General features: G+C 36.5%; 1 long non-coding RNA gene across 2 annotated transcripts; it reads right to left on the bottom strand.

Annotated features, from left to right (window-relative positions):
• Nucleotides 1–82,904: 82,904 nt before the first annotated feature.
• Nucleotides 82,905–119,015, bottom strand: LOC125921155 (uncharacterized). 2 transcript variants are annotated; one of them, XR_007457314.1, is made up of 3 exons: nt 118,722–119,015; nt 106,529–106,919; nt 82,905–83,620 (listed from the first exon to the last, which is right to left on the bottom strand). It is a non-coding gene; the product is annotated as an uncharacterized LOC125921155 (long non-coding RNA). The 2 variants fall into 2 exon arrangements; XR_007457315.1 differs by having other exon boundaries at nt 82,906–83,620; nt 106,699–106,919; nt 118,722–119,004.
• Nucleotides 119,016–144,179: the final 25,164 nt, after the last annotated feature.

The raw sequence follows: 144,179 nt of genomic DNA, 5'->3' as shown, positions 1-144,179 counted from the left end.
GACATTGCCAAATACCTTCTGAGGGGCAAAACTGCCTTCAGTCAAGAGCCAATGGATAAGCTTCCGATTTTAAAAGTACTTGGATCTCCTCAACCACTCTATTAGGCTTTTTTTTTAATCTCTATTTTACATCAGAGGAAACTGAGGCTCAGAAGAGTAAAATCACTTGCCTGAGGTCTCACAAGTAGTATATGGTAGGGATGGAATCCAAACTGAGACAAACTATCTTTTTTTTTGATCCTTAAAATGGGTTTTATTGATTAAGAAGTTGATAAAAAGTCATTACATGTGCTATTGAATTTAGAATGAGATATTCAATTCTGAAAGTATTTAGGTTTAGTACACTTTAAAAATACTAAAATGACTATAAGGAATTAAATAATCAGACAGGTCTTCTGGAGCCATACCATGGGTCTTTTTATTACACCAGTAAAGAAAGATATTATATCATTCTGAATCAGATTACCTTTTTGGTAATCTGGGTTTCCTGGGCTTTACATTAATAGAATTGAGCCAGAGTAATTCTCAGTATCCTGAGGGGCACTCAATGTTCAGTCTTTCAGTAAGGCATCAATTTCCCAATACCCCCAGCATTTGATATGTTGACAAGAATAAATTAGGTAACTACTGAGAACTGTAGAATTTTTCTAAGAAATCATAGATTTCAGTGAGATGAGTGAATAATTTCAATAAGGTTATAGATCTAGATTTCTCTTCAACTTAAAATTTCTTATGCTTCAAATCCACATTAACGAGTCACACTCAAAAATTGGTTGATTAAAAAATGGATTTACTTTTTTGGTGTCAAAATTTCTGGGAAGTAAAGAAGAAAAAACCTTATAAAGTATCCTCAAACTCAAATAAAGAAATGCCTTTTTAAGAACTAATTTTAAATTGGTCTGTGTTGGCACATTAAGACATATTTCATGACGATTGAGTGCCAAGTCTAGCATTTAAATATTTGTGCTTCACCAGAATGAAACCTTTGTTATAGTACTGGAAATAAAATGGAGCATCTCTTCATTATGAGAGGAAATAATTTGGTCAAATAAATAAATAAATGGGCAGTGGCCTCGAAGACTTGTATTTAGGCCTATAGTAGTGACAAGCTAACTCTAATGACAGAATAGTGATCCACTGGGAAAACATTTCAGTAGAGACTGAGGAGTCTTCTCATTTCTACTTAAGATGCTTCTGTTTTGAAAAGGAATATGGAGGTGGGGAAGGGGATGGGTGAAATAGATGATGGGGATTAAGGAGTGTACTTGTTGTGATGAGCCCTGGGTAATATATGGAGTTGTTGAATCATTACATTATACATGTGAAACTAGTATAACACTGTATGTTAACTATACTGGAGTTAAAATTATAAAAAAAAAACAAAACTTTTTCAGTGATATTTTTCCATCTTAATTTGGAAAAAAAAGGAATATGGACATTATGAGCTTGCTAGTCATGCTAAGGAAGCATATAGCTTCTACTTTTAGGTGCTAGTGGCATTTGTAAGGCTTAAAGACTAACAACAGTTTGATAGTTTCTCAAAAAGTTAAGCATATAATTGCCATATGACCCACCAATTCCACTCCTTGATATATACCCAAAAGAATTGAAAACAAGGACTTAAACAGATATTTGTATGCAAAGTTCATGGCAGCATTATTTACAATAGACAAAAGGTGGGGGGGAAAACCTCAATCCATTATGGATGAATGAATAAACCAGATGTGGCCTATACAAACAATGGAATATTATTTAGTCATAAAAACAAATGACATTCTGGGGTGCCTGGGTGGCTCAGTCAGTCGGTTAAGCATCTGACTCTTGATCTTGGCTCAAGCCAGTTATGACCTCATGGTTCATGGGTTCAAGCCCTGCTTCGGGCTCTGTGCTGGCAGTGCGGAGCCTGCTTAGGATTCTGTCTCTCCCTCTCTCTCTGCACCTTCCCCACTTGCTCTCTCACTCTCTCTCTCTCAAAAATAAATAAACATTTTTTTTAAATCTTTAAAAAATAAAAACAAAAAGAAATGACGTTCTGAAACATGCTACAATATGGATGAATCTTGAAAACACACTAAGTAAAATAAGCCAGATGCAAAAAGGCAAATATTATACGATTCCATATATACAAAGTGTCTAGAATAGGCAAATTCATAAAGACAGAAAGTAGATTAGAGGTTATGAGGGGTGCAGGGATCGGGGGAGGGCAGAATGGAGCCTTATTTTTTTTACAGGTAGAGTTTCTGTTTTGAACGATAAAAAGTTTTGGAAATAGTGGTGATGGTGGCAAATGTGAATATAATTAATGCCAATGAATTATCCATTTTTAAATGGTGAATACGGTAGATTTTAGGGTATGTGTATTTACCAAGAAAAGTACTAGGGGAAATATTTTAACTTATATAATGGATAAAGGGCTAAAATCCCTAATACACAAAACAATTTGAAAAACATATGGAAAACCCAGTAGTTAACCAAAAAAAATGGACAATTTATAAAAGAAATATTAATGACCAATTAATATATGAAAGCATAATGATATGATCATCCTCGATTGTAATAAAATACATATAAAAATTAAGTAAATATAAATAAATAAATAAGATCTTTTTTTTCACTAGGAATAAAAAAAAAAGAAAGAAAAAGAAAAAGAAAGGCTTTGTGCAAAAGGGCAGACTGAGTTGACCATCTTTTTAAAACCAATGTTTTAATGCAAAGTGTTTAGTGCAAATGTGGACAATATCTATCAAAATTTTTATTAATATTCCCATCATTTGACCCTCTCACTTCTGGCAATCAGCCTGAGCATCATCAGATACATGCAGGAAAAAATGTCTGTATCAAATGCTTATCATGCCACCTAGATGTCCAACAATAGGAAAAAAAGTTATTATCAGCCATGGGGCATCCATAAGATAGAAAAAATACTGTGCCATCATTAAAAATTATATAAAAAGAATATTTAATAGCAATGGGTAAAAGTTCATAATACATTTTTAAGTGTGAAACAAGTTAATGATTCTCTTGGAGTACTGAGATCATGAATGATTTTTATTGTCTTTTGTATCTTTCATATATCCAAATTTTCTGCAGTTAAAATGTGTTATCATCAAAAATTCTATTTAAAAAGAAATATTAATAAAACAAAACTTGATGTGTTGAGAGGCACCTGAGATTTCTGAGGTCATGTTCATTTGGGAATAGTATTGAGCATGAAGTAGAGGAAGGAAGAATCAGAGCAGTCCCTTTACCCTCCATGGGACTTGGTGGTCTCTCTCAGGATGAGGAGGAAAGCACTGGCCACCAAAGCATGCCAATAATAAAGAGCCTGGAAGCCCAGCCCACACATCAAAGGAGATGAGCCTCAGATGGACATCTGAACTCAAATTTAAAGAAAATTACACTTTTACTGGTCAGTGTCATTAAAAGTCTTACAACCATTATTGTCCACTAACCAAATGAGATGAGAGTGCGGCAAAACTTTGGTTTGAGAGCATAATGCATTCCAGAAACATGCTTGTAATCTGAAGCACTTGTATAGCACAGCAAATTTCCCCATAAGAAATAATGGAAACTCAGTTGATTCTTCCCACAACGCAAAAATATTCATATAAAAATAATTACAATACTGCAATATAATACAAAATAATAAAGAAAATACAAAATATAAAGGAAAATAGACAAATCAGCTTGCACTCCCCTTTGAAAACCTTCATGGCTGGTGTGAGGGAGACAAGAGAGAGGAGGATTATTGTGTAGGAGGACTTTCACTATCACTAACGGAATCACTGCTATCTATTGGCTCAATGGAATCTTTTTCATTTCGTGCAACTTTAACAAGGAAGCTATCCAGTGACATTTCCTTTTGACTCCTTATGAGGATTTCATGAAAATGTAACATTGCATTGTTGTTAAATAGATTCATCACTTGCACTGCTATAGCCTTTTTTGGGTTGTGCTTTTCTACAAAATTTTGCACTGTTTCCCACATTTTACACATCTCCCAAATCTCATTTGAAGTCAGGGATTTCTCCTCCGTCTCTCTCCAGATGAGATGCAAACACAGACTTCTTATAAAATCTTGCAATTTCGGCCACTCGCATACGTTGTTTGTACTTCTCGATGATTTCCTTAATTTCCCCCGTAATCATCACCACCTTTCTTTTCAACCTTTTTCTGCAAGGGAGCCATTGCATACACTTGCATGGATGTTGACTACAGTACAGTATTAATACACTCTTGTCATATACTGCATTGAACGTAACTGGCAATAAGGCAGCAAGAGGAAGGGGTCTATATCTGCAGGCAGCCTAGCCTAGAACAAAGCAAAACATTCTTAAACTTACTCTTGTATGGAAAAACAAAGGACTGTCCATAGGTGCTTTGAAGTGAGAAAAAGCACACCAATGCCAGTTGTGGGCACCTTCTATTGTTCTGAAAGATTATTGATTTCTGCCACACACTGCGGCCTGAGCAAATATCCAGGCATGGAAGATGATCACCAGTAATTCTGCAGCTAGAGAAACAGAGAAGAACCAATGGCTTAGTTGTGCTCATGTGACTTTTGATGTCATGTACTACTCATATTGCAAGACATTACTTGTTTATCAAGTTAAAAATTATTAGAGGGGCGGCTGGGTGGCTCAGTCAGTTAAGCATCTGACTTCGGCTCAGGTCATGATCTCACGGTTTGTGAGTTCGAGACCCGCGTCGGGCTCTGTGCTGACAGCTCAGAGCCTGGAGCCTGCTTCGGATTCTGCGTCTCTCCCTCTCTATCCCTCCCTGACTAGTGCTCTGTCTTTCTCTATCAAAAATAAATAAATGTAAAAAATTTATTAGAAATGTTTGCTCATCTTGCGGAACACTCGTAGAACAAATTACTGGCAATCCAAGATTTTACTGTGTTTGTCTTTATCTTTCAGAAATATATATACCTTCCCAAGCTGTGCTTAAATCATACACAGGTTAAATATATAGGATTTTGGGTGCCTGGGTGGCTCAGTCGGTTGAGCATTGGACTTTGGCTCCAGTCATGACCTCACAGTTCTTGAGTTCAAACTCTGCATCAGGCTTGCTGCTGTCAGCATGAAGCCTACTTGGGATCCTCTGTCCCCCTCTCTCTCTGCACCTCCCCCACTAGCACTCTCTCTCTCTTTCAAAAATAAAATGAAAACATTTAAAAATATATAAAATAAATATATAGGATTCTGCATAGTTATAATTATAATTATATAATAATATATATATATATTTATATATAATAATATATATAATAATATATATATATTATATATATATAATAAAATATATATATATAATTATATAATAATTATATTTTGAATGGAAAATAATAAAGGATATTTCTTCAAAGTCCTATGAGTTTATTTAAACGGAAAGCTTTATAAATATGGAGAAGTTAAATCACGTTCAAGTCTACATTTAATGAATACTTTTAAATTAAAATTTGTGACTTTCCCCCAAAATACCCAGATTTATGATCATCAAAAAAAATACTTTGTGTTATCGTATTGTATGGAATTGTAAACTCCTTGTGATCAGGGTGCATGTCTTTCCTTTATAAATCATATTTTTCTAATGATAAAAAGTTAGATCTGTTTAATTTAAGTAATTTAGGAAATGTTGATAAACGTAAGTTAAAAATACAAATTATTGGCATTCCCTCCACCCATATATACTACCGTACATATTATGGCATATACCCTTTCAGATTTTTTTCTGTATCCATTTATTCTATACTTTAAAAAAAGTAATATCGTGTATAGCTAATGGTTTTTAACTTGTATTTTTTAACATAACAACACATTTAGAAAATATTTCTGTTATTAAATAGTCCTTACAATATGATTTTCAGTAGAACATGGCTTCCCCCATTTGAGCATATTACACTGTACTCAGCGGGTCTCCTTTTTTTTTTTTTTCAGACAATAACAATGTCTCCAGTTCCTGCCATTATGAGCAGGGTTGTGGTAAACGTCCCTGTATTTCTCCATATCTGTGATTGTTCGTTACGTTAAATTCCTAGGAGTGGGATTACCATGTTAAAAGTATGAAATGTTAAGGTTTTTCGTTCATATTGTAAGATTGCTCTCGGAAAGGTACTATCAGTTTGAACTCCCACCAGAAGTAGAAGAGAAGTGATTTCCCAGCACCCTCACCATCACTACTATCACTAAAAACAAAACAAAACAAAACAAAGCCAGATTGGTAGATCAAAAATAGTACCTCATTATTGTTTGAATATGCATTTCACTGACTACTACTGAAGATGAGCTTTTTTAAGATAAATTTTTCATATGATAATTGAGCACTTATATTCTTTTAGAAATTTCCTATTCTTGCCCTTTGTTCGTTTTTTCCCCGTGTTAGTCTGTTTCTCATTGATTTTTAAGAGCTGTTTTTATATGAAGAATATTACATGAAGACCCATTTCTTATATTTTGTGTCTTCTATAATATCTACTAAAGAGATCGGCAAATGGCGATATTTCTTTACAGGAGAACTTTACACTATGTCTGTGATTAAGTCAATCACGTGTATTCCTTTGGTTGAAATGATGCAAAAATCACATTATTTCTCTTCACTGTCTTTCACTTTAAGCACTAAGTTTGATAATTTCAGTGTTTCAGAGGATAAAAATAGTCCAAGACTCCTAGAAGAAATTTAAAAGAGCTTAGAATTACTTAACAAAACAAAACAAGTGGTGTCAGGAGGGTGGAGGCAATGACAGTACACTTTCAAAATTCTACAAGGTAGAATCATTAATCTTTGGAGGTCGGGTTGAGGAGAGAAGAACTTGAACTGTAACAGAAAAGTGTGACACAGGAAAGAAGACTTTTGAAGAGCATGAAGGATTTAAGCACTGAGTTGTGTTCGTCTAGGTAATTGTAATGAGTCCTTTCTTAGAATTGCCTAACAAGAGCAACTAGAAGGAGGCCGAGAGAAGGTCTTTCATTTTTGTGCCAGCAGTATCTGGCTGCATCTGAGCCCAGACCTCCTGCTCACCGAAGGCCTCCAGTGGATTAACACATGCAGTCACAGAGCTATCCCGACAGATTGGAGAGAAGGGAATGGTAGTGCCCCGGTCCCAGGTCAGGCCACCCAGAGTCCACTGCAAATTGACAATTCTACAAATATAATTTTTATATGGACAGTCATATAGCATTGTATTCTGTGTATTTTTATGGCACAAATGTGTTAGAATTAGTGCTATAAATGTCACATTTTAAATGCTATATTTTCGACATAAAACAACTTTGGTAACTCTGCTTTAAAGCATTTTAACAAGCCAGGAGTCTCAAAATATGAAAGAGTCTGGGCTTTGTCCGACCTCTGAGAGGCATTTATCATGGATTAACAAATTGGAAATGCTGAAAATCCCCTTATAGGGTTTGCTGATTTGCAGATTATTTACCTGGATATGTAATTGAGCAATACTGTGACTGGCTTGCTAGTTGTGATTATGGGGGCCTCCCAGGGGATCATATTAATACCAAAATTACTTAGCTTTTTTATTAATCAATTATGGGCTGTTTTATTTAGGGTATGCTGGGAGTTTGCAGCAGTAGAGTGCACTGGGGCTTTAAAATTTCTTTTGAAATCTTCTGAAGGTTTTTCCCAAAATGTGACTAATAACAGAGTTCTGTGACATGGTAAGAAAGCAAAGTATACCATTTGTAAGTTTAAAAGAAAATTACAGGTGACTTAACTCCAAAAGCAGTAATAGTTAGAATAGCAAGAGATACCGGGAGAGAGTGAATTAAATCCTTTGGGCATCTGTGGTTATTTTGGAGAAATCATTACCTGCTTTAATCATTTGGATTATAAGTGCTAGGAATGCATTCATGATTAAAGGTTTGATAGATGTATAATCTGACTCCGGATGTCAACAAGATCACAACTCTAGATAGTAAACATTGCCAGTGACTGATGATGCCTGCATAACAAAGTGGAAACATCTTACAAGTTGTGCCTTGGACCTGGTCAATACATTCATGCCAGTAAACTCCTTTGTGGGAATAAATATCATTGATATCTCTTTGGAAGTTTATTTAATTTTCTCTTTTCTTTTTATTTTTTCTGTTCTTTAATTCTTTCTTGTCCAAACAGACTGAGATATAGAACATCCAAACTGATATTTTTGTTTGCCTGTTTGTTTGCTTTAAAAAGATTAGTCTTTCCTGTTGGTTAATCTCAGTGTAACAGGAAAGTAGTGCATTGATCTGGTAGTTCATATAACTTTGTGAAGTTAACAGCAAAACTGCACACTGATTAGACTATCCAAGATACATCAAAAATAAAGCCTGCTCCTGAAGAGAAAGGCAGAGGAACTCATTCATCTAGTACATATGCTTTGAGGCTAATATGTGCCAGGCATGGTGCCAGATGCCCTGGGTGTATCCTCTTACCTGTTATATGACCAACACCAAAAGTTGCCAGACTCAACTCTCAGTCTTCACTGGGAAGCCACGAGTTCAGGAATGCCTTTGTTGGGTGGAAGTTAATTAACATGAAGTGGATGACCAAAAATGTTTTCCCATATGAATTTCTAAAACCTTAAACCCTATTAGAAAAACAATGTTGAACCTTGTGGAAGATGAATTACCTTTAAAAGTAGTATCTTAAAAGGTTTGCTGTTTATAGTATAGCTGTTATAGTTCTGCAGTAGAAAAGTGACTTGCTTTTTACCTCCTAGAAAAAAAAAATGACCAAAGTGGAAAAATGTGATGATGCATTTAGTGGAAAAATTTTAAACTTTAGATTTATCAGAAATTTGGGCAAATGATGAGGAGAAGTGGAGCAACGATACTCAATTTTCTATTGCAGTGGTTAGCAACTAGATGCAAGTGTAGCAACAATATAAAAAAAATACATAATAAAAACTAGACAGGATCTGACCCATCACGTGCGTGACTCAGCCTCACTCACCCCACCCTAGTCTAGGCCTGAACAACATGTTTCTAGCCCAGTAACCTCTGGCAACCATTCTGTCCCCCTCCTCTGACAAAAGAGGGTTGTGCTGGGTAGAGTCCCAAGAGCCTGGGAGGGATAGGAGCTCATAGCCTATAGATTCGATATGTTCCCATGCAGGAGAATACTGAAAACGGTCTCCTAAGAGAATGGTGGGTCAAAATAAGAATAAAAAGTCCATGCTGGGTCATTTTTCCAAGTGGAACTAAAGGTGAAAAGACAGCCAAAATATTAAGTTAAAGAGACAGAGACAAATGTTGCTGGTAAATGAGGATGTGGGGAGATGAGCCTGCAATAATTCCTAAATCATCAGTGGACATCTGCATGGTCTTATCCACTTTCCACAGCTGCTCTGAGAACTCCAGGATCTTTGAAAGTGATAGTCAGAGGCAAACCATTCATGTGCTTTTGGCATTTCTAATCATCTGACAAACCTATGTACTTTCCATTAGCACCAAAATTTTACTACCTTTACTTTAGTCTTAAGGCAAGTGAGCACCAGATAGTGGCCATGTGCTCTCCTTTCTGGAAGACTCTTGGCATAAGGAACCTGGTGAAGAGGACACTCACATCTGGGTTGACAATGGCCTCTTGGTAGTGTCCTGCACTGGGTGAGACATCTTCATACCTGGGGCTCAAAAGAGCTGATTACCCAAGAAATTGGTAGAACTGTGATCAAGTACAACCCAGGACGTTGTTGAGGGGCAGTTTAAAAACTTGTTGGAAAATCAACAAGATTGGCAGCCTGCAAAGCAGCTTTCCAAACCCACCTGATTCCAAACCTGAGGCTTTTTCTTCTGAGCAGGAAAACTCAAGTGAAAACCCAAAGAAATTCTACTCAAAAGAGTCTTTGTACACATATCATTACCTCCTCCTCCACCACCAGCCCCACCACCACCAAATTCACAGGGACACATTTCCCAAAGATAGTTTGTCTAACCAGCTAATCAATCTGAAAACAAAAGTCCCTTCTGGAAGTTTCCATTGCTAGGAGGTTTTCTGCTTTTTGTGATGAAAACTGAGGAAGTTAATGCTCCAGAATCCAAGTCTACTTTGCTCAATTTCTACATAAGAGGCTGGGTAGAAGGTGTGAGAGAGAGAGAGAGAGAGAAGAAGAAGAAGGAGAAGGAGAAGGAGAAGGAGAAGGAGAAGGAGAAGGAGAAAGAAGGAGAAGGAGAAGGAAGGAGAAGGAGAAAGAAGGAGAAGGAGAAGGAGAAGAAGGGGAGAGGAGGAAGAGGAGGAGGAGGAGGAGGAAGGAATGTTTTTTATACTTGCATCAGGAGACTAGTATTAATATACTTTTTGGAGACTTCTTTCTGGAGAAGTAAATTAACTTTATACAATGTTTAAGGAATATTGTATATGTAGGATCAAATGAGGGGAAAGGATAGTTTTGCCAAAGGCAACTGTTATCAAGGTTCTGAAATTAATTGGATGCTTTAATTGAGGTAGATTACTAGCTAATGCTTGCTTGAATACAGTAATTCTCCTATTAAATTATCTTTGAATAATTACCTGAAATTTCTCAGCTGCAGGGACTGATGGCTATTTAATTGCACAGTGATGTTGCTATATAATTACTTAACAAGGTGTCCTGTAATAGTTTAATTCCCTTTTTACTGAAAAAAAAAATGTGGATGATAAAGTAACTACAAATAGCTCTTTCATAAAAAATAAATCACTGCAGATTTTTTCCTTCAGATTATTTGATATTTGAAAGTAAGTGAAATTATTTCTAAATTTGTGATTTATAATTCAAGTATTGATGATTTTTTAAATAGAGTAGAGCCTCTCTAACACATAATACATTAGATAACATTTCAAAGGGTTGGAATTGTCATTTTTAATTTTTGCTTATCATGAGAATTTTATGTCTCATTATTAAATACCCAAGAAACCACACCTTGCTTTTCATTCTTATTGCATATTTTATCTAAGGTTTTCAAATTAAGCATGTAGTCATTAAATTAATAATTAAATATTATTTAAATATGGCCATATGTCATGTGATAATGGTATGACAGAAAATTAAATGAATTGCTTGAAATTATTTGGCAAACAATCTGTAGAGAGTTTCCACCAATACATCAATTTATCAGCATTTAGAATATTTCTACAAACATTTATAGAATATCAGCAACAAATATTATCTGACTCTTATCAGGCTCATTGAATTGATCCCTACAGTAATCTTAATCAGATATTGAAGTCAAAAACAAGGGACAATGTATTTTGACAATTTTTTTCCTTAGGTAAATTGGTGAACTACTAAAATCTTAGGAAAACACAGCTGATTGGGTGTTGACTGAAAAAGCAAATTAACATTAGTGCATTGCCAGTCTTAGCACATTAAACATTTCCAGAATTTGTCCCAATGATTTAACAATGTATACCTGACCTGAATGCCAGAACAATATGCTGGCAACAATTTGTTGGCCCCAAACTAGACCTGAAAAATGCTTACATATATTAAGAGAATGGGTCATATTAATAAGATGAAGTTCAACAGATCCCAAGAGATTTCATTCACATATAGAGAAGATGGACAGGAATAATCTATTTCCAGTATGGCAGAAACAGTACTGAGTCATTGTGGAAAATTAGCTAAATATGAGGCTTCACATTAGACCATTTTTTCTAAGCAAACCAAGTACTGAAATACATACAAGTTTTGCCGTCCTGAGCATTGGTCGGTACTAAGCAGGTGATGCCAAAGTCAGTCCTCAATTTTGTTTTTAAATCACAGCTCGTAGATATAATATATGCATTACACAGTTTAAAAGCCAACAAGCCCTTCATTATCTGTAAATTATTTGTCCTGGCTCCAGTGTGAAAAGTTTCATTCTACTTACAATAAAGTTTTTGGAGCAGATGAAAATATGGCACAGAATACCCCTTATGATTATTGTGTAAGCAATATAAGAAATATAGGTGGCTGTGTTTCCACTGGGTGTCTCAGTCATTAGGCATCCAACTCTTGATTTTGGCTCAGATCATGATCTCACAGTCATAAGTTTGAGACCCATGTAGGGCTCCGTGCTGACAATGCAAAGTCTGCTTGGGATTTTCGCTCTCTCCCCATCCCCCACTCACACTCACACACACTCTCTCTCTCTCTCTCTCTCTCTCTCAAAAATAAATAAACATTGTTTTAAAAAAAGAAACACAGGTGATCCATGATTTGATGAAATCAACCTCATATGTTAAAGCTCTAGATCGACTCATCACCTAAGAAGTACACCACACAGGGAAATGTGTGATGACTTGAGATTTTCCTTCCTGCAGGGAAATCTAACAACCTCACCCTATGGAAGTAATGTCATGGATTAAGCAGTCAGTAAAAACTATATAACAACCACTGTATCTTTGAGATCATTGAGATTGAAATGGAGCTTTGAAATTCTGTCAAATGAGGAAACAGAACCAAGGTGTTTGGTCATTTCAGCCTTTTGGCCTCTTAACGTTTCAAAGCCAAGGCCAAACAGAAGCCAGTTGTTACAGTCTGACAGGAGGAGGGAATGACGTGATGCGGTATGAGGAGGGAAAGATGGCAGAACAAGAGTGGTGGAGGTGGAAGGGAGGGAGATGCAGAACGTGAACGGAAGTTCTTGGTGATCCCCAAAAGATCATGTACCCCAAGATGCAATCCTTTGGTTGTTTATGAATATTGCAATTGTGGCCACTCTTCTGTGATCCACATCACCCTTACATACTTCTGGTTTTGAGGAGAGGATGCCAAAAGGCAACACGATTCTTCTTTGAACATGTGAGTAAAAGGGAAAGTGGTAAAGACTGTTTCTGGGAAACTTTCTACCAAGTGCAGACCATTGGCCAAGCCTATGGTATGCTTGTATATATTGCGTAGCTTCCCAGACACTGTCCTACCAGTATGCAGGGACAAGACAGTCAATGGCACAAGATAACCCTCCTGAGACAGTGGACCCGTTTGCACTGTGCACTCCAACAATGTATTTCTCTCTTGAATAATAGTACCATGACAATAATAATAAATAGCCTCAGAGGTTTCCAGTAGAAACCATAGTTTATTTCTCCAAGCAACAACTGGGGATAAATGTCTTTTTTTTTCATTTAGGAAATACATCATGTGCTTCATCAGGAGATACAGTACCATTATCTTTTTCTAAGGTATTACTTTGGTTTATTTAAAATTAGAGCTCTGTTCTAATCACATGACTTAATCAGTGGGCATGGCAGTCTAATACCACTGTTGTGCTTGACTTCAGAATCAACTATGCTCATTTTTAGAAATAGAAGTGGTCCTTGAATAAAATGAATAGTCTGATTTATTAAGAATGGACTTCATTTTATTGTATGGCTTTTCCTCAAATGGAAATATGTATCTCAGAAATAATTACACAGGAAATCTTCCCTCAATTCACATATCCGCTCACCCCTAAAATAAAATAAAATGAAATTTCTTCATGTGGTTCCAAAAGGAAGGAGACATCTCTGTTCCTTGTCTTAATAATGCATCTTCTGCCAAAAGACAAATGTCAAATTAAATAGACAAGACAAAATAGAAATGTCTTTATTAGGAGCAAGCTGCTTTGAACCACATGGTGTGGATGTGTGTTTACAGTAGTGTCAGTCACTGTTCAGTGACTGAGATCAATTCTTCATTGGGATTCACGTTTTCACTGTAAATGAGAAACCACAATTAGGTAGAATTTTGATCAATCTTCCTCCCAATAGATCTGGAATCAGATTTTAAGCCTGATCTGAGCGAACATTCGTCTTTTATTCCAGTACAAAAGCTTGGAACTGCGGCATCATTGAAGCATCCTTGAAATCATTTGTGTTTCACTGGTGATGTGAGATACAGCATCTCTTTCTTTCCACAAACTAGATGGGTTTTCTGCCACTTTCATCTAAGGGGAATTACTTAACCTTTTACAGCCTTGTTCTCTCATTGGCAGACTGAGGGTTTTCGACTGTAATGAGTAGTTCCTATTACACTCATGCTTAATAATCACCTGGGGGCTTGATAAAAATCCATTTTCCTAGGCTCCACCCACCAGAGATTCTGGTTCAGTAAGACTGGGGTGGAGCTCAGGTATCTGCGTTTTTAACAAACTCCTCAGGTGACTTATACTTTGAGGACCATAGTATTTAGATGGTCTCTGAAGTCCCTTCCAGATTCTAACCTCTGCACTCCATGCATGAAATCTTTAGACCCCCAGTGTTTCCTAAAGATGAAATGGAATTATGTACAAGCTGGTTGCCTAATACAGATTAGACGGTATGTCAGGTAACAATAATATGAAACAGCTAACATTTGTGGAGCATTTCCCAAATTTAGGCAAGCTTATTTTAAGGCCTTTAGAAGTATTAACTCATTGATCCTCAAAAAATATTGGGAGGAAAGTAACATTATTGTGTCCATTTCACAGGTGTGGAAGCTGAGGCCAGAGATTAAGTCATTTACTCAGATTAGATAGGCCTTGGGGAATGGGGCACTTGCTAGGCTGAAAAGGACAGTCTAGGTGGAGAGAGCAGGAACGAAGGCCCAGACCTAGAAAAGCTCATGAATTATTCAACCATAGCAAGTACTCCTGTGTCTGGAGCCCAAGTGGCTTTGGGGAGTATGTGAGGAAGGAGGAGATATTTAGATGTTAGGGAACAACATAAATGTTCAACACCAACAGGAGATTCTTACAATAAACCTTTGTATGTGCATAGAATACAACATCTTAGCCATTAAAACTTTTTAGAAAAATATTTAATGACAGGACAAGGTTCATGATATAATGTTAAGTTTTAAAAGCAAAGTTATCAAACAACATAACTCCAACTTTGTGAAAAATATGTAAAGGTATATGGTTATATATGTAAAACATTGACAGGGTTCTTACACAGCTTGGACTAATCCTTGGTTTTCATTTTCTTTATTATTTGTGTCTTACCAATTTTTCTCTACGAAGCAATACTACATGTTATTTTGTAAAATAAGTGTAATAAAATGTATTGTTTAAATAGATTTTCAACGTGAATTGAAGCAAAAGAGGTTTTGTAATAACCAAAGCATTTAATCAGGGAACCCCATTTCTGTGCATTCCAGTTAAGTTTAAGTTTCTAGTTGCCAAATGCAAATGGTTCAATATCATCACCAAATTTTCTGTGCCCCCCACCCCAGTACTCACGTGCATGGAAATTTAGCAAGGTGATGTAGCTTAATAGAGTTTCCTCGCTCACTATGTGAATTCACAGTGAGGTACGATACCATAATGTAAGAGTGCATAAGCCATGGGTTTAGGAATCCGTGGTGGTGGGTAGACGTAGTGGGGGGATTAGATTGTTTCCTCCTTCTCTTTTGGGCAAGCAGTGTAGAAAGTAGCTATGACATTGGTGGCAGCCATTTATTTAACTTCAGAGGCCACATGTTACCAAGCAGAATCAACACTCACTGAAAAGAAAGATTGAGAATTGTTTACAAAAGTATCTTCCGTTTAAATCTGAAGAGCTTTGTCCGAAAGTAACCAGCACTTGAGGTCTAGCTAAACTTTTGAAGCAAAGGACAGTTGTTTGGATGAAGGAGTAACGGTCTACTTATAGACAGTAGAATCTTTGGAATTAGAGAGCCTGATGTTTTTCATTCTGGTGACAGAATTCTGGGTGTGCTTTCCAGAGCTGCTCCGTGCTGTTAGCCACGTGTAGAGAAATAATTACAATGACAAACCCAGATAGCGTTTGCTGTGTGCTCTACATGTTAGCTCGTCATATAATATTCACAGTCACTCCTGTGATGTCACGTAGGTCACATTATTATCCCCATTTACATGTGAATAAACTGAGACACAAGAGAGGCTTAGAAACTTGTCAAAAGTCGTATTATCACCATTTCTTAGGGTCTTACACGTGCCAGGCACTAGTGTGTGTTAGGATCACCATACTGACGCAGCATGCTGTAAGTACTTTGCAGATTTTTAACTTCGAGCTGTATAGTAATTTTGAGAAATATCGATATGTCCATTTTTCAGACGAGGGAGCTGAGGTTCATTTTAAGAGAACATGAAGTGCCTGAAGGGAGAATTGGCAGGTGGGGAGGAGCAGCAGTGTAAATGGCCCCCGTTTCCCTTTCCTCCTGCTCCTTCCACCTCACAGCCCCCCTCCCCCAGATATTACTGTTTCACTCCTTAAAGTTCAGGTCCAAATACAGATTCGAACACTGTCAAGAAAGATGCCCACAAGTCCCAGAGAAGAGGAACACATGTCTCCAGAATCAGACAGAAACAGTAGAATCCTGACTCTGCCACTCAATGGTGGTTTGACTTGGTAAATTTCTAAATTTCTCAAGGCCTCATTTTCCCCATCTGTCAACTGAAGATTACAATGGCACTTACATCATATAGTCATGGTAAGGGTTGCATGAGATCATTCTTATAAAGAATTTAACAAAAGGTATTCAGTAAATAATAACAATAATAATAAGGGGAGGAATAAATGTAGGACACTCTGGTTTAAACAAAATTAAACCAGATTTTTATTATAGAACTCTTCTGAGCCTTTAACAGCCAATGTTGTTGGTGAAGCTGTAAGAGGACAAGATAGAAGTCAAGTGTTCCCAACCCATTTGAACATTTATTATTTTTTTCGGGGCACTCATGAAGTCCTGGGGGCTCTTTAGGAAAGCCTCTACTAGACAAAACCCTGGTGTAGCTGAAATTGTTCAGAGAAGTTCTGCTGGCAAACAGTATACTTCTGTGTCAGAGACTTTGTAATAGAGGTAAAAATAGTATATTCTAATATTTTCAAATGCACATGACATCCCATATGCTAGAAAAACCTAGGGCTTTAGGAAGAGTAGGATATGATGCCAATAATATTTGATATTAACTAAAATAGAATTGAATCTCTGCACAAAAAGCAAAGCTTGGCTGGTTGAAGGGCAGAGGGAGGGAGGAGAGAGCCTCTCCTAGGAGAACAGGGAAGAGAGAGGAGGTGGAGAGCAGAGGCCAGCTGGATGGATGCATGCAGCATGGGCTCTGGGTTGTGGAGGAAGCCAGTAAAGGTGGGAAATGTCCTTGAGGAATTGACAAGGAGGGGGGATCCTGAGGATGCCAAACAGAGGGTCCTGAATCTGCTGAGCACCACCTTGTTTACCCTTAGCTGTTTCTGTGTAACCAGAGGCAGCGTGTGCAGGAATTTTTGTCCTACACAAGTGCACTTATTTGCAAGTCAATAGAAACAATGCTAGTGAAAGTCAACACTGCTTTGAGTGATTTGTAAGTTGCTTTAGAAACAAGGTTGTCTGTGTCCCAAAGGCAACTCCCAGGTGATTCCATGGTAGAAATATGGCTGCATGTTCTTTACAGTGGAATAGGTGGCACCCTAAGGCCAGCTTGCCGTAAACCCTGAGAAATGTTTAGTAGTAAGTCTAATGCCTGTCTCCTTCTCATTGGCCTCCTCGATTCAACTCCTCCCAACAACATCCACTTGGTTTTCCTAGTTGAAAAACTCAGAACTATTCTCGACTTCTCCATCTCCCAAACCACACATCCAGCGTCACCAAGTACAGTTGATTTAAAAGTCCAATGTAGTATTTCATTTTGTTGTTAAATTACTCAATACATGCATCCTCCTAGAAAAATTGACAAGCAGATGAAAGGATAAAGACGCAGGGAGAAAAATCACTCTTAATCACACTGTTAGGATTTTCTGGGATTTTTTTTTCATGAAATTTTCTATCAAGTTCTGTGTATATCTTTGAATTCAGACTTTTTTTTTTTTTGAAATCTATTCATGACTCTTTTGCTGTCCCTCATTCACTACCATTTTATTTTAGAACTTTCTTCACCTGAAGTAAAATATTTCCTGTCCCTAAAGGCATAAGGGTGGGCAAAACAAGCATGAGTTCTGCTCTCATGGAACCCAGAAGCCATATATACCAATTCCCCGATTCTTTAACAGGAGGCTCATTCAGTTCATATTCTTCTACACCTTGCTTTCTTCCCTCTTAACACTGTGTCTTAGAGATCATTTTATATTAGTTCCTTATTCTTTTTTGCGTTGTATGTTACTTCCTTGTATCCTTGTATCATAATATATACCTCGCTCCTCTTGAGGGACATTAAGGTGTTCTTAATATTTGCTACTGCAAACACTACTACAGTAAACAACCTTATATGCATATGCCATTTCACACAGGTGGGAGCAGAGCCATAAGATAGATTCCTGGAAGTAGGGCTTTGGTAGAAATTGCCAGACCGCCCCCCACAGAGGCTTACCAAGTAACATCCCATCAGCAACCTCTAAGAGTGCCAGTTTACCCACCACCTTGAAACACTCTATTCTCCTCTGAAAACCACTCGGTGGCCCAGGGAAATCCCACAGCTGATAAAACCAAAGGAGAAGTAAAGGTGAAGGATTCTTTCCCCATCAGGCCACCAAAGAACTTTTCTTCATGGAGGTCTGGGTTTATTTTTAAGGTCCCTTTATTCCTTAAAGAAAGAAAAAAAAAGCCCACTACAATGCTCCATGTGGGTGCCACAAAGAGGAACAGATTTCTCTCCTGTGCTTCCAACTAACCCAACCACTTAAAAAGATACGGGACGCCTTTCAGGGTTGTTGGAGCAGTAGGGGAACACATAGCTGATCCGCAATCAAATGGCCACTCGGGAGAGCAATCTGTGTGCTCTTACCCACAGAGCAGCCAATTTCAACTGGAACATATGCAGAGCCCATTTGAGGCTTCTTTGTGCGATGGTTACACTCGCCGTCTTAGAGGCTGGGGCAGGTTAGGGGAGAGTGCCCATGTTGTACAACAGTGTATCTGAGCTGCCCTTTATGCCTACCTATTTCTTTCCCTGCTTTCACCCCTTTGTGTGTTTTTAATGGGGATAAGTGTGAGATGTGCTGGAGTGCAATCACATTGTGGTCTTAAAAGGATCTCTGATGATAGAAAATATGTCAATTTATTATTTCCCTCGGGACAGAGAAAAAAGTACAAAGGTTCAATGGATGATGAAGATAATACTTGCGCGCTGTATAGCATTTTGCAACAAAAGATTTTAAGGTGATTTTCCTTTAAAAAAATATTTTAGTCCCATTTTGTAGGTGGGGAGACAAGAAGATTTCGTAGTGACTAAAATGTCCTGGTGGTGGGACCCTGCATAGAGTCAGCATCTCTATGATCCTTTCCGGGCTCTGTTCACTCCCTCTAGTGGAATTTGGTTCTTCACATCAGAGTTTTGTACAGCAGTAGCAAGCACTGTGCTATTGTGCGTGATCTTTTGGGTACCAGAGCCACAGTTTCATCAAATCTTCAACCAGATGGCTAGGTCTGTGATCAGAGCTATCCCATATACCTACAGCTATAGTTTCCTTAAATAACAATTAGCCCCGCAGATCCTGGGCTGCTCTCGAATGCAGGAAGCGTTCTGGTGAGGCTCAGCAAGGAGGTGGCGGCTTGTTATTTGTCACGCAGGGTCATTCATAATGAATCAACAAAGCATTGACAATAGTTTTCTTGTAAACTGAACAAACCTTATAAATGGTGTGTGGTCTCCCCTCCCCCATGAATTAGTTCCTTTGTCCTGAAATGTATGGTTAGCACAGATATTCATTCTGCTCTGCTGGGAGAGTGGCAGAGTCTAGGGAGGCACCCGGAATGTGCAAGACAAGTCGACATTTTACATTTTGGTCTTCTGTGTTAGAGCTGGGAATATCTCATTTGTACCTTGAAAGTGAGAGAGAAAACATGGGTGGAAAGCATAGAAAACTTTCTAGACTATCTGAGTGATCAATTTTAGAACACGAATGTGAGAGCTACTTCCTCTCTTTTATGTGTACAAGGATGAAAGGAAATTAAGACTGTAGAAACAGTTTTTAAAATGCTTTGTATGGCTGCTTGAAATTCATTGTATGATTGCCTGTTTTTTTAAAACCCAAATAAGGAAGGCTAAAGTACTTAGAAGGAAACTAATTGCTTTAAGCTTTTCCTTCTCAGTGTATGCTATTCTCTGCTGTTATATAATCTTGGATATTGAGTAACTGAATGAAAGGACCAGTGTCTTACTTAAAGTAAATGGACAAACATCATTTGCTGCTGGCATCTTCTTTGACTCCTGTGGGAAAGGAAGGAAGATATTTCATAGTTAAATATGCTATAACTTTGAGTTCATAATATCAATCTTTATTATCAAAACACTGAAACAAAAATTCACAAGATTGAAAAGAGCAAATCTATGTGGAGGGAGGTTTTTAAAATCTTGAAATGTTCAAGTATTTGAACATATCTGCCTGTCTTTATAAAAGGCAGATTATGATGGCATAATTTCTGACATGTTGTTACCAGACAGACTGTGTGTTGGAATGTATATTAGATCAAATTGATAGATTGCTTCATGAAAAGAACTGCAATATTCAAAGTTGACTTCACAGGTAAAATTATTTACAGAACTATACCACGGTAATAACATCTGTTTCATTTCAGATATAATTTTACATAATGGTAAATTTTTATCAAAGTGTATGAATGTTTTTTCTTTATTAAAAAGAAATGCCAAAATCATTGCTAACACATGAAAACAAGTCAATGATTAAGATCACATAAACCCATGTAATATGTATATTCAATCCAGAATTGTTTTAGGGTCATTGTAGCCATAGAGTTTTCAAATAAATTATTTGAATATAAAAGTAGATTATGTATTTCCCCTGTGGCTGGCCAAATGTCTTTTCAACAAAGGGTAAAATAAGAAGGCTATTTTTTGTGTAAAAGAGTGATCTTTTTAGTCATGCTTGGCTGCCTTTTCAGGACTGTCTCCATTTATAATGAGATATTCTTGAACTCATTTGAACCAGAAAGTTTAGTAAATTTGTGGTACATTTTTACATGAAATATCATGATTTGTTTAAAATGATCAGGGCTAGAGCAAAGGGAGAGTCGATTAATGATTGTTTTGATTTCTAGATTATAATTTTGAGCTGACATTTACATTGGAGAAAATCTAGAATATTGAAAATATATATTTATTTACTTTATTATTTCACCCTTTTTGTCAGTTCTAATTTCATCTTATTGTCTGCTTAAAGGTATACTTGCTACTCAAATCTCAGTTAAATCTCAGTTGAAGCTGTCATAAAGACTATTGTAACAGTAGTTTTTACAGTCGTATTTTTCAGGGTTCCTGACATTGAAAGGTGGTGATGGCCCTTCCAGAATAATGAGGAAAAGTGTTTTCTATAAATTATGGCTCTGATTTTAAGTAGACTCGACTTATATGCAAATTTGTAAATATTAACTTTTTCCTTTTCTTTATGGACATAGTAGAAAATTCTTCAGCATGGAAACATACACACACACGCACACACACACACACACACACATGGAGTAGTGAAAGGATCTTTTTGAAAACTGAAAGTAAATTTTGACATGGTCATTAACATATGAAAACATGTTTACGTTATTCTCTAGTGTTTTAACATTCTCTACATTTAATTATTTTTCTAATATATTTGAAGGTCATTTAAAAAAAAAACTCTTAGTTGTGTATTTTTTGCAATTACAAGCAGAAAAGTCAGCTACTAGATCTTAACCTGATACTGAAAATCAACTGTGTATTGTACTTATTCCCAATCTTATTTCTCTAATTATACTTTGAAATGGACATATTACTTGTTTTACATTTGTATTTCTCTCAAACCCCCTATTTTCTCTTTACTCTGCAACAAATGCCATTTTTCCCTATTTTTTCGCCGTTCCCTGATTTTTACAGCAAATGATGTGTCATCTCTCTCCTGAAATTGACCATTCTTTTCAGAAAGATTTTTTTTTTTTGGCCTGTGGTGTTACACCGAAAAAGTCACCCAGCTAAAATGAGTTACTTCATTTCTAAATAAAAACAATAGTGTTTTCATGCCTGAACTTATTATTATTCTGAGAATGTACTAATTTGTTACATCCAAGATGACGGTTCGTTGGGTCTGTGAAAAGGGCAGTGTGCCAACTATAGCAGGGACGTAAAAGGACTTCTTTCATGGGAAGTAGTGGGACAGAGAGGAGCCCGCAGTTCAGTGGGTATCAGGAGGCACGCTGCCAGTGGGGTCATCCTAGTATCAGGGTTTCCTGTGTTGGGTTCTGAATCAAGCAAAAACTATGATTTCACTAAATGTCAGCCTGGGCAGCCAAATTTTCAAACCCACTATTGCTCTAAGGAGCAACTGATAAATGTTTTATCCCTGCAGGCACTAGCTGATGTGGCACAAGGGTTTTGAATGTGTGCAATGAATTATTACTTTTGGCATTAAGCTTAGATAATTGTCTACTTACTCTGAGCCGGTAATAGCGAAATAAAAGTGGAGGATATTTTTATAAAGTAAAACTGCAAAATAGATTTATCTATATTACTATGGATTTTTTCTTTCTTTTTACTACTGTTCTTCTCCCCTATTAAATTTGAATGATAATGAAGTTTGATTCTATACCTTTATTCTGCTCTAAACCAGGGTGGTCTCATAATTTTGTTTTACATGCATGACATTGCTTAAGGTCATTAGTTGTAAATCGTAGTATAAAAAGGCTGAAAATATATGCAGCACTTTGTACTTTCCGAATACACATTTAAGAGCTGCTATGAAAAGTCGAGACCTACATGGCAGATTTTCTGGCACTGAATGGTCAATTTAGTGATGTAGATTAGTGAATCCAAACAGTAAGTGAAGAGAGACTATAATAATGCTTTGATATGTCCCTCTGTTGAAGCATATCCTGGCTGATCCATTTTCTGTTATTGTAATATTTTTCTTTGCCCTATGGCAAAATGCTGTCTACTTTCTTATTTTTTAAGAATATAACCCAGATAAAATGATTGTTTTTTTTTCAAAATAATTTTCATGTGCTTTGGTACCACTGAACTAATAAATGAAAAGCAGATTTGGATTGATGAATTTTATTTTGTTGGAGTAAAAAACTTTCCTTTGAGGACATTTGTTTTTTGTTCAACATGTATCTGTAGAGTTTCTTGTAAGGCAAAGTTTTAATTCATGGTCCTTTGTGTTTTAAAGGGGAGTGTACTTTAAAGGACATTTAAACAATAACCAACTTAATAATGATAATGATGATAATGATGTTCTTTTATCTAGATTTTCAAATAGGTCTTACTTAAAATGTGACTGATCTTAACTTGGTGTTTTGAGTCCTATTTCGTTTTTGTCACACTTCATGTTCCTAGGAAATAAAAACAAGGTCTGCCTTTTGTAATTTCTCACAGATTATGAATTTGATTTTCTTGACGATTTACTTCAGAATTAAAGGCTATATGTGTTCTTTTTCATTCCAAATGGAAACTGGCTGAATTTACAATGAAGACGACTGAAAATTGGAATTGTTTAAAAATAAAAACAAAAATACACCGTCGTAACAGATTTTAAATGAAGTAGATTATCAAGTGGACTGCTAATTTTGCCTTTCCAAAATGTTGGATATTTAACCCTCAGAATAATTAAATATTTGTAATAAAGCAGTTAATTCAAGCAGTTTATTGCTGTAATTTGCAAAAGTACATTGAGCTGCTTTCTTTTCAGCTCATTGATGGAGGAACAAACATTTCTTTAATAAGACTACAGCACATTCTAATTTTGTTGCAAAAGCTTAGATAAGGATCAGGCCCCCTCTGAATCACTGCATTGACCTATGACATTGAAAGTGCTGAAGCTCTTTGGCAAAAGAAGAGTTAGACAGTCATTATTATGCACAGGACTTTCCAGTTCTAAAGGGGCTCTGTGCTTTCTCTCAGATAGACTTTGTTTGTTGGAAATGAGAACTGTATTTTGGCAGCAAAGGACCAGAACTGAAGCTACTCGCAGGCAGACTCATTATGACATAATCCTTCATTAATCTCATTCTCTATTAATAGATCGTGTAGAAGTTTTGCTTCAGTGGATCATCTTCATCAAGGAGCTATGGGAAAGTATTACTGGTAAAATGCTCACCTCTAGTTTTAAGGCTGCCTGTTTGCATTCATCTTTTTATTAGTTGTGAAGATTAATGGTGAAAATAATCTCTTGGATTTTGCTTAGTGTACAAATGACATATGAGCACCTAAAAATCTGATGTAACTGGATCTTGCTGTTTTGGGGGTAAAACTCACCTGGGAAGAAAATATACCATTAACAATAAAAAAGGGAAGGTTTGTCAGGCTAAAATTTCCTCTGGTGAGATAAAGGGTCTCTAGTTGGAGAAGCGTGGGAATAGTGGCTCAACAGTCTGAGTTCCCATATTGCTTCAGAAAACAAGTTATCACGAGATACATGTATGTTACTGTTACTGAGCAAATTAGATTAATCTAAGAAGTTGATCTTCTTGAGGTGGGCTGGGGGCGTGGGGATGTGCATCTCCTTTAGAAATAGGTATGTGTGTTTGTTTTTCTCCAAATTATCGACTCAGATCAGAGATTGGAGCTGCAACATTCTACTGTTTGCTTTTCATCACACGCTTGAACAGTATTTTGGGATTTATGTAAAAATGTATTTAGAGAGAATAAATGTGCTTTGCTCGTTTTTTGTTTGTTTGTCATCTGTTAGTTTTTGTTAAATTTTGTAACACCCTTGGGGTCACTGGTGAGCCAGAAGTTCCCACAGCAGGTCTAGCTCTTTGGCTCAGCCTTACCACCTCCCTGAGCATCAGGGCCTCCTACTTTTCCTGACTGTAACTATGCACCAAGCCTTTGACTTATCTTGGTTGATAAACCCAAAATCTCATTGGAAGGTAGAGTTTAGGAAGATCAGGAGGAGGTGCTAATGGTATTTCTTTCATCTTTAGTCCACAGAGGTTGAATATTACAAATAAAATGCTATCAGTGGGGAGATTATTTGGTTATTTGGTTAAGCAATATGTACATTTTCCTAGAGGAATACGCTGGAGAACCTTTTTCTGTGGTCGGCAGGTGATTATTCTGGTTGGAATGTACTCATATTGTTGAGTCATTAATAGAGATTGTGCCCCTATTGGAACTGGCTGACAGCCCCAGATTGATCCTTGATAATAATGCCAGTAATATGTATGTTAGAAAATTTGCAGGCTATGAAAAACAAAAGTAGGGATATATTTTTATATTGCCTTGCATATATTTGTGAGTTAAATAAAACTCAAGGAAGTTAAAGAAGTTGTCCCTGAACATACAAATCATAATGTTTTGGTTTGGCTTCTCTTCAGGCCTTCTCATCTCTTGACGTTTTTATTTATATTCTACAGTAAAGAGAAGTAAGATTTATTGAACAATTATTTTAAATGGACCACCTCCGTAGGCAATTTAACATAAGTGATCTAAGTTAATTTCAGGTTTAATAGTTTATATATTTTTTTACTTTTATTTATTTATTTATTTTGAGAGAGAGAGAGTGAGAGAGAGAACACAAGTGGAGAGGGGCAGAGAGAGAGGGGGAGAGAATCCCAAGCAGGCTCTGCACTGCCAACACAGAGCCGGATGTGGGGCTCTGTCTCTAGAACCATGAGATCATTACCTAAGACGAAACCAAGACTCACGTGCTTAACTGATTGAGCCACCCATGTGCCCCTAGGGTTAATAGTTTAGTTGAAAAAGAATCATGACAGAACTCTAAGTTAAGAGCCACATTTTCTAGGCTCTTAATATTCAAACTGTATTGGAACCTGGGTCTGACACCAAAGAATGTCAGAAGACAGTCCAGTCAAACCTGAAAGATCAAGATATGACTGGTTCTTATAGCCTGGAGGCTTTCCTTTTGTTCATCAAAAGTGACTGGTGGTGGATGGTAAGCACCAAAAAGGGTGTCTTCACAATAACACATGTTCACCATACTCTTAAGAATCTACCGAATAAAACCTTGAAGTTACCATGACCAAGCCAGGACCTGCAAGCCTAAAAGCCAGTCAGTCTCCCCATGGTGGGTTAGCTTTTCAGAAATGTTCGGTCACATGGGGCGCCTGGGTGGCTCAATCGGGTAAGCGTCCGACTTTGGCTCAGGTCATGATCTCACAGCTCTTGAGTTCGAGCCCTGAGTAGGGCTCTGTGCTGAAAGCTCAGAGCCTGGAAGCCTGCTTCGGATTCTGTGTCTTCCCCTCTCTCTGACCCTCCCCTGCTCATGCTCTGTGTCTCTCTGTTTCAAAAATAAATTAAAAGAAATTTTTTTTAATTAAAAAAATAAGAACTGTTTGGTCACATTGTCATTTATTTGTTTTAATCTGAGGTTTTGCTGGCAGTAATAATGTGACATTTAATTTCTTTTTTTTTTATTTTTTATTTTTTAAAATTTACATCCAAATTAGTTAGCATATAGTGAAACCATGGTTTCAGGAGTAGATTCCTTAATGCCCCTCACCCATTTAGCCCATCCCCCCGCCCACAACCCCTCCAGTAACCCTCAGTTTGTTCCCCATATTTAAGAGTCTCTTCTGTTTTGTCCCCCTCCCTGTTTTTATATTATTTTTCTTTCCCTTCCCTTATGTTCATCTGTTTTGTCTCTTAAAGTCCTCATATGAGTGAAGTCATATGATTTTTGTCTTTCTCTGACTGACTAATTTCACTTAGCATAATACACTCCAGTTCCATCCACATAGTTGCAAATGGCAAGATTTCATTCTTTTTGATTGCCGAGTAATACTCCATTGCATATATATATATACCACATCTTCTTTTTCCATTCATCCATCGGTGGACATTTGGGCTCTTTCCATACTTTGGCTATTGTTGATAGTGCTGCTATAAACATGGGGGTGCATGTGTCCCTTCGAAACAGCACACCTGTATCCCATGGATAAATGCCTAGTAGTGCAATTGCTAGGTCGTAGGGTAGTTCTATTTTTAGTTTTTTGAGGAACCTCCATACTGTTTTCCAGAGTGGCTGCACCAGCTTGCATTCCCATGTGACATTTAATTTCTAATTAAAAAGATTCTACACAACAAAAGTATTGTTGCATATAAAAAAAATAAGGATTAGCAAATGTTTAAGAAATTTAAAATTTAATTTAAAATTTAATAAAAATGTGGGTGATAGCAATTTGGCCTTGGCTTTTCTTGCCGAGTTTTCTGATGTCTGGATATTTGTAAGCCAAAGAACTCCCCATCAGACCCTTTCCAATTGCTCCTGGACAGAACTCATCCTCCCCTATATTATTTTCCTATTGCTGTGGTAATAAATTATCACAAACTCAGTGGCTTAAAACAACACAAGTTTATTATCTTATAGTTATGGAAGCCAGATTTCTAAAATGAGTCGATAGGGCTGCATTTCTTTTGGAGGCTCCAAGGGAGAATCTGTTTTCTTGTCCTTTCCAGCTTCCATAGGCCATGTCCATCCTTTGGCCTGTGGCTCCTTCCTTCATCTTCCAATTCAGCAAGTAGCAGAGCATGTTCACATTTCTTTTTCTCTGTCCCACAGCCTCTTGTCACATACCTTCTGTTGGACTCTGACTTCTCCTTCATCCCTCTCATAAGGGCCCACCCACATAATCCAGGATAAACTCCTACTTCATAGCCTTTACCATCCAAGGTATCATTCTAGATATTAGAGTGTAGACATCTTTAAGGGCCATATTTCAGCCTACCATATTCCCTGATCCTTAGGAGGAATAGGAGACCATTTTTCATTTCCTCAGGCATGAAATGGTGCTGAGATCAGTGGCTCTCCACCTTGGCTGGGAAGCTTTTTAAAATCCCAGTGGCTAGGGTATACTCCAGACTGATTACATCAAATCTCGGGGTGGCTCAAGATATCTGATATTTTTAAAGCTCCACAGTGATTCCAGTGTGCAACCAAGGTGGATGAACCACTCATTTAGGTGTTTCCTTTTCATTTTGAAGGCTCTCCTGAGGCACAGTCTGGATATATGAAAAGTATACAGACTTGGTATACTTTCACCAAACTGACTTAAGAGTTTGTTGAGAAGCAGATGAAAATGTCTAGGAGAATGCATATTTTAATGGCTCAGTTTTTGTTAGTTTAGATTGGCTTTAGGGGACTATAGTCAAGAGAACAAGATGAACAACCTATTCTGTAATTATCAAGTTCAAGCACTAATGATTTAAATTACATATATCTATAGATGAGTCTTGTATATGCTGGATATGTGAATTAAAAGCACTTTGTTTTTAGATTTTTTTCCTATAATAGTGTGAATTCAATGTAGCATTTTGCATGCTATTTAAGCTGTAAATCAATGATATTGAATATAACCTAATATTTTGGAAGTTAAATTGGCTTAATGGTGAATTACATGGATTTGAATCTGAAATAATTCCTGCCTCTCTGTGATTGCCCTCTTATGTCTTCACTTTAAGTTTACCTCTCCACATGGCTGGAAGGATCTAGTGAATAAGAAGGGCTTATGTTGGTTGAAATTTGAGTAATCATTCATATATAGTCATTGAATCACCAAGACCTTTAGTCATGGCACAATCTTGACTCCCTTTCAGTGTGGAGATGTATGTATATACACATATATCCCCAGGTAATTACTCCTAATAAGAGAGAGACAAAGAGAATTGAGATTATTTTTTACTCCATTGACTGAATATTTGAATTGTTTATGGGTTTTTACTGGTTATTTCTACATCTTAAGATTGGGGAAGATCAATTATACACTGGGGTCTGTTGAGGAAAAGGGTTTAGGAGGAAGTTACAAGATGCCATTAATATAAAATCGTTAGTTTGTGTTTATGTTTTGATGCTACAAAGACTGCATTTTTCAGATGAGGACACAAAAGTTAACAAACAACTGTTGCCCTACTTCCACATAGGACAGGAAGTGTGGAAAATGTTACCAAACCTACTAAATTACTGGATTGAACAGGGCATTTTCATAGGTCATGGGGTCAATGAATAAAATATTTGAAATCACACTGTCCTCCAGATTTATTCCAAAAGTAGGCTTGATTCTAAGTCCTTTGTTAGATTCTCATCAATAATTTTAAAAATGGGAAATATTTATTAATAACAAATACATAATATTGTGTAACATACCAAATTGCTCCTCAATGTTAGGCAAAAGAACGTGTTAATTAGCATTTTCGACAAGCACCAAAACCAAAAAAATCCCACAGATAGAAGGCAGTATCTCAGTGCATAAATGGCTACTACATAATGCACTTTAAATAAATTACTTCATTTAATTTAATCCTAACAATAACTATTTGATATAAATGCAAATAATAGTCTATTTTACAGATGAGAAAACTGAGATCTACAGAGATTCAGTGACTCTATCAAAACCATACAACTAATAAGTGGCAGACCCAGGAGGCACACCTGAATGTGATTCTTTATTACCCTGAACCACTTCAGTTGGAGCTAGTGAAGGCTTTAACTAACTCTGAAGTGCTGTGAATTCAGTTGTAAGAACTGTGATCCCAGACTAAGAGCAAAGAATAAACATGGGCCAAAGCTTTGTGGCTAAGTTGGTTTGTAGGACATAATGAGATTAGAATGATAAATTTTACTATGAAGGTGAGGTCTTCAAACATTTGATTTTTCATTTGCAATTAGATCATTTGCTTGTTTAAACCATCCTCAAGATGATATTGGTTCCTATTTGGATGTGTTCCACTTTGAAAAACCTGATCATTTGGAAGTAAATTCATTTGTCCCATTTCATTTTTAGCCTATATATAAACTATCTAAATTTTATTTTCATGAATCAATGTTTGTCAACCTAATTCTTAAATCACAAGGATTAGAATTACCTGCTTGTTAGAAATATACTTCCTGGATCCCAGTTTACATCATCTGAATCAAACTCTTTAAGGTCAGGGCCTGGGGAAGCTGTCTTTCCTTTTACAACCCCAGTAGGCGATTTATGGTAGAAATTAATTTCATTTGCCCAAAATTTAGACTCTGAAATCAATACTCATTATAATGATTTAGACAGTACAAAGCTTCAGGGAAGTAGGACAATGATAATGATACACTCCATGTACTATCTACTCTGAGTACTATGTACTCTTTCTCTTTTTCCTCACCTTAACTTCCTCTTGCCATTTCCTTCATTCATCAAACATTAGCTGATGCCTCCACAATGTGCAGCCACTAGACTGGCCTTCAGTATATGACTGTCTTCAAATAGTTTGGGAGACTCTGCAGACCTCATCTTCCTGATCTTGCGTTATTAGAGAAGTCTGGCTATAAAAAAAAACAGTTGTTGGGGCACCTGGGTGGCTCAGTCGGTTAGGCGTCCGGCTTCGGCTCGGGTCATGATCTCACAGATTGTGAGTTTGAGCCCCGCGTCAGGCTCTGTGCTGACAGCTCGGAGCCTGGAGCCTGCTTCAGATTCTGTGTCTCCCTCTCTCTCTGACCCTCCCCCACTCACACTCTGTCTCTGTCTCTCTCTCAAGAATAAATAAACATTAAAAAAATTTTTTAAAATTGATTGATATTGTTAAATCCAGTGTTTTTCAAACATATTTACCCACACATTTACATTTTCTTCAAAGAATACCTGTTACCCTGGAGAGCACCTTTAGAAACAGTGGATAAGACAATGACTTTTTTTTTTTTTTTTTTTGCATACTAAACTGCAATCAATAATTGGTGGAATTCTCTGATAGTGTATTCATTGCCTTTTAAAAACATTGGTAAAAAGGTAAAAGGTAAAAGGTAAAGGACTGCTGGTAGATTATCCATGCCCTGAAGCTTTCTTTTAGACTTTGACCTATGCTAAAGAAAATAGAGGCAGTCCTGAATGTTTGTGATTATACTGGACGTTAGGTAAGGATCCTAACTTAAATGTGTCTACATTAATTCAGAAAAGTACAAACTCAACCAATTCAACCATTTTGTTATAAACTTGGATAAATGACTCAGTATTAGCATCTTGGTCTCTGTCTCGTTATTTATTAGTCTTTATTTGCTTTTAGATATTAAAGCAACATGTGTACTTTAGAAACTCATAAATCAAACAGGAGCATATAAGGGCACCTGGGGGGCTCAGTTGGTTAAGTGCCCAGCTTCGGCTCAGGTCATGATCTCACAGTTCATGAGTTCAAGGCCCGTGTCAGGCTCTGTGCTGACGCCTCGGAGCCTGGAGCCTGTTTCAGATTCTGTGTCTCCGTCTCTCTCTGTCCCTCCCCCTCTCGCACTCTTTCTCTCTCTCTCTCAAAAATAAATACACATTAAAAAAAAAAAACAGAAGCATATAAAGTACACCATAAAAACCAAAAGTGACTCCTCATTCCTACCATGTCAGTCCAATTCTTTAGGAGTGTTTCAGCATTTATTTCTATATTTTTTCTATATTGTATTTGTATACATATACACACACACAGTGTGTGAGGAAATACATATATATAATATACAATAACTAACATATAGAATAAGTATCTAATGTTACATACATGGCATCATATATTCTAAGATGGTCTTTTATCTATTAAACATATTGCCTCAGGTCTGAAGTTCCCAAGAAATAAGGCTCTTAGGTTCCTAATGCACCTTTCACATTTTTTACAGTACTTTGCCATGCACTGTGTAAGTAATAACACTGGGACCTAGTCTTAAAAAGAATTCACATGAGTGAATTGCTTGCCCAAACATCCAGATACCACTTGGTTCGTTAGTAATGTCTCAGCACATTATCACATGAGGGTGTCTTCCCATGCACCTGTTATAGGTGTGCCACACAGCTTTTACAACTGAGTTCTATAGAAGCACATTTTTGCAAACTAAACACTCTTTAAATATGTCAGATGACTAATTAAAGGAAACCTCGTATAAATTCTATTTTACACTGAAGAATCCTATTAAAAACTAATTGCTCCCTAATTAAATAAGCCTGAATAATTTGAGTTTTTATAATTCAAACATGAGGGTTTGGGAAGATTTTACAACCCCCCAAACAGTAAGATAACAGTCTTACTCTTGCAAGGTCTACATACTTTTCATCTACAAAATCACAATTGAAAAGAAAGGTAAGGCTAAATCTTTAAATAGGAGAATGTGTTTTCCACAGTGTCCTTTCTTTCTCCCATTTCCCCCCCGCCAAACCCCCGCTTTGGTGAGTTAGCAAATGGAGGGTATTTTTAGTTTATTTCTTTTTTTTTAAGTTTATTTATTTATTTATTTTGAGAGAGACAGAGGGCCAAGTGGGAGAGGAGCACAGAGAGAGGGGGACAGAGGATCTGAAGCAGGCTCTATGCTGAGAACAGACAGCCTGATGCAGGTCTGGAACTCACAAACTGAGAGATCATGACCTGAGCCGAACGCAGACACTTAACCAACTGAGCTACCCAGGTACCTCTTTAGTCTATTTCTATCAAACCATTACTTGATGAGATCTACATTAAAAAAAAAATATATATATATATATTCATTTGGAGGAATTAGTTATCATTACATTCAAAGATTGTAGGGGCGCCTGGGTGGCTCAGTCGGTTAAGCGTCCGACTTCAGCTCAGGTCACGATCTCACGGTCCATGAGTTCGAGCCCCGCGTGGGGCTCTGGGCTGATGACTCAGAGCCTGGAGCATGCTTCCGATTCTGTGTCTCCTTCTCTCTCTGCCTCTCCCCCGTTCATGCTCTGTCTCTCTCTGTCTCAAAAATAAATAAACGTTAAAAAAAAATTAAAAAAAAAAGATTGTATTTACACTGTTTTGTAAAGTGAGCTATGCACTTGATAAAAACACTCAGGCAGAGGCACCTGGGTAGCTCAGTCAGTTAAATGACAGGCTCAGGTCATAATCTCCTGGTTCTTGAGTTCAAGCCCTGCATCTGTGCTGACAGCTCAGAGCCTGGAGCCTGCTTCAGATTCTGTGTCTCCCTCCCTCTCTCTCTGTCTCTCCCCTGCTTGCATGCGTGCAAAAAATAAACATTGCATGTGTGAGTCCTGAAACCATTGTTGCCCTATATGCTAACTATAACTTGGATGTAAGTTTTAAAAATTAAAAAAAACTTCTTAATAGAAAAAAAAAAGAAATCTCCACTTAGGATGATCTATTTTACGGAAATAAAAGTAACTGCAGAAACAAAACAAACAAACATTAAAAAAAATTTTTTTAATGCCCAAGCAGTGAAGAAAGAGACTAAAGTGAAACCATCCTCTTCACATCCCACTCCCACCAAGCAGTGTTACTCTCCCCAAAGATCACTATAGTTAATAGTATTTTGTGTTTACTTTCCCTGAACAAAAGTCTATCATAGGCCAGATCTATAATTTTTTATTATTCCCCGGATCATACCATACACACTATTCTGAACCTTATCTTCTTCACTTAGTGGTATACATTAGAACTCATCATATTGCATGTACAGATTTATTTCATTCTTTTTAACAACCTTGCATTTTTTAATGACTTCACTATAATTCACTTAACTTAGCCTCTCTTTGGGGGCACAGAGGCTGTTTCTATCTTCCTGCTGGTATACACAGTGCCATAGTGAGCATCCTTACACTTGTATCTTGACACAGTTGTGCAAGAATATCAATAGATAATTTCTAGCAGTGATATACCTGCATAGATTAAGAGGCATGATAATACTCAAGGTTCAAAAGCATATCAAGAAGCAAAGGGGCACCAGGGTGGCTCAGTTGATTAAGCATCTGACTCTTGATTTTGGCTCAAGTCATATTTTCCTGGAGCCTGCTTGGGATTCTCTCTCTCCCGCTCTCTTTCTCTCCCCCTCCACTGCTCATGCACACTCTAAATAAATACATAAATACATAAAAACACTTAAAATAAAAGTTTAGAGAAAGCACACTGAGAAGCAAAAACTCTAATGCTGGTAGTGGAAGTGCAAATTGGTGCAAACCTCTGAAATGGCAATTTGATTGTATCTTAACAGAATTGGAAATTCACATATAGTTTTATCCAGAAATTTTTCTGTCAGAAAGTGACCTACCTACCTGAAACTAACATAATGTTATATGTCAATTATATCTGAATTAAAAAAAACAATATTGACCCTATCAATACATAGGTTCATTTCTTATGGACATAACCTCCATGTTACATCTGTACAGAATAGGGTTAAGAATAACAGAACAGGAAGGGATCTTAGAAATCATCTACTCCAATTCCTGAAGTCCAAGGAGGTTAGATTACATAGTGAACAGGTATCCAACTGAAGAGTAGTATAGAAGTTCTGCACCAGCTGCTAGATAATCTAGAAGAAATAGACAATTAGACACATCTTTTTCCTTTCAGGCCTCTATCTCATTGGCCATTGTCACTACATTGCTATCTCTCTTCCTTGCTGTGTCTGTCTTTGTGTTGTTCCGTTAGCTCTTTATCAAAGGTATAGCTCTGGGACACTTTTCCCCAGAGGATGGATCCATGTAGAGTGAGCAGGGTTGGGGAAGTGAGTGAGTGGCCTCACATCTGCTCTGTAGAGGATGGGAATTAGAAAGGATCAGGGGTCATGGTGGTATCCTTAGTGACCAGGACAGGTCCTGATCTATAGTGAACTTAGTCACTCCAAAAAGGAAAAGTATCTTCCAGTCATAGGTTTGTGAAGCCCATAATGTGAGTCATAATTTTCTGTGGCTGGCATCAATTAATTGATGCCAGTTAAGCAGATGTTTCATCAACTGATAATCTTGTAGGTGTTTTAATACTCAATGTCTTAATACATGTATACATAACAAATAGGCACACAAACATACAGCAGACAGGCAATTCAAACAACAACAACAAAAAAGGGAATTACTAACAAGAAATGGGGGGAAATGTCCATCCTAATTAGAAACAAAATAAAACAATCATAAGATGCTATCTTTTTGTCTGGCAAATTGGCAAAAAATATATTTTTTCACATAAGATTTAATGCTGTTGAGGTTTCCTTGAAATGCTCATTGAGGTGGGGATGGGAGGGCTGTGAAAACACAGCTGACAGTATAGACTTGAACATTAAAATATTTGGGACCAGTAATCTCACTAGTTGGAATTTAGTCTGAGAACACGGTTCAGAAGAAGGAAGTTGCTATAAGCACTGGGTTGTTCCTAGCAACTTTAAAACCAGAAAAATTGGAAGCTAAAATTAAAACAAATTTCAAAAATGTTTTAAAATTTTAAAAATTAAAAAAAAAATGCTCAAAACATAAATGAATGAGGAATGGTGAGTAAAGCTGTGGTAGGTCAAAGAGATGAAACAAACAGATGATGATTTTCAAAGCCATGTAACTTCATAGAAGATATTATGATGTATCTGTAAAAGCAAGATGTGAAACATACATGCTGCTATTGGCAAACAGTATGTGTCTGTGTATGGATGAGTTCTGGAAGGAATAAACACACATACATGTACACACATGCAACGTACAAAGTAGACTTTGTATTAGAAAAGGAACATGCAGGTTTCTCTCCATTTGTAATACTTTGATTAACAATAATAGTAGCAAAATTAAACAATAAAAATAACAAAACTAAAAATGCCTGTAAATATTTTCACTTCTTGGGGCGCCCGGGTGGCTCAGTCGGTTAAGTGTCCGACGTCAGCTCAGGTCATGACCTCACGGTCCATGAGTTTGAGCCCTGTGTTGCTCTTTGTGTTAACAGCTCAGAGCCTGGAGCCTCCTTTGGATTCTGTGTCTCCCTCTCTCTCTACCCCTCTTCTGCTCACACTCTCTCAAAATAACACATAAACATTTAAAAAAATTTTTTTTAAATATTTTCACTTCTTATAAGGCCTTCTTTTGCTCATTCTTCGTTGTTCCCTCCTAGAATGTAAAGAAATGTTTTGATCAATGCATATATAACGTCAGGTAGACCCTTTCAGAATTTACACACAATTCCAATGTGCTCTCTGAATTCATATTGGAATAAGAGGATCTTAATGATGTAAAAGTAGAGTCAAATCAAGACTTTAAGAAAGGTTGCTTTGGGGCTCCTGGGTGACTCAGTCGGTTAAGCATCTGACTTCGGCTCAGGTCACAATTTTACGGTTCGTGAGTTCAAGCGCCGCCTGGGGCTCTGTGCTAACAGCTCAGAGCCTGGACCCTGCTTCAGATTCTCTGTCTCCTTCTCTCTCTGCCCCTCCCCCACTCATGCTCTGTCTTTCTCTCTCTCTCTCTCAAAAATAAATAAACATTTAAAAATGTTGGTAAAAATGATTGCTTTTTACTACTCAGCGATGAGAAAGAATGAAATCTCGCCATTTCCAGCAACATGAATGTAACTGGAGGGTATTAGGCTAAGTGAAATAAGTCAGTCAGAGGAAGACAGATATTATATGGTTTCACTCATATGTGGAATTTGAGAAACTTAACAGATAACAGTAGGGGAAAGGAAGGAAAAATAATATAAAAACAGAGAGGGAGGCAAACCATAGGACACTCTTAAATACAGAGAATAAACTGAGGGTTACTGGAGGGGTGATGGATGGGGGGGATGGGCTAAATGGGTGATGGGCATTAAGGAGGGCACTTGTGGGGATGAGCACTGGGTATTGTATATAAGAGATGAATCACAGGAATCTACTCCTGAAGCCAAGACTACACTGTATTTAGCTGACTTGAGAATTAAAAAAAATTAAAATTAATCTACCTTAAAATAAAATTGTATCATTCTACAGCAGGAGAAAAAAATGGTTGCCTTTATAAAATGTGACAAGATGTACACTCATTCAGTGTTTTAACATTTCCAGTGACAGGAAGGTCATTAGCTCATGAAGTAATATACTCAGCTTATAAATTTCCATTCATTCTTTCACCCATTGTATCTGTATTAAGTCAATTCTTTGTTTAAAATGAATGGCTGAGATAGAAGGACACTTCATGCTAATGGATTGAAAGAACAAATATTGTTAAAATGTCTTTACTACCCAAAGCAATCTACATGTTTAATGCAACCCCTATGAAAATACCAACAGCATTTTTCGTAGAACTAGAACAAACAATTCTAAAATTTGTGTGGAACCACAAAAAACCTTTAATAGCCAAAACAATCTTGAAAAAGAAAAGTGAAGCTGGAGGCATCACAATTCTGAACTTCAAGTTATATTACAAAGCTGTAATAATCAAAACAGTATGGTACTAGTACAAAAATATACACATAGACCAGTGAAACAGAATAGAAAACCCAGAAATAAGCCTGCAACTATATGGTCAATTAATCTTTTTTTAAATGTTTATTTGAGAGAGAAAGAGAAAGCAGGGAAGGGTTAGAGAAAGAGACAGAGATTCCCAAGCAGGCTCCACACTGCCAACACAGAGCCCAATGTGGGGCTCAAACTCACAAACGATGAGATCATGACCTTAGCTGAAATCAAGAGTCGGATGCTTAACTAACTGAGCCGCCCAGGCGCCCCTGGTCAATTAATCTTTGACAAAGCAAGAAAGAATATCCGGTGGGAAAGGATAGTCTCTTCGACAAAGAGTTGAAGTTCGGATAACTGGACAACATGCAAAAGAAAGAGACTGGACCACTCTCTTATACCATACACATAAATAATTCAAAATGGATTAAAGACCTAAATGTGAGACCTGAAACCATAAAAATCCTACAAGAGAACTCAGGCTGATATTCTTTAATATCAGCTATAGCAACTTTTTTTCTAGATATGTCTACTGAGGTAAGGGAAACAAAAGCAAAAATAAACTATTGGGAATATACCAAAATAAAAACCTTCTGCACAGTAAAGGAAACAATCGACAAAACTAAAAGATAGGGGCCGCTGGGTGGCTCAGTTGGTTAAGTGACTGACTGCAGCTCAGGTCATGATCTTGCAGTTTGTGAGTTCGAGCCCCACATCGGTCTCTGTGCTGACAGCTCAGAGCCTGGAGCCTGCTTCAGATTCTGCGTCTCCCCCTCTCTCTACCCCTCCCCTGCTTACGCTCTGTGTCTCTCCATCTCTCAATAATAAACATTAAAAAAAATTTTTTTTAAACCTAAAAGACAACCTATGGAATGGAAGATATTTGCAAATGACACATCAAATAAAGCTTTAGTATCCAAAATCTATAAAGAACTTATCAAAGTCCAAAAAACAAATAATTCAATTAAAAATGGGCAGAAGACATGAACAGACATATCTCCAAAGCAGACATCCGGAGGCCCAATAGACACATGAAAAGATGTTCATCATCACTTATCATCAGGGAAATGCAAATCAAAACAATATCACCTCACACAGTTAAGAATGGCTAAAATCAACAACATAAGAAACAACAAATATTGATGAAGATATGGAGAAAAAGAAGCACTTGTGCCCTATTGCAAACTGATGCAAACTGATGTTGTATTGAGGTTTCCCAAAAAGTTAAAAATAGAACTGCCATACGATCCAGCGATCACACTACTGGGTATTTAACCCAAAGAATACAAGAGCACTAATTCAAAAGGATACATGCACCCCTATGTTTATAGTAGAATTATTTACAATAGCCAAGACATGGAAGCAGCCCAAATGTCCAATGATTGATGAATAGACAAAGAAGATATGGTATATATACACAGTAGAATATTATTCAGCCATAAAAAAGAATGAATTCTTGCCTTTGCAATGGCATGGATGGAGCTAGAGAGTATAATACTAAGTGAAATAAGGCAGAGAAAGACAAATACCATATGATTTAATTCACATGTGGAATTTAAGAAACAAGACAAATGAGCAGAGGGAAAAAGAGAGAGTGACAAACCAAGAAACAGACTCTTAATTATAGAGAACAAATTTATGGTTATCAGAGGGGAGGTGGGGGAGATAAATTAAATAGGTGATGGGGATTAAGGAGTGTACTTGTCATGATGAGCATCGGGTGATGTATGGAATTGTTGACTCACTGTATTGTACACCTGAAACTAATATAACACTGTATGTTAACTACACTGAAATTAAAATAAAAACTTTAAAAAAAATGAACAGCCTGACAGCAACAAGACCAGTTGGGAGGCTTTCTCATTAGTATAGATAAGAGATGATAAAGCCTGAACCAAGTCAGCACCAAGAGAGGAAATGGAAGAGCAAAATTAAAACATATTTAGAAAACATCAACTAGACTTAATGACTAACTCCTGCCCATATTCAGGGGAAAAGATTAGTTTCCACCTCTTAATAAAAAGAGTAGAAAAGAATTTGTGGCCATCTTTAATTTGCCACACCCTCCTTCCATCTTCTTCAAATTTGTTTTAAAATCTGAGCTCATCAGAAAGCCCAGACATCCATATTTTTTTCTTTTAATTTTAAATGCTCATTTCTCCTGTGCCAAGGAGACAATTTTCTTGGTCTTAAGGATTTTCTTTCCTTTTTGAATGAATCTTCTCTGTTAAGATCTGTGTCCACAGAATAATCTTGATCTTGTATCTTAACTTTTAAAAATCAACTTTTCTGAATTCTAAACAGTGCTTTCTCAAATGGTAGTGTGCATACAAATCACTAGGTGATCTTGTTAAAGTGCAGATTCTCATTCTGTAGGTCTGGGTGGGGCCTGGAATTCTGCATTTCTAATGAGCTTCTAAATTATGCAGTGTTGCTAGTCCTAACACCTACTTTGTGTTGCAAGGGTCTAGATTATCCCATCTAATCCCAACATTGCTTGGCTCACTTTGCCCCATGATAGTTTGCCAATAATTTCTTCCTTTTGGGACAGAATAAAGTCCAGAATGGTATTATTTCCTAAGCTTTTTCAGGTGATATGATTGGAAATATGTCAAATCAATGATTTAGCAAATACTGTGCTCTTGGGGAAATATATGTCCAGGTAGCTAAAGTTGTCTATAATAAGTATATTTTGTCACTGTGTCTATTTTATACTCTTTAAGATATTGATAAAATTCTTATAGAGTCCCATGGCAGTGGTATGAAGCGGGTATAGTTCTCTTCATTCTGGAGATGAAGACACACAGGCTCAGAGAGCACAGCTAAGTCGCTTCAGCTCAAACAGCTGGTTAAATATTAGGTGCTGCCTCCCTAGTCTGGATCATCAGACTCTGAACTGCACAGAATTAAAAGGAAAAAAAAAAAACAACTCTGATGAGGGTTCCTAGGACAACAATTGCTTATCTACTAATCACATAAATCATATCCCAACAGAGCACCCCTAAAGTCTGGGAGAATAAAGCTCAATTGAGGTTTCTGGATTTGGGAAAAATAAAACTATCTATTTGGACATGAGTAAGATCATTCTTGATCCATTTTCTGTCACTAGCCTTGAATGAAGTCCTCTTAAACACCCCCAGGGCCCAAACAGCTTTAGTGACAGGAATATCTTCAAGTCTTGCCCCTCCCCAGTCCCCAAGAACAGGCTTAGGTGTAGTGATGTCATTGTCATGTTGAAGTTGTATTGAGAGCTTTTCTTCTTTGTTGAACACCAAGAATCAGGTCTAGGGGAAAATCTGTAAGTACTATAATTAACTTCAATTTTAATTTCTGGGTGTCTTTTTTTCTCCTAGCTGCTGCCAAGGTTCTCCTTCAGTCCCATCAGTTAGAGCAGCATTCACGAAGCTCAGGCCAGACTCCCTTTGGCAATTTTTATGAGGTTTCAGAGTGATATGCTCAAGCCCTTCAGGGAAACTTGGAGCCAAAGTAAAATATGAGTGGACTGTTTAAAAAACAAAGCCACCAGTTTCAAGAAGCTTATGTTTCTCAGTTTGGGAGAAACTTTTAGGAGATGTATTTTTAATACTTTTGGTTTTCAAATACTTTTGGTATACATTTAACCATTAGTTTATTTTCTTTGTAATGTATTTTTTTTATTATTTTTTTCTTGCCTTTTAATCTTACTCTTCTTTATATGTGTTCATGCATAGCTCTGTGTATAATTGTTCAGTTATGAATTGAGAGCACTGAAAGACCCAGAAAATTTATCTTTCTACCTACTCCAGTACTGTTTAAATTAAGGTCCTCACTTCTTTTAAAATCTGATATATGTTACTTGGAAGCCACATTTCATATTATCCATTACATTGTTTACCCACAAATTAATAATGGACCAAATAGAACAAATGAAATAAAAATAGAATCTATTTGAGAAATTAGGTTTAAGACATAAAAAAGGACTACTGTGTGATTCGTTATAGAGAGAAGACAGGACGAGGGACTGCTGACTGACCCAAAGACTAGAAGGCATCCAGTTCTATTCTGGTACTTATGGAGACATTAGCATGTGCATGGTGTACTAGGTATTCTGGGGCTTTAAAGCATATAAGACATGATTTCAGTCTTCAAGATGCTCATAGTCTACACAGGGAGACAGATAAGAACATAAAAAGCAAAGAGTTACACTATGAGAATAACATAGGAAAGAGCTTTCTTTCAATGGAGGTGGAGGAGATTGGGAAAAGTTCATGGAAATGCTTACATCTGAGCCAAAGCTTAAGGGATGGACAAGAATTCAATAAATAGGAATGAATGGTAAAGATAGAAAAAATTCTTATGCTCTTGCCATCCATGAAGGTGGGGAGGGGAAAGGCATGTTCAGAGAACACTGTAATTAACTGAAAGATATGTGTGAAGGACTATAGAATTAGAAGTCAGAAAAGCAAACTCTTGTTTTTATAATTTTACCAGTGGCATATATCTTTTATGACCAGTGCCTCTCACTTACTTTTGTAAGCACATGTCCTCTCTGTAAGCCTTCATTTCCCTTCTTGGGCTTCATTGCAGTGTTTCTCCTATATATAGTTCCCATTTCTTTTCAGTCATGTTCATATTCTTTTTTTATTATTATTATTTTAAAGAGAAACCTAGCAGAGAGAGAGAGAGAGAGAGAGAGAGAGAGAGAGAGAATCTTAAGCAGACTCCACACTCAGTACAGAGCCCAACACGGGGCTTGATCCCATGACCCTGGAATCATGACCTGAGCCAAAATCAAATGTTGGACACTCAACCAACCGAGCCACTCAGGCACCCCATATATGTCCATATTCTTTCAAAGTGTAGATGTCTAGTCATTAAATATAAGCTCATGTATTATGAATATGTGATGGATACCACAATTTACTTAGAGTTTAATGAAAAAAATATATAAGTCATTGGCAGGTCTTTTCCTTGTGCAGTTTACTATTAATTTTATTCCATCAGGTAGTTCATATAGGATGTATTCATTTCTATTATGAGAGCTATCAAAAGATACTGATTGAAAGAAGTCTCTTTAAATCAATTTGACTTGATCTTAAATTGCCATATTCTGACTTTTCCCTAGGCTCAAGTGTGAATATCTGTTTTTGTTCTATAAACCTTGTCAGTATCACTATTTTTTCAATAATTTTGACTTGCTTGTATCATCTAAGTAGTGTCCATTCCTTAGGCTTCAGTTACTTCCAAAGTAATGCGGACATCACAGATTTTTAGGAAATGCTAGTCATTCTAAATGTTTGCAATGTGCCTTATTGCAATGAATTTAAAGATTCATCCCCTTATAGTGCGTATCTTAGTTATTTAAACCATCAGAAGGTTTCGAAAGGAGACTTTGGACAGGATAGGAATTGAGGGCCATCCTCTGGCATCTAGAAGCTCCTTCTTGACTCTCCCTCTTCAAAATCCTACTGTTGAGAGCAAGAAAATTCTGCATTGTTGAAGACAAAAAAAATTATTTAATTTTTGATAGCTCTCTCTAGGCTTACAACTACTTACTACCTTATGAGCCAGAAGTCTTCTTTTTTAGGAAAATATATCATCATTATTTTGTTGGACTCACAAAACCATCGTATTTCAAATGACTATATCATTTAAAGTGTCTATTCATGTACATTTTGAACATATGAAAGGTCACAGATAACTCTTCATCCAAATATTGACTGATGAGGACAGCCAAATTCTGTTTTTACCTTCACATATACTCTTTTTCAAAATGTGAAGGCAAAATGCATTTTTCTCTTGCCTCCATCTGCTTCCCTCACCCCCTCTTCTTTTGCTCTCAGCGTGGAAACTAGAGTTACAGCTTAGCCTGTTTTGCTTATGGAACTGTGCCAGAAGCAGTTTTGAAGGTGTTTTAAAAATGAAGACATCTGGCAGCTGGCATACTTACAATTCATTTGCCAAAGACAAGTTGCACACGCTGCTGGAATTTTCAGCTGAAGGTCATGCACCAGGTAAAACACAGTCAGGTGGAGCACTGGTGCATAAGAAGGCACACGCTGAAGAATTGTTGGCTCTGTGAAGCTGGGTGCGGTAAATCAAGGAGCATGCTTGTTTCTCTGTCCACCCCCACCCACCCCCCCTTGTCACAAGGCCCCTTTAAAAGAGGTAAGAGGGAAAAAAAATCCAAGCCAGTAAAACTGACAGTGAATCCCAACGCTGTGACATGTCAGCAGAAGCCCTGGAAAACAGGCAAGAGGAAAGGGTGCTAAGAAAAAAAATGAAGAGAGAATTTAACATAGTGTTGGGCAAACATGTTGCTGTCTGTTGAGTGGTCCACTGGTTCAGAAAGAAAGAGCCTAAAGGATTATGGGTTTCAGCTTTTCATTAATGAATTACTAACAGTTTGCCAGTGAATGCCCATGACTGAAGATTTACTTGATATTTGATAGTATTTGGATAGTATTTTGGGTTTTCTGTTTTAAAATCTTTTCTTGTAACTGGGAGTCACTAAATACTAGTGTTCAGATCAATTGCTTTTGTAATTTTATACTTGTGTTCAATGAAACTGTTTTATGGCTTTGGTTTCGGTTTTGTTTTTCTGCAACAGGCATCTAACATGTAAACGCAGGCATTTATGAGATTAACACTTAACCTAACAAGGCAAGGGAGAGAAATTATCTCACCACATTGATAATCCGTCTCTGACAAATTTCAGCACTTTAAAAGTAATATGGGCTGTATTGGACATAAAAGTAATGTTTACAAAGCAAGAATTAGTGATTATTTGTATTAGAACCTTGATATATTTCCATGTAACAAATCTGGGTTTTTCTCTTTCTGTCCTTGTAAGTCCAAGCCTTTTGTCTTGTGTTCTTGTTTTCTGTTCAAAATATTACATATGGAGATAGTGGTTAATGGAGAAAGGAGATAGTGTTGCAGTTATAATTTTGTTGTTGAGGGCTGTTGATCCTCACCTTATCCCAAATGGAGATAGAATTGTTGGCCTTACAGAGGCTGCAAACCTGTGGCCTACATGCAAGATTTCGTTCAAAAATCTGTGCATTTGACATACTATCGACCTAGGGAGTGTTTATTTAAAAAAATAAGTTGATAGGAAAATCTACATTTTAAAAAGTCTGGATTTTCAGTTTCTTTTTAAAAATCAGAAAATCAAGCATCACTGTCCACAGTCTCTCTTGAGAATGTCTGATGGCCCCAGCCCACTGCAGATGGTGTGGGGGTTCTTCAGGCACCAGGGTCCTACCACCCCCATGCTTTCCCCAAGGCTGAATAGACTGGTGCTTAGTTGCATTCCTGCTGTTTTCCGAAATCAGAGTGAAAAGCAAAGTGAAATCTTTCTTGCATTTTTGCAACAGTGAGGAAATCAGAGTAGGCCAGAAGGACAAGTTTTTCTAACACCAGACCTACTGCATACAGTGATACTACCTCTCTGGGCCCTGCCATCCTTTGAATGTATTTCCTTTCTGACATGAAATACCTCCTCTGCCCTCCTCAGTTTCTGCAGGTTTAGATCCAAGGGGTCCAAGCTGCTTCCTGGCCCATCTGGGATACCTAAATTTGAATCCCACATGAGAACTGCTGCAATATTACAAATGGAACCTTCTTAAAGGTACCCAATAGACAGGTCATTCTTGACTTTCAAACACCATCAAGGGATGGGAGGGAGGGAGGGCAGGGCACCAGGGGTGAGGAGCCAGTGAGGGCAACAGTTAACTGTTTGATAATATTATGTCACTTAAAATGTACTTTTGTTCATAAATTTACTCACAGACTAGTATTGCTTTTGAGAGATGTTTCTACCATCAGTCCGTGCTTCTTTCAAGGAAATTTAGTAGTTCTAAAATCTGAGGATATTTTTCTTTTTCCTTCCTTCCTTCCTTCCTCCCTTCCTCCCTCCCTCCCTCTCTCTCTTTCATTCTTTTCTTTCCCCCCCTTTCCCTCTCTCCCCCTCCCTTCCCTTCCTCCCTTTCTCCATCCTTCCTTTCTTCCCTCTTTCTTTCCTTCCTTCCTTCCATCCTTCCTTCCTTCCTTCCTTCCTTCCTTCCTTCCTTCCTTCTTAGAAAACACTGTAAACGTGTATGGGGAAAATGGTACCTGGTAGAAATAAAGACATCTGCCTGGTGATTGTAGTGGTCAGATATGAAATCAATGAGGCAGTAACTACTCTTTTCATGGAACCAGACATTTAGTGTGATTACTCCTTGAGGAGAATTTTATAGTTCTTAGAATTGTCAAATATGTGAAGTATTAGCAAACTCTACCCCATGTAATCTAAAGACTCAAGAGAGGAAATACAAATGTTTAGGAATGGGTTTTAGAAAGACTATTGAGGATTTGTCAACTCTTCATCTTTCTTTTAAAACTTGTTTGTTTTTGTTTGCCAGTGAAGTGCCTATCAGGTATGGCCTTTGTGAAACCCCTGCTCTTGTTTTTCATTATCGTATAAAGCTCTTTATTCAGACCTTCAGACGTCTGCTATCTGAAGCCAAACCTAAGGAGTATTATTTCATTATAGGTATTAAAATCCTAAAGTGACCCTGCGAAATAATTTCTATAACAGCATTACTTCTCCTTGTGAATGATTTTTAGTTTTTGTTTATACAGAATTTCATTGCTGGGTTAAAGGGAGAAAAGTATAGTTTGTAGACAGCAAATATAATCTCCAGTAAGAAGCATCAAGAGGGAGTTAGGAAAGAGAAAAATGTAGATTATTATAAATAAGTGCATTTTCAAGAAATAATTCCTGGTGTGCACCTGTGTCTGTGTGTTGGTAGCAGAGAATCAGGTACTTATTGTATTCTTTTCAACATTCAATTTAAAATGTTAAGTAAAGGTACTTTGAAAGTGAAATAAATTAAATTGAATAATGTGAGGAAATCTGCACATGTTACTATAAAAGGCAACCTAAAAATCTGAAAAATGGGTCTAGTCACATAGTTTTTAATAGTGGTAGTATTCTTAACATTCTCTCAACAAATTTTACTGAGCATCTACTATGACAAATTTCACTGAGAATATACTATACATAAAGTACTTCAATTCAATTATAAAAATTGCAGTCAAATTCCTGAAGTCCCCATTTTTATTTTATCTTGAAAAATTATATTAATATTCATTGGCAAATATAACTAATTCCTGGCTCAATCCTTAGTGAGTTCACCATATTGCAAGAGATGGTTATGTGCTCTTTATTATTATTGCTGTTAAAATATAATGGTGAACTTGAATGGTATGATCTAGTGCTTTTTTTTTATATTTGCGGTTGGGGTGCCTGGGTGGCTCAATTGGTTAAGTGTCAGACTCTTGATTTTGACTCAGGTCATGATCTCATAGTTGTGAGATTGAGCCTCGTGTTGGGTTCCATGCTAGGCATGGAGCCTGCTTAAGATTCTCTCCCTCTCTCTCTGCCCTTCCCCTGCTCATTCTCTCCCTCATAAATAAATAAATTAATTGATTAATTAATTAAATTTGGGGTTATTCATTCACTCAACCAACACTGAGCAAATGCTATATACTAAAAACAACAGATGCTGGGTCTACAATGGAAAATAAAACATAGTCAAACTTTACAGGCTTATTGGAAAGCAGACAGTAAGCAAATTATCACACTTATATGTATTCCAGGAACACACCAAGCACACTCCTTCTTTGGGGCATTTGCACTTGCTATTGCTTTTGCTTGGACTCCCTTTCCCCAGATATCCTCCCTATCTTTAAGTCTTTACTCAGATACACCTTCTCAGTTGAATGATGCAGAATTCTAAGTCCAGCCAAATGACCATCAAATTAAGGATAAAATGAAGGCATTTTAAGAAATCCATTCAAAAAGAAACATTCAAGGAAGCACTCAAAGAAAACAAAAAAGATTTAAGGAGAAAGACATTGAATAACAAAATAAGAGAAGAAAAGAAACCAATAAGACATGTGGCTAATTATAAATCCTTACAGTCATGTAAATCTTTTAAACTACTAATAATGTAAACTACACTCCAAATGAGTTCAATAAAATTTGAAGGTAAAGGCAATGTCAATGATAGGTAGCATGTTATTAGGGGAGGGTATATCCATTTAAACATATGATTTTAAAAAAATTAATGGCCATCCAACATAGGAAAAGAAATACAATATATAATTTTTCAAGTCTCTAAGAAAGGAAAAAAGTGGTGTGCATTTAAACCATAGGAGTTTTAAAAAATTAATGGTCATCCAATATAGGAAAAGAAATATAATATGTAATTTTTAGATGTCTAGGGAAGGAAAAAAAGTGGATAAAACTGAATCAACTCCAAAATAAAGGTAAAGAAAAAAGGAAATTGTTTTTTTAAAAGATAAGTTCTAAATATTTAATAGTTGTAGATAATATGTCCAAACATTTTAATAGTCATAATGAATACAAAATGTTAATTTTCCTATTAAAAGATTGTCATGTTTTATTTTAATCTACCTGCTTACTATATTCAGAGACACTTCCAAAACAAAATTGACACAATGTAATTAAAATAAAGGGATGGACATAGGTATTTAAGAAAGATGCTAATTCACAAAGAGAAAGACCAGGTAAGGCACTCTTAACATGGAATAACTCATACTTGGGGGCTAAAATTATTAATTTGGGCAAAGAGAAAGATTCACATTATAAACAGAACATTATAAACAGAACAAAGATAGAACAATCTATCAAGATACAAAAATTACAATTTATGTACCTAGCCATCCAGCTTTGACACATATGAAATAAAAACTGTTAGAAATGTGAGTAGATATTGTTAAATCCATACTCTTAGTGGAAGAGGTTAATCCAATGACTTAGAATTCAAAGACTAAAGTAGCAAAAAAGTAATAATAATGGACACATAAGGTTTTAATGGTACATATAACAAAATATGTATGTATACACATACATACCCAACAAATTCAAGAATACACATTTACCTCAAGTGCAAATGCAATTATTTGTTTTTTTTAAATTTACTACATATTATGCTTCAGAGAACAATCTTAATAAATTACTAAGAAAAACTGAAATTACACAGAAATATAATGACTTCAACAAATTCAGAAATCAATAACAAACTGATAGCTAGAAATAATCCAATTACTTAGCTACAGTTTTTAAAATCTTTTAAATAATTTCTGGGTTAAGAAGAAATAATAAAATATTTACAAGTGAATGATAATGACACAATATATAAAAACATGTGGTATGTTCAGAAGTAAATATATAGCAAAAGATTAAAAGAATAGAAATAGCTTCAGGAAAAGATAATTTAACATTTAGAACTTTATGTAACTCACTCTAACAGTAAAGGAGGACAACAACATATTCATCTCAATAATTTTAAATTTTTAAAAAATAAAATTCAACAACACATATTTTTTGTTAAAATTCTTAGTAAGCTAAGAAGAGGTAAACCTCCACAATTTAATAAAGAATATTTATGTCTGCATTTCACATTACACCAAAATCAGTAATGAAACACTAGAAGTATTCCCATTAAAGTCAGGAATATGTCTCAGGATTCAAGATTGTACTATCTTAGGCAATACAGTAAGAAATAATAACATAATAATAAATCATAATAAGAACTATAAATGTTATAAAGGAGGAGAAAAATGATGATATATAAATAATATTATCTACTTTGAAAATCCAAAAGAAATAACTAAAAAAATTACTAGCCCTGGTAAGAGTTTAGTGCAGTAACAATGACCACTTAGAAGATATCTTGAATACTGTTCACAATTGCAAAAAGGAATATAAAAATATATTACACGAAATATATAAAATATTAACTTTAAAATTATGTAAGATTTATATGAAGAAAGTAGTAAAACATTGTTTCAGTGATGGATGGAATGACTCAGTATGGTAAGGCTGACAATTCTCCTCACATTAATCTGTAATTCAAGATGGCGCCAAACAAAAACTTAAAAGCTAATTCTAAAATATATTTGGAGGTGAGAACAGTGAAGAAAAATGAAGGTAAACTATCTTCTAAAATCTCCTAAAACCAAAGCATGCTAAGAAATTAAAGGAGCTTGATGTTGGGGGCAAATAGACAAATAAATGGAATAGAATGGAGAGTCCAGAAAAGCAAATTTAGATATCATGAAGATTATATTTTAAACCATTAGATATACAGGAAAATAGGCTTTTTTACTGTTTGTTTATTTTGAGAGGGATAAAGTGAGCATGCTCACATGCAAGTGGGGGTGGGATGGTGGCAGAGAGAGAGAGGGAGAGAGAATTCCAAGCAGGCTCTGTGCTGTCAGTACAGAGCCCTACACAGGGCCACAAACCATGAGATCATGACCTGAGCCATGCAGGTGCCCCTAGAGGAAAATATTTTTATAAAAAAAAAAAAGAAAATATTTTTATGACGTTGGAGTAGGACGAGCTCTGTTAAGACAAAACCTATATTGTGCTGTATGTTAACTAAAATTTAAATTTTAAAAAATTACATGTAAAAAAAAAGACAAAACCTAGAAACTAAAAAATCAAACTATTGATAGCTTTGAACACGTGCAATTTAAAACCTATGTATGACCCCCAAAAAGCCCATAAACAAAGTTGTGAGAAGCAATAGATTAGAATAAAGTATTTACGATATATATAACAAAGGATTATATATGGAATAAAGACCTCCTAATAATTAACAAGCAAAAGGTAAACAATCCAGTAGAGAAAAATGGGCAGAGAATATGCCCAGGTAATCTTAAAAAGAGGAAAAATATATGATTAATTAACAAATGAAAATGTGTTCCACCTTGGTAGTAGTCAGAGAAATTAAGATTAAAAGTGAGATATAGGGGTGCCTGAGTGGCTCAAACAGTTAAGTGTCCAACCTCGGCTCAGGTCATGATCTCACGTTTCTTGAGTTCGAGCCCAGCACTGGACTGTCTCCTGTCAGTGTAGAGCCCACTTTGGATCCCTTGTCCCCCTCTGTCTCTGCTTCTCTCTCTCTCTCTCAAAAATAAAGAAACATTTTTTCAAAAAGTGAGATATAATTTTTCAGTTGTCAGGTTGGTAATTTTTTTTAATTGCTAGATTCTAGTGTTGAGGAAATGTGAGAAAATAACTTTGCTCATATCTGTACAGCCAGGACTTCCACTTTAAGATGTCTGTAGTGGACACTATTGGCTGCTAGCTCAGGATTTTCTCCCTGTAGAACCCTGATTTCTTCAGTATGGCCCCTCTATATGCCTCAAGGGAAGCTGACCCTACCCTCAGCTCTAAGGTGAGTCTGGTTAAACCAAAGGTATTCTCAGCCCCTGCTCTCTTAATCAGCAATCGGTCAGAATTCTTGACAGTGAGAATTTTGCTGAAAGTTTTTTAGGAAGGTCTTTCCTCACCTCAAGGAGAACATCAAGAAATCAAATTTACTTTATCCCATAAGACACGAGCAAGGAAGAATATAGCCCAGAAGATCTCCTATCACTGAAATTCCTTAGATGGACTAATAATTTTCCTATCTTGTGCCAGATAATGTTTTAGGCTAGGAACAGACAGTGCGTAAAACAGACAAAATTCACTGCCCATGCAACATTCTACTTGGGGAAACAGAAATTAAAAGAATAAATTAATAACATATATAGTGTGACAAATAATAAAGCAGGGAAAAAGAATGGGAAATGTTGGGATACAATTTAAATAGGATAGTCAGGGAAAGCCTCCCTGAAAAGGGGACATTTGAGCAAATTCTTGAAGGATAGAGGAAGTCATGTTCACATATAAGAGGGAAAGATTCCAGAAAGAGGAAAAAGTCCCTGCAAAGGCAAAGAGACCCAAGTATGCCTGGGCAAATTCTGGGAAGAAGAAGAAAACCTGTGGGGCTGGATTAGAGTGAGCAAGGAATAGAATGGTAGGAGACAAAGTTGGAGAGATAAAACGGGGCTAGATTTTCAGGGGTCTTGTAGACCATTATAATGGCTTTGGGTTTGGCTGGGGAGTTTGGTATGGTTGACATACAGTGTCACATTAGTTACAGGGGTACAAATAGTGTTTCAACTTCTCTATACCTTACATTATCCTCACCACAAATGTAGCTACCATTGGTCACCATACAACGCTATTACAATATCTTTGACTATGTTTCCTGTGCCGTACTTTTTATTCCCATAACTTATTTATTCCATAACTGGAAGCCTATATCTCCCACTCCCCTTCACCCATTTTGCCGATCCTCTCGCCCCCTTCCTCTGACAACCTTTAGTCTGTTCTTTGTATTTATAGGTCCAGTTCTGCTTTTTGTTTGTTTATTCATTTGTTTTAGTTTTTAGATTCCACACGTGAGTGAAATCATATGGTATTTATCTTTTTTAGTCTGACTTATTTCCTTTAGCATAATACCCTCTAGGTCCATCCACGTCATTACAAGTGGCAAGATCTCATCCTTTTTTATGGCTATAAAATATTCCATTGTGTGTGTGTGTGTGTGTTTACCACATCTTTTATCCATTTGTCTATCACTGGGCACTTAGACTGCTTCCATATATTTGCTATTGTAAATAATGCTGCATTAAATATAGGGGTGCATATCTCTTTGAATTAGTGTTTTTATATTCTTTGTGTAAACATCTAGTAGTGGAATTATTAGATCATATGGTTTTTCTATTTTTAATTTTTTGAGGAACGTCCATACTGTTTTCCACAATGGCTACACCAATTTACATTCCCACCAATAGTGTGCAAGGGGTGTCTTTTCTCCACATCCTTGCCAACCAACACCTGTTATTTCTTGTGTTTTGATTTGAGCTATTCTAAGAGGTATAAGGTGATATTTCATCATGGTTTTGATTTGCATTTCCTTGATGATTAGTGGTGTTGAGCATCTTTTCATGTGTCTGTTGGCCATCTGTATGTCTTCTTTGGAAAAATGTCTATTCAGGTCTTCTGCCATTTTTTTAATCAGATTGTTTGGGGGTCTTTTGGTATTGAGTCGTTTAAGTTCTTTATATAGTTTGGATATTAAGCCCTTATTGGATATATTATTTGCAAATATCTTCTCATTCTGTAGGTTGCCTTTTTGTTTTGTTGATGGTTTCCTTCTCTGTGCAAAAGTCTTTCATTTTTACATAGCCCCAATAGTTTATTTTTGCTTGTTTCCCTTGTTTTAGGAGACATATCCAGAAAAATGTTACTATGACCAATGTCAGAAAAATTACTACCTGTGCTCTCTTCTAGGAGTTTTATGGTTTCAACTCTCACATTTAGATCTTTAATTCATTTGTAGTTTATTTTTATGCATGATGTTAGAAAGTGGTCCAGTTTCATTCTTTTGCATGTAGCTGTCCAGTTTTCCCAGCACCATTTATTGAAGAGACTTTCTCTTCACCATTGTTTATTCTTGTCTTCTTTCTCATAGATTAATTGACCACATAGGTGTGGGTTTATTTCTGGGCTTTCTATTCTGCTCCATTGATCTATGTGTCTATTTCTGTGCCTGTACCTTACTGTTTTGATTACTACAGCTTTGTAGTATATCTTGAAATCTTGTATTGTGATACTTCCAACTTCATTCTTCTTTCTTAAGATTGCTTTTGCTATCTTTTGTGATTCCATACAAATTTTAGTATTATTTGTTCTCACTCAGTGAAAAATCCTTTTGGTATTTTGATAGGAACTGCAGTGAGTCTGTAGATTGTTTTGGGTAGTATGGACATTTTAACAATATTAATTCTTCCAGTCCATGAGCATGGAATATATTTTCATTTGTGTCATCTTCAAATTCTTTCATCAGTGTTTTATAGTTTTCACAGTATAGGTTTTTCTTTCACATCCTTGGTTAAGTTATTTCCTAGGTATTTTATTCTTTTTGATGCCTTTTATAAATGGGATTGCATTCTTAATTTCTCTTTCTGAATGTTCATTATTATTATACAGAAATGTATCAATTTCTGGGTATTAATTTTGTATCCTGCAACTTTACTGAATTCATTGGGTTTTTGCTGAGTGAAATTAGAAGCCATTGAACAGTTTAGAAGGGTGGCATGGTCTTAGTTCCATTTGAGAAAAATAACTTTGATTGGTGGGTTGGATGGTCTGTGAAGGAACAAGGACAAAAGTAGGGAGAGTAGTTATGAGTTTACTGCAATAATCAAAGGAGAATTGACCACGACTTAGACCAGAATGGTGGCAGTGGGGGTAATAGAAAGTAGTTGAATTCTGGAATATTTCCAATGTAGAGTCAACAAGATTTGCTGATGGACAAGATATGGGGTGTGAGAAAAAGAGGAGAATCAAGGAAGCGTCTAAAATTTTGATCCTAAGCAACTCCTGAGAATGGAATTATTCTTAACTGAGAAGAGAACTAGCTGCTTTAGGGTAGAAGTGAGGAGATATCAGAGGTTTGGTTCAATTTTGTTAAGTTTGTGATATTTATATCTCAAATTGAATATGTTAAGTGCACATTTGGATACATCTGGCTTATAGTAGAAACATTGGTTTGGTGGTAAAAATTTGGGAATTGTCAGAATTTATATATCACTTAAAGCTGTGAGATTTGTGATGAGGTCACCAAGGAAGTGAACACAAAGAGAGAGAAGAGATTAAAGGACTTAGCTCTGGGGCACTCCAATGTCCATATTTAGGAAAGCCAGCAGGGAGGAAGAAAAGGAGCAGTCACGAAGATGGAAAAAGAAATCCTGGGAAGCATAGTGTTTTGGAAGCCAATGAAAGAAAGTATTTTAAGGAGGAGGGAGCAATCAACTCAGTGAAATGCCAATGAATTAGCATAGCATAATGGCTAAGATAAAGGCTCTGCAGCCATTTCTGCCAAGTTCAAATACAGCTCTGCAATCATTTGCTGTGTGACCTCGAAAAAGTAACTACACCTTTCTGTCTTCTTTTCCATCTGTATATAGAGTATTATATTGGCTGTATTTTATATGGTTTTTGTGAGGCTTATGTGTCTAAGTATGTTTAATACACTTAGAGTAGTGCCAGGAGTGTATAGTAAGTACCTAATAAATGACAACCATGATTATTATTTTTTATTGTTTGACATTTTTATTATTTTTTTCTTCCAGTTTCATTGAGATACAATTAACATACAGCACTTTATAAGTTTAAGGTGTACAGCACAATTACCTGACTTATGTATATTGTGAAATGATTACTACAATGAATTTAGTTAACCTCCATCATTTCAGACAGGTGTTAAAAAAGAAGAAAAATGTTTGTTTCCTCATGATGAGGATCTACTTTCTTTGTAACTTTCAAATATATTATACTATGATTATTATTATATTTAACAGTAGCAAGAATTAGTAGGAGGAGGAAGAATAAGGAAAGGACTGAGACTTGACCAGTGGCTTTGGCAATGTGGAAGTCACTTGTGACATTGACAAAGAGAAATCTGGGTAAAATGGTGGGGACAAAACCTTGTTTAAAGTGATGTCATGTCCAAAAGAATATGGGAGAAGATGAACTGAAGACAATAAGTGAAGGAACCCTTTCAAGAAACTTTTCTTTAAAAAGTAAAGGGAGCAGAAAAATAAGTTGGTAGCTATAGGAAGAAGTTTAATAAGAGAGGATTTTGTTATTATAAGAGAAATAACAGGTTTCACATAGTATATTTATTTTAAATATACCTTGGATCAGAGGTCAGCCTCAGGAGTCAGTCTGAAGGCTTGCTGGTGATGGGCAGAGAGGTTGGGGTGGTGTGGAACACTGTAAAGGTACTGAGCTCCAGTCATCTCATATCAAATGTGTTTATTTGTTCTCTCCCATACTAGAATGTAAGCTCCATAAGAGAAGGCACTTGTTTTATTCCTTGACCTTATCTCTATCACCTTGAACTACTGTTCAATATGTATTTCTTAAATGGATGACATCTCCAGTGAAAATTTGAGGCCCCCAAAATTTAAATAAATTGCTTGTCCAGCTCATTATGTCAGAGTTGGATCTAAGACTTGAGTCTCTTGGTACTCAGTACAGTGACCATTACAGTACTAGGAAAACCTGGGTTTCAGAATTCATATCCTGCTCTTCAAAGTAGCACATTATTAAAGAAACTTATATAGGAATGCAAGCTGGTGCAGCCACTCTGGAAAACAGTATGGAAGTTCCTCAAAAAAACTAAAAATAGAACTACCCTATGACCCAACAATTGCACTACTAGGTATTTATCCAAGGGATACAAGTGTGCTGTTTCGAAGGGACACATGCACCCCAGTGTTTATAGCAGCACTATCAACAATAGCCAAAGTATGGAAGAGCCCAAATGTCCATCGATGGATGAATGGATAAAGAAGATGTGGTGTATATACACACACACACACACACACACACACACACACACACACACAGTGGAGTATTACTCAGCAATCAAAAAGAATGAAATCTTGCCATTTGCAACTATGTGGGTGGAACTGGAGGGTACTATGGTAAGTGAAATTAGAGAAAGACAAATATCATATGACTTCACTCATATGAGGACTTTAAGAGGCAAAATAGATGAACATAAGGGAAGGGAAACAAAAATAATATAAAAAACAGGGAGGGGAGGGGCGCGTGGGTGGCGCAGTCGGTTAAGCGTCCAACTTCAGCCAGGTCACGATCTCGCGGTCCGTGGGTTCAAGCCCCGCGTCAGGCTCTGGGCTGATGGCTCAGAGCCTGGAGCCTGTTTCCGATTCTGTGTCTCCCTCTCTCTCTGCCCCTCCCCCGTTCATGCTCTGTCTCTCTCTGTCCCAAAAATAAATAAAAAACGTTGAAAAAAAAAATTAAAAAAAAAAAAAAAACAGGGAGGGGGACAAAATATAAGAGACTCACAAATATGGAGAACAAACTGGGGATTACTGGAGGGGGTATGGGAGGCGGTATGGGCTAAATGGGTAAGAATCACTAAGGAATCTACTCCTGAAATCATTGTTTCACTATATGCTAACTAATTTGGATGTAAATTTTAAAAAAGAAAGGAAAACAAAAAGAAACATATAGAAATTCCAGAGGCTAAAATGAGGCAGAAAAGAATGGAACTACTTCCCAGATTATCCTAAGTCATTATCCTAAGTCATTACAAACACTATTTTTATTCTGTCAAAAAGTTATATTTTGTTGATGATATGGCTGTTAAATAAAACTTATAAGCCTTGAAAAATCTATAAATGATATAACAATACTAGTTACTTGTTGAATAATATGAATGAAAATGAAATTTTTGAAGATTACCACAAATCTGACCTTCTTTGTATTGCACACATATTCTGTATATTTTTTAAGAACTACAATTGAAAACTTGAAAATATGATTCCTGGAGGTAAAAACGTTAAATTATGTTTAAATGTAGCAGATATTTCCACAAAGCTTATTAATAATAGGACTTTTTATGCAATTAAAAATAACCTTGAACTCTTTTTTTTTAAATATAAAATTTATTGTCAAATTGGTTTCCATACAACATCCAGTGCTCATCCCAACAGGTGCCCTCCTCAATGGAACTCTTAATGATACAGAACAAACTGAGGGTTGATAGAGAGAGGTGGGCGGGGGATGGGCTAGATGGGTGATGGGTATTAAGGAGGGCATTAATTGTTATGATGACCACTGGGTGTTGTATGTAAATGACGAATAACTGAATTCTACTCCTGAAACCAATATTGCACTGTATGTTAACTAGCTAGAATATAAATAAAAATTAAAAAAGAAATAGCCTTGAATCTCTTTATTACTGAGTTTGATAAACCATATCCAACATAAGATTGCAAAATTAAGAGAAGAATTGCATTTCACTGTAGGGTTTACTCCTAGATGTTTAGTGGCATTGGGAAGTAGCAATGAATCACTCCATCTAAATGTAAACCTTATATACAAAGTGTGTCTAAAGCAATATAGATGGAGACATGTAACATGCCTGTATATCGAATTTGAAAATTGGGTCTCCAATACTGTAACCATAAAAGAGTCCCTCTTGCTAAGTTTCTAAACTGTGAAATGAGACAAATAGTTTGCCAGAGAATTTTTTTCAGCTTAATAGTGGCCTTATCTTTTAACCAAGTAATCTTACTTCTGGAATATTATTCCAGAGAATAATCAAAAGGAAGGAAAATGCTATATGTTTGAAGATGTTCATTGCAGTAGTGTTTATGTAATTACAGAATTGGGAAAAATACATAGATGTCCAACAAAAGAGGTTTAATTAAATTGGAGTGGGTCTACTTTGTATAATATGTAATCATTAAATGCATAGTATAAAATGCTCACTGTCTTAAAATATGTACTTAATTTGTGTATGTCTCATTAAACAGTTCATTCTCAATCAATTCAACTATTGTCATACACACACACACACACACACACACACACACACACTCACACACATATAAATGTAGCTGTGTGAATGCTACCTGGATTAAGGGCAGGGGAAAAAGCAGAGAAGTAGCACCTTTTATAAAATTTTGTCTTAAGAATGCTTAATTCTGACACGACACGTTGATAAAGACTTTTAGGTTCCCACCTAAGCAATCACCATTTCTCATTCATTGTAACTCGCCTCTTGAAGCAGAGAAATTTAGCTTATTGATTCTGGGTATTTTGCTAGCCTCTTCAAGTCATTTTGGAATCTTTTTTCAGATGATATGAAGTAACTCTATTTCAGTGCACATCTTTGCTATAGAAACGTGATTTTTGGCTTTGCAGCCCAAAGATACATTCCATGTATGAATAGAAGTCTTTGTGCAACAAGAGTAAAGTCATCAGCTTCTATGCTATGAAGAAGAAATGTTCATCTCCTAATGTGCATATATGTAAGCCACCTCTTTAAAATCAGCCTCCTTAAATGGCACTGAGTACGCTTCTGTGTATGACACATCAATGTCCATTAATTGCATGAAGAGAACCGAGATTCCAATGGCAAAATCTGTAAAAGTAGATATACAAAGAAAAGTGGAAGCATCTGTTTAATATATACGACATTAGAATTTAATTTTACCTCTGTGATGCTTTTGTGTGGCTGCAGTGTTACAGCAGAGCACATAAGCATAGCCGCGCAGTGTCAGCAGGTGCATGCCACCAAATTACTGCTTTTAATTTGCATATTCATCTGCTAAGAAGCATGTCATTATCATATCAAAGGGATACTAAGCAACATCTAGCTTGGAGAGATGTGGCATAGTTTCAATAGGAGCAATTAATGCAAGATGAGGACTCTCTTTCTGTCATGTCTCCCAGGGCTAGCTGTAATCGGGCTGATTATTGGATACCAATAAGACCGAGGGCCCAGTTGGCACAGAATAAGAGAAGAACTGGAAAGGGAGCCTGCTAGTCCTCTCCACTGTACACTTGATGGCAACGTGATGCTCTGGTCACTCAAAAGAATCCTGTTCTTATTATAGACGCTGTCTATATGCATTCATCTATTTCAGTTGTCATAAAATGACCAGATGTGGTCCAAAATTAGTCATGTATTAAAAAAAAAAAAACTGATCTTGTCTTTAGAGAGCGTGTGAGGAAATGTGAAAGAGACATTGAAATTGGGTTCATAAATATAGGTTTTAGTACTTGGGTAAATTTCATTTGAACAAACAAACATCATCTTCCTCCTTCAAGCGTTTATTGAGAACTTAAGTATATGTCAGACAATGTCAGGTGATGAAGATGCAGATACCAACTAGTGACAGTCCCTGATCTCAAAGAACTTGCAGTTGAACAGGGGAGAGAGACACATATACCAAAACAACCTTAAATAACATTTTCTTTGTTATTGTTTATGAACTTAGGAAAGGCCACACAGGTGGCCATTTTGATAGGACAGCAAGGGCACATGGTATCATCTCTTTTTAGGAAAGTCTTCAAGAACTTTAAGAAATCTTTAGTTTCATTTTAGAAATCATCTCACTTTTCCTCTCCTGATGGTAGGAGCTAAAAACAGTGTACAAATGTGAATTCTTGAATAATGAAAGTATAGTAACTTCTCCAATTGTCCTGTTGTTTCTCAATGTTTCATTGGATGCAATGGTATAAGCAAGTGCTTTTATTTTTTTTTTAATTTTTTTTAACATTTATTTATTTTTGAGACAGAGAGAGACAGAGCATGAACGGGGGAGGGTCAGAGAGAGGGAGACACAGAATCTGAAACAGGCTCCAGGCTCTGAGCTGTCAGCACAGAGCCCGACGCGGGGCTCGAACTCACGGACGGAGAGATCATGACCTGAGCTGAAGTTGGCCGCTCAACCGACTGAGCCACCCAGGCGCCCCTAAGCAAGTGCTTTTAATGAGTGGGGACAACTAATAGCTTGCTTCCTACAATGTCTAGGATGGGATAGTATACACATAGACTTTCACTAATTTATTCATCAGAAAAAATGTTGAACACTGTGTAGCAAGCACTGCTATAAGCACTGGGGATATGGCTGTAAACAAAATGGGCCAAGTGTCTGCCCCTGAGTTTACATTTATGCATGCTCCTGCGTGTGAATATATGCACCAAGTACATGCCTAATGTAAAGCTCAATGACATTCATTCAACAAGCATTTAATAAGCACTTTGTGTCACATTAGGGAAATGACAAGGATATAAAGTTTACCTTGGAAACTACGAGCCAGCAGCGAGTACAAAAAAGGCTTCCAAATGACCTGTATACTGGTCACTTCAAAATGGCTTATGAAAAACAAAACTTAAAATAAGAAGGTATTCTTTCACGGGTGTCCAGTCTTACAAGTAGTTTCAGACATCAGCCAGTCATCTCTGCATAGCCCCAGAAAATTCACCAACCACCTTCTTGTCCATTGCTGTTAAAATTTCAGGGATGAGCCATTGGACCTTAGTGAGCATGAGAGACAGGCACTTTGGGTGCATCATCTTATTTAACACTCAGAGAAATCGTCAAAGATATGTGCTACTACACCCAATTTGCTGGTAAGGTAACCAAGGTTCAGAGAGTTTATGTTTCCCAAGGTCAGTGGGTTGGTAAATAGCTGGGTAGGTTTGGAACTCAGAGTTTTCTGATGCCCAATATGTTTGTAACACAGCATTCAATATTCCCAGTCTAATCTAGTTTGTGGCAATGAACGTGAATATCAGAGCTAACTTACATAATTATAGCTGATCATTTGAGGAAGAACAATATTTGACCAGTACTACTATTTTACTTTATTATGGTGGGAAATTATGGGTTAAATGATGTATATTATATGAAAACTATAAGTTGTAAATTTTAACAAATGAACAAAAATACAGTCTAATTGTATCTTACTACTCTGGTTGGCTTTTTCACCAAATGGAAAGGATTTTTTTCTCTTTTTAAAAAATTTCTTATCTGAGAGAGAGCACACGCGAGTGGGAGAGAGGGGCGAGTGGGAGATATCACACGCGAGTGGGAGAGAGAGAGAGAGGGAGGGAGAGAAAGAGAGAGAGAATCATAAGTAGGCTCCACAGTCAGTGCAGAGCCTGACGAAGGCTCAATCCCACGACCCTGGGATCATAACCTGAGCTGAAATCAAGAGTTGGACACTTAACTGATTGAGCCATCCAGTCACCCAGATTTTTTTTTCTTTTCAGTTAACCTTATGCTGAGAATTATGGACTCAGGTTTTATTTGGTTTGGTTTTGGTTTTGGTTTGGTTTAAATTGGCTGCTGGTAGAGTTGAAAGAGCTGCTGACTTGCAGTCAGAAGACGTGGGCTTAAATCCTAGTTGTCTGTGGAAAATACTTGGCTAGCAAGGGCTTCAGTCTTCTCCCCTGCAAGGAGAATTTCATCTATATGCCATCTTGGAATGCTTCTGGGTCTAGCTTTCTATGATTCTGTGAAAAACAACTAACAAAGGTCCTATGTCGAGTATAGTACATAAAATACTTGAATCGTCCACTTCTTGAATCCTTTTTTCCTTCAAATAAACTAAATTAAAATTGTCTGTTATGTTTTTAAATATTAACTTTAGGCAAAACTTCAGTAAGCGGTAATTATTGATTGTTACCTTCTCACAAGAGTTGATTGCATCATAGCACTGTTTACTGATTTCTTTGTTACGAAGAAGAAATAAAAGAAGGAAGGGAGGGAGAGAGAAAGAAAGGAAGCCAAACTCGGGTAAATGTATGTTACACATATAAAAATATACATGTTACATATGCATGCATACTTGTCTGTGTGTCACATATACACACACACATTTATAGTGACAACTTCTTTAAGTTCTATGTTTTTTTTCTGCCATAGAAGAATAAGGAAAATATTGCCCTTAGACAGTTGCATATTCCAAGTAGTTTAATGGCATTCTTTCTCTAAGTGAAGCGGTGGGTTCCACAAGTGCTGGAGTTTTACAGAAAAGTTTACCTCATTCTCCTTTTCTGTTAACAGGAGTCAGCTTAAGAATCAATGATGAATTGATTGAATTTATAACTATGTTTATAGCTATTTATATTGTTTGTTGCTATTAAGTTAAATATCATTCAATTATCATCTAATCTAGGCATTGGAGATTTTCGAATTGATTTGTTTAAGGCTGCATTCACACAAGGAGGCCTTAAAGATCATTCTGTTGTTTTCAAGATACCCTAATTCAGGTCAAAACCTGAATTAATCTCACACAGAATATCTTTAATCACACACAACTCTGTTGGAGGTATATCTGAAAGGCAGGACCTTTCACAAATAAATCACATCTTCAACTATCAGTTTGTTTTGTGGCCTCCCATCAGTTTTGAAACAAGTTCTCAAACTTCTTTTTTTATTTTTTATTTTTTTAATGTTTATTCATTTTGAGAGAGAGAGAGAGAGAGAGAGAGAGAGCAGGGGAGGGGCAGAAAGAGAGAGACAGAGAATCCCAAGCAGGCTGTGCACTATCAGTGCAGAGCCTGATGTGGGGCTTGAAGTCACAAACCATGAGATCATGACCTGAGCCGAAATCAAGAGTTGGATGCTTAACCAACAGAGCCACCCAGGTGCCCCAATTTCTTAAACTTTTATACAGCAATAATAGTCCTTAAATAAGTGCTAAATTTTTTAAAACTTTGATTAGGTTTTCCACTCATAATTCATGGAAGAAGTTTTTGTGTCATCTGCTAGCTTCATGTCTTATAATAGTGATAGAGTTTCTCAGCAAATTCAGTCACAAAACTGTCACTTTCATGTTTAGGTGCTACTGTAGGACATGAGAACCTCTATGCTTTGTTAAAAGCCACCTGGGTGGTTCAGTCAGATTAAGTATTCAGCTCTTGATTTTGGCTCAGGTCATAATCTTGCACGTTGGGGGTTCGAGCCCTGCATAGGGCTCTGTGCTGACAGTGTGGAGCCTGCTTGGGATTCTCTCTCTCTCCCTCTCTCTCTGCCCCTCCCATGCATGCTCTATCTCTCTAAATAAATAAATAAACTTAAAAAAAAGAAAGAATTCAAAGTACTTCACCCATAAATATTTATCTAAAGGATACAAAAATACTGATTTGAAGGGGCACATGCACCCTGATGTTTATAGCAGCATTATCAAAATAGCAAATTATGGAAAGAGCCCAAATGTCCATTGACTGATGAATGGATAAAGAAGATGTGGTGTGTGTGTGTGTGTGTGTGTGTGTATACCAGCTATCAAAAAGAATGAAATCTTGCCATTTGCAAGGACATGGATGGAGCTAGAGTATATCAGGCTAAGTGAAATAAGTCAGTCAGAAAGAGATAAATAGCTTATGATTTCACCCATATGTGGAATTTAAGAAACAAAACAGATGAACATAGGGGAAGAGGAAAAAGAGAGAAAAGCAAACTGTAAGAGACCCTTAACTCTAGAGAACACTGTGGGTTGATGAAGGGAGGTGGGTGGGGGGTGGGCTAAATTATGGGCTAAATGGGTGATGGGTATTAAGGAGGGCACTTGTTATGATGAGCACTGGGTGTTGTATGTTAGTGATGAATCACTGAATTCTACTCCTTAAACCAATATTGCACTATATGTTAACTAACTAGAAATTTTAAAAAAATTTTTTAAGTGTTTTATTCATTTTTTGAGACAGACAGTGTGAGCAGGGGAGGGGCAGAGAGAGAGGGAGACACAGAATCTGAAGCAGGCTCCAGGCTCTGAGCTGTCAGCACAGAGCCCTATGTGGGGCTCGGACTCACAAACTGCGAGATCATGACCTGGGCCAAAGTCAGACACTTAATCAACTGAGCCACCCAGGTGCCCCTAACTAACTAGAATTTAAATAAAAACTTGAAAAAAAACAGAACAAAGTACTTCATCTACCATATGTAAACAAGGGGTGTTGGTATAACGTAAGAGTTTTTCCTTTCTAAGGAAAGATAAAGAAGCCGCTTTTATTCATGCAGATTGTATGTAGTAGCAACAGTGAAGCTAAGTGGTGCTATTGGATACAGTAGAATAAGAAAATGTGGTGTTCTTTGGAAAAAAGTGAGCTTTATTGGTACAATTTCAGTTGGCAAAAAATAACATTTGTTTATTCTCAAAATAAAAGCAAAAAATGAAAAATGCGAAGTGGTGACTATAACAAATTGCTGAGGTTGAAATTGAAGAAAAATTTACTATTGATGGGGGAGGGGAGACATAACTAGAGGAAGACAAAATTGTGTCATTAATCACATGGGAAAAATGTATCATGAACAAATTTTAACTGCATAATACTTGACGACTAATAGATTCATTATGTGGTTATATCATACAAAGTCATAGCTAGAGATTCTTGATCCAATTCTGTAATTATGTGTGGTGATGGATGTTAACTAGACTTCATGTGGTGATCATTTCACAATATATACAAATATGAAATCACTGTGTTGTACACCTGAAACTAATATAATGTTGTATGTCAATTATACCTCAATGAAAGTAAATTAGAAGTCCTTGATCCACTTGGGAAGAAATACTTGGCAGAAAGATAAATGGATAGTTAATTAATTAATTAAAACTAACCTAAAACAAGAACAAAATTTGAAACCACCCACAGACATGTGACAAGAGTATGTTTGTATGGTAAAAGAGAATTAAGACTTTCCAGAAGAGAAAATTGGTGACACAAATATGTTTTGTTGGGCTGCTTTAAAAGTAGGAAAATTTCATACTTAAAATATCCAGATTTCTTTCTCTTCCTAAAAAAAGGAGGAGGAAGGAGAGGGGGAGCAGGATGGGGAGGAAGAAGAGGAGGAGAAGAGGAGGAGGAAGAGAAGAAGATATGGAAGTATATTCCTACATGACCATTGGCAAAAGACCAAGCAGTGGATGTCCCCTTTAGACTGGGTCTCTCTTGTTTTGCTATAGTTTCCACCAGCCCCTCTCATCTTACCCAGAGGGATTACCTACCTGATCACTTGGTGGCTTTTGAGTGTTCACCCCATAATGTGCTAAGCATTACTCCAGGCCACATCCTTTATATTGGTAATTGTTGAAAATATCCTGAGTGACAGATAGCATAATTCATATTTTAACGACAAAGAGACCAAAGCTCTTGGACTTTCAGTAATTTGCAGAATTGTTCATGTAAGAAACAACTATCATGCTCTTTATTACCTTTCTCTGTAAATAATACTTTAAGATTAGAAAAGTTTAGGCCATTCTTAAATTTAGCTGTATATTAAGATCACCTGAGAAGCTTTAAAAACCTGTGTGGATCCCACCCCAGGCCATAGAAATCAGATCTTACAGCTGATTTTAATGGTCAACCAGGGATACAAACCCCTAGTTTATGTCTTTAGTTTATGTATTGAAAGACGATTTCCTGTTTGTTTTTAATTCTGATTTTTATTAGTTGTGTCTGTAGAGAGACAGATGTTTGGCATTTAAAGCACTATGTGCTTATTGAAAGTTTTACTTTTGAAGGTGTGTATTGTGTTGTATAACCAATGCATTAACAAGCCTCCTAAACTGAGCTTGAGTTGACCCAATTCTACATGGAGTTTGCATAGCTCTGTTTGTGAAAGTACTGAAACAAAACAAAGATTTGAATTCTGGTACCAGTTTGCTATAGGTATCAAGTACCTTCTAAGACTGTTTCAACCTTGCATGTGTAAGGCCCGGCCAGGCCTCTGAGTGTACTGAGCAGTTGTGTTTTAGTATAGGCCTCATGGGCAAAGCTTGAATCTTTTCTGATGCCTTAGGCCTGTTTTTGGTCACTACATGCAAACCCCAGTTGGACACTCAGTCAAAAAATAATGAAAATGGTTGTTTGATTACTTTACAAAAAATAAGAAATTAGACTAATGTAACTGGTCAAATTATCCCAGGTTTGCATGTGCAGACCATCTACAATATCAATGCTATTATTGTATTTTATTGACTTGTTGATAAAATTCAATGTGATTTTCCTGTGGATCAATTCAAATATTACTAGTCCTGGAGAAAAGGAGGAAGAAAGTAGGAAATGTAATTATTTACTCATGGTAAAATGTGACACAATTTTTGCTTTAAAATAAACTCCATGCATTATAGATGAGTATTTGTTTTTAGAGGCCTCATTCAGACAGAAAGAAAAAAAAACCTTGCAAATTACTTCCTTCTTTTGGAATATGTCTTTACCAGTAAGTGTACTGGAAATGATTCTACATGAAAGTGGTTTTTGATAGAAAAAGAAGCACCATCTAAAATTAGAACATTTACTTCAGACATGACTTATTTTGATACATCATAAAATTTTGTGAAGAACAATTTTGAAGCATGGTTTAAGATTGCAATATTCTCTAGTGAATAGAGCACTGGATAGTAAATTTCAGAATTTGGATATTCATCCAAAATTAGAAGCTAAAGAAATGCTGGAGTTTGCCACAATTAAGACATGGGTTTATGGAGGCCTCATACGCCTGCTTTCAACAGGTCACTAGTGTATGTTAAATAATCACTCAGCATCAGCAGGCTCTATTAAAATTTCCCTAAATTAGCTAATTTTAGCTCATTAATTCTCAAAGCATCTTCATAAGTAAGAATACTAATAAAAGTGTATTTTACACATGGAATACAGAGAGAGAGAATATGCATTGCTGAAGATGAGGTTGAAATTGGATAAAGTTTGGGGTGCCTGAGTGGCTCAGTCGGTTGAGCGTCCGACTTCGGCTCAGGTCATGATCTCACAGTTCGTGAGTTCGAGCCCCACGTAGGGCTCTGTGCTGATAGCTCAGAGCCTGGAGCCTGCTTCGGATTCTGTGTGTCCCTCTCTCTCTGACCCTCCCCCGTTCATGCTCTGTCTCTCTCTGTCTCAAAAATAAATAAACATTAAAAAAAAAGAAATTAGATAAAGTTTGGATTGTCATACTGAGCACAGTGTTGAACCTGTATGACATAGTAGATAGATAGATAGATGTGTGTGTGTGTGTGTGTGTGTGTGTGTGTATATATATATATATATTACTTATAGATATGATGTAGGTTTGAATATGAATGTCATGACATCAAATTCTTTATGTAACATAAGTTTTAGTTAGAATCAAGTTGATTATAAACAACAAAAAACAATTCAACTAACCTATACAGTAAATGGGATTTATTAGCTAACATACTGTAAAATCCAGGGGCAGACCTGGCTTCATTCCATGGCAAGGGATGTCATCAGGGCTGTCTCTTGGTTTCTGTCTTAGACTGTCTCTACTTAGCATCAGGCTGATGCTGAAAAACCTCCCTCCCCCCAAACCACCACTTCCATCGTAGCAGTCTAGCAACCCCTCTGGAAACAATTGTTCTTTAGTAACTCTAACAAAAAATGTCAGGCCAGCACCCTGATTAGCCTGGCTTGGGTCACCTGCCTGCCCTGTATCAATCACCACAGCCTGAGGGATAGGGGACTCTGATTGTCTAGGCTTAGGTCTGGGTGGGACATGAAGGGGCCAGAGTCATTCTGCCTCCCCCCAGCAACATGAAGATGGCCCTGTCCTGGAAAAGAGAGTTCTATTAGCAAGAGAATGTGAAGAAAAATAGTGGTTGGACAAAAACAACATATACTCCACTTCAACATACAAAGCCCTTTGTATCTGGCCCCTACTTATGAATGTAACCTTATTAGATTTCATTCCCCATAAATGCATTAACTCTAGGCAGACCCAGTTACTAGAGTTTCCTTAGTGTTATGTATTTGTTGAATGAATTAATGAGCAACTGTATCAACGGAGGTGACTCTGCTATTACTGGAAAACTCTGCTATATGGAAAACTTAAAGCCTCCTGGGTTAACTGAAAATTCCGGATAACTTAAAAATAATTGATGTGGTTCTAAGTGATCTTTATTATTCCATAGTGTTGGGAAAATATGAAAGTGGGTTCATTAATGATGGCTTTATATGATGAGCGTATTTATGACTGAGGGCAGGAATCCCATTTTCTTTGATTCCTTCAGAGCACCTATAATAATGCTCTACATGTACTGTGTGCTTAGTAAAAGTTTCTGAACTGAAATGAATAGTTGATATCAGTTCTTAGTCAAGGCCCATTCTGCTTTCCCATGATGACCATTTTTCCGCAAACAGCTATCAAAGGCTACAATTTACATGTATGCATTTGATGAAGAAACTTTGCTCTATGAATGTTCTCACGTCATAGTGGTTGTCCAGAGCAGCCTGCATAATAAAAATCATGTTGCTTAACTTCTACATTAAAGTTGAACCCTGGAGTGTTTTAGAAATATTAAAGTCCATGGATGACAAAGCTCCTACTTACAGAGACTTGCATCTATTATTTGCAGGCAAATTGGCTTACCCTGTTTGTTTTTTTTAACGGTTTGGAGATTTTTAGAATTAGATTTTTAGAATCCACCAATTAAAATTTATTCTGTGAACTGTTTTGCTTTGAAAGTAGATCAAATCTGCCATTTATGCTACTATTAATAAATCATATTAGTATAGTAGTTTTATAGTCTGTAAATTGCTCTCACATTCATAAATTTTGTAATTCATATGGAAAATAAAACCCTCAGGGTTTTAACTGACAGAATTGCCAGTAAATGTAACACAATTTCAGACTACATTAATAGAAGTAAAGGATCTGAATAAAGGAGGTGATAGTTTGAGTGCAGTCTACACCAGTTAGGGGGCATTATGTTCAGCCCTGGGCTTCATCCAGTTTTAAGAGGGACATTGATTGACACAACCAGAGCTTGTCCAAAGGAGAGCAACCTGGAGTGTGTGAGGCCTCAGGCCAAGTTACATGAGGAACAGCTGAAAGAGATGAAGATATTTGGTGTTAAAAAAGAAAAGAAAAGAAAAATGAAAAAAATAGCAATAGCCTTTAAATATTAATAAGGCTAGCATAAGAAATAATAATTAAAACTCTCCACATATATGACTTAGTGTACAGAACTAGGACCAAGAGCTGAAAGCTATACATTACAGTTCAATATTTTTAAAAAGTCCTTAACACTGCCTACAGGTGTTGTTTTCAAATGACATAAGGGTTTACCTGTCACTGGGAGTGATGACTCAAAGTCTACATAATCATTTATTAAGGGTATCAGCTCCACAGTGTGTTAGCCATGTGAGTTTGGACAAGTTACCATACTTCTCTGAGCCTCAGTTTTCTAATCTTGAGAACGGACTTTCAGGATTGGTATAAGGATTACATGAGATGATGCAAGTCAGGCCAGCAACACAGTGTCTGCTTATCATATATGCTCAATGAAAGGGCGGCATTATTATCAGCAGTTTGAGAAAGGTGTATATAAACCATGCAAAAATAACAGAGAAGGATAATAACACCAGGGTTTAACTTCCTTGTCAACCAAAGGTTGACAAAGGTCAGTGTGGAAACCTATGTCCTCAATGTGTTGTACAGTGATTGATTTTAGTGATTCTCTTGTCTTAAATTTTATTGGAAGCTATAGCCAAGGGAATTACATTTCCTCAATAATCAAAAATGTTTATGGAACACTTCCCTGACTTTGTGGAATGCCATAGAGTATTTTTTAAGCACTTGGGAAGGAGAGTTACTAAGAAGAGGTGGCAGAGATGGAAGAGGGTAGTTGTGGAGTTAGGCAAAGGCCATCTTACAGTTCGTAATATACCTTATGCATAAGCAATAACTTAGGACACTTAAAATGGAATACAGAGTACAGAAATGCAATATGTAGCCTGAAGACCATAGAATTTGGGGAAACTGAATCCATTCAAAATGCAAACATTTATTTTAAAAAAATTTTTAATGTTTTTATTTATTTTTGAGACAGAGAGAGACAGAGCATGAGCAGGGGAGGGGCAGAGAGAGAGGGAGACACAGAATCCGAAGCAGGCTCCAGGCTCCGAGCTGTCAGCACAGAGACCGACCCGGGGCTTGAACTCACAAACCGCGAGATCACGACCTGAGCCGAAGTTGGACACTTAACCGACTGAGCCACCCAGCACCCCAAAATGCAAACATTTATTAAGCACCATCTCAGCCTTTGAAGAATAAGAGCTGAATATAAGAAATATAGAAATAACTACAGGAAACTTTTCCTGCCCTAAAGATTTCATACAGTGTAGTCTGAGGTATGGCAATATATAGAATTCGTCATAAATCCAAACAAAATTTAAACCAAATGCTGTGGGAAAATAGAATAGGAAGCAATGAATAGAAAGGAAGTATAATGCAGGGTCAGGGAGTTAGGAAAGTTTTTGAAGTGATATTGGTATAGTTCCTACCTTTCTATACATGGTTAAAAGAAGACAAGCATTCATGACCTTGGGAATAGTATTAATCTAGGCAAAGAGATGTGGAAAATCATCAATCTTCCAGGGATGGCAAACTGCCTACGGTGGCTTGAATACAGGAGGTTGTGGGGAAGGAAGGAGTGGCAGGAGATGAGCCTAAGAAAGTCAAGTATGGTCAGTTGTTAGGAAGTGGAGAACTAGGCTAAGAAATGGAATTAAAACAAGAATTATTAGGAGCACCTGAGTGGCTCAGTGGGTTGAGCATCTGACCTCTGCTCAGGTCATGATCTCATGGTTTGTGGGTTCGAGACCTGCGTCAGACTCTGTGCTGACAGCTCAGAGCCCGGAGCCTACTTAGGATTCTGTGTCTCCTTCTCTTTGCCCCTCCCCTGATCACACTCTGTCTCTGTCTCTCAAAAATGAATTTAAAAAATGCTAAAAAAAAAAAAAAAAAAAGAATTATTGGAGAAGTTTCATGAGAACATATTTACTATTATGTATCTTATGGGGCCACTGATGACTTTAAACCAGAGAGTAACAAAATATCCCAGAAAGGTTGATGAACTTGTATTGAGACAATTGACAAAGGTCTGACTAAGGAGATGAGAGAAGATAAAACTTGGAGGCTCCCTAAACATTCCTGAATGAGAAGTGAAATAATGAAAATTTTGTTTGAGGAAGATCAGACAATCAGTTGTAAACCTCACAGGGAGGGGAGAGCCTAGAAATAAGGAACTGTTCTTTGTGTGTGTTCTAGTGAGGGAAATGGATACTGTACTGGTTAGAAAGCAACATTGAGGATAAGTGGAAGAATTGGTAAGGAAATATGTAGAAAAGGAGAGGAGTTAAAATGACTTATAAATTTGTGCTGTGTAACTATATATACCCAAGAAATGCTATGGCCCACATTGGCCTTTTGGTTCTTTTTGGGTCCCTGTAGTCAACCACTGTCCTGCTTGAGACAACAACCATGACCGTCAACACACTATCTTGTTGAAAATCTGCTTGTTTATTTTCCCATTTTAGTTCTATCCAATCTTAAGGATGTCTTAACCAGGAGTAAAATATGAAGGCAATTTCTGCATAATGGAACTAATAAAGGATTATTCATTTCAGCCTAATTAATGATTAATTAATTAGCCTAATGATAATTAACTTACCCTAGTTATATTTGTAAAGGGTGAAGCTGCATATAGCCTTTTATTTTTTGAAGCTTTGCAAGCATGTCTATAATGTAATCTTTGTTTGCATTTTATTATTTATTTATTTACTTATTTTTATTACAAGTTTCTATTTAAATTCCAGTTTGTTAACATATAGTGTAATATTAATTTCAGGAGTAGAATTTAGTGATTTATCACAAATAACGTCCAGTGCTCATCACAGGTGCCTTCCTTAATACCCATCACCCATTTAGACCATTCCCACCACCTCCCCTCAGCAACCCTCAGTTTGTTCTCTATAGTTAAGAGTCTGCTTTATGGTTTGCCTTTCTCTTTTTACCCCCTATGTTCATCTATATTTTTTTCTATTTCCAGACTAGGGTTATTTTATTTTATTTTATTTTATTTTATTTAATGTTTATTTTTATTTTTGAGACAGAGAGAGACAGAGCATGAACAGGGGAGGGTCAGAGAGAGGGAGACACAGAATCTGAAACAGGCTCCAGGCTCTGAGCTGTCAGCACAGAGCCCGACGCGGGGCTCGAACTCACGGACTGTGAGATCATGACCTGAGCCGAAGTCGGCCGCTTAACCGACTGAGCCACCCAGGCGCCCCAGACTAGGGTTATTTTAAAGATGGCTGTGGGGCAAGCTTTTTCATGTCTGTACATGACGACTCCAGGCCACTTCTAAATTCAAGGAATTGAGGATGCAGTCTTCTCAGTTTATTGTCATAAACTAATTTTTATTTTATTTTATTTTTAAATGTTTATTTAAAGAATCGTATTGGGGTGCCTGGGTGACTCAGTCGGATAAGCGTCCAACTTCCACTCAGGTCATGATCTCACAGTTCACAAGTTCAGGCCAGGCATTGGACTCTGTGCTGACAGCTCAGAGCCTGGAGCCTGCTTTGGTTTCTGTGTCTCCCTTTCTCTCTGCCTCTCTCTCTCTCTCAAATGAATAAACATTAAAAGAAAATTTTTAATAAAAAAATAATAAAACATTGCATTAAAAACACAAGAAACAACAAATGTTGGCTAGGATGTGGAGAAAAAGGAACCTTGTGCACTGTTAGTGAGAAAGCAAACTGGTGCAGCCACTGTGGAAGACTGTATGATGATTCCTCAGAAAATTAAAAATAGAACTACCCTATAATCCAGTAATTGCACAACTGGGTATTTACCCAAGGAATACAAAAACACTAATTTGAAGGTATACATGCACTCCTATGTTTACTGCAACATTATTTACAATAACCAAATTATGGAAACAGCCCAAGTGTCCATCAATAGATGAATGGATAAAGAAAATATGGTACACACACACACACACACAGAGGAATATTATTCAGCCATAAAAAGAAAGAAATCTTACCATTTGCAATGACATGGTTGGAGCTAGGGAGTATAATGCTAAGTGAAATAAGGCAATCAGAAAAAGATAAATATATGATTTCACTCATATGTGTAATTTACAAACAAAACAAACAAACAAAGGAAAAACAGAGACAAACCAAGAAACAGACTCTTAAGTATAGAGAACAAACTAATGATTGCTAGAGGGTAGATTGGTGGGGTTATGGGTGAAATAGGTGAAGAGAATTAAGAGTACATGTATCTTAATGAGCAGAGTAATATATGGTATTGTTGAATCACTATAATATAGTGATTATACTATAATATATACTATGTATATAACTACATATAATATATACTATATATATAACTGCATATAATATATAATTATATATACTATAATGTAGTATAGTATACATCTGAAACAAATATAGCAGTCATGTTACATTCAGTGTGTTAGCTACACTGGAATTAAAGAAAGAAAGAAGGTAGGAAGGAAGGTAGGAAGGAAAGAAAAGAAAGGAAAGAAGGAAGGAAGGAAAGAAGAAAGGAAGGAAGGAAGGAAAAGGGAAGAAAAAAGGAAGAAGAAAGAAAAAGAAGGAAAGAAAGAAAGAAAGAAAGAGAAAGAAAGAAAGAAAAAGAAAAAGAAGATAAAAAAAAAAAAGTGATCAGTCCCCATCTCAGTAAATGGCCCCACCATTCACCCAGTTGCTGGAGCTCAAAACCCTGGTGGTCATCTTGGAGCTCTCTCCTTCCCTTAGTGTCTACATTCAGTTTATCAGCAAGTCTAGACTGCACTTCCAAAACATTGTGAATCCATCTCTTGTTCTGCATTTCTACTGCTATAGCCATCTTTTGCCCTATCACTCTCCTTAATCTCTCTGCTTCCAGTCTTGCCTTCCTGCAATCCATTCTCCACAGAGATGTCAGAGTGATCTTTTTAAAACATTGATCAAATCATATCTCCTTACTTCTTATAATTTACTGCAATAGTTTCTAGCTACACATAAAATTGAAATTTCTTTCCATGGCCTACAAAGTCCTGCATGATCCAACTTCTGTTTTCCTCACCAACTTCACCTCCTACCTCTTATTTTCTCCATCATTTTCCACCCATACAGGTACCATTTTTGTTTTCAGACACACTAAACTTGTTCTAATCTTGGCATCTTTGCACTATCTGTTCCTCCTGCCTGGAATATTCTTCTCCCAGATCTCCTCATGCCTCTTCATTATTAGCAGTGAAGACTTATATCCCCCTCTGATCACTTACACATCACTTCTGTAACCAACCTCCTTAAAGAAGACAACACCCACCCCCTACTACTATCTATTACATCCCTATGTTTGTGTCCTTTATGCAAATTTTGAAGTCTGAAATTATCTTGTTTAGTTATTTACTGACTTATTGTCTCTTTCCTCCACTACAGAGCAGGAAATTTTGTTTCACTTCTATCAACAAAGCTTAGCACAGTCACTGGCATCCTGTAGGTGTACAATAAATGATTTTGAATAATATTGATCCCAGTTATCACCTTATATCATACCTACTGCGTACCAGGCACTGTTCTAGCACTTTACATTATCAACTGATTTAATTTTTGCAACAATCCTAAAAGATGGACGATACTGTTATCATCTTTATTTTACAGTTAGGAAATACATATAATGAAAGGCTAAATAACCATTCCAAAGTTATACAACTGTTAAGTGTCAGACCGAGGATGCCAATTCAAAGTCTGACTCTAGAGTCCTTGCTCTTAATCTCTACACAATGCTACCTCTGAAAATGAACTCAGTGTTGAAGTCTGTTTGTGTGGAAAGGGTAATTGCTTAGAGGAGAAAGTGCTGCAGTGGAATTTTAACGGACAACTGGGGAATAAAGGAGTGAGAGGCATTCAAAGTTGAGGGAAGAGTGTATTCAAAAGCACGCATTTTGCAATAGTCATATGTGTGTATCTTCCTTTTCATATTTTCATATATCTGAAATTTCAAATAACACTTAGGATACACCTACATTCCCTGAATGGTATGTATATGTTATTTCTTAACATCTTTTTTTCCAGAAAGAGCTTTGGACAAAAATCCAGAAAAAACTGTGTTCTAATCCCTGCTCTATAATTTTGAATCTCTTTGGCCTCTAAAATGCTCTCTGAGCCTTAGTTTCTTTACTGGTAGAATGGGAATGATGATCCTCCAGCTCACGATGCTGACAGTTCTCAAGGAGATTATGGACGCAAAAGACAAGTGCAGACTGTGAAGCGCGAAAGAAACATCATATTCTTTCCCTCATATAGCTTATTTTAGCTTTCAAAAAAATTTTTATTTATTTTTGAGGGAGTACAAGTGGGAGAGGGGCAGAGAGAGGGGGACAGAGGATCTGAAGGAGGCTCTGCGCTGACAGCAGCAAGCCCGATGTGGGACTTGAACTCAAGAACCACGAGATCGTGACCTGAGCCGAAGTTGGACGTTCAACTGACTGAGCCATCCAGGTGCCCCAGCTTTATTTAACTTAATAAGTCCAATGGTTTTCCCTCATTTTAAGGCCCAGATCTCTCAATACTGGATTTCCTTTCTTGACTCAGCTTAGTGGGGCTACTTGACTCTTTGGAGTCATTTAATGAGACCCAGTTCTTTACTAATCCTAACACCTGCCCTAAGTATATTGCTGAGAGTTTGATTGTGATTATATTAATCTATAGATCAATTTGGGGATGTCCACAAATGTGTTACATTCTTCCATTAATTTAGGTCATTTAAAATTTTTCCCAATTATGTATCAGAGTTTTTTTTAAGATACTGACCATCTTTCCTAAGCATGTAATGATTTTAATGCTAGTATACATGATAACATTTAAAACTTTTTATTTTCTACTTGATTTTTGCTGGTTTAAAAAACACAGTTGAGGGGCGCCTGGGTGGCTCAGTCGGTTGGGCGTCCGACTTCGGCTCAGGTCATGATCTCGCGGTCCGTGGGTTCGAGCCCCGCATTGGGCTCTGGGCTGACAGCTCAGAGCCTGGAGCCTGTTTCGGATTCTGTGTCTCCCTCTCTCTCTGACCCTCCCCTGCTCATGCTCTGTCTCTATCTGTCTCAAAAATAAATAAAACGTTAAAAAAATTTTTTTTAAATAAAAAAAATAAAACAGTTGATTTTTATATATTGACCTTATATCACTCCCCTAAATATTACTTATTAATGCCAGTAGTTTACCTTTAGGTTATTTTTTATTTTTTACATATATAATTATGTCATCTGTAAATAATGATCATTTTATTTCTTCCTTTTTAAACATTATACTTTTTATTTTTCTTGCCTTACTGCATTTCCTAAGATATCAAATATACTGTTGAACAGTAATCGTAGACATCCATGTCTCTTTCCAAATTTCAAAAAAAAAAAAAATATATATATATATATGTATAAATATATATATATATATTTATTAAAAAAAATATATTATTTTAGAGCAGGTGTGAGTGGCGGAGAGGAGCAGAGGAAGAGAGAGAGAGGGGCTCTTGAGCAGGCTCCTCACTCAGGCTCCTCCCATGACCCTGGGATCATGACCTGAGCCAAAAATCGAGAGTTGGATGCTCAACTGACTGAACCACCCAGGTGCACCTGTAATTTTATTTTATTCAAGATACAGGGTTTTCATTTGTGGTAGTGTAGATAATGACCTCTTCCTAATAGAATTTATTTAGTTTTAAAAAGCTGAGTCCAAAGAAAGGTGTTCAGTAAATAAGTATAGGTAGAGTTGACAAAAAAATATTATAGTGATTCACATGTTACAAAAAAACACAAAAACAAAAACAAAAATGGAAACACAGCTTTTACCCAAAATAAGATGTCCAGATGTCAACAGTGTCACTCCATTACCCAAATTCTCAGGATAAACTGTCCATTATTTTGACATTTTTCCCCAGTTTTATTGGAAATAATCAACAAACATTATTGTATAAGTTTAAGGCATATAATATGATGGTTTGATTTAACATATACTGTGAAACGATTAGCACAATAGGTTCAGCTAATATCCATCATCTCATATAGATATAATAAAAATAAAAATAAATAAAAAGAAAAATTTCTCTTTGTGATGAAAACTCTCAGGATTTTCCTTAACAACTTTCCTCCATATCATACAGCATATTAACTATAGTCATCATGTTGTACATTTTATCTCTAGTAATTATTTATCTTATAACAAGAAATTTGTATCTTTTGACCACCTTCCTCCAATTCCCCCTTCTCCCACCCCTGACTCTGATAACATGTCAGATATTTTTTCCTATGAGTTTTGTTTTAGGTGTTTTTTTTTGTTTTTAGATTCTACATATAAGTGAAATCACATAGCATTTATTTTTCTCTGTCTGACTTATCCCACTTAGCATAGTATCTTCAAGGTCCATCCATGTTGTTATAAATGGTAGGATTTCCTTATTTCTATGACTGAATAATATTCCATTGTGTACATGTATCAACATTTTGAGTTAATTTGTCTCATTCTTTTACATGTGTATATTCAGTTATCCCAGCACCACTTATTGAAGACATTGTCTTTTCTCCACTGAATATTCTTGGCTCCCTTGTCAAGTATTAGTTAACCTATATGCTTAGGTTCATTTCTGGGTTCTTAGTTCTGTTCCCTTGTTCTGTTTGTCTGGTTTTATGCCAATACCATACTGTTTTGATTATGACAGATTTAAGGTATAACTTGAAATCAAAGAGTCTGATGCCTCCTGCTTTGTTCTTCTTTCTCAGGATTTCTTTGGCTTTTTGGAATCTTTTATGGTTCCATATAAGTTGTAGCAGTGTTTTTTCTACTTCTACAAAAAAAAAAAAAAAAAGAAAGAAATCTTGATAAGAATTGCATTGAATCTATAGATGGATTTTGGTTGTATTGCCATTTAAACATTATGAATTCTTCCACTCCATGAACACTTGGTACTTTTCTATTTATTTGTGTCTGATTTTTTTCATCTCTGGCTTATAGTTTTCAGAGTAGAGATCTTTCATTTCCTTGGTTAAATTTATTCCTAAGTGTTTTACTGTTTTTGATGTTATTATAAATGGGATAAATTTCTTTATTTCTTTTTCATAAAATTGTTGGTGTATAGAAACCATACTGATTTTCATACATTAACTTTGTATCTGCAACTTTACTGAATTCATTGATTTGATCTAATAGTTTTTTTTGGTTGACTTATTAGGATTTTCTTCTCTTTTTTTTTTTCCTTTCTGTTGCTTTTTAAAAAATAATTAATTTATATTTTAATTTACATCCAAGTTAACATATAGTGCAACAGTGATTTCAGGAGTAGATTCCTTAATGCCCCTTACCCATTTAGCCCATTCCCCCTCCCACAACCCCTCCAGCAACCCTCTGCTTGTTCTCTATGTTTAAGAGTCTCTTATGTTTTGTCCCCCTCCCTGTTTTTATGTTATTTTTGCTTCCCTTCCCTTATGTTCATCTGTTTTTTGTCTTAAAGTTCTCATATGAATGAAGTCATATGATCTTTGTCTTTCTTTGACTGACTAATTTCACTTAGCATAATACCCTCTAGTTCTATCCACATAGTTGCAAATTTAGGATTTTCTGTATATAAACTGATGTCATCTGCAAGTAGAGACAGTTTCACTTCTTTCTTTCTTTCTAATCCTGATACCTTTGTTTCTTTTTTTGCCTGGTCGGTCTAGCTAGGACTTCCATTACTGTGTTGAATAGGAGTGGTGAGAGTGGGCACCCTTGCTTCTTCCTGATCTCAGAGGAAAAACTTCCAACCTTTCACCATATACTTGAGTATGATGTTAGCTGTGGGCTTATCATATATGAGCTTTATTATGTTAAGATATGTTCCTTCTATGCCAAATTTGCTAAGAGTTTTTATCATGAATGGATATTGAATTTTGTCAAATGCTTTTTCTGCATCTGCTAAAATGATCATGTGATTCTTTCCTTTACTGCTATTAATATGATGTATCACATTGATTAATTTACATACATTATACCATCCTTGCATCCAGGGTTAAATCCCAGTTGATCATGGTGAATGATTCTTTCAATATATTGCTAAATTCAGTTTGCTAGTATTTTATTGAGAATTTTTGCCTCTATTTTCACCAGGAATTTTGGCCTATAGTTTTCTTTTTTTATTAGTGCTCTATCCTGGTTTGGGTTTCAGGATAATGCTGGTCTCATAAAATGAGTTTGGTAGTGTGCCCTCCTCTTCAATTTGTTGGAAGAGTTTGAGAAGGATTGGTATTAATTTTTTCTTTAAATATTTGATAAAATTCACCAGTGAGGCCATCTTGTCCTGGGCTTGGGAGATGTTTTATTACTGATTCAATCTCTTACTAGAATTGGCCTATTCAGATTTTCTATTTCTTTCTGATTCAATCTTGATAAATCATATGTTCCTTACAATTTTCCAGTTCTCTTGTAGTTATCCCAAAGTTTTACACTTTTTCTTCTCCCTCTACCATTTTAAATTATTGATGTTACAATTTGCAATCTTTTTTATATTGTGTGCCTAATAACAGAATATTGTAGTTATGGTTATTTTTACTGTGTTTTTGTTTTTAACTTTTAAACTAGAGTTGTAAGTGAATTATACATCACTATTACCATCTTGCCAAATCAATGACTATTTACCATTACTAGTGAGATTGATGCTACCTTTTCAGATTTTTATGATGTTAATTAGCATTCTTTTACTTCCACTCAAAGAACTCCCTTTAGCATTTCTTGTAAGGCATGACTATGAACTCCATAGTCAGCTTTTGTTTGAAAAAGTCTTTATCTCTCCTTCATTTCTGAAGGACAACTTTGCCAGGTATAATATTCTTGGTTTACAGTTTTATTCTTTTAATATTTTTAATATGTCATCCCATTCACTCCTGGTCTGAAATGTTTCTGTTGAGAAATCCACTGATAGTCTTAGGGGGGTTCCCTTCTATGTAACTTCTCTTTTTCTCTTGTTGCTTTAAATTTTTGTTTTTGTCTTTGACTCTTGACAATTTAATTATACTGTGTCTTGGTGTGGCCCTATTGGGGTTCAACCTATTTGGAGTCCTTTGAGCCTCATATATTTGGATATCTATTTCTCTTTCCAGGTTCAGTTTTTAAGCCATTATTACTTTAAATATACTTTCTGTCTCCTTCTCTTTCTCTTCTCCTTCTGTTAGTCCCATATTGCTGAATTCCTATTTTGTGAATATTGGTTTTTTATGGTATCTGTAAGTTTAATAGGTATTCTTCATCTTTTTTTATTTTTTTTTCTTTTTGTTTCTCTAACTGGATAATTTCTAATGTCCTATCCTCCAGGTCATTGACTCTTTTTTCTGCATGGTCGAGTCTGCTTTTGAAACTCAAATTCTTCAGTGCAGTTATTGTATTTTTTTTACCTTTAGGATTGTACATTTTTTGATAGTTTCTATTGATTTGTTGTTCTTCTCATTTAGTTCATGCAACTAATTTCATTTAGTTGTCCATGTGTCTTTATAGTTCATTAAACTTCTTTAAGTGATTTATTCTGAATTCTTTGTCAGATAGTTCATAGACCTCCATTTCTTTAAATCAGTTATTTGAGCATTATTAGTTTCCTTTGGTGGTGTCATATTTACCTGGGTTTTCATGATTCTTGATTTCTTACACTGGTATCTGTACATTTGAGTAATTGGATTCCTGTTCGAAGCTTGAGAGTTTTGCTTTGGCAGAGACTGATTTTTACCAGTCAACTCAGTTTGGGTTTCTGGGTGTGCTGCTGGTAATATCCTTAGGCAATGAAGTCTGCTATTATGGTCTATTTTGGGGAGAGGCAACAGCTCAAGCTCTGCAGTTGGATTGGGGGGACGTGCTACTGGCTAAGAATAGTTACATGAGACTGCTGGCTTGGTGCCCTACCCAAGTGAAGCCGTGGGATGGGCTCTGCAATTATCTGGATTCTCTGGTAAGGCTTACTAGATGGTCAGGTCTGGGTACCATATTCAGTTATAGATGGGGCTATGAATTAGCTTCCTACCCTGGTGTGACAGTAGGACAGGACCCAGGGCTTATATGTCTCTTTGTTTGGAGATCTGAATCAGGCCAGAGTGTACACTGAATTTCCTGGTCAGGTGAGACCACTGGTTTTGCTCTACAGACAGGGAAAGCCATGAGCTATGCTCTCTGTTCCAGTGCCACCATAAGCAGGGCTTGTTGGGTGGGCTATGCAGTTTCCTGTGTGCTTTGGTTAGGTCCCCTGGTCAGGTAGGCTAGAGGCTGTATTCAGTAATGAGTAGGGCTACAAATTATTTTACCTGCCTGGGCACAGTGGGAAAAGCAGCTGTAAGACCAGTAAAGCTCTGTGTTGTCTTAACTCAAGTGAACCTGTACTCCAAGTACTTTGGCTGAACAGGTCCATTAGCTTTGCTCTGCCAACTATCAGTTCTACCTGCTTTTGTCTTGTCTTAAGCACCACTGTGTTGCATTTTCCAAGTGTTCTCACCAGCTCTTTAGGTTCTACAGCTAGTGGATGGATCATCTCAGCTCCCTTGCCTGGGTGGGAAAGGGAGGAACTACTCTAGGCAATTCTCAATTTACCCAACATTTGGGAAGGGCCAGAAGCCACCCTCAGCATGATGGATTAATCCCTCTGGCTATTTTGAGGGTGATCAGCTATGCTTGTGCATCTCAACTTGAGCATTGTTGGGCTGCACAGCTTGCAGGTGTTCTTGCCAGCCCCTCTGGTCAGATGTGATAGTTCCTGATCACTCTCCACAGATCGTGGGACTGTGACTCAGCCTCTCTCTGGATATATGCAAACCATGCTCTAGGGCTGGGAGAATTCCTCATATGGGGTCTAAATCAAGTATATCTGTACCCCCCTGACTTCCCTGGTCAGAATACACCACTGACTTGGTTTCACAGATGAGCAAAGTTTCTGGTTGTGATTATTACTTGAGCATTACATGTATGAATTTGGTCTGCCAAGATTTGCATGCTAATTGTTGCAAGCCCCTCCCTCCCTTCTCTGTCACAATCAGATTCCCGGGGGTTGAGCCCTGAAGATTCCACTGCAATCCCTGTGGGGCAAGAGCAGAGTAGTACTCCCACAAAGTGATCCACAATGCTAGGGAAATGGCTGGTTGTCCTCCTAGAGTTCTCTTTTCCCACTGGAGCTGGAGGAGCTGGAGTTGCAGGAAAGACCTCTCTGCATAGTGCTGTGCTGGCCTCGGGGAGGGGCAATGCAACCAGTGTGTAACTGCTTTTCTTACTGTTCCAATGCAATCTGTCGTGATCTCTGTGGTTGGGGATTGCTTCAGCCTCATCCCCATGCTCTACGATTCTCTCAGTGGTGTTATGTTCTTGAATAGTTGCTAGTTGTTCTTGGGAGGGGGAAGGAAGTCAAGATGCTAATCCATGTCAGGTTCCTGGTGACATCACCCCCCTAAAGTTTTTATAGCTATATAACACAATCTCAATTCTGGGGGAGGGGGAGAAAACAGATTTAAAATATTTTGTATTCTACTCTTCTGTAAACTGCTTGAAAGTAGGGCAAGTCTCATTCATAGTTCTTGACATAGTGTCCTATACTTAGTAGGTACTAAATAAATGCTAGATGAAGGAATGAAATAATTAATTGATGAAATGTGGAATGTTCTGGCCTGACTGAATGTAATTAGCCATAGGGCATGAGAAAGAACAATCTCTCTGAACCAGTCTACAAGAACAATTTAGGACTCTGCCTTGAAGATTCAAGATCTGCCTTTCTAATAGAAGGAACATAAAAGAGATTAACCTTTCTGCTATGTGACTACAGACCAATTGGTACAGCTTGCCTTATATCACTGCCATAGAAGAACAGAGATAATAAAAAACCCTCACCAAGTTATGTGTGTATTTTAGAGGACTGATTAAATTAAGACCCCATTAAATAATCTTTTACCACTACCAGGGTTTCTGTATTATGCTATCAATCCAAAGAGAACCCATAGAAACTGCAAATTATAGGGAGAGCTCTCTTTGAACCTATAGTAACTTTAAAAGGGGGGTGGAGAAAAGTAACCTTTGAAAAGTGGCTTTCTGACAATTTTGTGTGGGAGAAAAAAATTACAAAAATGCAAAAATATGGCTATCTTCCATATTTTCTGTAGCTTAAGAATAAAACTTTATACCCCTCATTTAAGAATGTTAATTCCTGCCTTTAGCTACTGAGGGAACCATTTTTCTATTTTGAAACTTTGAAGAATTAAAAGGTCATTAAATTTTGGGGCAATAGAAAATCCTAAGAAATAATTTAATTTTAAGAACTAAGGATTCAATTATGATGAATAGCCTATATATATATATATATATATATATATATATATATATATTTGCTGTAACAATTTAAAGAATAATTCTACACTAGTCAATCGCTCACAATTACATCAGTTCAACCAGGAATTATTCTCTTTTCCTTTCCAAGTTGTGATTGTCTCACAGTTACCAACACATAGATGAAGTTAATATCCTAGTCCTGTTGATGTCATTCTGGGTTTTCTTGTCAACTGTCATGAAAAATTTTGTCATTAGGCAAGTTGGTAGATGCCTACTGCCAAGTCCTCTTGCCTCATTAGACCAATTTCATAAGCCTTTCTGACTCTATTTGGTAGGAATGGAATCCAGACATCCATGTCTGAAATTAAATTCTCCCAGCAGCTACACCTCAAACATCTCTTTGCTTTCCTTTTTTTTTTTTCTTGGCTATGGTATGAGACAAGTTGGATAGGATGGAAATGGACTGCTCAGCTTTTAAACTTGCCATTCTCCATGGAGCATGCATATGGTCTACTCAATTTGAACAATTCCTGGGAGCAGGATTCAGTCCCTGATCCTGCCTAAGCTCACTGCCAATAGTGCTACAAGGGGGAAAATGGCCTTCTTTTTTTTTTTTTTTTTTTTTTTTTTGCTAATACATCTGTGATATATATACACTGTATCTAGATCCACTTACAAGTAGTTGCTCTGTCAGTTCTTTGACTGCCCTTGCAAATCAATCAAAGGATCTACCATATCTCTGTAACAAAATAAATGATTTCTTAGGGCTGACCGACATTTCCTTGATACAATATCCTTTACAAGCATGCATTTTGTGAATCAAAAGTATGGTAAATACAACATACACTGAGTGTGCTTTTTTCCCATGACCAAATAAGAAAGGATTATTTATTCATTTATTTGTTTGCATATTTATGCTTACAGTTTTGTTTGGGGACTTGTCAAGTAAGAGATTAGAAGGCAATTTTCACACAAAAGCCCCAAAGAAACATGATGTTATTCTGTGGAAGTTATTTGATTGTTCTTCATAGTCTTTTCCTTTCAATTGGCATTTAGAGAACCAGCCACACAAGCTGCTCCGTACCTTCCCGCATGATACCATTTCTTCCTGTTCTCCTTATCTGTACCTGCGAGGATGCACAGCTTTCTCTTTTTTCTTTCTTGTGGGTTTGTGCAGTTTCTTGATGTTTGTGACAGGCCACGATAGGGGAAGCTTTTATCACCGTGGGGTTTGGAGGCCTCAGTAAATTGAAAATTGCAAATGAAATCCACTGGGCTTGAATTCATCAGCTATTATGTCAGATGACCTTTGGCAGCTGCTGATAAAAATGAGAGAATGTTAGCTCTGATCCAATTTTCAGCACTAACCATTCCTTTTCAAATCCATTCACAGTCAGGCAGCAGACACATGGGAAGTGAAAATGATAGGGTTTCAAGAGAACGGCATTGTGTTGCAGATTAAGATTTTCTCCCCCTATTTCTAGAGGTCGGCCCCCAGGCCCCTGTCTGGTATCTACCTATTGTCCAATCAGTTTCAATATCTGCTTCAGAGGACATGTTAGCCATCCTTACAGATAAGTGCTTACAGGAGAGAATGTTGGACTTAATAGTTTTGCTTAGGAGGCATCAAGGGTCGCAGTGTAGCAATATTGACTGGCACATGTTAGTTTAATCTGACATTCTAAGGAATGTGACACTAGATTCTTTTAGAGTTGTTGATCTCTAGGTAATTTTTGTTACCAGCTCTGGTTTTATAAAATTTATTTTTGCACAACTATTTATATTCATGAGTCCGGAGATATTCTAAAATGTCTGTCATAGCCAAGCAAAGGAAGCCTAAGCTTGTCTAAATAAGGTACGGAAGCCAAAATTATAAAACTGGGAACCAAATGACTTGTGTGTATTCTGTTCTTGCAATCCAGTTAAACATAAATGCTATCAATAATATTTTAAGAACCAGATTATCCTGAAATAAATGAGTTTCTTCCAGCGGTAGGTTCCTCAATAAAAGTAATAGATTTTTTTATCGTGCAGGAGGTAAAAATTAGACTTGTTATTTTCCACTGAGGTAGCATGAAACAGCAAAATAACACTATGGATGGTTGAGTCATCAGTATGATTTCCCCACCTATGAAACATAGAGGCCTTCTGAAAATAAAGAAAACTGAGATTAACCATTTTTCCCTTATTTGACTGTCCCAAAAAGACAAATAATTTCTCCTTCAGTCTTTTGAATTCACTGAGGGAATAGTCCAACCAAATGTGAAGGCAAAAAGCATCAGATGATTGAAACCCATGTATAATTTTTTAAGCACTTAAAAAAAACTAATTAACTGAAAAATATTAAACCTGTATTTATATAGGTTTTCTTGATATGCAGATTCTTACTTTCATATTTTCCCTTGACACTCTAATGGTTGACATTATATGAAAATAGGTGATTATATGTTAACAGTGTTGCAAGATGGCTTAGATGGCTCTTCTAAATGCCAGTCTTTGGAGGAAGAATATGGCTGTATGAGCTTCCTCATAAGAAAAACAAGTAAGTGCATATGTATCTATAGGATGTATATTACCCATATAATATATCTCACTTTTGAAAAGTAATTATTTAAAGTTAATATCTTGCTGGGTTTTCCCCCCACCTTTTCCTGGTACTGTTAAGCCCTTTTAAGAGAAGACACTTACTTGCTGTTTAATGAGCATGTGTAAATAAAATGTGACACCAGTGATGGTGTCCAAAAACAAATATGCACATTAAAAGTCAATTATTATTGAATAATATTTTAAAGGACTCAAAGTCAAGTTGTAAGCAATGATTGAATCTAAAATTAAGTGGGACCACCCAACCAAAAGATACGAATTCAGTATATTTGTGGCTGCCTTTGATTTTCTCAGATAATTGATTTTCTAAACTTTATGGTTTTCTGGTCCTACACACCATCCATTTGGACCCCAGGGAAGTGATGACATGACTGGTTTTATAAAAACAGCACTACAACCTTGTGTGGTTTAGCCAAACCACACTTCAGACACAGCAGACAACAGCTCTTATCAAAAGGCTAAAGTCTGCGGCTTTACAAGTTTATCAATGACTGCAGTCACACATCGCCCATTTCATCCATATTCATGTGGCAGAATTTGTTTCTCTGAGTTATAGCTTCCTCATACCTCTACCTGCCTTTAGGTTTACAATGGATACTGTCACTACTTCCCAAAAGAAGAAGCAATGATTTAACAATGAGCATGTTCTTAGGGGACTGCAACTATGACAGGCCCAAGCCATTCAGCTTGGACCCAGTGAGCTAACAGGAATCTGCCAGAAAAAACAGCAGCACCCACACTTGGCTGGGTCCTAGGACCTGGCTTTCAGCCACTATGATCTGCATGCTCAGATAGATGGAGCAATTAGATAGGCCTGTTAAGTCTTATGTCTTCATTATTGATTTATAGTATGAACTCAGCATGATTATTGAACCAGAGCAGCCAGTGAAACAAATGAGTCATTGATCTTTACATAGGCTTATATTTCCAATTTATATTTGGGGAGGAAAAACATGGATATACCATTATTTCTGGTATTTTGTTCAAAGGTTTGAACAGAGATTTGGGTAATTCATTGTTCCCACCTTCTGACCTTTCATTGTCATTGCTTCTATAGAAACACTATCCAATAGAACTTTCTGTTATGATGGAAATGTTCTACTCTATCCTGTCCGATACAGTGGCCACTAGTTGCCTGTGGCTATTAAGTATTTGAAATGTGACTAGTGTGACTGAGGAGCTGTATTTTTATTTTTATTTTTATTTTCATTGAAATTTAAATAACCACACATGGGTAGTGGCTACCGTATTGGACAATGCAGCAGCTTTATAGCATACCAAGCTTTTCTCCTCTCTCTATGAATAGCACTTGTTGAAATTTTACCTCTTTTTAAAGACCCTGCTTAAATACTACCCCTTTTATAAAGCCGTTATTGATTCTCCCACCTCAATATTCCCCCCACGTGTCTCTTAATACATATAATTTTATACTTCTGATTGATTTCTGCCTTGTATTGTAATTATCTGCTCTACCCTACTACAGACTGCTTGAGGATAAGGATTATGTCCACCCAATGATAGGTTGTCTACCACAAATATTTGAGGAATTAAACTGAGTTGTAGATTTTATTGGGGGAGGAGTTATAATTTTTTAATACATGCTAATTAGAGAGGTGCTGACACTTTTCATGCCCTCTTTTAAGAATGAATGTAGGAAAATCTGTATTATTTCCCTCTCTTGATTAATCTATTAGCACTGAGGTAGAAATACTAAAGAAAACTGTTATATTTTCTCCTCATCTTCATAGACAGCAGCACAATGCTATGCATATAGGAAGAAGTCAGTAAATACTTCTTGAATCAGTGTACAAATGACTGAGAATTATTATCCAATTTTCAAATAACTTTGAAGTCCCTGAATCAAGGAAATATGCTTATATTGGCTTCTAATGTTACAAAAATTCCTTATAGAATATTCACATAAATTTTTACTCAAAAATAAACTCTAAAAAACACCAAACTACTATGCCTTGGTTAGGATAGTAGTTATACAACCGTATGTGCTTGTCAAAACCCAGAACTGTACACTTTAAGAGGATGAATTTTGCTGCATATAAATTATTTATGATGAATAAAAATACTGTGTACTTTAGTAATGCTTATAATTTTAAGTAGCTACTTAGCATTGGAGTACTAAATCAATGATATTTATTTAATACATATTACTAATTTTATTCAATTGTGTGTTTCTGTGGTGCTAGATTACACCTAGTTGACTTCTGAGGAATAGTGAGGTGATCTAAGACAAGTGTTCTATGATTAAAAAAGCACTAGATGTGGATGGAGTTACACCTTATTTTAAAAACCAAATTCTTCCACTTACTAATTTGAAATACTAGTAATAATTACCACATTATGTTTTATATCAGCTTATACTTGCTGAATACATACTGGATACGCTCTGTTCTCAGGACTCTATTAAAGTTAAGTCAATCCTCTGACAAGCCTATAAAGTTGGTATTATCCCCACTTTAAAGATGAGGAAACAGAAAGATTCAGTAACTTGCCCGAAGTCACACAGCATTTAAGTGGCACCTGGCCATCATACATTCTCCATATTTTTTGGTGTATCTGACGATTAGCATAGTAGAGTCAGGAGACAGGTTTAAGCATTACACATGGGCTCTTACCAATATTATCATATTTGAACATGTATTCTCTTCAATAAAAGGAAGATAATATTATTTTCTTCCAGTCTCACAAGGAAGGCTGCTCTGATGGCCAAATGAGACATTAATATGGAGATGCGATTACCCATTTTAGGAATTGTGCCTAGTACTTATGCTTGGTGTTTTAAGTTAAGGTTGGGGTGCCTTTTTGTGTATTGGGAAACACATTGATCTCAAGTATGCTTCATTTGCTGACGAGAGATCCTCCTCACTCCCATTTTCATAATTAGTCATGACTGTACTTGAGGAAATCAGGGAAAGGGAACAATAAAGATTTTAGCCTCCCGTCACCTAAGTATATAAGAAAGACCTTTGGGTCATTTTTCCTTTTTGAAAAATCTGGGAAAGAAAAAAAAGTAGAAGAGATGAGAAGGGAAGGAACTGGAGGTTGAAGGAAAAAGTGGGAGAATCTCCCAGAGCTCACCAAAAAAACACAATTCAACCAAGAAGAACCATTCTAGCACTTTCCTTTACCCTTTGACTCCTTCCATTCACTCAGCTGGGTACTATCAGAGTTGCAAAACATTAGCCAATGGATGGATTTCTAATGTAAAACTTTTAAGAAGAGTAATAAAATATTTCAATATCAGAGCACTTAGAAATTCTCATTTCCAGAATATACATGGAGTATGTGGGGGTGGGGGGTTTGAATGAAGTTAAATTGTTCTACCTAGTATTATTTTAGACATTTTATATCTATTCAGTGTCTGTGAACAAATTACTTTAACAGGATGCATGTCCATGCACTTAAATTCGTTAGTTTATAAATACCCAAAGTTATGTCCAAGCAGATTTATGAGTAATGATCAAACTGTACTAATTAGTACCATCTACCAATGTATTGTACTCATTTCCGTTTCATAAAAGCAGTCATTCAGATGAATAAGAGCCAGTGGTTTTAAGGAGTTCAGGATAGGTGGAGATCTTAAAGAAATTTAGCTAATTATAGTAAAATCTAAAATACTGTGCTTCTTCACACTTCTTGTAAACACAGTCTTCTGAGGATATTCATAGTTTACTTTTTTTAAAGTGGGGTAAGGAGAAAAGTTTTCAGAGTCAGAATAAAATTGTTTTAGTTCTTTTGGTCAGTTAATATTAAGTATGATTCAAGTCTAAAGTTGACATTGGCCATTCATTTTCATTGTGAAGAAGAAGAAGAAGAAGAAGAAGAAGAAGAAGAAGAAAAGAAGAAGAAGAAGAAGAAGAAGAAGAATAGCTTCCATTCCTTAAGTGTTTTTTCCCCATACAAATGTAATACAGGGCAAATCCCTCTAACTACTACAATCAGTAAACCCCTAAACCCCCACAGCGGCTTAATAAAAAAAAAACCTAATAGATAGCAGTGGAATCTTATATGGGTCATATGGCTCTTCCTTGTGGCTTTTCTCTAAGTGATGATTCAAGAAGACACCTTCTTTCCAACCTGCAACTTTGTCACCTCAAAGTCTCTTCTATATTTTGGATGGAATAGAGAGGACTTTTACCTGCCCCAACCTACAAGTGACATATCACTTCTGTTACATTCCATTGGTGAAATGTAGTCTTGTGACCTCACCTAGATTCTAGAGGAACAGGGGAATGTAGTTTACCTCCATGGCAAGGAACCCATGGGTTCCTTGGGTAGTGAACCCATAATATTGCATCTGCCATAGCTAGACAGTGCTTTATATATATTGACTCATTTAATATGTACAAGAACACTAGAAAGTGAATGTTATTAACCTCACTTCATAGATGAGAAGCCAAAGATGCAAAAAGCTTAAACAAGTTGCCTAATTTTCACATAAATGGTGGAACCAAGATTCAAATACAATCTGTCTTAAAAAAAAAACACTATTAACAAATTAACATGCAAAAATATATGGAAAAAGGTTATGAAAAAAAGAAATAGAGCTAGTAACTTGGTTATGAGAAATGCTCAGGCTACATAATAACTAAAGAAATGGGAATTTAAGGGGGAAAATGTTTTAATTTGTGAAGTTAACAATAGCAATAAAAAGTTTAATGCTATATCCAATGCTGACAAAGGCATGGTAGAAATAATTGAAAGGAAAGTCACCAAACTATTAATAGTAGTTGTTTTCTGTTGGTAGATTTATGGGTGATAGGTATCACTGATTTACCTTTAAAAATTATTGCATTTTATAAACATGTAAACACCTATCTACATGCATGTGGACACATGACATATAACTGCTTTGTAGAAATCCCAACTGGGGCTATGGCAGGGCACGACTCTGTACATGTAAGTGAACATATTACTTTAAAGAAATATGGAGGCATGCATGGTCCTGAAAATTTCCACCATCTCAAAACAAACAAACAAAAAAAATGCACTGATTTATTTCTGTGGCTTTTGGGATCTATCCTCTTTTTATACTCACTCCTGGAACTTGTGTCTCTTAAATTCATTTCTGAAAAGAAATATTGATTTTGGCAGTAATAAAGCTGTCAGAACATTGGTGGAGAGATAGTATCACATAATTAAGAAAGAAACTATCATGTGTTATCCAATAGTAAGATTAGTCATATGGAAAGCAATGTAAAGACTGCACATGCAGAATAAAGCAGATTTAAGAAGACAAATTCTGACAAAATGGACAGAAGGCTATGGAGGTGGGAGTCGTACAGAGGATGGAGGGTTTCATAATGCTTATGTTTCTGGCCATTTGGAGAAATACATTTCAACTCAACAACCAATTCAGATATTACTCTTTTAGCTAAAAAGGAAGACGCTAACCCCTCTCTCTTCCATCATGATAGCATGTCATAGAGCACAGAGTCACTACACAGTTTTAATAAGACAAGTCACTTATATTTTTTGTGTTAGAAAGAGCAAACTTTCATGAAGATCATTTGGTGAATTTATGCTCCTTTAAGTGAATTTTGAGAGATTTCATTAGCACAGTCCAAAAATAATCTGTAAACAGTAAAGGGGTCCTGAAATATAGTGGCCAAAGCCAATATAGACTAGCATAGGACCAAAATAATATAGGGAAAGTAAAACAAAATCAAAGAAGATAGAAAATAGATCTCTGTAACCTGGGAAAAAGAAAAATTTCATTTGAATAGTATTTCTCTGACTGAGGCACACGTAAGGTTTTAACTTTAAGGCCCATTCACCAAATCTAGTTTGCCTTGCTAACTTCATATGATTTCTCAAAAGTAAGATTCCAGGTTTACATTAGTCAAAGAAACAATTAGCAATGGTTATTTTTGTAACATGACCAGTTATTAGAGCAGCATTTTTATATTTTAATGCAACACTTCCCCACATACAATTTATAAAGTACTGATTCTGAGTAAGAGTAATAAGATATTATACAAGTAAAGATCCTGTGCTAGGTGAAACAAATGATAAAAAGATGTATTAATGACAAAATTTATTAGAGCCTTTATTAGAGCCTGCAGTGGGTGTAAGGAAGAAAGAAATATAATGTTCAGCATTTCACCAGTGAACCCTTGTTTGGCCATGAAACATGTTGAGGGGCCATCGTCTTTTGGGTCATGTTTTGGAGACAATGATTTGGCACCACTTCTCTTCACCACGAGAGACCTTTCTCTTTAGTTGTGAAAGGGAGAATAATGCAGTGGTTTGGAGAGTGGGTTTTGGACCAGACTGCTGGTATTTAAACTCTGGGATTTGCTGTGGACCCTTGGGCAAATTACTTGACCTCTCCTGGTTTCAATTTCTTTATCTCTAGGGTGGGCAAAATGGTAGTACCTAGTGAGGACAAAGTTATTGTGAGCATTACATAACTTGACACACTTGGAGTACCTAGGACACCTTCTAGCATATGATAAATTCTCAATATTAGCTCTTGACTGCTACAGCAAATAAGCACTTGCACCAAATATCCTTCTTTATGAGGACAGGTCCATATCTATTTGGGGGTATGCTATACAAGACACGTTCTTTATTTTTGTAGGTTTTTCCCAAAGACTTCAAATGATAAGCCCATTTTTAAAAAGTCTAAAATTTGTGATTAAAACCAGAGAGATTTCCTTTTTTCTAGCTTAAAAACATGACCATTTGAACTTTTGTTTTTCCTCTTTAGACCCTAATTCTCGTCATTTTTCAGTGGTATAATGACAAATGAGGTTGCTTCACCATCAGAGCTCTCAGAATGACCAGAACCTTCTACTGAGGAATAGGTCTTAAATTTCACATCCATGAATAGCCAGAACCCTAAGGTTTGTTTAGTGCTTCATAATGCTGACAATATGTTTTCACATGCATAAGAATGTGGTTCTTCCTATACCATGTTCCTTTAGTCCAGGCTGCCTTCTTGCCTCCACCAGTAGGTTTAGCTTTATGTTCAACCCCAAGCAGGAAGCATGAATTATTTATTACTCATTTATTTAAATCTATCTCATTCCTTATGCAGGATTTCCAATAGATAACAAGAGATTGACTCACTATTCATGTCGGCTTTGATACTCATCACCCCACCTCCCCCAGCAGATGACCCACTGCTCTGGCACCCAGTAGCTGGATCTCACCTACTTGGTCCAGCTCCCTCCTACAGAGCCCACCCTGGCACCACCTACATCCTGTTTTGTGGCCCCAAAGTCCTTCATTTCAACTCCTAGGTCCCAGATAACCAGATCTACATCACAATCTGTTTTAAGGAATCCTTGATCAAACACTCTTTTATAGAGCCTCTTGAGGCAAAAATAAGGAAAACAATATACGATGATGGTTAGTATTTTCAAGGAGTCATAGTAATTTCCATATTCACATCCCTCAAAAAGAAAAATGTAACATTATTGAATTCATGGGAAGGACAATGCTTGCAACTTTTTTGTGGGAAGTATTTGTCCAAAAGTTTCCCCATTTTCTGTTTAATGTCACAACCAAAGAACTAAGTGTGATTTGTCCAATTAGTTCCTCCAATGAAACAATGGATGTCATTATTGTCAATCAAAAATTGCTAGAGTGCCTCCACATGTCTTTGAAGCAAATATCCAGTTTATTTGCAATTTAGAGAATATACATATACTTAGACTTAGGCAAAAGAAGAAAATAGGGACCTGAAACTGTTATCCAATGTCTGAATTGTATACACTAACGAGTTTTTTGACTGATTTATTCAGATTTTCCCATCTTAAGAATTCTAACACCCTTAAAACACAGATTAATTTTTCTGATACTTACCTGTTCCCTCAGCTCCCCTAAATAATACTGCCCAATTTTTTTCCCTTTTTTATTGTGGTAAGACCTATATAACATAAAATTTGCAATTTTAACTTTTCTTTAAATGTCAAGTTGTACAGTGTAGTCTTGGCTTCAAGAGTAGATTTCCATGATACATCACTGAAATACAAAACCCAGTGCTAATCCCAACAAGTGCCCTCCTCAATGCCCATCACCCCTTTACCCCATCCCTGTCAACCCTCAGTTTGATCTCTGTATTTAAGAGTCTCTTGGGGCGCCTGGGTGGCTCAGTCGGTTAAGCAGCCGACTTCGGCTCGGGTCATGATCTCGCGGTCCGTGAGTTCGAGCCCCGTGTCAGGCTCTGTGCTGACAGCTTAGAGCCTGAAGCCTGTTTCAGATTCTGCGTCTCCCTCTCTCTCTGATCCTCCCCCATTCATGCTCTGTCTCTCTCTGTCTCAAAAATAAATAAACGTTAAAAAAAAATTAAAAAAAAAAAAAAGAGTCTCTTCTAGTTTGAGGTGCCTGGCAGGCTTAGTTGGTTAAGCGTTCAACTTCAGCTCAGATCATGATCTCACAGTTCATGAGTTCGAACCCCATGTCAGGCTCTGTGCTGACAGCTCAGAGCCTGGAGCTTGCTTCAGATTCTGTGTCTCCCTCTCTCTCTGCCTCTCCCCCACTCATGCTCTATCTCTCTCTCTCTCTGTCTCTGAAAAATAAACATTAAAAAAAAATTTTTTTTAAAGAGTCTCTTATGGTTTGCCTCTCTCTCTGATGGTATCTTATTTTTCCTTCCCTTCCTCTGTGGTCTTCTGTTAAGTTCCTCAAATTCCACATATGAGTGAAATCATATATCTGTCTTTCTCTGACTTATTTCACTTAGCATAATACCCTCCAGTTCCATCCACGTTGTTGCAAATGGCAAGATTTCATTCTTTTTCATCTCCAAGTAGTATTCCATTGTGTATATACACCACATCTTTTTTATCCATTCATCCCGTTGATGGACTATATAATTCATCAGCATTAATTACATTCACAATGTTGTGTAACCATCACTACTATCTATTTCCAAAACTTTTTCATTACCTTAAATAGAAACTCTACCTGTTAAGCATTAACTCCCTATTTTCTCCTCTTTCCCGCCTAGTCCTTGGTAACTTCTATTCTACTTCCTGTCTCTACAAATTTGCCTATTCTAGATATTTCATATAAGTGGAATCATACAATATTTATACTTTTGTGTCTAGTTTATTTCACCAATCATAATGTGTTCAAGGTTCATCCATGTTGTAGTATATATCAGAATTTTATTCCTCTTTATGACCAAATAATATTCCATTGAATGTATGTACCATATTTTGTTTATCCTTTCATCTGTTGATGGACACTTGGGTTGTTTCAACTATTTGGCTATTGTGAATAATGCTGCAGTGCATACAAGTATGTGAATCCTGTTTGGAGCTGAATTGCTGTATAATGTGCTTTATCTTTTTGAGGACCCTCTAAACTGGTTTCCATAGCCACTGTACCACTTTACATTCTTACCAGCAGCATATGAGAGTTCAAACTTATTTTGTGTGAGTCCTCCAACTTTGTTCTTATTTTTCCAGGTTGTTTTTGCTATTCTGGGTCCCTTGCAATTCTATATGAATTTGAGAATTGGCTTTCCCATTTCTGGGGGAAAAAAGGCTGTTAGAATTTCTATGCAAATTGCATTGAATCTATAAACAGTTTTGAATAGTATTGACATCTTAACAATTTTAAGGCTTTTTCTCCATGAACATGAGATGTCTTTCCATTTATTTACATCTTTAATTTCTTCCAGCAATGTTTTGTAGTTTTCAGTGTAGAAGTCTTTTACCTTCTTGGTTAAATTTATTGCTAGGTCTTTTATTCTTTTAGGTACTATTGTAAATGGAATTGCCTCCTTAATTTTCTTTTCAGATTGTTCATTTTTGCCATATATAAACACAACTAATTTTGTTGGTTGATCTTATATTCTACAACTTTGTCAAACTTGTTTATTAGCTGTAGTAGTTTTCTTTTATATTTTTTGGGATTTTCTATACGTAGGATCATGTCATCTGTCAATGGAGATAGTTTTATTTTATTTTCCCTCTTTGAGTTTCTTTTTTCTTGTATAATTTCTCTGGTTAGAATTTCCTAATACAGTGTTGAATAGCAGGGCATTCTTATCTTGTTCATATCTTTAGGGAGAAAAGTTTTAGTCTTTTACCACTGAATATATTGGCCATTGGTGCTTTCATTAATGCCCTTTGTCATGTTGAGGAAGTTCCCTTCACTGCCTAGTTTTTGAGTTGTTTTAATCCTGGAAGGATTTTGGATATTATAATGTCTTGAGTGGAGAAAAACTATTGTAAAACAACTCTTTGCCTCATGTCTGGGTCTCTTGAAGTAGTGAAACTTCTGCATCATTGTTTATCTAGCAGTACCAAAATTAGGCTGAGTAAAAGGAAGGAATCACTCTGATTCTGTCAAGTATCTGGTATAAAATCTTTGCTTCTAACCTGAACAGTTCTGTTTTTTTTATGTCATGATTTATGCCACTTCTGCCTATGGATCTAGATGACACATTTGTGCTGGCCCTCCAATGGGAACTGAGTCTCTTGACTCACCAAAGATAGTCTCCAATCTCAGCTCTTCCTACTAGATCAACAGTTTCTACGTTAATGACGTGTTCCCTCTATCCCCAGGCTGTGGCCCTTGCTCAGTGTCTCATGATCTACCAAACCTTAAGCGAGCCTCTCAACATCTCTTGTCAAGCCTCCCATCCTCCTACCCAAGCTTTCTGGGTATTCCTGGGGAGTGGGTTGTTATGGTCACTTCTGACATTGAAAGCCTATCCCCACGGAGTTCTCGATGTCACGCATACATCACCACTTCCTAGTGTCTCTTCTGGGCTGATCCATGGGTAAACCTCAGCCCTCTTTGATTTTCACCAAAAAACCCACTCACATAAGGCATGTGTATGGAGCAAACTACACTGAAACTTTGGGGAGATGATTTGAGTTCATAACCCAGTAACATAACAAAGTAGAATATCAGATTTCACTATTCTTAAAAAATCTGCTCAGCCATTTGTACTGATTGGAGATCTTGTTTCCTATCATGTTGCGTATCCCCCTCTTACTTTCACTCCACTGCTTGCTTTGTTATGCAGAGCAGTTCAGTTCTTTTTAGTCTATTTTAAACTAGGTTCTGGTGTCCCATTGCATATCAACAGATTCATTCTTCTACTGGGTCTCACCCTTCCTTCTTCCCTCCACTAAAAAGGGAAAAGAATAGCCTAAAGATGTTTTGCTCTCCTCATCTGAATTAAGCCACCTTTCTTCAAAAATGGAAAAGGCTACAGTCAGTTTGATTTTTAAATAACAGGGTTTCTCTCTCACGCACATACACAGATGCATATATAATACACTTTAAATACTTAAATACTTTTATGTTAAAAGATAGGATATCATATATAGTACTCTAACACCATAATTCCCAAACTATGCACTACAGTATCTCAGAGTGCCCTAGTGAACTCACAGAGAATACTGTAGGATATTTTCTATTTGGGGGGGAAATACAGACACAGTGCAAACTACCAGCTCTAGGTGGTCCATAGCTTCAACATTAGATTGTTCTGCTTCCCATTTGGCGACCTCATATCTTTGCAAAGCAGAGTTTTCTGTGCTTGCTTTGATAAAAAGCAAGTACCATACTAAAATCAATGTGGAACAGGAAATAGGAAAGATGGGAACCAATCTGATTCCAAAGATTGAGGAGTTTTATAGCAGCCAACAGGTGCACATGTCCCATTAGGAAGTAATTGTGATTATTCAAGAATAAAATAAAAATAGGGGTGCCTGGATGGCTCAGTCAGTTGAGCACTGACTCTTAATATTGGCTCAGGTCATGATCTCACGGTCTTTCATATCAAGCCCCGTGTCAGGCTCCATGCTGGTCATGGAGCCTGATTAAGATTCTCTCTCTCTTTCTCCCTCTGCCCCTCTTCCCCCACTTGTGCTTTCCCTCTCTCTCTTAAAAAAAATAAATAAAAATGTATAAAAGAATAAAATAAAAATATTTTTCTTTTAATTTATGTGTAGTATTTTTTGCAAAGGCTGAGAAGTTGTTAAAACATAAATATTTATTAAGTTCTTTGGAACCTTACTGCTTAATAAATGAAACTATTAAATATTTCCTTTGGCCTAGTAGCACTGTGAAAAAAATACCAATAAGGTTTAGTGAACTCTGCCCTACTCCTTTATGTGTATAGACATATATGTATATATATGTGTGTGTGTGTGTATATATATATATATATATGTATATATGCACACACTTAAAAAGCCCATATTTAATATTATGAAAAGGTAACTAGAGTAAATAATACAAACATCCAAAGAAATTATTATTATAAAAAGCACTAATTACTTAGGACATGATTGTAATTATTATTACCTCCTTTTTAATGTAAATACCTGAAAAACTTTAAAAGATAGAAAAACTTTAAATCAGAAAGGTCTCAAGAAAAAGTCAAACACTGGTTAATTAAACTGTTCTAAAAAAAAAAAAAAAGACACTCCGGTTAGTTAAATATTTCTCATTCACTAACCTGAATATTAATGAAAAATCCCATTTCCAGTCTTTCTGAAAATTTACTCAGAGACATGTTGGCCATTCTTCTGTCTTGGTAGGTACAATTTGCTAAATATAGTTCAATCTTCTTTTGGTGATTAAGTAACTTAATAAGTTAAATCACTTGCTCAGGGTTACAAACATAGCCAGTGGCAAAACTGGCATCTGAAACTAGGCACTCATGCTCCAAGCACTTGAGTGATCGATGGGGTTTGGTAAGTTTAGGAAATACTGTGTGTTATATTTCACCTTAGAGACTCAATGACTGACTGAGAAATTGTGCAAGAAAGAAGTTTTTCAATTTAGTTTAGCTCTGTATTTCCAAATTCATTGACCCCAACATCCTTTTTTACCTAACAGTTTTGCTGTACCATTTAAGGGTGTAATCTCCAGAGTCAGACTGTGGGATTCAAATTCCAGTTCAACTGCTTAGCCACGTCATGCCACCTCTCAAATCCTCACTTCCCTCATCCATAAAATGGAAATAATGCTAATACCACTCGTGAGCATTCGATGAGAAAATTCATGTAAAGCACATACTAGGTGCTTAACAAATGTACTAAAATTGTTAGCATTCCTCAAAATTAGTGTTTGTAGAACATAATTGAACATGCTGTCGTAAACATTCAGACAAATGCATAAAAATGCATATGCGAATAATTGCTGTAGGTCTATAACTTGCCGCTGAGAATACAAAATGTATCGTAAGACTTTCAGGTAGCTCGTGTATGTGAGGAAGACGATTTGCAGTCCTGGCAGAGTTTGGAGTTTTCATTCAGGGATGAAAGGCCAGGCAGTGTTGTAGCCATTATTGGGATCTGCTGATGTCTCTCTAGATGTTTGTAGGCACACAGATGGTCTACGGAAGGATAAAGAGAAAGCTGGTACACAAAGGCAGATAAAGAAAAGGCAGAGAGAAAAGGGAGCACTGACTATTGCTGCTACTCTTACCAGTCGGTGGAAAAAGAATATCTGTCTTTCCATTAATTTCACCTCTTTCCTCAACTTACAAAGAGGACAGATGCTTTTTGCAGTGATTACCGTTCCCAAAGAAAAATAAGTCATGTTCTTTCTTTGAAACAAAAAGTAAAGAATTATGTAGGGAGAAAAATAGCAATTGGTTTTCTTCTAAAATCTATGGCTAGGTGAAATCATAAAAGAAGATGATATGAAGTAAATGCAGCAGACTTCGTTTAGGTTGGTGAATTAGTAAATCCTAAGGAAATATCAGACAACTAATATTGCCATTTTCCATATGTTTATATAGCTATTACTTTGCTACACAACCACATATCTTATATATTATTGAAGAACTTTCTCTAAACATCACTTTGATGCAGTCAAAAATAATTTCATCACATTTACACAATAGAAAAATGGAAGATTTTATTAATATTAATGTACTGTTGGGAAACAAATAGTTACACTTGACTCTAATGACTGTATAGATTTGTTTTTGTCAAAAGGGGAATGGAATATTATGTTTTCTACAGTGTACATTGGCCACATGCTTTTTTATGATTAAGCTGTCTCTTCCATGCATCAGTCACACAATTTATACCTGGATAGTTTTGTATGGCTCATCAAGAAATCTTTATGCAACACAGCATTACATAAGTAGGCTGCCTGATATATTATTCCTTGTTGTAAAAATGTTTATCTTTCCTGAATGCGATGATGAGCATTTGATTCATTTGTTCATGTCTCTCTGCCGATGATTTATCAATGTCAATGATACTTAGAGGTCTGAGAGCAATTCATGTTGCTTCCAGTAAAGTTAGTATGGCAGCCCCATTGAAAGTATCCAGGGAAAACATTGCTTCTTATATGTTTAAGGTCACTTACTCTGTGACTAAAACTCTAACAAGCCAATCTCAAGAGCTTATTGTACTTTTGTGAACAAATTGGAGCAAGAATATGAGCACCCACAAAAAAATATTTCCCCAGTTCAAGTGTTACATTTGTGCGAAATTAGCTAGCAGAGGCAGGATAAGCCATGGAAGCCGACCTCTATGCTTATCCTTTCCTCTTGAAGCATGAAATAGAAGTTCAATGTTTTATTTTGACACTACAGAACTTTAAAAGTACCATTTGTTGTGCAAATTAAAATATGTGATTTGAACTATGACATGTTTCTGAATTCATCAAAATCATCAGAGATTATGCCTCTGATAAGTCTCCCCTTTGATCAGATGAATCTTAAAACTTTGCTCTTGTTAAGTAACTGCAGAAAAAAAAAGCCAGCTCTTTCAGCAGGTTGTCTGGCTGCCCGCCCCACTGATGGGAGGGAGGGGCTAAGCAGGCAGTGGGTAAATCTTCTCACGGAAGGGCTGGGAAGTATTAAATGGTGCTAGTGCTAAGTACAACCTCACATAAGCAGAAATTGGAATTTGATGACATTGCAAGGGGAGAAGACAGTGCTTGTACTGATTGTTTTTCCCCCTGGGAAGTTGGTGTCACATGCAAACTATTGTGGAAGTGTATTGATACCTATTTGATTCTCACTGGGAAAAAATTATGCTTATTAAATTCTCCTGACCAGTAGATTTTTTAGCGTTCACTTTGCTAGAGCTGAAGAGATGTGAGCAATTGCTTTTACTCTCCCAAAAGATCAGTACATTTTGTGTCTTTTTCCTCTTTTCTTTGTTTCCTTCTTCCTTCATTCCTTCTTTCCTTCCTTTCTTCCTTTTTCTGCTGTGTGCTTCAAATTGCTTTTGCTTTAAAAATCCTCAAGGTATTTATTTCTGGGTTAGGGAAGGTTGGCTCCATGCAGAAATCAAAATACATCATTCTTAATTTCCAAAGCAATTGCATTTATCTGTAGGCAAATACATAGAAATCAGGTTTCTTTGACACTTAAAAAAAAATAAAGGGATAAAACATTCAAATAGCATAAAGGGCTCCTGTGGCACTGCGTTGTTACAGCATATTAATACAGAACTCTTCAGAGTCTTAATTTCCTTGAGCAGCCCCTGTGAAATTTCATGCCAGAGAATGGGAAAGAAGGTTGGCAGCCAGAGAAGTAGATGCCAAATGGCTCCTCACTGGCAGTGGCATCTGGATGGGAGGTTGGCCTGTCTCCGGGACTCTTGGCCAACAGCACTGTTGTCTATACAGACGGCTGTGTATCTGTTCAAGAGTCCAACAACTGTGTGTGTGTATTTTGGTAAGCTATTATTTCTGGGCCAAAGATTTCCATGGCATTTTTGCATCTGTTGGCACCAATTCTATATTCAGTGCCTCCCCCCTTCCCACCCGCTGCTACATTTTAGTTTTCTGATCAAAATCGTTGCACATAAGTGGAAATGCATTAAGAGGAGAAAAATACATTTCTGAAGATTTTTTCTGATCCCACCAAGCATATATAAGTATGGCAGTGGCATTATTCTGGATGGACTTTCTTCCTTCCTACCATCCTTGAAAAATGTGAAAATTCCAATCTCAATGCAAAAATTTCCTTCATCCTTACAGGATTTAGATAGAACCTAATTAGAGAACTATCAGAAATCACTTTAATCATCAGAAATAAATGGACCATTAGGAAATTTAAAGTCAAGTTACTCTTTCGGTGTTTCCAGAGAAACAAAACTATTTTATAATTTTATAAACTGCAGTTACTGCAATATGATGCCAACAGTTGCCACACATCCAGTCAACTAGTTTGTCAAAGTCCTGCTTTATTGTCAAGGCTACAGCCTCTCAAGCTTTTAAGATTTCTTTACCCCAAAGTAATTTGCTTTCAGGGTACTCCCACGTTAATGTAATTCAGCCAACATCTATCATATGGACTATTTATACAAAAGCTGTGGAATACAAAGTCAAATAAGATAACTGCCCCCAAAATTTTATACTTTTTTCCTTTTTGGATGAAGAAAATTGGGAACAGACTTTTAAACAAGTTACAAAAACACCAGGAAAAAGAAATTAAAGCTAAATAGAGGTCCAGACTACCATATGGCATATGCCAAGAGTGGGGCAATAAAGAAATAAACCCATTTTTATGCATATTTTACAGAAACATTCCAGTTGAGCTTAGTTTTTTTTAAAGCTGGAGGGGTTTGTGGAAATCATATAATCCAAAATTTTTCTATTTCTGATGAGGAGACTGGTGGCCAAAAAGAAGTAATTTGACCATGGTCACACAGTAATTAGTATGAGGAGACAGATCTTGTTCTATCAGTGCTACTCCTGGTAATTTTAGAGTTATGACATATTTAAAATGAAATTTGCAAGGAAATCCTTTAAAATGGCATGGCATAATATTGTAAGATAATCATAAACAGTGAACCAAGACTAGGGAATTGTTGTGTGATGAAAATGAGAGGTAGAATGAAGTTACTACCATTATAGGCAATTAATTCTCCTTGGCTAGAGTGGCAAGGGCAGGACTCCCAGAAAGATCACTCAAAACCAGCCTGTAGATGCTGCAGTTAATTGCACAAAGAACAGCTGCTACAACTTTTCTCTCTCTGGCCTGTAGGCATCTCTATGCAGAAAGCAGGAACAGTACAGAAGCTTATAGATGATCACAATGTTACCTCCATCCTCCAGGTGATCATAGAGTCATAAAAAATGACCCCCACTCAGATACAGCAGTTAAGTGTTACCATTACCAATCTGGAAAAGACTGAGGGCTCCATAGTCTGAGGTAGGGCGTTACAAGTGTATAAATAGTCATATTAAGTCAAAGTTATATAAAATATGGTGTTGTCTATTTTGGGCACTATATCGGGTCCCTTTCCAACTTGGTAGTGAGCAAAATAATCCCGTTGTCCAAGTTAAACTAGGTAATTAACATCTGCTAGATTGGAGCCATGTCAAACTTGATCATCAACACACAAAATCAATTAAAAGAGGTTGTAGGATGCCCAGACCGGAAGGACTTCTCCATAACCTAAAAGAATGAGCAGATCTGACAGAAGAATGTGTCAATTAGAAAAGAGTTTGGTCAACTACAAAAACAGAAAATAAACAAAGAGGTATATATAGGCAGTGTCCATCCCACAACTATCCTAGACAAAGGTGCCCTGGTCCAAGGACCCACTACTGATCATACTTTTTTAGTTTCTGTATTTCCTGGTATTTTGGTGTCTGGGGCCTTGGGGACACTTCCCAGGGCTAGCTAATTCCTAGAGTGCAAACAACTCAAGGAGACTATACTTTCATATGCAAACCAACCTAATCAAAGCCCATACCCCTTAATCCCTCCTTTATCTAGCTTTTAGACTCTGAGCCACTATCCACCTGCCCTAATCACTCCAGGGCTCAGTACCAGACCCAAGAGATACCCCTAAACCCCAGAGCCTGCTGAAATTATTAAAACAAACCAACCCTAAACCTGCTTATCCTGCCTCTTCCATACCCTAAACAACCATAATAAAGGCCCTTGTTCATGTTTTTCCCTTGCTGCCTCTGCCTCCTGACCAACCCTAATCCCTCCCTGTGTGCTGCTCCCCCCTTGCATAGCATGCTATGCCTCCTATTTCTAGGGATCTTATTCCTTCATAACATCACTTCCGTATCTGTGTGTCTTGCCCTACCTGATTAAAACAAATCCCAGGTACATTTTAAAACCATTACTCTGAAAATAAATAAATAAATAAATAAATAAATAAATAAATAAATAAAATAAAACCATTACTCTGGTGCCAGTAGCAGTGAGCTAGCAAATCTCTACTCGTCTGAAATCGTTGAATAATCTAAACACATAGCCATCTCCTTCTGTTTCCTGTCCCTTCTTTTACTTCTGTTCTAATTCAGCATCTCAGGTAGCATGTCTATAGGGACAGAAGATTCTGGATCAGTCCCTATCATATTTCTCCTTACAGACTAGTAAATTAGATTTCCAGGTTTCTGCATCAGTCTTGTGAACTAGGTTAATGAGTCCATCCCTGAAAGATCGGCTCTTGATCAGACTGACATCAGTCTTGTGAGCCTGTATAGTGAAGGTCATGTTCTATAGCCTTGCTTCTCAAGTATGGTTCTCAAACCATCAGCATCACCAGGTAGCCTATTAGAAATGCAGAATCACATCTCAGATGCTGTAGACTTACTGAATCAGATCTATATTTTAACAAGATCCTACATTTGTATGCAAATTAAAATTTGAGAAGCACTACTCTAGAGTAGGGACAAGCAAACTTTTTCTAGAAAGGACAAATAGCAAATATTTTAGTTTTGCAAAATGTACAGTCTTTATTGCAAGTACTAAACTCTGCCATTTTCATAAGAAAGTAGCCATTGATAATATGAAAATAAGTAAACATGGCTATGTTTCAAAAACTTTTATGTATGGACAATGAAATTTGAATTTTGTATAATTTTCATGTCACAAAATATTTTTTAAATGTTTTTGAATCACCTAAAAATGTAAAAAGCATTCCTAGCTTGCAAGGCCTTAGAAAAATAGGTGGCAGGCCAGATTTTCCCACTGGCCATTGTTTTCCTATCCTTGTTCTGGACTATGAAAAATTCAGTAGGATCAAGTTGTTCTTTGAAGTGAGGCATTCCCTGTTGACCCACCCCAAAGTCCCATGTGCCAAGTAAGACTTTATACTTTAATTTAGTAAAGACTTTCCTCTTTAAATTACCAGAGATGCATTATTTTTTTTGTTTTGAGCAAGCTTGATGAAATATAATTCACTCCTTTAATAATTAAAATTTTTAATTAAGACTTTATAGAAACATAGGAATTCTAGAACATGGATGTAGAAGTTCACAGAATGAGCTACCTCCCTAATGGAACTGTTTAATAATCTGGAATATCAGTGTTTTAGTCAAACAGGCCATTTCCAATTTATTTTATGTGGTTGCCTGGGTGATCTGACCATGAGAAGCAACGAGGAAGTGATAAACCAATGAACCGTCCTACAACCATGCACTCATATGCAACAAGAATGGTCCAAAGCTTACATAACAAAGTACAGACAGAAGCACACAGAGTGCCTATTAGCTGATTTTTAATCCATGTTTATATGTGCCAAATGGCAGGAATATTCTGGTCTCTTGATTTTCTGTCACCATTTATGTAGCAGGATATCTGTTTGGAAGCATGTCACAATCACCAGTCAGCCCTGCCACCATCTAGTTCATCAGTCAGCCACAGAAATGGTCTGGCCACCTTCAATGGTTTTTTTTTTGTTTTTGTTTTTGTTTTTTGTTTTTTTGTTTTTTTTCCCAATGAGATAAGGCAATTGACCCTGCAATTCTAATAAGTGATATGAAGTGAGTTGGTGAATTCAGAATATCATTCTTACCATTTGAATTTTTAGATCTTTTTCTCTCTGATTGGATTACCTTTTAAAAAGTATTTCCAACATGATTCTTTAAGTAGTAACTTCAGATAACACTAAAGGTCGCACGTGTGATACACTTCAATTTCTAGACATCCACTTCACAATATTAGTTCTTTTAGTCTGAAAGAATTTTTACTTTATGCATTAAATCTTGCTACATAAGTTTTTAACTGTGTGTGTTTATCTCCAGTTCTAAATCCTGGATATATATCAGAATCAACTGGGGAATTTTTGAACATGCCAATGCCCACCAGGTTCCCTAAGACCAATAAAATGAGAATCTGGTGGAGAGTCCTGATTTATTTATTTATTTATTTATTTTTATTATTTTTTTTTTTATTTGAGAGAGAGAGAGAGAGTGCAAGTGGGGAAGAGGGACAGAGGGCAAGGGGAAAGAGAGAATCTCAAGCAGGCTCCACACTGAGCATAGGGCTCTATCCCTTGACCCTAGGATCATGACCTGAGCCGAAATCAAGCGTCTGATGCTCAACTGACTGAGTCACCCAGGTGCCTCTTGATAACTTTATTTTAAAAAAATTTCTTCCAGATTATTCCAGTGTGTGGTGGTTGAAAAAAAAAAAACAAAACTGTTTTTGGTGATGACCAAACAAGAGTGATACACTTTAGTATTAAACATTGCTATTTTTTCTGAAAGTTTTATAATACACCCTTTTAAAATTTAAAAGTGAATTAGGTACACTATTAAAAGAAGAAATAATTGGGGCACCTGGGTGGCTCAGTCGGTTAAGCGTCTGACTTCAGCTCAGATTATGATCTCACAGTTTGTGGGTTCGAGTCCCACATCTGACTCTGCACTGACAGCTCAGAGTCTGGAGCCTATTTTGGATTCTTTGTCTCCCTCTCTCTCTGCCCCTCCCCTGCTCATTCTCTGTTGCTCCTGGTCCCTCAAAAGTAAATAAACATTGAAAAATTTTTAAAAAGAAAAAAGAATCATTCTGACTCTTTGTGAAAACTACTTCCAACATTTTCTTAGGAGTAGTATACATACAACTAAAACTGTAAGCCTCCTTTATTTTTTTAACCTAAATAAATTGGCTTTAGATATTGATTGAATGGGATCTAATAAGTACATACTCCCTAATGTCCTCGAAATATGACAGTTTTATTACTTCTCAACACTGTTTCAAAAACTATAATTGCATCATACTGTCTCTCTGTGTTCTTTTGTCACTTTCATTCTCTGTTAGATGGCTAATATCAAAATAAATACATACTAAATTACCAAAATGCATTTGTTCTGATGTTATTTTTATTTTTGTTGTTTGTGCTTGGTGCTTTACCATTTCAGTTCTACAGAATATGAGATTCTTCTAAGTAAACATGACACAGATCTGTCTCTACCATCACCCCAGAAGTTTTTGAAGACATTATTACAGAGATTTGGAGGGAAATAGGCCACCCTCTTCTAGCCTCTGCCCTGCCCCATCAATTCTGACTTTTGTGCCTCTGAGAAGCGGCTAAATAACTCAAAGTAGCACCTTGGGATATCTACTATCCAGGCACACTATTCATTTTTTCTCAGTTCTCACTGAGGGATAAATGAGCATTAAGTTTTGTTTTGTTTATTTTGGAGTGTGCAAAGGAAAAAAGGATCATTAGTTGTTCTTAAAACATTTTTATGTGAAACAAACTGAAGGTACTTGGACTATTCAAATTTTAAACGGTTGTGTTAATAATAATTGTTAATTATTGAGCACTTTCATGCTAGACACTGTGCTAGGGTGCTTTACCTACATTATCTCATTTAATCCCCACAATAACACTATTATATAGACTGGAAATGCTCCCATTTTACATTGAGAAGCTGAAAAATTAGGTTAAATAACTTACCCAAACTCACACAGCTACCTCAGTAGGACCAAAGTTTGAAAGTAGATCTTTGGGATTCCAAAACAACCCTGACCATTCCCTGCATAATCCAAAAGTACAGTGAAGTCAATGGTTCCCTTTACTATGACCTAAAGGAGAGAGAGAGAGCCTGGGTTCTTCCCATAACTCACACTTTGTCTAGGCACATAATTTGACTCTTGGTTAATAATCAGTCAGCTCAAACAGGTATCGCTTTCTGACCAATCTGTTCGTAACTCATCAATTCAAGAAAAGCAGTCAAGCTGGCCGCAGTTTTGAATAGCTGCCTCAGGAAGATGGTCTTTTCAGTTTGGGATGGAGACACATGGTTGGGAGAAATCACGCTGCCAGTGTTTCAGAAAAATATTCAGCTCTGAAAAAAAAGACAATTAAAAACATTTTTTTAAATAAGTGAACATCACATACCCTAAAAGTATGTATGTGGTTTTTTTACTATGAACATTCCTTAATAGTGATTGTACATACATGTAAATGGATACAATGAATATATGTATGTATGTGTATATGTACACACACAGAGATTACTAGCAGGTGAGCATAAATTAAAGCAAGTGTGAATCCTGTCACTTTTTAGTCTTTTCTTCTACACCTGGTAAATTTAAACCCCTACAGGTCATTTTGTCAAAATACAATTTTAGGTTCTGAAATAAAATAGCAGAACAGAAACAATCTATTATAACTCACTGCCAATGTTGCCAGATAACTACAAAAAAATAGAGTGTCTCAGACAGAAATATCAATAACTTTAATGTGTGCGATTTGTTAACAGGGAAGAAAACAAGCAAACTTGCTCTCCGCTGACTGTCACTAATATTTATTCGTCCAGTGACTGTTAATCAAACCAAGTTTACAGTCCCGTACAGCACCTGTCACAGGTGCTGATCATTAATCAGCTATTACGGCAGTTTATTCTGCTGCTGACAAGTCGCAATTTTCCACTGATTCAGCTAGTTTGTCAGGTGGGAATTATGGCATAGCGCATGTGACAAAACACATCACCCTTTTTTTTTTTTTTTTGCATTTTCAGGCTTCTCTCTCCTGCTTTCTCCCCCTTTTTAGACAAACAATATCTGGGAACTCAGAAGTAATAAGGCGGAATGCATAATTAATTACCCAGCTTGCTCTAATTAGGGATGAATAAGTTGTGTCCCTCTCATCATCACAAATGTGGTGATGGGTAATACCAGTTTATGCTGTATTAACTGCAAATATGCAATCCTTCTGAGAGCACTTTTGTTGATGAATTTGATGAATGTGACAATAATTAGCAGAGACAGATGAGAGCTAAATTACTACTGACAATGTAATGCTATCCTGCTCGAGGGCCTGGGAACGTGGCAGGATAACATGGCAGGGACCTGGGCCTCGTTTCTAATTAATAGTCTTTTTTTTTTTCTTTTCCTTTTTTTTTTTTTTTTTTTTTTTTTTTTTTTTTTTTTTTTTTTTTTTTGCCAGTGGGGGAAAAAAGGAGTAACGGTAATTGTTTTCGTAAAAGGCTGCAGGGAGTTATCAGGGTAATAAAGTTAATTAGCAGAACAAACATCCTTTCACTGCCTTACCAGTCTGTGGAAAAGAGGGTAATTCAAACTGCAGAAAGATATGACGAGATGGGATGATAAGAAAAGAAATTTTACACGGGAGGCTAACAGAGAATGATTTTCTCCCTTCATTTCTTGAGCTGGATGGCATGGGAAGAAATTATAGCCCCTTCCTTCAGTTCACAAAGTTCCTCATTGTAAAGAACTTTATCGTTATGATTTTGAGTTTGGGATATAAAGTTAGCTTAGATCACATTCCACTGTTTACTTCTTTCTTTTCCAGGTAGTGATAGGTGTAGTCAATTCAAGCATAGAAGTAAGTTGGAGCATTTGCCAAAGAGAGCACTTAGCTGTATTTCGTCCTACAGAAGTCTGTTTCATTAACTGAATCTTTTGGGGAAAGTGAGAAATTGTTAAATGATTTCCACAAGTACTATTAGTTTATTCTGTGTACATTAAAAAAAATTAAAATGAGATTTTAATAATATACATGCTATTTTATCCTATTTTGTAGTCTCAAAATATCACTTTTGTTAGAATAGGAAAACATTATTTTTCATTTCTGTTGCAGCTTTTCACAAATACAAGTAACTGGTCAAAAAAGGTGAAGGGTTTAATGAATCTCAGTTTTACATTAGAGTTTTATTCAGTTCGATTTCATTCAATTCACACTGCTTGACCTAAGTAGATACAACATAAAGGGAAAACATCCAAACATCTGAAGCTTTTGCAAGTTCATTTTCTCCCTTTAAAGACCATTAGTGGTTGGCCTCTTTTAAACACCAATGCTTGAAACATTTGTTTAATATTAAGTAAAATCAGAAAGTGCCTATGGATTTTCATTCCTTTTAGGCACATTTTTAACAACTTTATTTTGTGCTTTTTAAAATCATTAGATATCTCACAAGTTCTACATACTTACCATGCATATAAATATGTACCCATTTACTGCTTGTCAAAGCTAAATAAAGCAGCCTACTGTAATGACTGTGTTTCATTCTGAAAACATAAGGAGTCAGCAATAACCCTACTTCGCGTTTGACAGCACTGCACCGGGTGACTGTTCAGCACAGAATTCTACAGGAAGAAACCTCTACCAAACATGAGGAAACATCTACCAAAATGGCCTTCACTTCTAAAAGCTGTATTTTTAAAGTGCTATTCTTGTCTCCAAAGACAAGAGCGGTGTGAGGGTGGACTATAACATCGAACTAAGAATCCGAAAACTTGAGTCCTTCACTGGGTCTGCTACTAACAGCTATATGATTTTGAGCATTTCCCTGTCATGCCTCTACTCTTCAATCTCTCTGTGAAGAGAGATTCACAACTCAGTGAAGAAGAGTTTCATCTGTGAAACTGGGTGCCTTCCCTACCTACCTCATAGTATAGTTGTTGACACAAAAGAAATCATTTTTGAACTTTGTAAATGAGATTATCAATGAATATAACGTTAATATGATTACAATTTAGAAAACATCATGAAAAATAATCTTGAGACAATCCATCTCCTCTTCATAACCCTCCCATGTAATATTAGTCAGAAACCAGAGCTAAAAGATTTGACCAGAAGTTTTAGAATTCAAGTAAGAGGTACTGAAATCTAGACTTACTTTGTGACTTTGCTGCTAAATTTACAAGAAAAATTATCATTGTAAAAATACCCCCGAATTCATCTGGCCAAAGCTACCTATGTTTCCAAGATTTTCTTAGTCTCTTGTTAGAAAATCCGGTTAAAGTCAAAATTAGAAGAAAATTAAACCATTAATGTAGCAGGATTTCTTAGGCTTGTCAAGTCAACTTCCATTTAAATTTTTTTTTAAGTTTATTTATTTTTGAGACAGAGAGACACAGAGCATGAACAGGGGAGGGTCAGAGAGAGAGGGAGACACAGAATCAGAAGCAGGCTCCAGGCTCTGAGCCATCAGCCCAGAGCCCGACGCGGGGCTCGAACTCATGGAATGCGAGATCATGACCTGATCCTGAACTCACGGATCGCGAGATCAGACGCTTAACCGACCGAGCCACCCAGGCGCCCCTGAACTTCCATTTAAAAATACCCAAGTTTCTCACAGACAGGCAGACACACACACACACACACACACACACACACACCAAATTTAGATTGTTATATTTTGCCTAGGATCTTTAGGAACATTTTAAAGTTTTTACCATATAATCAAACTATGTAGGAAAACTCTAGAAGTGAAAGAAGCACTGGATTCTACTTTCAACCATTTATAACAACTGTTATTTAGCTACTGTGTGAGGTAATACATTATAAGATCACTTAAAGATACCGAAAGAGGGAATGAGAAATTATGAAAGAAGTAACACTAAAATCCAAATTGAAATAGTTTTTTCTAGAAATCTATCAGAATTCTTGTTGTGAGAGAGAGAGACTAACAAGGAGCATTGTTTGTTTGTCTCCTTTGAGACCTACACAGAATTTATTGAATATTCTGGTCTTTTCCTCTCCAGCCACTACCTCCTTCATTAGACCAAAAGGTATGTCCTTTTGGAAAAGTAATGGAGTCCAATCAGCTTACTTCATTGATCTCCAAGGACTGTTGAAAATTGTAAAACTTGCTATGGGATTCTCACACACCAGAAGCCACTAGAAAAAGAATTTTGATATTCAGAACCTCATGAAAAGGTTCCCCTCGTCTTTGGATAGAGACCAAAGTGATACTTTCAAGTAAGTAATAATTTCCAATATTAGCCTACTGGGTGAGCTAAGAATGCTTAGGGAAAAAAGTTGAAATTGGAGTTTCACCAATAGAGACTGTAGGCACTGAATGCACATACTGTTGGTATTATTATGAATATTCAGGAAATTTAATTCTTTCTTTTCCTTTTTACTCTGAATTCCTTGGCCATTGTTTTAGAGAGCATTTTGACAAATTCTGTCCTTGAGGACTCTGGGGGCATTTTTGCTTCTTGCATGAGTGAAGAAGAGTGTAAGGTGGTTAAATAGTTACAAAGGACTAAAAATAAACCATAGTTTATTTTTTCAGATTTTGAATTACAAAATAGTTTAAATGTTGTCTCTAATCGAAGTGCTACATTACTATGTAATGAAATTACAATACTGCTTAATGACATTAGGAAACTGCGTGCAAAAAAATATTTGTACACAAGGTGGTGATGTTAGCAACCAACTACAGTACTTTTATTCCACAATAAATAACAACAGATTGTTTTTCCCTGAGTGGTCTCCAAAGGGTATGTTCAGGTACTCATATAATGATAGTATGTAAGGGCACAGGGCACATAAGAAACCTGTCATCATGTATCATTAAAGTCAAAGGGAAGGAAAAGAAAAAAGACAAATCACGAAAAAGAGAGTAACTTCAAAAGAATAAAATTACATTTACATGTAGTAAGGATTCAAGTATCCAGCTTTTAATACCTTTTAATAAGTTTCTGTTGACACTTACTTGGATATTTAAGTCCAAAGATTAAATCCTAAATGTAAAACTGTTTCTTTAGCTCTAATAAATTATTCCCACTTCTCAGAAAGATTTCCTCAGAAAGGCTTTACCTCACAACCTCCCCCCGCAACCTTTACAAACAGTTTTCTTTATCCCAATCCTGACTACACCATTGATCCATTGAGGGCAATGTCTTTTCCTCTATTCATGTCTCTTGTGTATAAATTCAAGTTTTGAGGTTTATGTTAGCACAATTCAGAACAATTAAAAAGTGAGGCTTGTCATAATAAATCACAAACTTTATTTCTCATGAAATGTTGGACTTACTAACCTCATCATCAATACTAAAATATAAATTAACCAATATGTGCAAACACTTAAACTAGTTCATATTGTTTGTCTATTGGTAAGTTGATAATAACCTCTAAGACATAGGTAATTAATTTTATTATTTGGCCCCCCACACCCAACTATTTATCATAGTTAAATATACTTATTCTCAAATACGTTTCTAAAAAGGCAAATGATGACATCACAGAACTTGTCGGTTACGAGGCAGAACACTTGTGTGCCATGCATGAAAAAGGCGGTTGTGTTTTCAATTTCTAGGTTTTTCTCCCAAGATGAAAAGAGCAGCAATTGTTGCTTGCAAGCTAGAAAGCAAAATATCTGTTCTTGAATTATCTAAGGATGAGTCAGAAACTTAAGCCCAAAGAAAAGTAATAAATGACAACAGATGTTTGTAAACCTGTGCTCCCCTGTTCGGTGTTTCTACGTGTTGTTTTGCCTTGATGTGCTGTCAGCCGCCTCTCACCTGGGAGTAGTGATATCTTATCAAAGCCCAAACAGTTCCTCTTCACAACAGACAGATAATAGTGCCTTTCAATTTATCATACTGGAAGTCTAAAAGAACCATGGGAACGATTGGTCAGGTGACAGCTTGATGGACAGTTTGACAGCCCTTAAAGCATCATGGGAAATGGTTGTCACCTGATTTTCAGAGCGACCAGGGAGATAACCTTCAGAATGACGAGGAAAACAAAAATCTGAATATTTGTATAAGATCCATTGGCAGCATCAGTGCTCACTTAAGTGATAATAGGTATGCATTTAGATTACTCAAAATGTTATTATCAAACCTGAGAGCTCTAACTCCAGAAGTGCCCTTCATCTCTTTAGATGCCTTTTACATTTTTATTCAAATGTCATTTGAAAAGCATATACATAATATAGGGCTTTTGATTTTAAAGAGACACAATAAAACATTTTATTTAACCACATGCCAAATATATTAGCTGACCATTAATATTCTCCAGATTTTAAATCTACTCTCCTGTTGACAAATCCTTGTACACCTTTTCCTAAATATTGTTTGCACATTGCAGTTCTAATTAGAAAAGCTGTCGTAAAGAATCCTATGTGTCAGATTGAACACTCTGGGCTAACTCAACCTCACGAAGGTCAGTGTAGCCTTGGTGTGAGAAGCAAAATAAGAGAAATCAATTTGAAGATCTTTGGCGCAAAAGTGTTTCAGTCTGTGTTTATTCATTCATACAGCCAACAAATAGGAATTGAGCACTTACTACACACAGGGTCTCCACTGGATGTATAAAGATGAGAAAGATTAAGCTCCAGCCTCAAAGTTGTCTCTAGCATGTTTTCTCTTGTGTATTGTATGTGCATTTACAATAGTTTAATGGCTTGATCTGAAGAAATTTGGCCTGAAAATTAAGATTTCAAATAAAAAAGTAAGTACTCACTGTTTATACATTTATTGAGCGTCTCCCAAGTTGAAAGAATGATTTTAGAAACAGTAGGGAGGTAAAAAAGATTTGAGATGCAATTCCCATCATTGAGGAGGACTCTAGACATCCCAAACCTCAGTCCCTTAGATATTTCATCTACTTTTTTTTCCAGAATAGACACTTAATAAATTTCTCTTTTAAAATAATATCTAACATACAGAAAAGTTATAAGAATTGTGCAAAGAACTCCTTTATACTCATTGTCCAGAATTCACCAATTGTTAACATTTTGCCACATTGGTTTTTATCACTGCTATTCTCTCTCTCCTTCACACATCCACCCTTCCTCCTTCCTCCCTCTCTTATTTAGCTATCTATTTAATATTACCTTTTTAATAGAGGGGAATGAAATTAGATTTATGTCTGATTCATCTTTACGCTCCTTCATAAAATCTAGCAACTACCTTGTATATGCTTAATAAATATATATATGAATGAATGAAAAATGATAAATAATAATCAACCTAAACCTAGTCTTTGATATCTTACATTTGTGTTTACACATCAATATAAAAGATATTGAGTAAAAAGATATTATTCGTCTAAAATATATGTACTATTTTATAAAATATGAATCTTCCCTCAATTATGTCTGATCAACAAGAGATTTAATAAGATAAATAAATAATATAATACAATTAAAATATTACAGCAAAATGTCAGGTGACTTTCCAAAGGAAGTAAAAGACGTTTCAGGTGCTTCTGGACCTTTGTCTTTGGGACAAATAGACCAACTACAGATACTAGACAAAAAGCAGGGATTTAAACAAAAACCGTCTTTCTGAAAAAGACTCTGGCATCATTCTTGAAACTGGTACCATTTGGCTGCTTGACACTTTTGGGAAAACACTCTGCTTTCACAAATTCTGATGCTTTGGATTCACATTCCAACATGATTTTCCAAGAGAAGCCAGACACATTGTGAGAACGTTCTCAGTGTTTTCCAGGGAAATGAAAAAAAGCCAGTAAATAATTTAAATGACTATTAACAACAAAATGTTCTCCATGTAATTCTTCACAAGACACATGATTTGAAAAAAAAATTTTTTTTAATGAAGCCGAAGTTTGCAAATGCAAAGCAAAATGCTTTTTGGGTGCCATATGCAAATTTAAATACTTAGAGACTGATAAAAACAAAGTTTGCTTATTTCCAATTGGGAAGACAAGATGTGGGAGGAAGATTTGTAATAACTGATACATGGACAAGGTCCCAATGCTACAGAATAACTGAATTCAGAATCATTTCTGAATCAGAGCTGGAGTTTAAATGTGTCTCCTTGTTGAAATAAACCCATGCAGCATCAGGTTGTAACAGGTCCCAGATGTAGTCCCCAGCTCACCCTCACCCGATATGAGTTAAGTTTCATTGTTAACAACTAATGTAGTCACTTAAGCCAACGAAATAAAATAAGCTAAATATAAAGCCAGAAGCAAGGTCTTATAACATATTTCATCGTAACGCCAAAATCTGTGGGCTGGCAGGTTAGAATAAGCACTAGTGCTGGGTTTTCAGTCAGACTGAAATTTTCACAGAAAGAAATTTTCAGACTAAAAATTTCACAAAAAGAAACAAAAATGATCAGTTAAGTCACAAAGCTATTTTAAAATTATGACGTGCACTTGCCCATCAATTTCAACATGCACAATTAGCTTGACTGTTAAGCAACATTTTGAAGAGACAAAAGTCTTAAATTATTGGCTTATGTAAGTTATACGCATCATGGACTTTTGAAAGTTCATGCTTACTTGCAGTGTATAAAATTGGTGATCTCTTAGCTCAAAACATGTAAATATCACCGTTTGGACTCTTCTGCTAAGGTGTAACAGGGTCTGTGGTATGAGACACTAAGAGAATTGTAAGCCTTATGATACAAATTACACAATTAAAGTCATTTCTTTTAGCTTTTTCTTCTTTCAAGGTATGTACATTACACTTCAAATGTGGGAAATTCTGGATCCATTTTCCCTTATTTTTCTGACAGTGTCTTCCTAGATTTGGTAGATATTGGTACGCAAAACACAAAAAGCTTCCCTTTCTATGCCTTATTTTATATAGGCTTTTTTGTCATTCATTTTAAATGATAAAAGACATATAGCTTGTACAATTAGAAAATAGGCTTAGGATTTTAAAATCTGCTGAGCTCATCATGTTTGTTCTGTATCTTTCCAGTAAACTGAAAGCTTGTTAGGGAAGTGAATCAATGACTGTGTTGGTTTTTTTCTTTTTTAAAGGCATTTAGAAAAGCTGTCTGATTTTCTTTTCTTTTTTTAATGTTTATTTATTTTCGAGAGACAGAGAGAGACAGAGTGTGAGTGGGGCAAGGGACAGAGAGAGAGGGAGACACAGAATCTGAAGCAGGCTCCAGGCTCTGAGCTGTCAGCACAGACAAGACAAGCCTGATGCAGGGCTTGAACACACAAACTGTAAGTGTGACCTTGACCTGAGCCAAAGTAAGACGTTCAACCTACTGAGCCACACAAGCACCCCTAGAAAAGCTGTCTAATTTTCTTAATGCCAAAAAGGAACTGAAAAATCGTAACTAACTCTCTTGTTACTTTTACAACTTCTTAGAGCTAAAAAGGTTTGATTTTTGTTTCTTTTTTTTCTTTTCAGTAAAAATATAAAAATTTAGAAGAGGGAAATATGGCAGCATATCTCACTAATACTGTTGTAAACATGCTATTCAGGGGTGCCTGGGCGGCTCAGTAGATTAGGCGTCCAACTTCAGCTCAGATCATGATCTCATGGTTCGTGGATTGAGCTCCACTTTGGGCTCTGTGCTGACAGTGAGGAGCATGCTTGAGATTTTCTCTCAATCTCTCTCTCTGCCCCTCCCCTGCCCACTGTCCCTCTCTCTCAAAAATAAATAAATATTTTTTTAAATGGAAAGAAGCATATGCTATTCAATGATTTAAGCTAAATATTTACATTTATAAGACTATGTGAATGTAGAAAGGGACTTGAGTTTAGCTTTCTGTCTACTTCTCAGTTATGATTTGTGATTATTCAGAGATATATGATAAACTTTCTCAACCTCACATATATACCGAATAATCCTAGGATTATAAAAATTGCACCTTATATGGTTCAACTTTCACTTCTACCTAACTCATTCTCATAAATTCTTCTTTTGAAGGATGTAAGAAGATTGCAAGTAACTGCATAGTATCTCCTGTAACACAGCCTACTCCCAAAGAGAGCTAATTCCCTTCTCTTTATGTTAGAATATTTATTTATTGACTTGTGTCAAAAGGCAGGTTATTCAATGTCTTAACACTTTTCCTTCAATTACACCAAAGCATAAACCAATATATCAGAAGATACTAATCCTTCTGCTGGGCTGATTTAATAAAAAGGATGCAGCACGGGGACACCTGGGTGGCTCAGTCAGTTAAGCGTCTGACTTGGGCTCAGAACCTGCTTCGGATTCTGTGTCTCCCTCTCTCTCTGCCCTCCCCGGCTCACATTCTGTCTCTGTCTCTGTCTCTCTCAAAATATAAATAAACATTAAAAAAAAATTTTTAAGGATGCAGCACAAAAATTATTTTAAATCATAAGACTAAAACATTGACGATGTTCAGAAAACAGTCTTTCTCAAAGGCAGGAAAAAAGATTATTTGCCAACCTTAGTAAAAGCCAATCAAATTTCCCTTTAACTATTTTTCTCTACAAATCGATGAAGCAATAGTAATAGAATATTTGGATTATGTTGTCCAATATGCTTATTTAGATACCTAAAAACTTCAAAAGAGAGGAGCTTGGGTGACTCAGTCGGTTGCATGCCCAACTCTGCATTTCAGCTCAGGTCATGGTCCCAGGATTCTGGGATCTGCCCTATGTCGGGCTCCACACTGAGCATGGAACCTGCTTAAGATTTTCTCTCTCTCTCTCTCTCTGCCCACTCCCTCACTCGCACACACACTTTCTCTCTTTCTCTCTCTTATGTAAAAATTAAATTAAAAATTTTTTAAAAACTTCAAAAGATATGCAAAGTATTGTTCACATTTTGTTACTATGAAATCAAGGAGGAAGTTAACCTCAAAATATAACAACACAATGGGGCGCCTGGGTGGCTCAGTCGGTTAGGCGGCCGACTTCGGCTCAGGTCATGATCTTGCAGTCCATGAGTTCTAGCCCCGCGTCGGGCTCTGTGCTGACAGCTCAGAGCCTGGAGCCTGCTTCATATTCTGTGTCTCCCTATCTGACCCTCCCCTGTTCATGCTCTGTCTCTCCCTGTCTCAAAAATAAATAAACGTTAAAAAAAATTTTTTTTAATTAAAAAAATATATATATAACAACACAACAAGTACTTGTTCAGTCACAGGCATTGTGTTCAACTACTTGGACTATCTCATTTAAACCTCACAACTGTTGAGATAGACATTATTATTGTTATTATTATTATTATTCTCATTTTACAGATGAGAAAGTTGTCAATGAGAGAGTAAGCAGCCTGGTCAAGTTTATATAGTATGTAAGTGTGGGGGTTGAAATTCCAAATAATTTACACAAAACTCATTATGCTCATTTGAATGTGAGCTTTAAAGGAAGAACAGTCTTTTTATCCAAAAAAAAAAAAAAAAAAAAGAAAGAAAAATTGTGCTATAACTATTTCTTTACCTTTCATCTCTTAGGTAATAGTAAAATCTAATTCTAAATATTTAAAGTATTTGTTTAAATTTTGTTTCTCAAATTTTGTTGGCCTTAGAAACCATTTACGCTCTTAAAAATAACTTAAGACCCCAAAGAGTTCTTGTTTATATAAGTTGTATCTATCAATATTATCATATTAGAAACTGAAACTGAGAAACTTAAAACATTTAACAATTAACTAAAAAATAACAATAAGGAACCCACTATATGTGAACATTAATTTTTTAGAAATAACTGTAGTTACCTCATGAAAAAAATGGCATTACTTTATATTTTTTTCAAATCCTATAATATATGGCTTAAGAGAAGATAGCTGAATGCTCATATCTGCTTCTGCACTCAATCTATTGTGATTTTGAAGTACATCAAGAAAATCTAGACTTTCACAAATGTGTAGTTGGAAAAGGGAGTATTTTAATAGCCTTTTCAGATAATGATGCATATTATTCTTTGATACAACTTCAAAATTAGACAAATGTGGTTTTTTAAATGATAATTTCAATAAGGAATTTGAAACAATATTGGTGGACTTTTTGTGCATTGTTATATTAAAATCCATTGGGTTTCTTTGCACTTTGAGTAGATCTTTTACCTACACATGTTTTTGAAAAACTGTTAGTCTTTTGGAAAATATTAGTTCACTTCAAACCTTCCAAATGTTGACACATTTCATTATACAATATTTAAAAATCAAATCATATTGATTAATATCACCACTGATCTTACCATAAAGTTGGCTTGCAACTCAAACAGTCCTAATGCAGTAGTCCTCCCTTATCCACAGGGGATGTGTTCCAAGATTCCGGGATTCCCAGCACATGCCTGAAATCAGGGACAATACTGAACCCTATTCCCTCCATGGGTTATTTTCTGTACGTACATACCTATGATAAAGTTTAATTCATAAGTTAAGCATACTAAGAGATTAGCAACAATAACTATTAATAAATAACTAATAATAATAATTAATAATTAATAACTAATAATAAAATAGAATAAGTTTAACAATATACTCTAACAAAACTTATGTAAATGTCTTATCTCTCTCAAAATATCTCATGGCACTATACTCACCCTTATTGTGATGATATGAGATGAAAAAATGCCTACCTAATGAGATGAAATGCAGTGAATGACATAGGTATTGTGACATAGTGTTAGGCTACCATTGACCTTCTGACATACTGAAAGATGATCATCTGCTTTCAGACCATGAGTGACCATAGGTAACTGAAATTGTGGAAAGCAAACCTTGGATTGGGTGGACTACTGTAGTGCTTCTGTTGAAACAACCGTACTATTTCAGTACACAGAAGTATTTTATGCATATTCCCATTTTGTTTTTCTTTCACAGAATATTTAAAAAGACATGTACTCAGGGGAGCCTTCGTGGCTCAGTCTGTTAAGCATCCAACTTCCCCTCAGGTCGTGATCTCACAGTTTGAGTTCAAGCATCACCACATGGGGCTCTCTGCTATCAGCTCAGAGCCAGCCTTGGATTCTCTATCTCCTCTCTCTGCCCCTCCCCAGCTCTCTCTTGCGCTCTTTCTCTTTCTCAAAAATAAATGTTAATTTTTAAAAAAAAGACATGTACTCAAGGGACAAGATTTATTAAAACTAATAACTTTAACTGTTTAATCAAGGAAATTCTCTTTTTTTATTATTATTTTTTTTAACGTTTATTTTTGAGACAGAGTGCAAGCAGGGGAGGGGCAGAGAGGGAGACACAGAATCCCAAGCAGGCTCCAGGCTCTGAGCTGTGCTCTCTGAGCACAGAGCCCTGTGAGGCGTTCAGACCCAAGGACCACGAGATCATGACCTGAGCCGAAGTCGGATGCTTGACCGACTGAGCCTCCCAAGCGCCCCTAATCAAGGAAATTCTTAAGTGAAACTGGCCTTTTTTCATTAGTGTAACTGAGTGGAAGTGAAAAATGTAATGACTACTACTACAGTTTAGTGCCACTGTCTTAAGTCACCAGAAGCTTACTCACTGTTGTTTGCGCACATTTGGTGCACAATACCAACTCAGTGAAAAAGCAAGTAACCTATTATTATTATCATCATAAAAATGGTTTTGAATTCATTGACCACCTGAAAGGGTCCCAGGGACCTCAAGAGTCTGCAGACTAGATTTTTACAAGCTTTAATTTAGAATTATACTCTCATTCTGCCAATCAAATAGTCCCTTGATAATTCTAGAAGAGGAATTAAAAAGGGATAGAAATGTTGCATATAAAATTTTTTTATGCCTTTGATTCTTAGTTCTCCTTGTCATATTATAACAATTAAATAAAACTTGGCCTTTTCACATGCTATAAAATTCTGAATTCATTTCCTTTTAATTGATTATCTGGATTATTATGGAAACATGTCTATGCCTGCAAGTTATTACACCGTTTTAAAAGGCTTTTTGAACAACATATTAGGAGGAAGAGAGAGTAGACAAGTGATAAGCTTTTCCCAGTCTATAAATTAGTTACTATATATAAACGGCTTACCAGGTAAAGTCATTCAGGGCAATAGGGTATCTTTCACTAATCAACCTCTACATTAATTTACTAATTTCTCTGTACCTCCCAAAGTGAGAACTCTATCTGGATGTATTATTTGTGCTCACTATTTTGAATATATTATGAATATATTATGATGCAATTGAAGATACACAAATTGTGGATATTAGATCTTTTCTGTAACTAATTCAAGAATGAAATAATATATGTTGTTTAGAAGTCAATTTTCATGGGTAAATGATAGAAACTAGCCCTAAATTGAACCTTAGGTGAATTCCTTTAGTCTAGGCCATTGTAAACTATTTAATTCTGAAAATATCTCCTTAAAATAAATTTTTAAAATGTATTCCAACTAATCCTTTATGAATAAAGGTTAAAGACTTAATCCTATGATTTTATAAATCCATAGTGTCTGACAAATTGCATGTTTATTTTACTCTGTTGTCCAAATTAGTTCATACAAGTTCTTAAACAAGAAGGGTTGACACTTAAATATAAGACATTATGTGATCTTTGAACCTTTTATTTCAGAGTCATTTTAGATTCTGAATATGTCACTAATTTATTATTTCCTTCTTTTTTTCTGGTTGCAATCTAATAGAGACAAAAGAGGACTTTTACCAAATTTTCTTACTTTACATCATAACATTTTAAACACCTTTGAGGAAAAATAAAACTAAAGTACTTTTCCTAAGAGTGGTTCAGGTGGGGATAGAGCGAAGGGATGTATGTTCTCCTTAAGCCTTCAAGGATCACCTGCCATTTCTCTAATTAAGGCAGCACTGACCAGGGGCCTACCTGTGGGCTTTCAGATTTCCCTCTTTCCTTGTATGCCAATACACCAAGCCCCTTCTACCTTCCTCCTTAAAAGCTACTCATTCTTCAAGGACCTCCTGAATAAAGTCTGGTGACTCCAAATTCCATAGTTCTCCCTCTTGTATATTTACAGTCCAAGAGCATTCTCATATTTTGTCAGCACTGCTGTAGTGCCCAGTTCTTAATAGACACCCAAGGAAAATTGTTATGATCAAGTATAAACTGCCAGAAAAAAGACTAAAGTTAATTCATTTCAAATATAATTTTTTCTTTGTTTAAAAAAATTGTAATGTTTATTTATTTTTTGAGAGAGAAAGGGAGAGAGTGTATGAGTGGGAGAGGGGCAGAGAGAGAGGGACACACAGAATCCAAAGTAGATTCCAGGCTCTGAACTGTTGGCACAGAGCCCTACACGGGACTTGAACTCACGAATCGTGAGATCATGACCTGAGCCAAAGTCAGTTACTTAACTGACTGAGCCACCCAGGTGCCCCAAAATATATACTTTTAAATCTCTACGTAGTTTTATGAAAACCTTCACAAGGAAAGTACGTGACTTACATGAAAAAAATTTTTAAATATAGTTAAAAGATATGTTAAAACACTAAGTGTACAACTATGGCATATTAGTGATCAGGGAAACAAATAATATAATGTTATTACAATAAATACCCTAAACAAATGGGTGGGGGGAGGGAGTGGGTCCTAAAGTGCACTGAAAGACTAAACAAGCAAAATGCAAAAAAAATCTGAAAAAGAAAGGTATTCGAGGTCAGATAACATGACTATTTTTTAAAAGCATACTGCAATAATTGAAAGGGAATTGTTGGAATAATAATGAAGCATTAGGATAGAATAGCTCAAATATTATATATATATATAATATATTATGTATATATACAAACATACATATCTACTTCTTAATTTCTCCTCCTTTTAGTTGCTGTCATATATAATCATTTTATATATGATAACTAACATATAATATAACTAGTTAATGAGGAAGAGGATTATTAGCAAATAGGAATAGAAAAGAAACAATTTGAAAACTTGTCGGTTAAGATGATTACTTCATAGTACATGCGCAAATAAAATGTGTATGGTATTAGGCAAGCTAAAAGGAAAAAGCTGCTATGGAAATTCTGTAATTTTGCAATGGGAAGATTCTAAATATTACTCATTTGTTCAAAGAGTGTTAATTAGATTTTATTTCCCAGTGGTTTTTACAATATATGCATCTTTGTCTCCCTTCACAGCAACTAGCACTGAGCTTTTCATACCATACATGTGCAATGCACTTGATAGGTAGTTAATAGATTTATTTATTCACTCATTCAAATATTATTATCAAAAAATATTTGTCCACATTTTCTTTTTAAAGTATGTTTTTCTCTTCTACAAAGAGTATATTTTGATCTATCTTTTAATCTGTAACACACATAGTTTTATCTGTATTGCCTGGGTTCTACTTTCCTACAAAAATAAAAGAAGTAACAACTAAAAATTAAAAATAACATTGTGCCTTTAGCTTTTGTATCATACTGTATTGTTCATGAATGGAATAGTTGGGTAAATCAAGATTTAAGATAATAGAAACGTAAAGAACAAAGCCTTTCAATGACTTTCTTCATACCATAATTCAGAAACACTACTTTGAGCTTCGTTTTCTCAGGATAATGATTTTGGCCATGGATAATTTGTAACCGAGGTCTCCATACTGGAATTGGTCTCATTTCAGGATGAAAGTAAGATTTATAGGAGAACAGCAAAATGATGGTCAAAATAATCTTTCAAAAGTCAGGAGATAACCTTATCTGAAGAGAAAAATACTGTCCAGTGACCACACATTCTAAAATAAGGGTTTTGCTCCTGATCTCACTTTTCTATCAAGGAAACTATAAAAATATGATAAAATAGAAACTATCACTTGAGTTCAGGGAAATTTGAGGGTATTTTATTTAAATGTTGCTCTTTCCCCTAGTGTGCTATTTGTTGTTGATTTTTTATATGATATAATTTCATGATATTTTGATGGAATTTTATACTTAAAAGAAATCTTAATATAATTTGTATTATTGACCTGAAAGTTCAGAGGCAACATTATCAAATAGTAAGCAATGTCTGTATAAAATTTTATTATATGACAAAGGCATCTCTGTCATTTTTGGCCATGTTAGTCAATGGTGCTGAAAGTGCATCCCCAGTGCTTTATAGATGGCATTTATTTCTTCGTGTCAGTTTCCTGTCCTTTTAGAAAACTCAAATCTATATAACTATGATTTTTTTTCTGAGTAAAGACTACATTCCTTTCTTCTTCCTTCTGGATGACTGCACCAATTCCCTTCCAGGTTCATCAGCCTATCACTGCTTAGTAAAATTGAATCAAATATAATTCCATATGGATGTTCACATATTATTTTGATCTTCCAGAAGCGTTTATGGAAAAATATTTGAAATATGTATTACCAGCCTTAAAAGGGCACTTCCTTTCACAGAGTCTATTTTGCAGAACATGTTAGGGCACATGGCACTGTATTTAAAGCTGGTGAAATTTGAACAGATAGACAGACAGATATGGATAGATGGGTGGCTGGGTGGCTGGCTGGTCAGCGAAGTGGATCTTGATGTCTATATCTATGTCTATACTGTACCTACTAGTGGAAAAGTCAAAAATATATTTTACATATCAACCAGATGAAAAGTGATTTGGAAGAAAATAATTTTCATGCCCATGTATAACATATGGGCTCAGTGTCAGAATAAGCCATTTGATAACTATTGAAAGTAGTAAATACAGGGCACCTGGGTGGCTCAGTCGGTTGAGTGTCCGACTTCAGCTCAGGTCATGATCTCACAGCTTGTAAGTTTGAGCCCCGCATCAGGCTCTGTGCTGACAGCTCGGAGCCTGGAGCCTGTTTCGGATTCTGTGTCTCCCTCTCTTTCTGTCCCTAACCCACTTGTATTCTGTCTCCGTCTCTCTCAAAATTAAACAAACATTAAAAAAATGTTTTTAAAGTAGTAAATGCTTAGAGGCAATTAATTACTTTATCCTCAAACCAGTTTAGAGGTATTATATATTTGTGACAGCTGTTAGCACCACAAGACAAGCATATGAGACTTCCTTCTTCATTATTCAAGATGTCCATCAGCCACACTGTAAATCTACTGCTCCCTGTAACAACTACCACAGGACCCCAAACATAGTAGACACCAAATGAGGGCTTAGTTTAAAATAACTACCATTTATAAATATTCATCATGGTCTAGGTAATTTTCATACATTTATTTTTATTTTTTTTCTCATGTTTATTTTTTTGAGAGAGAGAGAGACAGAGTATGAGCAGAGGAGGGGCAGAGAAAGAAGGAGACACAGAATCTGAAATAGGCTCCAGGGCAAAAATGCTCCCTGACCTTTGGCTTCTTAAAAGTGGACAGAATATGTCGTGTAGCCCTGAAGACCAAATTCTCCTGGGACATACACTTAACAGTTGAGTTCATTGTCCCATTAAAGTGTGCTGAAACAAAAATTCCTCCAAAATTATCTCTATGTCTCCTTCTCATTCTCGCAACTAAGCTTCTGACATCAAAGTTTATTGTTTAAAGCATCCTTAGTAGAAATATTATTGTATATATTTTCACATGAGAGAAGAATGTCAGGGAAATTTGTCATGATACGTGTTTACTGTAAGTTTGACATGCATTATTGTTAGATAATTCAGCTCTCCTTCCATAATTTTTCTATGCAATTTATTTATGTGCATATTTAAATGGTATGCCACTTAATTGAAATTATAGTGTGTTCAAGCCAGATTTGACACTGACTGGCAGTTGCCGTTAAGGAATACTTGGAACCTATGAATGGGTCATTTTCCAAATAATACAGATATAACCGTATTACCCAGCAGAATATTTCAGGAAATCAAATAGCTGATATTGCCAATACAAGTACCTCATTCATTCCAGGGAGGGTTATGTCTTATTCACCTTTATATCCCACAACCCTAGAACCACCATATGACATAATTGGTACCAGTAGCTTGTTCTCACATAAGGACTCTGTCTACAAATCTAAAGGTCTTGAAGGTAACTTTTCAAAAATTATTCTGTCCTTGGAATAATTCTTTAAAATTTTAAGTATCCAGGGGCGCCTGGATGGCTTAGTCGGTGGGGCATCCAACTTTGGCTCAGGTCATGATCTCATGAACTCGTGGCTCATGAGTTCGAGTCCTGCCTGGACCCTGCTTCAGATCTTGTGTCTCCTTCTCTCTCTGCCCCTCCCACCACACACTTTCTCTCTCTCTTCTTCCAAAATGAATAAACATTTTTAAAAACTTAAAATTTTAAGTCTTTATTTGATACAATTAGCCAAAAAGTGGTAGATCAGAGTGTAGAATCTAGGTCTATCTACCTCTTAAGACTATTCTCTATATACTATACAATATTTTGTTTATTTTGAGCAACTCCTTTTGACTGACTACTCCGAAGTAGTACCTGATAACATATTTCCCAAAATTATCTGAGAATTACCTTTAGAATATAACATCATGACCCTATGGGAAATGCTAGCAAAATGTCCTTACTGCTGACTCTAAGGAAAAGGATGTTTATTTCTGTTTAATTTGGGGGAATCCTGGCAACATTTCCAAGGAGAAAGTATTCCTAGGTAGCAGCTGCAGAAAAATCTCTGTGAACATTTCATTTGATATTCTCCAATTGTACATTCGTGCGAGTGTTTTGCCCACCCCAGGGATGTGAAATACGCTATAAGAAATGTAGCAAGCTGTCAGTCAGTGCCCTGCAGGAGGATTTATGAAATGGAGAATGGAATCCTACAAATACTGTTTGTTTCTTTTCAGCTCAAACTGCACGAATTATTTGAGCCAAATTGGGTGGGAGGGGGGAGCTAATATAGAGATCTGCGCCACCATGAATGCTGAATAAAAACTAATGACCTGAATGGCAGACTATTTTGTTGCAAAAGCCTAAAACTTTTTTGTTTTGAAATATTGGTTTTCTGTGGCTCCTGCAGTTTTTTGAACAGCTACCCCTGTTGTCACCGTCATCCTTCTTAAATGAAAGCCAGACCCTACTCCTTGAACTGCTCTTCTTCCTATAGCCAGGAGAGAGGCTGCATGGCAGGTGCTTTATCCTGCTGTGGTTTACCCTCCAAGACAAAGAAGAAGGGTTCGTCTCAGGAGGTTGAAGGAGCTGCACTAATTGGGGGAGGGCCGTGGTTTCCTGGGAAAAGTTTAAGCTTTTAAAGGCTTGAGTTTTGGTTGTAGCTTTTCTGCTTTCTAATTGCATGACTTGGGCAAGACTACTCATCAGAGACTCCACTTTCTCATGTCTAATATGGGGGAAATAATATCATGAGGATTAAACACAATGGTATTTAAAAAGACCTGCTACATGGTAAGCATAGCACTAGCTAAATACTAGCTATCATTCTTTTCATTATTGATGAGACGGTGACAAAAATAGCGTTATGTCCTGAATACATACTATTAGACATCGAAGGGATTTTTATATTATTGGTTGCCACTTAAACAAAGACCTTTTTTTTGGTAACTTTAGATATCGTAGACCAACCCAGTAGTGTTCCCTTTTCACTCAGTGGCTGCACATGTGGTTTGAATGGAAACTAACATCCTGTTCTCTATTTCTTCTTTTTTTATTTATTTTTTCCAATTTTATTTTATTTATTCTCAAGTTAGCTAACAAACAGTGTAGTCTTGTCTTCAGGAGTAGATTCCAGTGGTTCATCACCTACGTATATAACACCCAGTGTTCATCCCAACAAGTGCCCATCTTAATGTCCGTCATCCATTTTCCCCATCCTCATCAACCCTCAGTTTGTTCTCTTATGGTTTGCCTCCCTCTCTGTTTTCTTCTTATTTTTCCTACCCTTCCCCTATTGTCATCTGTTAAGTTTCTCACCTCACGGCAGTCAGAGTGGCTAGTATTAACAACTCAGGAAACAACAGATGTTGGTGAGGATCTGGAGAAAGGGGAACCCTCTTGCACTGTTGGTGGGAATGCAAACTGGTGCAGCCATTCTGGAAAATAATGTAGCAGTTCCTCAAAAAATTAAAAATAGAACTACCCTACGACCCAGAAATTGCACTACTAGGAATGTATCCGAAGGATATGGGAGTGCTGATTTGAAGGGGCACATGCACCCCAATGTTTATAGCAGCACTATTTCTTCTTCAGTTCCTTATTCTCCAGGAGTCTATATAGTACATTGCCTCAGATTATCTCATTAATTATTTAATTCTGTAGTCTAAATATAAGGTTGTAAAGTCATCATCTACTTCCAGATATGAAAGTAATATACAATGTAAATGTGTAGTCAAAAGAATCTATCTTCATCACTTTACTCTATATATTTAGGGACCAAGTTGACCCCAAAGTAGGATTATTATTATTGTCCAAAGAATTGCATTACCTGGAATTAATACTGAAACTCTCCATTTTCAAAAAACTACCCTTTCAAAAAAAGCAAAATGCAGTATTCTTTAGAGCTCCTCTTGGGCTATCCTGTTTCATTATTTTTGGTTTGGTGGCAGGTGTTTTAATCAGCAAAGAGCAAAACTCATCTGGAGCATGAAATGTGTTTCTTTCGAGTTGCAGAGAATGTTTCATCTGTAGAGGCAGAATGAGCTTTTCTATTTTTTTGTTGTTGTTGTTTAAAAAAAAGGGTTTGTGTGTGTGTGTGTGTGTGTGTGGTATTTATCCTGCAAGCTAAAATTTAGGTTTTGCTGTCATGTATTAATATACACCAACTAATGTAACAGAAGTAAGTAAATTGAATTTTCAGTAGACTCTATAAGGTAACAACACAGAAAAGAAAAAGAGTATCATCAACATTTCAAATATGAACACTCAAAATTTCTGTTGATCCTCCCAATATTTTGTTTTAGAGAGCTCCATACCTCTATGTATTTGGCTGTAACTAGATCATGCTTTCCAAAATAATAAAAGAGATATTGGTGGTGCAAAGATGAAATTTCATTTTAATAATTATTTATTTTAGTATGCTTTCAGAAATTTAATTAGAAAATTAAATTATTATATAAAGTTTCCTTTTTTAAATACATTTACATAAAAAGAGGCAACTGAAGTTAAAGTGTCAAGAAAACAATATTATAGGAGTTAATGGAGAAATATCAAAAATTATAGAGGTAGTATTCAAATGACTAAAGTTCAGGAAATACTGATCTAGGGACTGATTAAAAATGGTGTTGCCACATGTTAACATTGTTGATATAGGAGTTTTTTTGTTGGGTGGATTCACAATATTTTGAGTGGTAAGTACCTGATGGGTTAAAGAAACCAGGTTGTATTATTCATCAAACAGAAAGTCTTGCCTGACTGTGTTAGCAGAGGAATCTGTAGGCACTTTTCCCTCCATTACTCCTTACTCTAAAATAAATCCCAGGTGGAGCCAAGATCTAAGGGGAAAAATTAATTTTGTTTTGCAGTATTAGAATAGGGATGGTCTTTTAAAGCATGGCATAAATTTCTGAAGACCCCAACAAAGACCTACAGATTTTACTATTAAATTATGGGCTCTTTCCATACTTTGGCTATGGTTGATAGTGCTGCTATAAACATTGGGGTGCATGTACCCCTTTGAATCAGCATTTATATCCTTTGTATAAATATATCCTTTATATACCTAGTATATATTTATATTTATATCCTTTATATACCTAGTAGTGCAATTTCTGGGTGGTAGGGTAGTTCTATTTTTTTTATTTGTTGAGGAATCTCCACACTGTTTTTCCAGAGTGGCTGTGCCAGTTTGCATTCCCACTAACAGTGCAAAAGTGTTCTCCTTTCTACACAACCTCGGCAACATCTGTTGTTTCCTGAGGTGTTAATTTTAGCCATTCTGAGAAGTGTGAAGTGGTACCTCATTATGGTCTTGATTTGTATTTCTCTGATGATGAGTGATGTTGAGCATCTTTTCATGTATCTATTAACCATCCAGATGTCTTGTTTGGAAAAGCATCTATTCATGTCTTCTGCCCATTTCTTCACTGAATTATTAGTTTTTTTGAGTGTTAAGTTTGATAAGCTCTTTATAGCTTTTGGATACTAACCCTTTATCTGATATGTCATTTGCAAATATCTTCTCCCATTCTGTTGGTTACCTTTTAGTTTTGTTGATTGTTTCCTTCACTGTGCAGAAGATTTTGATCTTGATGAGGTCCCAGTAGTTCATTTTTGCTTTTGTTTCCCTTGCCTCCGGGGACATGTCTATCTAGTAAGAAGTTGTTACAGCCAAGGTCAAAGAAGTTGTTGCATGTTTTCTCCTGTAGGATTTTGATGGTTTCCTATCTCACATTTAGGAGATATGGTATATTGGTACATATACCAATATATATACATTTAAGAGATATGGTATATTGGTATATATATATATAATATATATATATATTAGAATATTAGTTGGCAATCAAAAAGAATGAAATCTTGCCATTTGAAACAACATGGATGGAACTAGAAAGTATTATGCTAAGTGAAATAAGTCAGTTAGAGAAAGATAAATATCATATGATTTCACTCATATGTGGAATTTAAGAAACAAAAAAGATGAACATAAGAGAAGGGAAGGAAAAATAAGATAAAAACAGAGAGGGAGGCAAACCATGAGAGACTCTTAAATATAGAGAACAGGGGCGCCTGAGTGGCTCAGTCGGTTAAGTGTCCGACTTCAGCTCAGGCCATGATCTCATGGTTCATGAGTTCGAGCCCTGAGTTGGGCTCTGTGCTGACAGCCCAGAACCTGGAGCCTGCTTCGGATTCTGTGTCTCATTCTCTCTCTTCCCCTCCCCCACTTGTGCTCTGTCTCTCTCTGTCTCTCAAAAATAAATTTAAAAAAATGTAAAAAAAAAATACAGAGAACAATCTGAGGGTTGCTGGAGGGGAGGTGGTGGGAGGTGGACTAGATGGGTGATGGGCATTGAGGAGGTCACTTGTTGGGATGAGCACTGGGTGTTTTACGGAAGTGATGAATCATTGGGTTCTACTCTTGAAACCAATACTACACTGTATATTAAACTTGAATTTAAACTTAAAAAATGTTTTAAATTTCTGCATAGCAAGGAAGTAAATAATAAAAAATCAAAACACAAAATAGAAAAGTTATGTGCAGCACCCTATGACAGACAAAAGCCAGTTTTCATTATGTATTAAAAGTCCCTCAAAACACTAAAAAAAGGTAACTAAAGGATAATAGAAAAACAAAGGTCATGAATAGAAAAACAAAAGTGACACACTGGGAAACATAAATGGCTTTTAAACATATGAAAAGGTGCTTAAACTCTCTTATAATAAAAGAAACACAGGGCACCTGGGTGGCTCCAGTTGGTTAAGCATCCAACTTTGGCTCAGGTCATGATCTTGTGGTTCATGATTTCAAGCCCCACATGGGGCTCTGTGCTGACAGCTCAGAGCCTGGACCCTGCTTCAGATTCTGTGCTTCCCTCTCTCTCTGCCCCTCCCAGCTCGCACTCTGTCTCTCTCCCAAAAATAAATAACCATTAAAAATTTTTTTAAAAAAAGAAACACAAATTCAAACCAAACATTCCTTATTTACCTGCTTGGCAAGAATAAAAATGTTTGATAAATATATTGATAAATACATTGTGTACTGATGTGCCCAATATCATGAGTAGATAATGTGGAATAGTATATATAAAAGGGAGGAGGAAAGGAAAATAAATTATTGATTGCTCTTTTTTAAATTTCAGCGTTTCCAAATTCAAAAATAAGATCTGAGGCTATTTGGTGTTTTTCTTGGTTCCTTGAAATTCTCTGTCTGTTGCTCTAACAAAAATCATTTATCTGACAATGGAACATTGTGCAGCCATGAAAAAGCATGATGAGATCTTTCCATTTGCAACAACATGGATAGACCTAGAGGGTATTATGCTAAATTATGAAATAAGTCAGACTGCAAAAGAAAAATACCATATGATTTCACTCATGTGGAATATGAAAAACATCAGACTCAGACATATAAATACAGACAACAAACTAATGGTTGCCAGGGGGTAGGAGAGTGGGGGTGGGAAAATGGATGAAGGGGTGTGGGAGATACAGACATCCAGTTATGGAATGAATTTTTAAAAATTTTTAAATGTTTATTTTTGAAAGAGATAGAGAGAGAGAGAGTGTGTGTGTGAGCCGGGGAGGGGCAGAGAGAGAGGGAGACACAGAATCTGAAGCAGGCTCCAGGTTCTGAGCGGTCAGCACAGAGCCTGAGGCGGGGCTCAAACTCACGGACCAGGAGATCATGACCTTAGTGGAAGTCGGACGCTCCATCGACGGAGCCACCCAGGTGCCCCCCAGTTATGGAATGAATTAAGACAGAGAATAAAAGGCAGAGCACAGGGAATATAGTAAGTGATACTGTATTAGCGTCGTACAATGACAGGTGGGCTATGCTTGTGGTGAGCACAGCGTGGCCTGTAGAGATGGTGAACCATTATGTTGTACAATTGAAACGAATGTGACACTGTGTGTCAACTATATTAAAAAAATTTTTTAGGGGCGCCTGGGTGGCTCAGTCGGTTGAGCCTCCGTCTTTGGCTCAGGTCATGATCTCACACTTCATGGGTTCAATCCCCACGTCACGCTCTGTGCTGACTGCTTGCTCAGAGCCTGGAGCCTGCTTTGGATTCTGTGTCTCCTTCTCTCTCTGCCCCTCCCTGGCTCATGCTTTGTCTCACTCTGTTTCTCAAAAATAAATAAATGTAAAAAAAAATTAAAATTAATAAAATAAGTAAATACAAATATCTAGATGAAAAATACAGAAAATTGAATCAAATACTAGGGTATTTCATGAACACATACAAAAACCTAGATTTTTTTCAAAAAAGATTGGAGGATTGAGTAATTCTTTTAAGTCATTTCCAGGTCCCTTGAATTTGTAGGCAGAGCCTTTTTATGAGAAGTTGTAAAAGCTACTGGTTTATGCACGTCTGCCTAAATGCTCAATTCCAGTGCCTCATGCCAATGCAAGCATGCCCATGAAACAGGGTGCTGTCGAAAAAAACCGTCAGACGCCGAATAGAAGTGAGGCAAGATTTTACTCGCGGCCGGTCCAAACCTGATCTCCTGATCTTAAGGAGAAAAGTGCAGAGAATGGCCCCGAACAAAGGTAGCAGTGAGCTTATATGGATTTTAGCAAGTCAGAGTACGTCATTATTTAGTTAACCAATTACAATTTACAGCATTTCATGGTAGCCAATTATATTGTGACACACAGACGTTAGTTTTGGCAGGAACCTATCAATTTAAAGTTCTTTGTCTTAAGAGGGTTTAAAATGACCAATCATAGACACCTAAGATACCGTGGGGCAGTGAATTTGTAATTTCTTACATGTTGGTCTTGCCTAGGCCAGATCTTGGTAGAAGGGGTGGGGGAGCGTTTTGCCCTGTGTTTTGCTTGCTATTTAGCAAGCAGGCGAAGTTACAGAAGCGAGATAGGGCGGTTGGTAATTTCCAATAACCCTAATAGGGAACTACATAAGCTTTTTCTCAATTATTCATGAAAGGTGAGTTTAAGCCGAACTTATATACAATAAGCTTTCTGATATTTTGTAAGTTGACCTATTACACCCAGATCAAGTGATCAAGGGAGAGAGTGGTAGGAAATGAATTCTGAGATCTAGCCAGAGGCCAGGCCTTTTAGGCTTTGTAGGCTAGGTAAAATATTTTGGACTTTAAGTGTGATATGCAGCTACTGGAGGCTTTTATTTTTGAGCATGTCATTTTTGATATGACCTAATACACATTTTTAAATTAGAAAAGTTTACTATAGCCACTAACTATGGTGCCTCTTATTTTTAATATAGGAAAGGGTATTTTACTTTTTGTAGTACTTACTCTTTTAATTTTTAGATTATGAAAGTAATGCTTTTCTCACGGTAGAAAGTTTAGAAAATGCAGAAAAATATAGAAAGAGAAACACATCTGTAAATCTAACCCAGAGGTCAGCATGTTATGGCCAGCAGGCCAACCACCTGTGTTTTGTAAGTGAAGTCTTATTGGAACACAGCCACTCCCATTTGTTTACAGTTATTCATGGTTACTTTCCACACCACAAGAACAGAGTTGAGTGGTTGTGCAGAAACTGTATGGCCAGCGAAACTTAAAATGGTTACTACCTAGCTCTTTACAAAACAAGTTGGCTGACCCTGTTTGAAGCTTCTGAAATAATGTTAATTTATTAGCACATTTTTCAAAGATACATTCTAGACATATTTTGAAGGAGTCAAGATCATACTATAAATACAGTGGTATATTTTGCTGAGTTTATTTACTCCTATACCATCAGCATTTCACATGTAATTAACATTCATTATGAAAGATAGCCATTTTTAATGCTTGCATACATTTCATCTTATAAATATACCATCATCTACTTAAATAATTCCTTACTTCTTCTCCTATTTTCTGACATTTTGGTTTTCCAAATTTTTTATTTATAAATAGTGCCATAGTGAATATCTCTATTTATAATTGTTTGCATTTTTATCATTTCCTCAAGCTAGACCCCTTCAGGTGAAATTACAGAATCAAAGAGTATTATCATTTTTAAGACTCCTGATAAATATACCGAGGCTTTAAATCATTGTTCCCCCAAACTCTAGGCCTCTGCAAGGTTGTATAACGTCATTTGGGTAAACTACAACAGTGGAGACCTCTTTGGGATGTCTTGGGGAAGTTACTAATTTTTTTTATATTTTAAATGTGAGTGAGGATAATCATAGAAATAGCTAACCTTAATTTTGGATAGAGCATTGTTCTAAGTGATATACATATATTAACAAATTTGATCCTTACAACAACCCTTTGGGATAGGTTCTATTACGCCTATTCTATTTTAAAAAAATTTTTTAATGTTAATTATTTATATTTGAGAGAGAGAGAGAGAGAGAGAGAGACAGAGTGTGGGCAGGGGAGGGGCAAAGAGACAGACAGACAGAATCTGAAGCAGACTCCAGGCTCTGAGCTCTCAGCACAGAGCCCGACGTGGGGCTCAAACCCAAGAAACCATGAGATCATGACCTGAGCCGAAGTCAGACACTTAAACTACTGAGCCATCCAGGTGCCCCAATTACCCTTCTTTTAGAAGTGGAGGAAAGATTAAAACCTAGGCAGTGTGACCCCAGATTTCTGGCATTTAATGAACATTTTAAACTGCTTGAATGTTCTTGTATTTTGTTCCTTTTTGTGTGTGTGTTCACTCCTATCATCTTCTACTACTACCAAAGATTATGTCCTGTGTTAAGGAAATATGTTTCAACTCTAAAGGTCCATGACTTCAGAGAAGTTGGAAACCCATTATTTCAAGACTGCATCCTGTTGGCAGTAGAGTGATTAATCCACATTAGATGTTTCTCCTACCATGTCCTAAGGCTTTCTCAGTGTTTCTTTATTCATTTTCTCATCTCTCGGTATGTTGTCTGGTTGATATTTACCTCCAAAGTTTAAAGTTTACATATCATGCTATTATTGAAAAAATATTTGGTTTATTCCTTATTATTACTACTACTATGAACACAGAAGCAGGCAGAAGCAGCTTCCAGAAGCTCAAGGAAAATTTTATCTCCTATTTTTAAAAAAGATAAATGCAGACACAACTTTGGTTTGATGTTATAATTACTTCTTTCGGGCTTCTAGCTATTTTTAACACAAATTTACACCATCTTGTGCTTGTGTGAAACCTCAAGGATAATGTTCAAGAGATCCTCCAAATTTTCCCAAGGATAAGCCCCACCTCTTAATTGTTTTAATTAGCAAACCTATGAAAATTAATTAAAATTGGCATCATACTTCCAAAATTACATACCACTTACTACTGAACATAAAATCTTAATCAAAACATTGAAAAAGCTTGAATCCAACTTGCTTTAATTGTCTAAAATGCTTGCTTGAGGGGGAAAATAATGAAAACTGTAAGGTGAGTAGAAAGAAAATGACTTTTTTCAGGGACTCTACAGGAACTTTTATTTTGAGAGAGAGCAGGTGCACGCATGTTCAGACACGTGCCTGAGTGTGTGCGTGCACATGAAGAGGGGAGGGGCAGAAGAGAGAGAGAGAATCTTAAACAGTTCCACACCCAGCAAGGAGTCAGACGTGGGGTTCAATCTCACAGTAGTGAGACCATGATCTGAGGCGAAATCAAGAGTTGGATCCTTAACTGACCCAGCCACCCAGGCACTACAGGACCTTTTAAATGAATGCTTCAAAAAATAATGGTGATGATGTTGCCAGGTTTTTTTGTTTCATTTTGTTTTTTTCATGGTACCAAGATACAGAGTTTGTTTTTATGGTGGAAGTGTCCACCTTGATGAGGGGGATGCCATTTGGTTACAAAGAGTCCAGGCAGCTTTGTATGCAAATGAAATGTTAGTGCAGCCTAAAGAAGGGGCCTCAGCTAGGATTCAAGCGGAGTACGGAAAGGGAAACAGTAGTAAACGGGTGCTCCTCTTAAATAGCAAGCACTGGGTTAGGAGCCTTCTCAGAGACTACCCTATTTTTTTCCCAAAACAACCAGGCTGAAATTTGTTATTATTAACCTCATTTTATAGTTAATTAAATCAGATTAAAAGGGATTAAGTAACCTGCCCAAAAGCCATTCTGAAAGGCAGGACCTGCTCTCTTCTCCATCTGTTCGCTCTCCCTTGATGGTGCGCAGTTATGCAATCTGGATTGTGTCTCCCCTTCAAGGTCTGATCCAGATTTATCCCTGCTACAGCCACTTCACGGAGGGAGGCGGATATTTGAGCTGACTCCTGAGCAGGAATAGGTAAAGAACAAAACAATGGCAATTGAAGTTCAAAGTTTATTGTAGGCTAGGCTGTGTTTCAGATCCATTAGCTCATTTCTTTCTTCTAACAACTGAAAGAGGCGATTACTATTATTATTCTCTCTTTTCTCCAATAGTCAACTAAGTCAACAAGAGTTTAATCTTGAAGTGAAGAAGTTAGTAAGTGGCAGAGTTGTTCTTTCAATCTACGTCTAATCTGAGAACTCACGCTTTTAATCACTTTTCTTGGAAAACACACACACACACAGCCTTAGCACGGTCACATGTGTTTGGTCTTAAGCAAGTAGAAGTACAGACCTTCTTAAAGCAAAGGAAAGACCAAAAGATGGGGTGAGGGAGGGGAGATTTTATAGTATATATCAAGACTGATAAAGGGCAAAATACTCAACTTTTAAAGATCCCTGTTTATTTTGTTTTGTAAACATTAAGTCTTGTTTCTGTTTCTTCAGTAGCACTTCATCTGTCGTCGTAAGCATTTCTGAATTGGGCGTTTTCAGCTGATGAAACATTATCAGAAAGATATGAAAGCTGGCACAATTATTGTATGGTTAGGAAAAATTTAGCTAAATGTGGATTGTTATTCATTTGGAATACTCATATCAGTACCTTGTTAAGTGAGGCCAGAAAACTTCAGTTATAAAAAAGTGAATTATGAAACTCAGACTACTTTATCCAGTGCACCTAGTAGACAGCTAATAAATGTTTTTAATTTTTTTTTAAGTTTATTCATTGATCTAGAGAGAGTGTGTGTAAACTGGGGGAGGGGCAGAGAGAGAGAGGGAGAGAGAGAGAATCCCAAGCAGGCCTTGAGCTGCACAGAGCCTGATGCGGGGCTCGAACTCACATACCATGAGATCATGACCTGAGCTGAAACCAAGAGTCGGGCGCTCAATCGACTGAGCCACCCAGGCGCCCCTACAGCTAATAAATGTTTTTAAAAATTTATGAAAAATAACACTGGACATAAAGTATTTTATCTAAAGACTATGCCTTAATAAAATTTGTGATCTGCATAGAATAAACTAAAACTGTTTTGAAAAGAAAACAGCATTTTCTGAAGGGCTAATGCTTGTCTATGCAAATTAGATGATTCTTTACATTTTCCATAATAGCTTTTGTAAAAAAGTCACTTCTCCAGCTATTTTCCCAATGATTGCTTTTATGCTAGCAGTACAAATACATCTTTCCACATTCTTACCACCTGAATTGATGTATCAAAGCTGACTTAAGCACTTTGTCCTGTTGTGTGGTATGTGTTTTACTTGTAATAGATCTCTCCTATTGTATGCAAAGACATGCAAAATAGAGGAACTGGCAATATTTATTCTTTGGCCCATTTGATTTGGAAAGTTTTCCTGCAGTATCAGCCTTCACACTTATTCTTCAAGCATCATGGATGCGTATTTGTTGAATTTTTCTCTGGATGTGTTGGGACAATGGTATCAGTGGTCTTTCTCTAACACTCTATTTGTACACTTTTCTCCACTGACATGTGCATCTCTGTCATGTGTGATGCAGTAATAGACTTTAATCAATGATATAAATACATTTTCTTTATCATATTTATAATTTGATTTTGGAGTCCTTGAAACCTCTCTAGGGAACCCTGGGTTTCCGGAACAAGGAATGAAAACCATAGCTATAGGAAGTAGATGGTCATTAGAGGTGAGAAACATTGGCAGATCTGCATTTTACAATGGTATTCTGGTTATGAAATGGAGGATGGGTTAAAGAGGGGCCATATTAGAACCCAAGAGATCTTGAGGCGCCTGGGTAGCTCAGTCAGTTGAACATCTGACTCTTGATTTAGGCTCAGTTCATGATCTCAGGGTCATGGGATTGAGACCTGCATTGGGCTGTGCGCTGACAACACAGCCTGCTTGGGCTTCTCTCTCCTCTCTCTCTCTGCTCCTCCCCCACTCGAACTTGAGCACCGCACACGCGTGCTCTCTCAAAATAAATAAATAAACATTTTTTAAAAAGCCCAAGACATCTGATAGAAGGTTGTGAGAGACAATGGAGGGTTAAACTTCAGAATATGAATTAGAAAAGATGCAATATTTGAGAAGTAAAATTAATAAAAAGTAGACGATTATGAGTTATCAAAATTGATGAATAAGAAGAGATCATCAGTGGCGTCTTGCTTTGGAGACCACCATAAGTAACGGTGAAGCTGGTGAAGACAGCATGCTGAACACAGAGGAGCATATCTACGTTGGTGTTCAGTGAAGCAGATAAAGAATTTGATTTTAAACATAGTGAAGCTAAAGTACTAAATGTCCAATGAACAGTTGAATACAGATCCAGAACTTAAGAGGAAGTTTGAATTTGGCTTTGAATTTGATAAACAGATTGATAAAGCCATGAAAGTAATGGCCAAGGAGAAAGCTGAAAGTGAAAAGAGAAGAGGGCTGTGGGCAGTCTGGGACCATGACGTGTTATAGAGCACATAGAAGAGCTACTGAGGGGCACCTGTGTGGTTCAGTTAGTTAAGCGTCTGACTTTGGCTCAGGTCTTGATCTCACGATCTGTGGGTTCGAGTCCCACGTCGAATTCTTTGCGGACAGCTCAGAGCTAGGAGCCTGCTTCAGATTCTGTGTGTCTCTCTCTCCATCTCTCTCTCTGCCCCTCCCCCACTGGCGCTCTGTCTCTCTCTCTCAAAAATAAACTTAAAAAAAAATTTTTTTAAGCAGGCAAAAAAAAAAAAAAAAAAAGGAGAGCCACTGAAGAAATCAGGAAAACTAAGTCAAGCAGGAAAGACTTAACATTACAGAGATGTGCGAAATAGGAACTTGGAAATAAGAAGAGGTAGCCAGTGCTAGCCCATAGAGAAAAGCATTTTTTTTTTCTCATTCCAGGTTTTCCTCTTCTAAATCCCTGTGCACCTGTATCTTCTGTCATCCCCTATCCAAAAAGGAAAAACAAAAAAAAAACTTCAGTAAATGAATTTACTCCTACTTCACAAGGAAGTTTGACCCTATCAGGCAGGACCTATTTCACCCTCCATTTTCTTCAGAAACCATTCTTTCACATGACTCCTTCCATCTTTCCTTTTTCCGCTCCTAAGGCAGCTCTGAGTCCTTTCCTACTTTTCTAGTACAGACTTGTTCTCATGATAGCCCCTCCTCCCCACTTCTTTAACAAATGCTGTCTCCTGAGGGCTTCTTCTTTCAGTTGGTAAAATATATCTATTCCTCCTGCGCTCGGGCTGGCTTCCTTGCCTGCAGCTCCCAATCACTGCCCTCCTTCCTTCTTTCTGAGCCACAGTCTTGAAAGATACTGTTTATTCCCCTCCATCTCATACCTCTCCTCCTATTCTCTTCTTAATCTCTGCAGTCTGTCTTTTCCTCCACCTCAATGCTAAATTCCCCAACCAAAGATTGAGCCAACTCCTTTTCGTTTAGTCAATTCCTTTGTCCTTTTCTGTGATCAACCTAATTAACCTCAGGCCTCATTTGAAATTGCTGATCGATCAGCCTACCTTCACCCTCTTATGCCACTGTTTTGTCCAGGCTCTCTTCCTGTGTCTCTACCAGTTGTATCTCTCCTTTCCCAGTGTCTCTTCCTCCTCTTCAGTCACATGGTCGGTATTTCCCGAGTTGCTGCCCTTGAGGTTATTTTCTCACTGTACATGCAACCACTTTCAGACAATTCATCTGCCAGTTTAACCTGCCATTTCTATTGAAATGTCTCTCAAATCTGTTACCTCCTGTCCTGTCAGAATGATTATCTCTCTACTCCCATCCCTCTCAAGCCATCCATGAATTAAAACAAACCTTCGTTCACAAGTGGTTACTACGGGCCCTGGTTGCGAAACTTGAGGCCACTGCCCTGGAGTCATTATTCTGAGGTCTGAAGATCTCCAACAGCTTAGAACAAAAGTTCTCAAACTTTGGCAGGTATCAGAATTTACCTGGAAAGCTTGTTAAAACACTGATTTTTTTTCTTAAGTTTTTATTTTCATTCCAGTTAGTTAACATACAGTGTAATATTAGTTTCATGTGTACAATATAGTGATTCAACCCCTCCATACAACACCCGGTGCTCATGACAAGTGCCCTCCTTAATCCCCATTAAGGGGGGGGGGGTGTATGTTAGATATATATCACATCTTTATCCATTCATCAATCAATGGACAGTTGGGATGCTTCCATATCTTTTTGTATTCTTTGGGTGAATACCCAGCAGTGCAATTGCTGGATTGTAAGATAGTTCTATTTTTAACTTTTTGAGGAACCTCCATACTGTTTTCCACAGTGGTTACACAGTTCGCATTCCCACCAATGATGCACATGGTCCCTTTTCTCCACATTCTTGCCAACACCTGTTGTTTCCTGTGTTGTTGATTTTAGCCATTCTGACAGGAAAACACCAGTTTCTTGACTCCACCTCCAGAGTTTTCTGATTTGGTATATCTGGGGTGGGACCAAGAATTTGTATTTCTAATAAGTTTCCAAGTGACACCAAAGTGCTGGTTCAGAGCAATACTTGGAGAACCACTGACTTAGAACAATGGTTCTTAAACTTAGCTATACATCAGAATCACTAAGATAGCTTTTTTTTTTTTTTTTTTCAATTACTGCTACTCGGGAGCCGCTACATATCTATTAAATCAGAGTATCTGATGGTGGTCTTCCCAGTTAATTCTAACATGCAATCATGGTTAAGATCTACCTGCATAGAAGCAGAGAGAAGGAAACCTTCCCCTTATCCCCCAAAGAAGCAACAGCTTTGGGTAGGGCTTTTTAACCTCCAACCTAGTGGTATATTCTCCATAGTAATATGCAAAATGTTGTGTGTAACTGGGAAGGATATAAGGGTCATGACTGTCTCTCCCAAATTAAAAATCACTAAACAAACTGATTCTCAGAGAGAGCTGGGCTGTCTCTTATATCTCACATATACCACTATCACATGTTTCAAAACCCTTCTGTTTATACATCAAGGCTTCTGTGGAAAATGTCTGCTCTACTTATGTAGCTTCAAGGCCTAAAATTTTAATCCTTACATACCCACTTAGGTTAATGAGCAATTTTTTCAAAGTGCTTATATGAAAGAACAATCTAACATCTATCCATCATTCACATCTTAACAAGAATTGGTTCAACTAGATTGACTTTATATTCCCACATGTCCTAAAAGAATAGCTCTTTTGAATAGGCTGGGAGAGGAGTATGATGAACTTTGAAAGTCTAAGTAAGGGTCTACAGATAAAATTTTTAAAATTAGGACACTGGGAACCTGAAAAAATTGAGGAAGGCATCTGGGTCAGTAGGGGATGTATGAAAAAAGAAAAGTCAGAATACACAAAGAGTAATTTTTACCAGTGATATTCTTGACTGGTTATGCGATGAAGAAATAGATGGAAAACTCTTCCTTTTTTCTTTTCCTCCCCCAGATTTATCATATACGGACTCCTCAGGGTGGTTAACAGAGGAATAATACTATTTGCACCATCAGTTAGTTTTGAACAATGTAAACTATAGAGCAAGACAGAGCTGGGTTTCAGTTGTAGCTCTGCCATTTACTGACCAGGAAGCCTTGGGAGATTCAGGAGTTTTCTATCTGTAAAATGGCAATAGCACTTACTTCATAAGGTAATCTTAAGAACTAAATTTATGTAAAGTGCTTATCATACTGCTTCAATTAGCAAGTATTCAATAAACGGCTGTGTTACCACAACTTGGCTAGCTTATGGAACAAATAGGCAATTTGTGGGCTCGCCTAAAAATGCATCTATGTTTCTATGGGCAGTTTTCATGTTCCAAGAAATTGGCTTTGATATGTTCTTTACTACGCAAACATTCAAATACTTACTTTAAAAATTCAGTTTACTTTGTTTTAAGAAATTGCTGATCCTTTAGTCAGCTACCATCTTAATCTCACAACTAATATAAACTGAGAGCTCCTTAGGATCAAGGACTGTGTCTCTACTGATAATCATTTATTGAGCATTTATGCGCTAAATGCTAGAAAAAAAAATATACATACAATACAGTTCCTTTCCTCATGGGTCTTAAATTCTACCTGGGGAAAATGATATGCAAATACAATTTAAGATAATGCATATTATAATAAAGATGTGTGCCAAGAACTATGGAGTATAGTGGGAGAAGAGATTCATTTTATCTGAATTGGTAAGGAAATCTTAGCAAAGGGGGTAACATTCAAACTTGGCCAAATGTTCACCAAAGACAATAATAAATGAAAAAGACATTAGGGATTATCATGATAGACATGAGCTACTATTGCAGGGGAAGATTCCTATGTGGACTAAGGTTTATTTGGACCTTGAATACAGAAAATGATGATAAAATGTGGAGAAGCTTGGTATGCATATAGGCAGGTATGTAATGGTAAGATATACTATTAATAAATAGCAAGCTGGTTGATTAGAAATAAGGGAAATAAGGTTGGGGAGGTGCTGCCTTTGAACTAGATTTTGCAGAGCCCTGGGAACTAAGCCAGGAAGTTCCCTAGACTGGGAAATTCTAAGCACATTATGCAATAAGCAAAAAAAGAGGCAGGTAGGATCTAAAACCAGGTAGCAGAAGCCTGGTAAAAGCAAAGTTGGAGAAAAGGTTATTCCAGCAGTGATGTTGTGGGTAAAGATGGCAGATCAGATCATCTTCAAAGCAATTTCACTAATGCAGGTGTCTGGGCATTAATGTCAGACATCTGGGTTGGAGCATCTTTGGAAAGCAACTGTAAAGATATAAAACTGACATGTTACGAATATCACCTGAGATATCTGAATGATAATATTACTGACAAATATAGCAAAGGTAACACAGAAGATGATGAATTGATTTTAAGTGAACAAAATTTATTTAGTTCCACCTATATGCCAAATATCATGTGATAATATTATAATGCTATAATACTTGTGCATATATAAAATGTGTATACTATATTCCATTTGGAAGCTATTTCTCACTGTGTATATTATTTTACCAAATAAATGATCCATTTCTGCTGGGCAGGATCTCATCTCGTATTTCTCATACAAATATTTCTTTTTTAATAATTTATTTTTTAATGCTTATTTGTTTATTTTTGAGAAAGAGAGAGAGAGAGAATGAGCAGGGGAGGAGCAAAGAGAGGGAGAAAGAGAATCCCAAGCAGGCTCCACACTGTCAACACAGAGCCCTGTAGGGGGCTTGATCTCACAAACCATGAGACACAATCAAGAGTCAAACGCCCAACCGACTGAGCCACCCAGGCACCTCTTTCATACATATATTTCTGTAATGGTCCTAGCACTATGAAGGATATAAAGGTGGCATGTAATAAAATCTTATTGTCTGGTTAAATAACTGAGGCCAGAATTGTCAGAAAACCAGCCCAAGTCCTAAATGGAGTTAGCAGTGAATAAGAATGGAATCCACTTTCCTTTGTTACAGTATAACTTCCTAATATTGATAGAGTGGGAAAAGTTCCAAACAGTGCCGTGTCATTCTAGACAATAAAACGATGGTTCAGCTTATCTTGTGATATTCAGTAATAGATTTTATGGATCTAAAGTATCAAGGGAAATAGTGAGAAATCATGTTTCCTGTCCATTTGCGTGTGTTTTTCACTTTAAAATGTGTTCTTCTGGGTGTTGTATGTAAGTGATGAATCACTGAATTCTACTCCTGAAACCAGTATTGTTCGGTATGTTCGCTAACTAGAATTTAAATAAAAATTTTTAAACATTTAAAATAATAAAAATGTGATCTCAAGGTGGGGGCACTGGAAGAGGGTGGTAAGAGGGTAAATCAGTTGCATCTTTCACAGCAGTATATTTACTTCACACACACAAAAAAATGACTTTAATTGAACAGAGATAGAAAAAAATGTTTGAATACCCTTCTGTGACATGATTCAGGGCTTTCATGTGAGAATAAAATACACATTTACAGTAAGTTTAGATTTGAGGGTACAATTTAAAGTTCTTGTCCATCAACATGTCATAATGGATGGATGTGACACATGCATAATGGAGCTTGTTTGAGCACTTTTGGA

This window comes from Panthera uncia, chromosome C2 (assembly GCF_023721935.1).
Source record: "Panthera uncia isolate 11264 chromosome C2, Puncia_PCG_1.0, whole genome shotgun sequence".
Taxonomy (NCBI): Eukaryota; Metazoa; Chordata; class Mammalia; order Carnivora; family Felidae; genus Panthera; species Panthera uncia.
The sequence above is the reverse complement of the archived record's forward strand: the minus strand, read 5'-3'. Positions and strand labels throughout refer to the sequence as shown.